This window comes from Papaver somniferum, chromosome 10 (assembly GCF_003573695.1).
Source record: "Papaver somniferum cultivar HN1 chromosome 10, ASM357369v1, whole genome shotgun sequence".
Classification (NCBI taxonomy): Eukaryota; Viridiplantae; Streptophyta; class Magnoliopsida; order Ranunculales; family Papaveraceae; genus Papaver; species Papaver somniferum.
The window spans coordinates 107,932,541-108,076,719 of record NC_039367.1 but is presented as its reverse complement, the minus strand read 5'-3'; the positions used below and the strand labels follow the sequence as shown (position 1 = coordinate 108,076,719).

Genomic DNA, 144,179 nt, shown 5'->3' with positions numbered 1-144,179 from the left:
GGAAGCCAACAAGTTTGGAGTTATACGTTCGAATTCGCAGAGACACATATTTTTCATTTTCTTCTCATTTGCATGGGAGAATAAAAGAATAAGGAAAAAAGTTATGCGCTAATTTCGCAGAGAGGTTCTTGCATAATTGGTCCAGAGAGCAGTATGTGTGTTCGTGGTCGCAAGTTCGAATTTGCCTGCGAACATAGTTTTCTTCTTTTTTACAGATAGCGAAAAAATGAATAATTTCGCAATATTGTTTCATTATTTCGCAAACAAGAGGCAACACAATTGGTCATCTGCGAAGTTAATGAGTTCATGGTCGTGTTATCAAGTCCCAACACATGCGTATTTTTTCGCACAGATATTTCTTTGATTATTTCGCACAGAAGAGAGTTAATGATAATTTCGCAGAGATATTTCGCAAAGAAGAAGCTTGCATAGTAGTTCAGGAGGCATGAATGCAAGCAGCAGGTCGCGGGATCAATTCTTGCTTCTCACATGTTTATTTTTGTTACGCGAAATTTATACAGAAGTGCCTCTCACACAGTTGGAATTTGATTACTTCGCAAGAGAGGCTTCGCATAGTTGGTATGGTGCGAGAAAATCCAAGAAGCGGGTCAAGGGTTCAAGTCTCACTTCTCACACTTCTTTTTGCTGCGCGAAATTCATACATTTCAAGGAATTTATTCACTTCTTTGACAACAACAGCGACTCACATGAAAGATAAGTACCACTTCCTTGAACATTTTACTTTATAATAAGAACGAATAAAAAGATTTTTGATTTGATTTACAAAAAGCGATTCAATCGCACGATTACAAAGATTTCAAGATCTCAAAGATTATAAAGATTACTAAGATTTCAAAATTACAAAGACTTCAAAATTACAAAGATTGCGAGATTTCAAAATTACAGAAAACTGAGAAAATTCAATTTATATGTTTTTCTAGAATATTTCTTTTGCAGAGAATAAAAATATTTTTGATTTAATTTACAAAATGCGAAACAATCGCAGAATTACAAAGATTTCACAATTACAAAGATTTCAGAACTATAATGTATTAGAATTTCTCTTGATATTTACTTTGCTTCAAATGATATGATATTATGATAATGGAAGAGTTGATGAAAGAAATGACAGAAATGAAAGAACGAATGAAAGAATAAAAGAACAAAGAAACGCGAAAATTTCGCAAGAGACAATCTAAGATCCATAAAAGTCTAAGATTAGAATGGGGCGAACCTTTATGGCGTACGCCCTAGTTCGCGAATAAAATTTCGCAAGAGGCAAATGTAAGACCTAAAGTACGTCATAGAAGGGGGTACCTGTAGCATGACTCAGGGAAAAGGTTACACCGCCCCTGGAACCTGAGTCATGGAGATTTGGGTCAATAAAGCCTATCCGGGAGAGGCACCTTGAATTCTCAGCTTAAGCATATGACTTAGGTTGGGCGACTAAGGTATTATGGACTCTCCCAAGGAGTGTGGAATCGGATCAAGGCGCCGAGGTACACGGTTGAGTCAAGAGTGTCAGGGGCGTCTGGAGCGTACCTTGCCATTCTTGACAAGTCTTTGCTTATACAGCACTCGGCCCGAAGAAAACCCCACTTAGGGTGCAGTCTCGTAACCATAAGCCCTATTGGTAAAAGGGATAAGAGGCTGTGAAAACACCTGGTTGTTGTTAAGACTGGATGGGAGGAGATAACCTTGTATGGTAGAAGTACGCCTCCTTGAAGGGGCTACCAGGGGGGAGATAAGGGCAGCACCCTCCATTAGGGAGCTGATAAGTGTCTTAAGACGCAAATGTCATGAGGTTTTTTACTCGCAAGGGTATTAAGGCTTGTCATATTTGTGCGACAATCCTGAAGAGGCAATAATACTAGAGAAAGATATAAGACGAGATCAATGGGTCATTACATGAAAGTGTGAAGACGTCCTGCGATTTCGTCGCAAGACGGCAATGTCATGGGGCTTTATTTTCACAAGAATATTTAGGCCTGTCATATTGTCGCAACAATCCTGAAGAGGCAACAATATAAAAGAAAAATTTAAGGCAAGATCAATGGGTTTTTGCATGAAAGTGCAAAAACGTCCTGCGATTTTGTCGCAATGACAAGAGGTGGCAAAATAAGACTTTTAACTAGGAAGGCAAAATAAGACCACATAAGAAAATGACTAAGCAAGTAAGCTTGCGAGAATGATTATATATAAGCAAACAAGCTTGCGAATATGTACATGAAAATGAAACTGAGGCAGTGAAAATGCCGCAGACTTGATATTATGATCATACTGTTATGAGATACTAATAGTGCGGGAAAGAGGGAACGTGAAAAACAAGTAAGAACTTGTGAATAACAATAACTACACGAAGAAGAATGCATACACTAAAGAAAAAGGCAGAGAAATGAAGAATGGAAGCAATTTAAAGCTACATCAATTTTAGACAGAAAAATGAGCTAAGTAACACAAACCTTAACTATACATTGCAATAGATAAGCATTCTAATCATACAAGCATCATACTCCCATCATAAAAGAATTGCATAAGCATTTCATGGCATAAACATCGCATACACATTTCATAACATAATCATCACATAAGCATTATGTTCGCATAAATACTTTACAAAACTGTACGGAATAATATTGCAGAATTTCGCAACAATATCGCAGAATTTAGCAGAATTATTCAGGATTATTAAGAATTTCACAGGATTATTCAAGAATTTCGCAAGATTATTCAGAACTTCACAGAATGATTCAGAATTTCGCAGAATGATTCAAAATTTCGTAGAATGTGTCAGAATTTCGCAGAATATGATTCTTCCGAATGATGTGATTATCTCGCTCAATTATTTCGCACAATTATAAGCAACTTGAAGAGATTATACTATTGCATGAACACAAAACATGAGACAGAGGCAAACATAAGAATAAGGAAACAATTCGCACATTCAACATTTTCTCAAGGATTCTACCCTCATAGATAAAGAACAGAGGCAACTATGGATTACCAAGAAAAATTTTTATGTTTTTTATCTCCTCAGCAAGAATCATTCCTAAAGTGGACGTTCGCTAATGAACAATAAGAATCCTCACCAAAAATGGAGTAATAATTTCGCACGAATAGAGGCAATACTTATTATTCAAGGACAGATACTTCTTATTTACTTCGCAGAGTTCTTCTTATATTTCGAGGATTAAGTACTTTTTATACTTCATCAAGGATACTTCATACTTCGCATACTTCAAGGGTTGATACTTCTTATTTACTTCGCAACGTTCCAGAACTTCACAAAAGAATAGAGGCAAGTACGTACTTTTCAAGTCCGATATTCTTTCGCTCGTTCCTCCAACAACTACAACAAGGTGGATTTTTTCTTAAAGATCGCTTTTCAAGCAATATTCAAGAAAAAAGAGGCAAGATGTAGGATCAGAATCTCGCACAGAAGAATATGCTTGCGAAATTATTAACAGGAAATCCGCAAAGACATCGCAGGATGATTTCAGAAATGACATAACAGATGACATCAACTTAAACATGAGAAAAGTGTGATGAACTTGCGAAAATTAGGAATGTTGCGAATGTTACATTTGTAAGCTTGCAATATCATCGCAAGACAGATCCAAAATTAGGGGAAATCTTAGCTGTATATGTCGTCCACTAGGTAGCATCCTATATAAAGAGAAAGGTAGGAGAGAGAAAAGTAACTGGTATTATTATTATCTTCTTATTCTTCCCCAAAAACCAGAGAGAGAGAGAGAGTTCCAAATATTCATTAATGGAGTCTCAATGTAATTCATATGTAATTGAATGATCATAGTGAAACCTAACCCCGTGGATGTAGATCAAAATGATTGAACCACGTAAATCTTGTGTCTTATTTTCTATTTTCATTATCTTTATCTTTATTTTCATATCAAATAAGTTTAGATCTAGAAATTATAATTATGATAATACAAGGGGTGTGTTGTAGGATTTCCTGCAACTACATTTTGGCGCTAGAAACACTACCTGCTACTTGTTGGTTTGAAGAAATTTTAAATAATTAGCTATTGTAGGAGTTGGATTAACTGGATCTATAAACTTCAAGGGAAAATATAAAAGCTTAGACACCAAACAACACCTATGAAAGAAAGAGAAATCAAAATAGAGTAGACACAGAGAAATTAAGACAGCGTAGGAAGGATTAGGGTCCTTCTATCGGATATTATCAATACAGTAGAAATTTGCTAGACCAAACTCCATTGTATAACAGGTACGAAGACATAGATGACAGAAAAAAGACCTCTTACAACAGTACTAAAGACCAAAGAATAAAGAAAGCGATAAGATCTATCCAATCAAGAGAATCTAATGACAGAGAAAGGAAAAGTGTATATGCGATCATATCAACGCGAAAGGAAAGACCAGGCAAAGGATAAACAACATTCCAAAGCAAGGGAGTTAGAATGATCAATAAATCCAGCACAAAGAAAATGCGAAGAGAAGAGTCTGCGAAGGAAGCATCCCAACAAACCAAACATCCGCAACATCGTTATCTAAGACGGCAACAATTTCTAAGATATTGTCTTTTTAAACGATATTGTTCTTTTTTAAATAGGAAAAAACTGGAAAAAGAAATAGATTGAAAATATCAAAGAAAGAGAGATGATGGAGAACAGGAGCAGATCACAAGAAAATTGTCATGAGAGTAAAATCGGTGACGAACATCTTGATATCTTTCCTAACACAAGGTAGTAAGGAAGAATGAATTAATCAGATTGTTCAAATTGTGAAGATGCAAAGAAGTAACAACCTAGGATGAGTTACCAATTAACTACCTATGCGAAGACAGAAATATGGGAAGAAACGAAGAATAACCATTTTTATTGTGATACAAGTGATTGGATGGTTTCTGACCGTGAGATGTAAAAGAGAGAAGAAAAAATCAGCGGACCTCAGCTGAAATCCTACAATGACCTTGCGATAGCATCACTCAAAGGGAAAAATCAGAAAAGTATCATTGACACAATTTTGTGGAGAACTTTATCAGTAATATGAATTTAATTTGTTGCAGGCACACAAAGAATCAAAGCACACGGAACGGATGATACGAGAACAACGAGATACATCTTCGAGAAATAAACAATGTCATAAAAATCAACCTCGTCATACCAACAACAAGTGAAGTAATAGTGATAAGGGAGATGATATCCAGCAATGAGAAGAGTGATCAAATCAGAATGGAGAGGAGACGATGAAGTACATTGAAAGAGAGAAAGCTCAAGATTACAGGGCAAATAAACTTCAAGAAGAACGCACATTGAAAATAAACTCCAAAGACGTACTGGACAAAGAAAAGCAAAGACTCAAAAAAAAATTTAGGGAGATGGATCATCCCATGTCAAGTAACAAAAGATCGAAATCTGGTGATATCAATAGGAAATTAAGCATGGATTCTTCTAAATTAGAAGAACATCCTAGCAATTGGAGTACTTAATCAACATACCAAGATAATGGTTATACAAATTCATGCGGCAAAAATACATGCGAAAATTAAATCTTGAATCTCCCCAAACTCTCATTTCTTTATACATATTTCTCAAACCTACAGAGGCAATGAAAGATTCAGCATTGTGAGTTTATTTCACACAAGACACTATGCATCCTTGGTTCACAAGGAAGCCAACAAGTTTGGAGTTATACGTTCGAATTCGCAGAGACACATATTTTTCATTTTCTTCTCATTTGCATGGGAGAATAAAAGAATAAGGAAAAAAGTTATGCGCTAATTTCGCAGAGAGGTTCTTGCACAATTGGTCCAGAGAGCAGTATGTGTGTTCGTGGTCGCAAGTTCGAATTTGCCTGCGAACATAGTTTTCTTCTTTTTTACAGATAGCGAAAAAATGAATAATTTCGCAATATTGCTTCATTATTTCGCAAACAAGAGGCAACACAATTGGTCATCTGCGAAGTTAATGAGTTCATGGTCGTGTTATCAAGTCCCAACACATGCGTATTTTTTCGCACAGATATTTCTTTGATTATTTCGCACAGAAGAGAGTTGATGATAATTTCGCAGAGATATTTCGCAAAGAAGAAGCTTTCACAGTTGTTCAGGAGGCATGAATGCAAGCAGCAGGTCGCGGGATCAATTCTTGCTTCTCACATGTTTATTTTTGTTACGCGAAATTTATACAGAAGTGCCTCTCACACAGTTGGAATTTGATTACTTCGCAAGAGAGGTTTAGCACAGTTGGTATGGTGCGAGAAAATCCAAGAAGCAGGTCAAGGGTTCAAGTCTCACTTCTCACACTTCTTTTTGCTGCGCGAAATTCATACATTTCAAGGAATTTATTCACTTCTTTGAAAACAACAGCGACTCACATGAAAGATAAGTACCACTTCCTTGAACGTTTTACTTTATAATAAGAACGAATAAAAAGATTTTTGATTTGATTTACAAAAAGCGATTCAATCGCACGATTACAAAGATTTCAAGATCTCAAAGATTATAAAGATTACTAAGATTTCAAAATTACAAAGATTGCGAGATTTCAAAATTACAGAAAACTGAGAAAATTCAATTTATATGTTTTTCTAGAATATTTCTTTTGCAGAGAATAAAAATATTTTTGATTTAATTTACAAAATGCGAAACAATCGCAGAATTACAAAGATTTCACAATTACAAAGATTTCAGAACTATAATGTATTAGAATTTCTCTTGATATTTACTTTGCTTCAAATGATATGATATTATGATAATGGAAGAGTTGATGAAAGAAATGACAGAAATGAAAGAACGAATGAAAGAATAAAAGAACAAAGAAACGCGAAAATTTCGCAAGAGACAATCTAAGATCCATAAAAGTCTAAGATTAGAATGGGGCGAACCTTTATGGCGTACACCCTAGTTCGCGAATAAAATTTCGCAAGAGGCAAATGTAAGACCTAAAGTACGTCATAGAAGGGGGTACCTGTAGCATGACTCAGGGAAAAGGTTACACCGCCCCTGGAACCTGAGTCATGGAGATTTGGGTCAATAAAGCCTATCCGGGAGAGGCACTTTGGATTCTTAGCTTAAGCATATGACTTAGGTTGGGCGACTAAGGTATTATGGACTCTCCCAAGGAGTGTGGAATCGGATCAAGGCGCCGAGGTACACGGTTGAGTCAAGAGTGCCAGGGGCGTCTGGAGCGTACCTTGCCATTCTTGACAAGTCTTTGCTTATACAACACTCGGCCCGAAGAAAACCCCACTCAGGGTGCAGTCTCGTAACCATAAGCCCTATAGGTAAAAGGGATAAGAGGCTGTGAAAACAACTGGTTGTTGTTAAGACTGGATGGGAGGAGCTAACCTTGTATGGTAGAAGTACACCTCCTTGAAAGGGCAACCAGGGGGAAGATAAGGGAGGCACCCTCCATTAGGGAGTTGATAAGTGTCTTAAGACGCAAATGTCATGAGGCTTTTTACTCGCAAGGGTATTAAGGCTTGTCATATTTGTGCAACAATCCTGAAGAGGCAATAATACAAAAGAAAAAGATAAGACGAGATCAATGGGTTTTCGCTTGAAAGTGCGAAGACGTCCTGCGATTTCGTCGCAAGACGGCAATGTCATGGGGCTTTATTTTCGCAAGAATATTTAGGCCTGTCATATTGTCGCAACAATCCTGAAGAGGAAATAATATAAAAAAAAAATTTAAGGCAAGATCAATGGGTTTTTGCATGAAAGTGCAAAAACGTCCTGCGATTTTGTCGCAATGACAAGAGGTGGCAAAATAAGACTTTTAACTAGGAAGGCAAAATAAGACCACATAAGAAAATGAGTAAGCAAGTAAGCTTGCTAGAATGATTATATGTAAGCAAACAAGCTTGCGAATATGTACATGAAAATGAAACTGAGGCAGTGAAAATGCCGCAGACTTGATATTATTGATCATACTGTTATGAGATACTAATAGTGCAGGAAAGAGGGAACATGAAAAACAAGTAAGAACTTGTGAAGAACAATAACTACACGAAGAAGAATGCATACACTAAAGAAAAAGGCAGAGAAATGAAGAATGGAAGCAATTTAAAGCTACATCAATTTTAGACGGAAAAATGAGCTAAGTAACACAAACCTTAAATATATAGATTGCAATAGATAAGCATTCTCATCATACAAGCATCATACTCGCATCATAAAAGCATTGCATAAGCATTTCATGGCATAAACATCGCATACACATTTCATAACATAATCATCACATAAGCATTATGTTCGCATAAATACTTTACAAAACTGTACGGAATAATATTGCAGAATTTCGCAACAATATCGCAGAATTTAGCAGAATTATTCAGGATTATTCAAAATTTCACAGGATTATTCAAGAATTTCGCAAGATTATTCAGAACTTCACAGAATGATTCAGAATTTCGCAGAATGATTCAAAATTTTGTAGAATGTGTCAGAATTTCGCAGAATATGATTCTTCCGAATGATGTGATTATCTCGCTCAATTATTTCGCACAGTTATAATAAACTTGAAGAGATTATACTATTGCATAAAAACAAAAAAGATGAGATAGAGGCAAAGATAAGAATAAGGAAACAATTCGCACATTCAACATTTTCTCAAGGATTCTACCCTCATAGATAAAGAACAGAGGAAACTATGCATTACCAAGAAAACATTTTATGTTATTTATCTCCTCAGCAAGAATCATTCCTAAAGTGGACGTCACTAATGAACAATAAGATTCCTCACCAAAAATGGAGTAATAATTTCGCACGAATAGAGGCAATACTTATTATTCAAGGACAGATACTTCTTATATACTTCGCAGAGTTCTTCTTATATTTCGAGGATTAAGTACTTTTTATACTTCATCAAGGATACTTCATACTTCGCATACTTCAAGGGTTGATACTTCTTATTTACTTCGCAACGTTCCAGAACTTCACAAAAGAATAGAGGAAAGTACGTACTTTTCAAGTCCGATATTCTTTCGCTCGTTCCTCCAACAACTACAACAAGGTGGATTTTTTCTTAAAGATCGCTTTTCAAGCAATATTCAAGAAAAAAGAGGCAAGATGTAGGATCAGAATCTCGCACAGAAGAATATGCTTGCGAAATTATTAACAGGAAATCCGCGAAGACATCGCAGGATGATTTCAGAAATGACATAACAGATGACATCAACTTAAACATGAGAAAAGTGTGATGAACTTGCGAAAATTAGGAATGTTGCGAATGTTACATTTGTAAGCTTGCAATATCATCGCAAGACAGATCCGAAATTAGGGGAAATCTTAGCTATATATGTTATCCACTAGGTAGCATCCTATATAAAGAGAAAGGTAGAAGAGAGAAAAGTAACTGGTATTATTATTATCTTCTTATTCTTCCCCAAAAACCAGAGAGAGAGAGAGCTCCAAATATTCATTAATGGAGTCTCAATGTAATTCATATGTAATTCAATGATCATAGTGAAACCTAACCCCGTGGATGTAGATCAAAATGATCGAACCACGTAAATCTTGTGTCTTATTTTCTATTTTCATTATCTTTATCTTTATTTTCATATCAAATAAGTTTAGATCTAGAAATTATAGTTATGATAATACAAGGGGTGTGTTGTAGGATTTTCTACAACTACATCCAAGTATTGCCAAAATCTGTTGCCTTCAGAGTTTAGTCAAATCCTAGAAGGAATGTGTTTCCCAAAATCAATATCGACCAACACAGCAGCATAAAAACCGAAATCCAAAGCTAGGGTTTTCGGATCAACCGCAATAGGAGTTCCCAGAACTTTACCCATAGATAATAATGTTTTCTCAGTCCAGTGCTCAACTGGTAGTCCCGGAAATTGCACCCAAACAGCTGCATGGGACGTAGCTTGTTTATCAGGATTGAAACTTGGATACCAATCGATCAACCGAAGCAGATGTGGATCAATAAACCATTTCTTTTTACGTATCTTCTCCTTATCTTCCTTTGAGTTACACATAATAATGAAAAAGCCTTTCTTCGTAGGAATAAACTTGGCAGAATATCCCCATTGTTTCTCTAGGTTTTGCTTAAGTTCATTGAACTTTAGACCGGTGTGATCAATTCTAGAAATAAAACTATGTTGAAAAGGAACAAAACCCTCTTGGAAAAATTCCATTGGAATATCCAGGGAAGGTTCACCCTCAATTAGCTTAGGGTTTGGTAAAGAAGAAATATCAATTTTTGTAGACTGTAAAGTTTTCTATTGTTTAAAAGCATCCGCATAAGAACGAGTACTCTCACTTGAATCACCAAGAAGTAAAACACGATCAGAATCCATTGTGAATCAATAATAATGAAGATCAATTTTGAATGTCCTCAAAAAAGCCTTGAAAACTCTAAAAAAAACCCTGAAAACTCTAAAACGCCCTAAAATATCTAAAGAGCTCTGAAAAACTCTAAAAAGCTCTAATTTAATTACATTTCGTTGCACTAGTATCTACGAACCAGGGGATTCGTTAAAGCCAACTGAAAGTAACTTAATTCTTTATAAAGAATGACACTATACCCTACAATAATTAAGATTATCTTTAATTGTTTCCTAAAATCCCCAAAAACACTAAAGAGCCCTGAAAAAGCTCTAAGAAACTCTAAAAAGCTCAGGAAGTCTCCAAAAAGCTTTGAAAAGCTTAAATTTAATTATACTCCGTAGCACTGGGATCTACAAACTACGAGATTCGTTAAGAATGATATTAATAAATCCCTACAATAGTGAAGATCAACTTTGAATGTTCTCTAAAAAGCCTTGAAAACTCTAAAAAAACCCGGAAAACTCTAAAAATCCCTAAAATATCTAAAGATATCTGAAAAACTATAAAAAGCTCTAAGTTAATTACATTTCGTAGCACTAGTATCTACTGGACATGGGATTCGTTAAAGCCAGCTGAAAGTAACTTAATTCTTTATAAAGAATGATACTAACAAAATACCCTACAATAATGAAGATTATCTTTGAATGTTTCCTAAAAACCTAAAAAACATGAAAGAGCCCTGAAAGACCTCTGAGAAACTCTAAAAAGCTCAGGAAGACTCCAAAAAGCTTTGAAAAGATTAAATTTAATTATACTCTGTAGCACTGGGATTTACAAGCTACGAGATTCGTTAAGAATGATAATAATAAATCCCTACAATAGTGAAGATCAACTTTGAATGTTCTCTAAAAAGCCTTGAAAACTCTAAAAAAACTAGGAAAATTCTAAAAATCTCTAAAATATCTAAAGAGCTCTGAAAAACTATAAAAAGCTCCAAGTTAATTACATTTCCTAGCACTACGATCTACTAGCCAGGGGATTCGTTAAAGCTAACTGAAAGTAACTTAATTCTTTATGAATAAAGATACTAACAATATTCCCTACAACAAGGAAGATTATCTGTCAATGTTTCCTAAAATCCCCCAAAACACTAAAGAGCCCTAAAAGAGCTCAGAGAAACTCTAAAAAGGTGAGGAAGACTCCAAAAAGCTTTGAAAAGCATAAAATTTAATTATACTTCGTAGCACTGGGATCTACAAGCTAGGAGATTTTTTAAAGAATGATAATAACAAAGCCCTACAATAGTGAAGATCAACTTTGAATGTTCTCAAAAAATCCTTGAAAACTCTAAAAAAAACCCGGAAAACTCTAAAAATCCCTAAAATATCTAAAGTGCTTTGAAAAACTCTAAAAAGATCTAAGTTAATTACATTTCGTTGCATTAGTATCTACTGGCCAGGGGATTCATTAAAGCCAACTGAAAGTAACTTAATTCTTTATAAAGAATGATACTAACAAAATACCCTACAATAATGAAGATTATCTTTAATATTTTCCTAAAATCCCCCAAAACACTAAAGAGCCCTGTAAGAGCTCTAAAAAAATCTAAAAAGCTCAAGAAGACTCCAAAAAGCTTTGAAAAGCTTAAAATTTAATTATACTCTGTTGCACTGGGATCTACAAGCTAGGAGATTCGCTAAAGAATGATAATAACAAATCCCTACAATAGTGAAGATCAATTTTGAAAGTCCTCAAAAAAGCCTTGAAAACTCTAAAAAAACCCTGAAAACTCTAAAAAGCCCTAAAATATCTAAAGAGCTCTGTAAAACCCTAAAAAGCTCTAAGTTAATTACATTTCGTAGCACTAGTATCTACTAGCCAGGGGATTCGTTAAAGCAAACTGAAAGTAACTTAATTCTTTATAAAGAATGATACTGACAAAATTCCCTACAATAATGGAGATTATCTCTGAATGTTTCCTAAAAACCATAGAGATCCCTGAAAGAGCTCTGAGAAACTCTAAAAAGCTCAGGAAGACTCCAAAAAGCTTTGAAAAGCTTAAATTTAATTATACTCCGTAGCACTGGGATCTACAAGCTACGAGATTCGTAAAGAATGATATTAATAAATCCCTACAATAGTAAAGATGAACTTTGAATGTTCTTTAAAAAGACTTGAAAACTCTAAAAAAACCCGGAAAACTATAAAAATCCCTAAAATATCTAAAGAGCTCTGAAAAATTATAAAAAGCTCTAAGTTAATTACATTTCGTAACACTAGTATCCACTAGACAGGGGATTCGTTAAAGCCAGCTGAAAGTAACTTAATTCTTTATAAAGAATGATACTAACAAAATACCCTACAATAATGAAGATTATCTTTGAATGTTTCCTAAAAACCCTAAAAACACGAAAGAGCCCTGAAAGACCTCTGAGAAACTCTAAAAAGCTCAGGAAGACTCCAAAAAGCTTTGAAAAGCTTAAATTTAATTATACTCCGTAGAACTGGGATCTACAAGCTACGAGATTCGTTAAGAATGATATTAATTAATCCCTACAATAGTGAAGATCAAATTTGAATGTTCTCTAAAAAGCCTTGAAAACTCTAAAAAAAACCCGGAAAACTCTAAAAATACCTAAAATATCTAAAGGGCTTTGAAAAATTATAAAAAGCTCTAAGTTAATTACATTTCGTAACACTAGTATCCACTAGACAGGGGATTCGTTAAAGCCAACTGAAAGTAACTTAATTCTTTATAAAGAATGATACTAACAAAATACCCTACAATAATGAAGATTATCTTTAATATTTTCCTAAAATACCCAAAACACTAAAGAGCCCTGTAAGAGCTCTGAAAAATCTAAAAAACTCAAGAAAACTCCAAAAAGATTTGATAAGATTAAAATTTAATTATACTCTGTTACACTGGAATCTACAAGATAGGAGATTCGCTAAAGAATGATAATTACAAATCCCTACAATAGTGAAGATCAATTTTGAAAGCCCTCAAAAAAGCCTTGAAAACACTAAAAAAACCCTGAAAACTCTAAAAAGCCCTAAAATATCTAAAGAGCTCTATAAAACCCTAAAACCTCTAAGTTAATTACATTTCGTAGCACTAGTATCTACTAGCCAGGGGATTCTTTAAAGCCAACTGAAAGTAACTTAATTCTTTATAAAGAATGATACTAACAAAATTCCCTACAATAATGGAGATTATCTTTGAATGTTTCCTAAAAACCCTAAAAACCCTAGAGATCCCTGAAAGAGCTCCGAGAAACTCTAAAAAGCTCAGGAAGACTCCAAAAAGCTTTGAAAAGCTTAAAATTTAATTATACTCCGTAGCACTGGGATCTACAAGCTACGAGATTCGTTAAGAATGATATTAATAAATCCCTACAATAGTGAAGATCAACTTTGAATGTTCTTTAAAAAGACTTGAAAACTCTAAAAAAACCCGGAAAACTATAAAAATCCCTAAAATATCTAAAGAGCTCTGAAAAATTATAAAAAGATCTAAGTTAATTACATTTCATAACACTAGTATCCACTAGACAGGGGATTCGTTAAAGCCAACTGAAAGTAACTTAATTCTTTATAAAGAATAATACTAACAAAATTCCCTACAATAATGGAGATTATCTTTGAATGTTTCCTAAAAACCCTAGAGATCCCTGAAAGAGCTCTGAGAAACTCTAAAAAGCTCAGGAAGACTCCAAAAAGCTTTGAAAAGTTTAAATTTAATTATACTCCGTAGCACTGGGATCTACAAGCTACGAGATTCGTTAAGAATGATATTAATTAATCCCTACAATAGTGAGGATCAACTTTGAATGTTCTCTAAAAAGCCTTGAAAACTCTAAAAAAAACCCCGGAAAACTCTAAAAATACCTAAAATATCTAAAGGGCTCTGAAAAATTATAAAAAGCTCTAAGTTAATTACATTTCGTAACACTTGTATCCCCTAGACAGGGGATTCGTTAAAGCCAACTGAAAGTAACTTAATTGTTTATAAAGAATGATACTAAGAAAATACCCTACAATAATGAAGATTATCTTTGATTGTTTCCTAAAAGCCCTAAAAACACGAAAGAGCCCTGAAAGACCTCTGACAAACTCTAAAAAGCTCAGGAAGACTCCAAAAAGATTTGAAAAGCTTAAATTTAATTATACTCTGTAGCACTGGGATATACAAGCTACGAGATTCGTTAAGAATGATATTAATAAATCCCTACAATAGTGAAGATCAACTTTGAATGTTCTCTAAAAAGCCTTGAAAACTGTAAAAAAAACCCGGAAAACTCTAAAAATACCTAAAATATCTAAAGAGCTCTGAAAAATTATAAAAAGCTCTAAGTTAATTACATTTCGTAGCACTAGTATCTACTAGACAGGGGATTCGTTAAAGCCAACTGAAAGTAACTTAATTATTTATAAAGAATGATACTAAGAAAATACCCTACAATAATGAAGATTATCTTTGATTGTTTCCTAAAATCCCTAAAAACACTAAAGAGCCCTAAAAGAGCTCTGAGAAACTCTAAAAAGCTCAGGAAGACTCCAAAAAGCTTTGAAAAGCTAAAATTTAATTATACTCCGTTGTACTGGGATCTACAAGCTAGGAGATTCACTAAAGAATGATAATAACAAATCCCTACAATAGTGAAGATCAATTTTGAAAGTCCTCAAAAAAGCCTTGAAAACTCTAAAAAACCCTGAAAACTCTAAAAAGCCCTAAAATATCTAAAGAGCTCTGTAAAACCCTAAAAAGCTCTAAGTTAATTACATTTTGTAGCACTAGTATCTACTAGCCATGGGATTCGTTAAAGCCCACTGAAAGTAACTTAATTCTTTATAAAGAATGATACTAACAAAATTCCCTATAATAATGGAGATTATCTTTTAATGTTTACTAAAAACCCTAAAAACCCTAGAGATCCCTGAAAGAGCTCTGAGAAACTCTAAAAAGCTCAAGAAGACTCCAAAAAGCTTTGAAAAGCTTAAATTTAATTATACTCCGTAGCACCGGGATCTACAAGCTACAAGATTCGTTAAGAATGATATTAATAAATCCCTACAATAGTGAAGATCAACTTTGAATGTTCTCTAAAAATCCTTGAAAACTGTAAGAAAAACCCGGAAAACTCTAAAAATACCTAAAATATCTAAAGAGCTCTGAAAAATTATAAAAAGCTCTAAGTTAATTACATTTCGTAGCACTAGTATCTACTAGACAGGGGATTCGTTAAAGCCAACTGAAAGTAACTTAATTATTTATAAAGAATGATACTAAGAAAATACCCTACAATAATGAAGATTACCTTTGATTGTTTCCTAAAATCCCTAAAAACACTAAAGAGCCCTAAAAGAGCTATGAGAAACTCTAAAAAGCTCAGGAAGACTCCAAAAAGCTTTGAAAAGCTTAAAATTTAATTATACTCCGTTGAACTGGGATCTACAAGCTAGGAGATTCGCTAAAGAATGATAATAACAAATCCCTACAATAGTGAAGATCAATTTTGAAAGTCCTCAAAAAAGCCTTGAAAACTCTAAAAAAAACCCTGAAAACTCTAAAAAGCCCTTAACTATCTAAAGAACTCTGTAAAACCCTAAAAAGCTCTAAGTTAATTACATTTCGTAGCACTAGTATCTATTAGCCAGGGGATTCGTTAAAGCCAACTGAAAGTAACTTAATTCTTTATAAAGAATGATACTAACAAAATTGCCTACAATAATGGAGATTATCTTTTAATGTTTCCTAAAAACACTAAAAACCCTAGAGATCCCTGAGAGAGCTCTGAGAAACTCTAAAAAGCTCAGGAAGACTCCAAAAAGATTTGAAAAGCTTATATTTAATTATACTCCGTAGCACTGGGATCTACAAGCTACGAGATTCGTTAAGAATGATATTAATAAATCCCTACAATAGTGAATATCAACTTTGAATGTTCTCAAAAAAGCCTTGAAAACTCTAAAAAAAACCCGGAAAACTCTAAAAAGCCCTAAAATATCAAAAGAGCTTTGAAAAATTCTAAAAAGGTCTAAGTTAATTACATTTCGTTGCACTAGTATCTACTGGCCAGGGGATTCGTTAAAGCCAACTGAAAGTAACTTAATTTTTTATAAAGAATGATACTAAGAAAATACCCTACAATAATGAAGATTATCTTTAATATTTTCCTAAAATCCCCAAAAACACTAAAGAGCCCTGTAAGAGCTCTGAAAAAATCTAAAAAGCTCAGGAAGACTCCAAAAAGCTTTGAAAAGCTTAAAATTTAATTATACTCCATTGGACTGGGATCTACAAGCTAGGAGATTCGCTAAAGAATGATAATAACAAATCCCTACAATAGTGAAAATCAATTTTGAAAGGCCTCAAAAAAGCCTTGAAAACTGTAAAAAAACCCTGAAAACTCTAAAAATCCCTAAAATATCTAAAGAGCTCTGTAAAACCCTCAAAAGCTCTAAGTTAATTACATTTCGTAGCACTAGTATCTACTAGCCAGGGGATTCGTTAAAGCCAACTGAAAGTAACTTCATTCTTTATAAAGAATGATACTAACAAAATTCCCTACAATAATGGAGATTATCTTTGAATGTTTCCTAAAAAACCTAGAGATCCCTGAAAGAGCTCTGAGAAACTCTAAAAAGCTCAGGAAGACTCCAAAAAGCTTTTAAAAGCTTAAATTTAATTATTCTCCGTAGCACTGGGATCTACAATCTACGAGATTCGTTAAGAATGATATTAATTAATCCCGACAATAGTGAAGATCAACTTTGAATGTTCTCTAAAAAGCCTTGAAAACTCTAAAAAAAACTCGGAAAACTCTAAAAATACCTAAAATATCTAAAGGGCTCTGAAAAATTATAAAAAGCTCTAAGTTAATTACATTTCGTAACACTAGTATCCACTAGACAGGGGATTCGTTAAAGCCAACTGAAAGTAACTTAATTCTTTATAAAGAATGATACTAAGAAAATATCCTACAATAATGAAGATTATCTTTGATTGTTTCCTAAAAACCCTAAAAACACAAAAGAGCCCTGAAAGACCTCTGAGAAACTCTAAAAATCTCAGGAAGACTCCAAAAAGCTTTGAAAAGCTTAAATTTAATTATACTCCGTAGCACTGGGATCTACAAGCTACGAGATTCTTTAAGAAGGATATTAATAAATCCCTACAATAGTGAAGATCAACTTTGAATGTTCTTTAAAAAGACTTGAAAACTCTAAAAAAACCCGAAAAACTCTAAAAATCCCTAAAATATCTAAAGAGCTCTGAAAAACTATAAAAAGCTCTAAGTTAATTACATTTCGTAGCACTAGTATCCACTAGACAGGGGATTCGTTAAAGCCAACTGAAAGTAACTTAATTTTTTATAAAGAATGATACTAACAAAATACCCTACAACAATGAAGATTATCTTTGAATGTTTCCTAAAAACCCTAAAAACACGAAAGAGCCCTGAAAGACCTCTGAGAAACTCTAAAAAGCTCAGGAAGACTCCAAAAAGCTTTGAAAAGCTTAAATTTAATTATACTCTTTAGCACTGGGATTTACAAGCTACGAGATTCGTTAAGAATGATAATAATAAATCCCTACAATAGTGAAGATCAACTTTGAATGTTCTCTAAAAAGCCTTGAAAACTCTAAAAAAACTAGGAAAATTCTAAAAATCTCTAAAATATCTAAAGAGCTCTGAAAAACTATAAAAAGCTCCGAGCTAATTACATTTCCTAGCACTACGATCTACTAGCCAGGGGATTCGTTAAAGCTAACTGAAAGTAACTTAATTCTTTATAAATAAAGATACTAACAATATTCCCTACAACAAGGAAGATTATCTGTCAATGTTTCCTAAAATCCCCAAAAACACTAAAGAGCCCTAAAAGAGCTCAGAGAAACTCTAGAAAGGTGAGGAAGACTCCAAAAAGCTTTGAAAACTTAAAATTTAATTATACTCCGTTGCACTGGGATCTAAAAGATAGGAGATTTGATAAAGAATGATAATAACAAATCCCTACAATAGTGAAGATCAATTTTGAAAGTCTTCAAAAAAGCCTTGAAAATTTTAAAAAAACCTTGAAAACTCTGAAAAACCCTAAAAAGCTCTAAGTTAATTAAATTTCGTAGCACTAGTATCTACTAGCCAGGGGATTCTTTGAACCCAACTGAAAGTAACTTAATTTTTTATAAAGAATGATACTGACAAAATTCCCTACAATAATGAAGATTATCTTTAATATTTTCCTAAGATCCCCCAAAACACTAAAGAGCCCTGTAAGAGCTCTGAAAAAATCTAAAAAGCTCAGGAAGACTCCAAAAAGCTTTGAAAAGCTTAAAATTTGATTATACTCCGTTGGACTGGGATCTACAAGCTAGGAGATTCGCTAAAGAATGATAATAACAAATCCCTACAATAGTGAAGATCAATTTTGAAAGTCCTCAAAAAAGCCTTGAAAACTCTAATAAAACCCTGAAAACTCTAAAAAGCCCTAAAATATCTAAAGTGCTCTGTAAAACCCTAAAAAGCTCTAAGTTAATTACATTTCGTAGCACTAGTATCGACTAGCCAGGGGATTCGTTAAATCCAACTGAAAGTAACTTAATTCTTTATAAAGAATGATACTAACAAAATTCCCTACAATAATGGAGATTATCTTTGAATGTTTCCCAAAAAACCTAAAAACACTAGAGATCCCTGAAAGAGCTCTAAGAAACTCTAAAAATCTTAGGAAGACTCCAAAAAGCTTTTAAAAGCTTAAATTTAATTATACTCCGTAGCACTGGGATCTACAAGCTACGAGATTCGTTAAGAATGATATTAATTAATCTCTACAATAGTGAAGATCAACTTTGAATGTTCTCTAAAAAGCCTTGAAAACTCTAAAAAAAACCCGGAAAACTCTAAAAATACCTAAAATATCTAAAGGGCTCTGAAAAATTATAAAAAGCTCTAAGTTAATTACATTTCGTAACACTAGTATCCACTAGATAGGGGATTCGTTAAAGCCAACTGAAAGTAACTTAATTCTTTATGAAGAATGATACTAAGAAAATACCCTACAATAATGAAGATTATCTTTGATTGTTTCCTAAAAACCCTTAAAACACGAAAGAGCCCTGAAAGACCTCTGAGAAAATCTAAAAAGCTCAGGAAGACTCCAAAAAGATTTGAAAATCTTAAATTTAATTATACTCCGTAGCACTGGGATCTACAAGCTACGAGATTCGTTAAGAATGATATTAATAAATCCCTACAATAGTGAAGATCAACTTTGAATGTTCTCTAAAAAGCCTTGAAAACTCTAAAAAAACCCGGGAAACTCTAAAAATACCTAAAATATCTAAAGAGCTCTGAAAAATTATAAAAAGCTCTAAGTTAATTACATTTCGTAGCACTAGTATCTACTAGACAGGGGATTCGTTAAAGCCAACTGAAAGTAACTTAATTCTTTATAAAGAATGATACTAAGAAAATACCCTGCAATAATGAAGTTTATCTTTGATTGTTTCCTAAAATCCCTAAAAACACTAAAGAGCCCTAAAAGAGCTCTGAGAAACTCTAAAAAGCTCAGGAAGACTCCAAAAAGCTTTGAAAAGCTTAAAATTTAATTATACTTCGTTGCACTGGGATCTACAAGCTAGGAGATTCGCTAAAGAATGATAATAACAAATCCCTACAATAGTGAAGATCAATTTTGAAAGTCCTCAAAAAAGCCTTGAAAACTCTAAAAAAACCCTGAAAAATTTAAAAAGCCCTAAAATATCTAAAGAGCTCTGAAAAACCCTAAAAAGCTCTAAGTTAATTAAATTCCGTAGCACTAGTATCTACTAGCCAGGGGATTCTTTAAACCCAACTGAAAGTAACTTAATTCTGTATAAAGAATGATACTAATAAAATTCCCTACAATAATGAAGATTATCTTTGAATGTTTCCTAAAAATCCTAAAAACACTAAAGAGCCCTGAAAGAGCTCTGAGAAACTCTAAAAAGCTCAGGTAGACTCCAAAAAGCTTTGAGATTTTTTTTTGATAAGTCAAAATTTTGTATTAATAGATAAAAAATTTACAAAATAGTGTTCACAAGAAAAGAGGTCACAACAACCCGAAAAACTTGTAAACTACTTGAATCTATAATAAGCAATATTTGGATATTCAACCGAAGTTAAAAAAAGAGGTCTTCCATCATAATGTAATCCTTCCTCCTCATTAAGAAGACATCCCCATTTTTCCATAGAATCAACAGAGAAGTTCGCCTCCCTATTGGTATGAATAAACCTTATTGTATCATAGTGTCTACAAACTGCCACCCACATTTGTCTAGCAAACCAGGGTATATTGTTATTCTTGAAAGCTTCAACAACACTAAAAGAATCAAACCGAATGCAAAACCGCCTAAATCGCCATCTTACAGCCCATTCCATACCTACAATAATACCATAAAGTTCAGCCAAATAATTTGTAGTAACTCCCAGGCCAATAGACATAGCTCCAAGAACCAAACAACTCGCATTTCTTGCTACCACACCAGCACCAGCAACGCCAGGATTCCCTCTCACCGCCCCATCACAACAAAGTTGGATCTCATTCTCTTCCGGAGGTTCCCAAAAACATTCAGTAGGTTGAAGAAACTTCACTCTTCTATGGTTAACACGAAAATAACCAAGGATTATTACATCTTCAGCACTGTTTCGCATGAAGCTCTTACGCCGCACATCATAATCTTGAATCAATTTCAACACATGCTTGAAGAAGATACTCCAGTTGGGATGTTGACGTAGAAACACAGCCTTATTACGCACTGCCCACAACTCTGATCTATGACGAGATTAGCAATAAGCCACAGGTCACGAATCATAGCGCTCTTCCCCTTAGCTGCTTTGCAAGAAAAAACAAGGTTAGCATTAGGAATCAAATCAAAAACATCAGCAATCCAATTCCAAGCACGGCCAGCAAAAGTGCACTGGAAAAGAATATGATCAAGAGTTTCATCCGCCACACCACACAAGCTGCAACGGTTGGCATGATGAATTTGAAACCTGGATTGGATAATGTCATATGTAGCGCAAGCACCACGTAGAAATTTCTAGTTTTGAGCTGCTAAAATTGGGTGAACTTCCTTCCTCCATAAAGAGACGCACCTGGAAACTTGCTAAATTTCTGACGAATTAATTCTCTAGATGAACTAATCGTGAAATTCCTTTTGAGTTCCGGCATCCAAATCCTGGAATCTGCACCATCCAAAGGAGCAGGAAATTGCGAAACGTCAAGACCAGCAGCTGTCATACGTTGCAAATGCTCCACCGGTATTTCCCAGTGCCCATCATGCAAAATATCACTAACCAAAACAGATCGCTCCAAGGTGTAGTCATCAAGGATGTCAACAATACACATATTTGAAGCCCATGCATCATAATAAAGAGAAGTATCTCTGCCATCTCCAATAAGAACTTTAATGTTAGATTCAACAATCTTGTACACTTTTCTAATACCTGGCAGAATAGAAGACTTCAAACCATTACTTTGATGCAACCATTCCTACCAAAAAGTCTTGCACGAATAAATCCAGCCCATTTCTTCTTAAAAGTGCGAATTTTCCACCAAAGCTTCATGATAAGAGCATTGTTCATAGTAGCCATGCGAGTTAAGCCTAGACCCCCCTCTTGAAAAGGGCAACAGACATTATCAAAAGCTACAACCACATCACGACTTACATTAGAATCTCTAGTCCAAATAAAATTCCTAATTGCTCTTTCACATTGCAAAATAAATTTGCGAGGACATTTGTAAATATCCATATTGTGAATAGAGTAACTAGCAATAACAGATTTAACAAGAACAATACGGTCTTGAAAAGATAATAAAAAGCCTTTCCAACCAGCAAGTTGTGCTTTGATTTTTCAACAACTCCAGAAATATGGTGATATCTAACAGTGCCTGGCATAATTTGAACTCCCAAATACCGGTCAAGAAAAGTGGCAACAATCATACCCAAGTAATCAGCAAGATAAGCCCGTCGACTCAAAGAACCACCACCTTAATAAATCTTGCTTTTTTGTCTACAAATTGTTTGTCCTGAAGCTGTTTGATATTTACCCAACACATCTACAAGATTATGAAGGCTCTTGAGATTTCGCTTGCAAAAAATCATAATATCATCAGCAAAGAAAAGGTGGGTAGGGGAAATACCACCTCGTGTAACCATATGAGACATCTTTTTTTTTCCATAAAGAGCTTTGTAATATTTCTACTAAGAACGTCTTCAATCAAGACAAAAATCAAAGGAGAAGGGGGGTTTCCTTGACGTAAACCTCTATTAATTTTGAAATAACCCTCCGGACTTCCATTCAAAAGAATAGAGATTCTAGCAGAATTCAAAATATTAAGAATCCAAGAGCACCATTGTTCAGAGAAACCATAACGGCGAAAAACTTCCAACAGAAAAGACCAACTCACCATATCAAAAGCCTGAGAAATAACAAGTGTGAGGCCAATGTTGCCATCTTTGCGCTTAATGTGAAGTTCATTAACCATTTCAGAAGCCAAACTGATGTTTTCATGGATATTACGACCCTTCATAAAGGCTACCTGTTCTTCAGAAACAAGGTTATCCAAAACACTACCAAGTCTAGTAGCAAGGATCTTAGTAAAAATTTTAAAGAAAAAATTACTAAGGCCGATGGGTCTAAAGTTACGAAGAGAATTAGCTCCTCTTACCTTAGGAAGAAGAATGATAAGACTTGAGTTAAATCCATTGGGAATATGACAAGTACTCCAACAATAAGTAACAACCTTGATCAAGTCTTCTTGAATAATATCCCAGCAATGACGATAAAAGCACCAGAAAAACCATCAGGCCCCGGTGCACTATCAGCTCCAAGGTCAAAAACCACTTGTTTAATCTCTTCAGGAGTAGGAATTCTGTCCATGGCAAGACTTTGCTCTTAAGAAATACTAACATGATCATAATCAAATAAACTAGCATCAATAACCGTCTCCTGGCCGTTAAATTTTTCTTCATAGAACTGCATAATATGGTCTCGCAAAAGATCATAATCAGAGATAGTATGGTCATCCCTATCTACTAATTCAGAAATAGTATTAGAACTTCTACGAATGCGAATGCTATTATGGAAGAAAGTAGAATTGCTTGAACCCTCCACAAGCCACTGATTTCTTTCCTTTTGTTTAAGCATAGTGTTGTGTTGAAGCCGAGTCTCACTAAGCTTAGCCATAGCATCTTTCATAGCATTAAGTTTGGTAACGTCATTAGGATCTTCATCCGAACAAAGAGCTGCAGTTTCAAACCTCAATTGATCTTGCTTCAAACGAGAATGAACATTACCAAAAACCATAAGATTCCATTTCTTGATCACCCATTTTAATCTCTTGAGCTTATAAGTAAATATGAAATCAAGAGAACCATGAGCCGGCATATTCCATCTCTCAGAAACCATACGAAGAAAATCATCATGTAAAAACCACATCTTCTGAATGCAAAAAGGAGCTCTCTTTGGTCTAGGAACCACAAAAGGATAACCCAAGAGAGTAGAATGGTCAAAAACTTCTCTAGTAAGAGCTTTACACCGCCAATTATCAAACTTCGCAAGCCAAGCAGCATTAATAACAACACGATCGAGTTTAATAATGATTCTATTAGTACCCGACTGACTATTAGTCCAAGTGAATTTTGTACCCAAAGAGTTAGACTCAAAGAGATTATTCTCATCTAACCAATCTGAAAACTCATTTTTAGCCGAAGTTCTTGGTTCAAGACCTCCCTTTTTCTCATCAAGTATAAGAATACAACTGAAATCACCCATAAAAAGCCAAGGAATAGAATCATCCTGGAGATTGAGTTGATGCCATAGTCTCCTCCTTGTGACTTGAACATAACTAGCATGAACAAAAGAGATACGTACCCCCATCAACCTCAATAGAAATGGCCTGCTTGCTTCTATTTAGAATAGAAGGCCTTATTGAATCTAAATAACAAACCCAAAGATTATCTATACTATTAGCAGTAGCATTATGAGTAACATGAGAAGAAAAACCTTCAAGTTGAAGTCTATTGCCAAAAGCAACTGAGTAGTGCACTTTAGATTCCGAAAGACAAAAAACATTTGGCTTGAACTCTCTAAATAACTCCTTTAGTTTACATTGAGCTGCATCACGTGCAACTCCATTTATATTCCAAAAAAGAACCCGCATATTAAACCTTGGGAGTTTGAGGTTTAGATAGCTTTGCTTGACTAGCAACATTTGAGGAGGAATTAATTCTTGGTGAAGATCCACTCCGAGCTCGGATTCCAAGTTCAGTTTCATCTTCCGAATCAGACATCAAGTCATCATCTTTCAAGGCGTCAATTCTGGCTTGGAGTGCTAACACTTTTTGTTGTTTAACACGTCTCGCTACTTCATCAATCTTACCAATATCTAGTTGTTTGTTTGAATATTCACCAATAAAGTTCATACCCAGAATATTAAACTTATTTTGCGAAATAAATTCAGAATGATATTCAAGAGTGTCACACAAAGGTGTTGACAAAGAAGATTTAGGAATCCTGCCAGGATTAGGAAGTTTAATTCTAGCCAATTCAACATTCCAAACTGGCTTAGTGTTTAAAGCAGAAGCACTCACCGACTTTTCCTTGGTAACTAACGCTGAATGCTTGAGTTTAGCTTGTTTGGCCCTATCAAACTCATCTAAAGCACTATGCAAGATAGCTTCGGAAATCGCTAAATCATCTTCTAACTGTTGTTCCAATTCAAAAGTTTCATTAACACTCACAAAAGAAAGCTGGTCTTTAGGATGTTGTTTACCTTTACGCTTTTTCTTCTTTTTATTAGATGCAACTTGCCAAGCTGAATCCTGATCCCCCTGATGAATGACCATCTCACCAGAATTAACACCAGCTTGTTGGGACGTACCAGCCAATCTCTCTCCTTGTTGCTGATCATTGTTAGTATTGTTTTTAGATTTCTTACAACACTCAATATCAGAATGCCCAATAATACAACACTTATATTAGAACTTTGGCCTCTTTAAGATTTCAAAAGACTGTAAAAAATCTAATCCTCCAACTGTAACGTGTAAATCATCAGATTTAAGTTCTGCGAAATCAATATCAATGAGTACTGATGCAAAGTGTCCATATTCATGAGCCAAGGTTCGATTGTCCACCATAATAGGAGTTCCCAAGCTTTTCCCATCGTGAGAAGAGTTTTTTCAATCCAAAACTCCATTGGTAACCCTGGGAATTTGACCCAAGCAGATGCACGAGAGGTCCTTTGTTTATCAGCATCAAAACCAAGGTACCACTCCATTAGGGTTAGCTTCTGTTGAGCAACGATCCATTGTTCAGCGTCCAATATCGTACTTTTATCTTCTTGCGTTTGTAACTTGATGATGAAGAAACCCCTATTTAACGGAAAAAACTAGACACGACCATCTCCAAGTTTCCATTGAAGCAGTAGGTTTTTCTTCACGTCAGAAAAATTGAGTTCTTTGAAATCTAGCCTACCAATGAGGCTAAACTTCCAGATCGCACACCATTCCAAATAGAAATCTTCCGGAATCACAATGGATGGTTTTCCTTCTTTTGTAGTAGGGTTTGGCAAAGTAGAAAGATCAACGACAGTTTTAGGGAGTTGCTTCTTTCCCTTAAGTCTATCAGCATAAGTTAACGTCTTATTAGCTTGATTAGGAACGAAAGAATCCCCCATCCCGAATCACCAAAAGATGAGGCGCGTGAATTTTTTTTGAAAAAGAACAAAAAATCTCACAAATCGCCAGAGCAGACCTAGGAAAGAGAAAAACAAAAGTTATTTCCAAAAAGCCTTGAAAAGCTTAAATTTAATTATACTCCGTAGCACTGGGATCTATAAGCTAGGAGATCTGTAAAAGAATGATAATAACAAATCCCTACAATAGTGAAGATCAACTTTGAATGTTCTCTAAAAAGCCTTGAAAACTCTAAAAAAAACTGAAAACTCTAAAAAGCCCTAAAATATCTAAAGAGCTCTGAAAAACTGAAAAAAGCTCTAAGTTAATTACATTTCGTAGCATTACGATCTACTAGCCAGGGGATTCGTTAAAGCCAACTGAAAGTAACTTAATTCTTTATAAAGAACGATACTAACAAAATTCCCTACAATAAGGTTGATTATATGTGAATGTTTCCTAAAAACCCTAAAAACACTAAAGAGCACTGAAAAAGCTATGAGAAACTCTAAAAAGCTCAGGAAGACTCCAAAAAGCTTTGAAAAGCATAAAATTTAATTATACTCCGTAGCACTGGGATCTACAATCTAGGAGATTCGTTAAATAATGATAATAACAAAGCCCTAAAATAGTGAAGATCAACTTTGAATGTTCTCAAAAATGCCTTGAAAACTCTAAAAAACCCTAAAAACTCTTAAAAGCTCTAAAATATCTAAAGAGCTTTGAAAAACTCTAAGTTAATTACATTTCATAGCACTAGTATCTACTAGCCAGGGGATTCATTAAAGCCAACTGAAAGTAACTTAATTCTTTATAAAGAATGATACTAACAAAATACCCTACAATAATGAAGATTATCTTTGATTGTTTCCTAAAAACCCTAAAAACACTAAAGAACCCGGAAAGACCTCTGAGAAACTTTAAAAAGCTCAAGAAGACTCCAAAAAGCTTTGAAAAGCTTAAAATTTAATTATACTCCGTAGCACTGGGATCTACAAGCTAGGAGATTCGTTAAATAATGATAATAACAAAGCCCTAAAATAGTGAAGATCAACTTTTAATGTTCTCAAAAATGCCTTGAAAACTCTAAAAACTCTAAAAAGCCCTAAAATATCTAAAGAGCTCTGAAAAACTCTAAAAAGCTCTAAGTTAATTGCATTTCGTTGCACTAGTATCTACTAGCCAGGGGATTCGTTAAACCCAACTGAAAGTAACTTAATTCTTTATAAAGAATGATACTAACAAAATTCCCTACAATAATGAAGATTATCTTTGAATGTTTTCTAAAATCCCTAAAGAGCCCTGTAAGAGCTCTGAAAAATCTAAAAAGCTCTGGAAGACTCCAAAAAGCATTGAAAAACTTAAATTTAATTATACTCCGTAGAACTGGGATATATAGGCTACGAGATTTGTTAAACAATGATAATAACAAATCCCTACAACAGTGAAGATCAACTTTGAAGTTCTCTAAAAAGCCTTGAAAACTCTAAAAAAAACCGAAAACCCTAAAAAGCCCTAAAATATCTAAAGAGCTCTAAAGATCTCTGAAAAACTCTAAAAAGCTCTAAGTTAATTACATTTCGTAGCACTACGATCTACAATCCAGGGGATTCGTTAAAGCCAGCTGAAAGTAACAATTCTTTATAAAGAATGATACTAACAAAATACCCTACAATAATGAAGATTATCTTTGAATGTTTCCTAAAAACCCTAAAAAAACGAAAGAGCCCTGAAAGACCTCTGAGAAACTCTAAAAAGCTCAGGAAGATTCCAAAAAGCTTTGAAAAGCTTAAATTTAATTATACTTCGTAGCACTGGGATCTACAAGCTACGAGTTTCGTTAAGAAAGATAATAATAAATCCCTACAATAGTGAAGATCAACTTTGAATGTTCACTAAAAAGCCTTGAAAACTCTAAAAAACCCGGAAAACTCTAAAAATCCCTAAAATATCTAAAGAGCTCTGAAAAACTATAAAAAGCGCTAAGTTAATTACATTTCGTAGCACTAGTATCTACTACACAGGGGATTCATTAAAGCCAACTGAAAGTAACTTAATTCTTTATAAAGAATGACATTAACAAAATACCCTACAATAATGAAGATTATCTTGGAATGTTTCCTAAAAACCCTAAAAACACGAAAGAGCCCTGAAAGACCTCTGAGAAACTCTAAAAATCTCAGGAAGACTCCAAAAATCTTTGAAAAGCTTAAATTTAATTATACTCCGTAGCACTGGGATCTACAAGCTACGAGATTCGTTAAGAATTATAATAATAAATCCCAACTATATAGTGAAGATCAACTTTGAATGTTCTCTAAAAAGTCTTGAAAACTCTAAAAAAACCCGGAAAACTCTAGAAATCCCTATAATATTTAAAGAGCTCTGAAAAACTATAAAAAGCTTTAAGTTAATTACATTACGTAGCACTAGTATCTACTAGACAGGGGATTCGTTAAACCCAACTGAAAGTAACTTAATTCTTTATAAAGAATGATACTAACAAAATACCCTACAATAATGAAGATTATCTTTGAATGTTTCCTAAAAACCCTAAAAACACGAAAGAGCCCTTAAAGACCTCTGAGAAACTCTAAAAAGCTCAAGAAGACTCCAAAAAGCTTCGAAAAGCTCAAAATTTAATTATACTCCGTAGCACTGGGATCTACAAGCTACGAGATTCGTTAAGAATGATAATAATAAATCCCTACAATAGTGAAGATCAACTTTGAATGTTCTCTAAAAAGCCTTGAAAACTCTAAAAAAACCGAAAAACTCTAAAAATCCCTAAAATATCTAAAGAGCTCTGAAAAACTCTAAAAAGCTCTAAGTTAATTACATTTCGTAGCACTAGTATCTACTAGCCAGGGGATTCGTTAAAGCAAACTGAAAGTGACTTAATTCTTTATAAAGAATGATACTAACAAAATACCCTACAATAGTGAAGATTATCTTTGATTGTTTCCTAAAAACCTTAAAAACACTAAAGAGCCCGGAAAGACCTCTGAAAACTCTAAAAAGCTCAAGAAGACTCCAAAAAGCTTTGAAAAGCTCAAAATTTAATTATACTCCGTTGCACTGGGATCTACAAGCTAGGAGTTCGCTAAAGAATGATTATAACAAATCCCTACAATAGTGAAGATCAATTTTGAAAGTCCTAAAAAAATCCTTGAAAACTCTAAAAAAAACCCTTAAAACTCTAAAAATCCCTAAAATATCTAAAGAGCTCCGAAAAACCCTAAAAAGCTCCAAGTTAGTTAAATTTTGTAGCACTAGTATCTACTAGCAAAGGGATTCTTTAAACCCAACTGAAAGTAACTTAATTCTTTATAAATAATGATACTAACAAAATTCCCTACAATAAGGAAGATTATCTTTGAATGTTTCCTAAAAACCCTAAAAACACTAAAGAGCCCTGAAAGAGATCTGAGAAACTCTAAAAAGCTCAGGAAGAATCCAAAAATCTTTGAAAAGCTTAAATTTAATTATACTTCTTAGCACTGGGATCTACCAGCTACGAGATTCGTTAAGAATGATAATAATAAATCCCTACTTTATAGTGAAGATCAACTTTGAATGTTCTCTAAAAAGCCTTGAAAACTCTAAAAAAACCCGGAAAACTCTGTAAATCCCTAAAATATCTAAAAAGCTCTGAAATACTCTAAAAAGCTCTAAGTTAATTAAATTTCGTAAAACTACGATCTACAATCCAGGGGATTCGTGAAAGCCAACTGAAAGCAACTTAATTCTTTATAAAAAATGATATTAACAAAATTTCCTACAATAAGGAAGATTATCTGTGAATGTTTCCTAAAAACCCTAAAAACACTAAAGAGACCGGAAAGACCTCTGAGAAACTCTAAAAATCTCAGGAAGACTCCAAAAAACTTTGAAAAGCTTAAATTTAATTATAATCCGTAGCACTGGGATCTACAAGCTACGAGATTCGTTAAGAATGATAATAATAAATCCTACAATAGTGAAGATCAACTTTGAATGTTCTCTAAAAAGCCTTGAAAACTCTAAAAAAACCCGGAAAACTCTAAAAATCCCTAAAATATCTAAAGAGCTATGAAAAACTATAAAAAGCTCTAAGTTAATTACATTTCGTAGCACTAGTATCTACTAGACAGGGGATTCGTTAAAGCCAACTGAAAGTAACTTAATTCTTTATAAAGAATGATACTAACAAAATACCCTAAAATAATGAAGATTATCTTTGAATGTTTCCTAAAAACCCTAAAAACACGAAAGAGCCCTGAAAGACCTCTGAGAAACTCTAAATAACTCAGGAAGACTCCAAAAAGCTTTGAAAAGCTTAAATTTAATTATACTCCGTAGCAGTGGGATCTACAAGCTACGAGATTCGTTAAGATTGATAGTAATAAATCCCTACAATAGTGAAGATCAACTTTGAATGTTCTCTAAAAAGCCTTGAAAACTCTAAAAAAAACCGGGAAAACTCTAAAAATCCCTAAAATATCTAAAGAGCTCTTAAAAACTATAAAAAGCTCTAAGTTAATTACATTTCGTAGCACTAGTATCTACTAGCCAGGGGATTCGTTAATGTAGGTTCAGAATCTCGCAACAATAATGCCTCAACGAAATTATTAACAACACAATACGATAATGTCGCAGAACAACTTCAGAAACGACATAATAAATGACATCAGCCAAATCATGAAAAAAGTGTGACGATCTTGCGAAAATAAGGAAGTTTGCGCGATTGATATTTATAAGGTTGCGAGAATGTCGCAAGTCATATCCGAAAATAAAGGACAGATTAGCTGTCATCCACTATGTAATTCCCTATAAATAGCCGTTCAGTTGTAAAGGAAAGAGAGAGATCTTTTTTGAGTGAGAAGCAAGTAAATAGGAGAGAGAAAATCTAGAGCAGTGGTTATTCTTGATTCCTTTATCTTTTCTTGTAAGATTGTTCGAAGATTCATCAATAAAATTAAGATTGTTAATCCAAAAATGAGTCGAATATTAATGAAATCTTATGAGGGGTGTAATGTAGGATTTCCTGCTACTACATAATGACGCTAGAAACAGGGAGAGGGTTGAAGATTGTTCTAGAAAAAGTTGAAGATTAATATTGTGATTTATTAGAATTGGAAGTAATCGGTGAAAAAACTTACACAATCTCTTACAATTTGTTAGTATTGAAAGAATGGCTAGAAGGAGAAATGTATCGGAACAACCGGCAACTGCTAGAAGAAGAAGTAAAAGACTTGCTGGAAAGGAGAGAAGTGAAATGGGAGAATCTACTAAAAGGAGAAATGATGGAGAAAATCAAATTCAACAACCAGTTCAACAAACACCGGTACAAAATAGAACTATGGATTATGATAAAGTGAGCGTACACACTTGGCGATCAAATTCAGCAGAAGAAATAGAAGAAGAGCAGCAAACCAGGAACTATAGACAGGTAGAGAGAAATCAAGAAGCAGAAGAAGGAATAATTCATGGAGATGAGGAAATTAGAGCGTTAGAAACGCTGAGACGAAGAATACATGAAGAAAGAAGAGCTGAGGCAGATGAACGTGCAAATCTAACAAGGCGAAATCACGAATTGAGGATGGAAAATATGAGACTACAGAGTAGAAGATCGAGAAGTACTACAAGATCATATTCAAGATCGACTAGAAGAGAGATTATGCGAAACTCACCCACAGTTAATGTTGGAAATAATATTCGAGAAGAAATACCAAATCCTAATGAAGAACATCGAGAAGATAGAGAAAGGACTGATGATCGTTACGCTCCACAAAATGAGACTTTTGATGATAGGCAAAATGATAGAAATCAAGAGAATGAATAACGTCAGGGAAGAAATAATCAAGATGGCAAAGGGAATCGAGAGGAAGGAAGGAGAATTTTACATGAGAGAGAAGCTCAAAGAAATCAACAAACGATAGAAGAATAAATTGAAAGACACTATGCTGAACAAGCACGTTTAACTCGCGAACGTGAAAGATTGAGAGCGGAAATGGAAGAACAAGAGATGCAGGAGGCGATTCGCCAGAATAACCAAGACAATAGAGAAAAAAGGCGTACACAAAACCGTAATAACGGTAATCTCAATGAAGAGTATGATAGAGTACATAGGAGGGCTGAAAGACAACGAATGGAATTGATAAGAAATGAACAAAATCATGGAGGGAAAAATGAGAGACATCATCATATGTGAATTCAAGATAGAGATGAGGAAGAGAATCACAGGAGAAGACGAGATGAGGATGATGAAGAAGAACTGCAAAATTTCGCGAGAGAAGAAGGACATGAACGCAGAAGAAGGGAGGCGAAATTAAAAAGGCCAATGGATCAAAATTCAGGCGTAAATAAACAAATCTTAAAAGAATTAGAAGAAATGAAAGGGATGCTAAATAATAGAGGAGATGTAGGCAGAAGACAATTAGATGAAGCTATAAAAGAAACTGCGAAAACTCCATTTACAAGAGAAGTACAACTAGGGGGAATACCTCCGAAATGCAATTTGCCCGCATTAACCAGCATTTTCGATGGAACAACTTGTGCAATTCAAAACATTAAAGCCTACGTGAGGTGCATGTTGCAATGGGAAAATCATGATGTCGTAATGTGCAAGTATTTTGCGTCCAGTCTAACAGGAGAGGCGTTAAAATGGTTTGAAGGTCTACCAAAAAATACAATAACATCTTTCAATCACTTGCAGACCACATTCTTGGGGCATATATAAGTAACAATTCTACGCGACCTGGTATTGAAGATGTGTTTGGATTAAAGCAAAGGATTGGCGAAAGTTTGAAGCACCTAACTAAAAGGTGGAGAAATATGTGTAGTGAAATGGCTGGCCGTGTGGATGAGAGATATCTTATCTTATCATTTATCAATGCTATGTTCGCAACCAATCTATTGTATATCCAAATTTTCAGAGTCAAGAATACCATCACAATGACTGAACTGCGAGAACTTCAGGAAGAGTATATTGCTCTAGAGGAAAGGAAAAATGAAATGGAATCATACCCAGTTGTGAACACCAATTCACAAGCAGCGAATGCAAGCTTATTACCTAAACTAATAAACACAGTGGCGAGCACTTCGCAAGTACAACAAGAAAAGGTTACGAGCAACAATCAACAGAAACTGGTGTCTATGGGAAGCCGAGATCAAGAGGAGTATGAAAGAGAAAGAAATTTATACAATCATGGTGGAAATAATAAGATTCAAATACTTGATCAACCGCAAGAAACCTATGGAGGTCAAAGAAAAAATTATAATAGAGGACAAGGAGGTCACAAGGTAGTATGGGAAGAAATCAAGATGCCACCTCTGAATGCAAGTGTGGAGAAAATATGGGAAGCTATAATTTTGATGGAGAATATACCAACACCATGGAACATGGGAACGAAACCACCTCCAAGACGCAGAAGTCATGAGTTTTGTTCTTACCATCATTTTCATGGACATACTACAAATGATTGCAGAAATATAAAGAGAATTATTCTGAGAATGATAGATCAAGGAAAACTAAACCACTTTCTGGTAGGGCACCCACAATCTCAACCATTACTACCACCACCACCAGAGAATCACATAGTAAAGACGGTGAAAGAGATGGAAACATTCTTCGTAGAAGTTGGAGCAAAAGCAAAAAAATTTATTATGTCACTCTATCGTACATTCATACAAGATAATTAAAGATTTTCATGACAATGTTCTGAGTAGAGTGTTCGCAAGAGACAATGATGAAAAAGAAATTATGAACATTGCGAAAATCTCGCCACTAGAGTTGTGGCAGAAGCAGACTATTTCTTTTACCGCAGAAGAAGTCCTCGAAGGTGGAGAAGTACATGACAATCCATTGGTTGTAAAATTAGGAATTAATCCAAAACCGAAAGAAGATGAAGATGAAGATGATGAAGCTGAAGACTCATGGGAAATTAATAGAATTCTAATCGATACCGGAAGCTTTGTGAACATCTTATTTTATCATACTTATAAAACCATGGGAGGGAGAGATGATGATCTTATACCTTCAACATATAAGATATAGGGTTTTAATGGTACTGCCAACAAGACTAAAGGGGAGGTTACTATGCGAATTCCATTGAAGGGAATATCTTCTGAAATCCTGTTTTCTGTTGTTGACATAGAATCACCCTACAATGCATTAATTGGTCGACCTTGGCTACATGGGATTCTAGGTGTAGCTTCAAATTTCCACCAGTGCATCAAATTCCCTCCTTCCAGCGATGTAGGAATCATAAAAGGAGATTGGGTTGAAGGAAAGAAATGTTACGAAAATGAGGTAGAATCCTGCGAAGGAAGAGCAAACAAGAAGGAAAGTTGGCGACGCAAAATCAAAGAGACACAAAGAAGTGAGAGATTGATGGTGGATGCAATCGAACGAAAAGAAGAAGAAATGTTGAGAAACTAATGCTAGCTCAGAATAAGAAATGGTGAACATACCACTACCAAGGAAGCAGTAGAAGAAAATAAGATGTGTATGAATGGTCGATTTGTTGCGAGAATTTTCAAAAAATACATTTTACTGAATGATAAAAAAAGAGATTGATAAGTGCAAATACAATGTGATGATGTGCGAAAATCTCACAGATATAATGAATTCTACAAAAGACAATAAGAGAACAATGACAAAAGAGAAAGGGGCGAACCTTTATGGCGTACACCCTAGTTCGTACAATTTCACAAGAGGCAAATGTAAGACCTAAAGTACGTCATATAATGGGGTACCTGTTGCATGGCTCAGAGAAAGGTTACACCGCCCCCGAAACCTGAGTCATGGAGATTTGGGGTCAATAAAGCCCATCCGGTAGAGGCACCTTGGATTCTCAGCTTAAGCATATGACTTAGGTTGGGCGACTAAGGTGATAAGGACTCTCCCAAAGAGTGCAGAATCTGACCAAGGCGCCGAGGTACACGGTTGAGTCAAGAGTGCCAGGGGCGTCTGGAGCGTACCTTGCCATTCTTGACAAGTCTTGGCTTATACTGCACTCGTCCTGAAGAAAACCCCACTTAGGGTGCAGTCTCGTAACCATAAACCCTATAGGTAAAAGGGATAAGAGGCTGCGAAAACAACTGGTTTTTGTTAAGACCGGATGGGAGGAGCCAACCTTGTATGGTAGAGGTACGCCTCCTTGAAGTGGAAACCAGGGGGAGATAAGGGCGGCACCCTCCATTAGGGAGCTGATAAGTGTCCTAAGACGCAAATGTCATGAGTCTTTTTACTCGCAAGGGTATTAAGACTTGTCATATTTGTGCGACAATACTGAAGAGGCAATAACACTAAAGAGAAAGATAAGACGAGATCAATGGGTTTTCGCATGAAAATGCGAAGACGTCCTGCGATTTCGTCGCACGACGACAATATCGTGGGAATTTATTTTCGCAAGAATATTTAGGCCAGTCATATTGTCGCAACAATCCTGAAGAGGCAATAATACAAAAGAAAAAGTTAAGGCAAGATCAATGGGTTTTTGCATGAAAATGCAAGGACGTCCTGCGATTTTGTCGCAATGACAAAAGGTGGCATAATAAGACCTTTAACTATGAAGGAAAAATAAGACCACACAGGAATGAGATTTTAAAAAGAATCGAAATTCACTTCGCATATGATTGCGAAATTATACATAAACAACTGCGAAGTTGAGGCACAAAATAAGAAAAATCTGCAAAATCTCTCATTTGGATACAAATAACAGAGCCAAGTATGGGAATGAATGAAATTAGAAAATGTTATTTGTCTCCACATGATAGATTTACGCAAAAATTCAAAAATTAATGATTATGTTGATTAACCATATTGCAAGGAAGAATTATTTTAATGAATGCAGGTCGAAATGAAAGAAACTCATATATTAAGGAATATGGGGAACCAAAAGAATTCGCAAATATACAAAAAGAAGGAATAAATGTACAAGTATTACAGAAGATCAAAGAAAGAAAAAAAGACTACTTCTTAGTTGATCCTTCATCATCTTCATCAGACTTGTTCTCTTCTTCGTCTGCATCAGAACCTTTATCTCCATCAGAACCTTCATCAGCATCAGATTCGTCATCAACAGCTTCGCTATCAGAGATGGTCAGACTAGGAATGTTCTTTGGGATCTCCTCCAAGAGATAAGGATAATCAGAGTGAGGAATACTATGGTCATCACAAACCATTTGAATAGTTTGATTGCAAAAATGCAGAGCGTCGTTCTTAAAATTCGTAACAGTGATCTTGAATTGATTCTTTAATCTAGAATATTTGTCGTTGCAAGAAGAAAGATTCTTTGCGAGTTCCTCTTTTTCAGCTTCAAGTTCCTCAACTCTTTGGCGATATCTAATTTCAGATCCTGCGAAGCATATAGTAATTAATCAGCAACTTGATAAAAACTCGTGAAAAACCAAAGATTAACAAAGGAAAACAATTAATGACATTCTCTCTCAGAAATCATATCTCTAATCAAGGCTGTATGCTCGACTTGGAGACTAACATTTACACCTAAATCTTTTCTGGCATTATCCAAGATTGTCGCGGCCCAAGCGAACTCATCATCACTATTTATGAGAAGACGAGAACGAACTTGGTTTTCTCTCTCGATAAGCACAACATTTTGACGATTGGCTTCATCTCGTTCAAGTTCAACCTCAAGAAGAGTCTCTTGGAATTTCGCTAAAGCCTTAACACCTTGATCAGAGATACGATCTTTATCATCTATAAGTTTTCTAATCTTGGTTCTTAATTCATTGATCTTCTCTTTAGAATTGAGATAAAAACATTTAAATTGGTTGGCTAAACCTAAACTAGATCTATGATCAATCTCTAAGAGGCGAAATTTGGATTTAAGTTCATTCAAAGGCAGAGATGAAATTTTATCATTAGAGAAACTATTCAAAGATTTATTAAGATGTTCAAGAAGAGTGTCATTATCTAGGGCATCGGGAAATGAACGAAGAAGAGTGGCTTCATCAGAAAGACCATAAATGTCTGCAAAAAGGATTAATCAAATAAGATAAGACAATAGGATGAATGAATGAAAGGAAAGGAGAAAAATTGCATACCATAGAGCTGATCATAGATTTTTGAAGAGTAGAAATTTTGTTCCTTTGCGAAGAAGTGTCGGTTTCCATTTGTTTGTTATTTTCGCGAAGACCTTTAACTTCAGCTTCTAATTGTTCGTTCTTCTCACGAAGACACTTATCTTCAGTTTCCAGTTCTTCATTCTTCGTACGAAATTGAAGATTCTTTTTTCAAGAATTTCGCGTCTCCTCTCCAAATCTGAGGCAACAGCGAAAGAAGCTTTTCCAGCCTGCGAAGAAAATACAAAAAAATAATTAAAATAAAAAGAGATTTTGAGTCACATTAATGAAGAAGTAAAAATACGAAGGCATACCAAACTATTAAGGGAATTTAGGAAGCTAGGAGTCACTGATCTGGAGACTCCACGAAGAGAACTATCACCATCTAACAAAGGAGTGTCACAAATAGTTGCGAGAGGTTTGCATATACTGGAGAGGCAATTATCCCCCATCCCTTGCCAAGAATCAGAGAAGATACCAGGTAACTGTGCCATAGAGGATTCAGGTGGAGAATCTTTATTCGCAGCAGAGTCGTCATTATCATCTTTATTGTCTTCATCATCTTCAGAACCATCAGAGAAATGAACATCTGAAGGAGGAGGAGAATTCCCTCTCTTTCTTTTGTTTGAAGAGGATGTAGATGATTTTCCTTTGCGAAGAATATCTTTACCTTTATCACCAGCCGTCGCAGCCTTGGTGGGTTCTTCTACTTCAGCAATAACCTTCACATACAAATGAAGATAAGAAACAGAGGCAACAATATATTATTTAAAATCATGAAAGAATATTTCTTACCTCATCTGTGTATGAGTGAAGATCTAGTAAGGTATTGGCTTTCCCAGTCCTGCGGTAGCTACCTTTCAGTTTCTGGATCTGTAGAATGTTGCAAGAATCAGCGAACACAAGAATAAAGATAAATAGAGAAGCATAATAAAGTGGGTGAAATTGGAAGAAATATACCTATTTCACTTTATCAGGTCAAGAGAATACCCAGGGTCGATAAGCGGTGAGATTCGCAGGAATGACATTAGAACCAGCAATATAGGGTCCTTTCAGCATCAAGGGGAAGACGCACCATTTATCATCTTTGGATTGGCGAGGGGTTTTATTTATTCCAGAGTGCCAATCAATGTCATGCATGAGTATTTTATCTTCAGCAATAACATCCTTCTTTTTCAAGCGAACACCCCAACGAGTATTCTCCTTCTTCATAGATATTAGTTCATAATTTTCGAAGAAATTCGCTACTGTGTATTTCTCAGCGACTATCTCCAAGTCTGCGAATTTAGGATCCCTAATCTCTTTAGGATAAAGAGATCCTTTACCAGCACCGCGATTAGCAAACTCCAATATCAGACGGATGCAATCCCCACTTAATTGGAAGATAGCTCGCGAAAAATTCGAATGAGCGAGAATTTCATAGAACAAAGGAATATCTGGGTCATAAAGAGGAATAAGGAGACCTACGAGAATTTGACCCAGCAAAACTATGATTGATTGATCATCACAATGTTGATCAGAGAAAAGTTTGATAGAAAGAATTGATTTGGCACCTTCACCAGGAATGGTAGAAACTGTGAAACCTTTCTCGGCAAGATCTTTTTGAACTTCCTTTAAGGTTGTCTCATGTTTTTGACCACTTGGAGGCATATCTGAATATAGAGTATGGGAATGGACGAAGAATTAAGAAGATTGAAGAAGGAAGATAGAAGAAAAATTACAACAGAGGAATTTACGGAGAAAATGATGAAGTTGTAGAGAAGATGAAAAAGAGAGTAAAAAAGAAGAAAAGGGAGAGTAAGAAGAGTATATATAGAGGAGATTTTCGAGAAGATAAACACAATTAATGCGAAAAGACGTGTGCGGTTGAAAAGCAGCGGTTACAGAAGATGTGTCAAGAAACAAATGGAAGAAAATATACGTGTAATAAATGCAGAATATGAAGTGATGGATAGCTGCGGCATTTCTCATATCGTTCTCTACTTCGCAGAGAATATATGAGAAGAGGCAAGATGTAGGATCAGAATCTCGCAGCAATAATGCCTCAGCGAAATTATTAACAACACAACACGACAATGTCGCAGAACAACTTCAGAAACGACATCAGTCAAATCATGAGAAAAGTGTGACGATCTTGCAAAAATAAGGAAGTTTGCGAGATTGATATTTATAAGGTTGCGAGAATGTCGCAAGTCATATCCGAAAATAAAGGACAGATTAGCTGTCATCCACTATGTAATTCCTTATAAATAGCCGTTCAATTATAAAGGAAAGAGAGAGATCTTTTTTGAGTGAGAAGCAAGTAAATAGGAGAGAGAAAATCTAGAGAAGTGGTTATTCTTGATTCCTTTATCTTTTCTTGTAATATTTTTCAAAGATTCATCAATAATGTAGTTGCTGGAAATCCTACACTACACCCCTCATATGATTTCATTAACATTCAACTCATTTTAGATTAATAATCTTAATTCTATTGATGAATCTTTGAACAATCTTACAAGAAAATATAAAGGAATTGAGAATAACCACTGCTCTAGATTTTCTCTATCCTATTTACTTGTTTCTTACTCAAATGATCTCCCTTTTCCTTTACAACTGAACGACTATTTATAGGGAAATACATAGTGGATGACAGCTAATCTGTCCTTTATTTTCGGATATGGCTTGCGACATTCTCGTAACCTTACAAATGTTAATCTCGCAAACTCTCTAATTTTCGCAGGACTATCACATATTTCTCGTGATTTTAGCTGACGTCGTTTATTATATCATTTCTGAAATTGTTCTGCGATGCTGTTGTGTTGTGTTGTTGATAATTTCACTGAGACATTATTGCTGCGAGATTATGATCCTATATCTTGCCTCTTCTCATATCCTATCTGCGAAGTAGAGAATGATGTGAGAAATGCCGCAGTTATCCATCATTTGATATTCTGTATTTATCACACGTATCCTTTTTCCCATATGGTTCTTGACAACCTTCACAAGAAGAATGATGAACTGAGAGGTATGATTTCCTTATCTGTGTCTTTAATTTGCCTTTGTAATGATTTTATCTTTCCCATATTTAATTATCCTTGAAATCCCTCTTTCGTTTTTTTTTTTTGCTGAATCACCCTTTTTTTCATTTATTGACAAACTAAAAGAATACAAATGTTACTATAACTTGCAAAAAGAAACAACAAAAGAAAACAATAAACAAAGTAGAAAAATTACAAAAGGTAAGGAATCTGAAGAATCAATTTTAAAGTGACTAAGAATTTGGTTTTCATAGTCATTGTTCCACCTGACCCCTTTTATTCTGACACCATGATCTTGAACAATCTTCATAACCCTGTGCTTGAAACCATGAATATGAGCATCACCTCCTTCAAAGAAAACTATGTTTCTTTGAAACCACAACTCCTTAATGACAGTACAAGCAGAGATTATCCATACTTCATCAATGATAGGGATGTGTTGTTTAGCCGCAGAAAAAACTTCTGAAAAAGAGTATGGCCTAGGAAATTGAAACATATTTCCAAGCCAATTCCAAACCTGAACACTGAAATCAGAAAGACACAGTGTATGCTCCATAAAATCCTGCTCTGATTTGCAGATACAGCATCTAGAAGGCATTTCATATCCTTGTTTTCTTTTCATGTCATCATTCACATAAACTCCTTGTATAAGCTTCCAAATGTTGCTGGCAATAGTTGGGTGCAAAGATTTCCTCCATATATAATAATACCAATCTACCTTGTCTTCCTTGTGTCTTATTTTCTCCACTTCCTTTGCGTTATTAAACATTCCACTACTATGTAGGTTCCATATTATGGAATCATTTCCACTGTGAATATGAGGCAAATTATCAATCTGTAACAAGTGTTGCAACTGAGGATGTATATTCCATTGATAATTAATGATTAAGTCCTGAACTTTCAACTGCATATTGTTATGAACAAAATCAGTATAACCAATTTCATTAATTAGTGGGGATGATCCATACCAGTTATCAAACCATACTGAGATGCTAGCACCATTTCCAATCTTCCAAGAGATGTCTTCTTATAAAGTAAGCCAAGCCCATTGCAAACCTGCTCTTACTGATGATAATTTCCATTTTGAAAACCATATACCATATTTATCTTTGAACTTAGCTGTAAAAAACAGAGCCCATTCATCTGATGAATATACCAATTTCCACATCATTTTCATCAGCAAAATTTTGTTAAGAACTTATAGCCTTCTAATACCCAATCCACCTTCAATATATGGAACACAGATCTTCTTCTAAGATAAAGTTTTGTACTTTATAACCTCTCCATCACCTGACCATAGAAAGTTCCTTATTAGTTTTTCACATGTCTTAATAACTGAAGATGGCCATTTATAAACTGCCATATTGTAAAGACGGTAGCTGCGCAAAACTGTTTTTACAAGAATCAGTCTATAATGAAAAGATAATATTCCTTTCCAAGCTTTTGCTCTGAAGCATAAGAACTATTGGCCAGACCATTTCAGTAGTTACTCTTTCTGGAGCTAGAATGATACCAAGATACTTATCAGGAAAATTAGATATATTCATACCAACTATGCTGCTAATTTGTTGCTTTCTGGTTGAATTAGTACCATCAATGAAACACTTGCTTTTGGCTTTGTTAATCATCTGGCCAGAGCTATGTTGATATTTGTCAATCATCTTAAATAGATAAAACAAAGTCTTCTTAGCTCCATTACAGAATAAGAAAACATCATCAGCAAAAAATAAATGTGTTGGATATATCCCATTTCTAACTACCATTGGAGTTATCTGCCCTGTATTAACCAAATTTGTGATATTTCTACTCAATACATCTTCCAACAAAATAAATAAAATAAGGGATAAAGGATCACCCTGCTTAAGACCCCTATGCATTGAGAAAAAGCCACATGGTCCTCCATTGACCATTACTGATAATTTTGCAAATTTAAACATGGTTAACAACCAATCACACCAAGATGATGAAAATCCATATTTGTGCATAACTTTAAGAAGAAAAGTCCAACTTACAAAATCATAAGCATGTGATATGTCCAGTTTAAAAGCCACATTACCGCCTCTTCTCTTTTTCCTCATTTCATTTACCATCTCTGAAGCTAGAAGTATTTGTTCTTGAATGCTTCTTCCTTTAACATAAGCAGCCTGTTGAGATGAAATTAACTTCTCCATGAGTGCATTCATTCTGACAGAAATTATCTTTGTGAAAATTTTGAACAATACATTACTCAATCCAATTGGTCTATATTGAATTGCTTTCTTAGCACCTGCACATTTAGGAATGAGGGTTAAGAAATTTAAATTCAGGCCTTTGGGGATAAATCTTCTTCTCCAACAAAATTGTATGGCATCTTTTAAATCCATTTGAATTATATCCCAACAACTTTTATAAAAGGATCCAGGAAATCCATCTTGACCAGGGGCACTATCTGAGTCCATTTCAAAAACAATTTTCTTGATTTCTTCAGTGGTGGGAATGGAGTCCAACATTTCTTGGTATTCATCTATAATAACTGAGGGAATAACATCAAGCAATTCTTCAGAAACATCAACATCTTGAGCTTCAAATTTTTGTTGAAAATGCTTGACTAAAGTATTTGCAATTTGAGATTGATCACTAATAATATTTCCATTTGCATCTTCTAGTTCACTAATTGTATTTCTTGCTTGTCTAATATTCTTTCTAGCATGGAAGTATGCAGTGTTTGTAGAACCATCTTTAATCCATTTTTCTCTTGACTTAAGTCTCATAAGAGTATTTACTTGAACTTCTCTTCTTGCATGTTCATTTTGTGCTTCTACTAAGTTGGCCAAAAGATCTTCATTTAAGGGATTTTGATCAGATAACTCCATTGATTTTTGAACTTTCTCTTCTGCTTCCTTAATTTTTGTATTAATATTACCAAATACACTCCAATTCCACTCACTTAAGAACTTTTTTAGCTTTTTTAGCTTCTGCATGAAAATAAAAGATGGATCACCAATAATATTGTCAGTCCATACTTTCTTCACTTCACTTAAGAATGATGGATGATCAATCCACATTTTCTGAAATTTCCAGGGAACATTCTTTGGTTTGGGTATGCTTGCACAACCACATAATAATGGAGCATGATCTGAAACTATCATCAATCCAACCTTATATCCCCAATCACCATACTTATGTAACCATAAAGAGTTGAAAACAACTCTATCTATAACACATAGGATTCTTTTTGTTCCTTGTTGACAATTGGACCAACTGTATTGCTGACCTGTACTAGGAGCTTGAAGTAAGTTACATTCATTAAGGAAATGAATAAAATCCATCATTGAAATTCTGTTTGGAGCTTTACCACCAAATTTCTCTTCAGGTGAAATTATAGCATTAAAGTCACCTAAAACAACCCATGGTTTTTGTAGTTGACTAATGATTTCCATCTCTGACCATAGAAACTTTCTTTGACTCTTTTTAACATGAGCATGAACACCAGAAACTAATACTTGACCAATACTGACAGTTACCATTTGGCTAGACATTAAAATAACTTGAGGAGTAGATAAAGAAGCATTCCAGAATAACCATAAATTACCTTTTGTAGATGAGGTGGAATTATGTATCACCATACTTTTCATTCCAGGGAGATTTAATTGACTGCAAAAAAAAGCACTACAAAAATTTTTTGGTTCTGCAACCCAAACTAGAGATGGGTTTAATTGATTCACCAAAGAAGTTAGTTTATTCTGAACCCTAGGTCTTCTTAGGCCCCGAATATTCCAATATATGATCTTCATCTTGGTGGTGGAGGATTTTTGGTACCTCCCTTACCATGATTTTGTCTGAGATTATGTTTCTTATTTGTAACAATTGGATTACCACCTTTAACTGCACCTGGAGAATGTTGAGAAGTGCAAGAAGTAGAAGTAGGATTAATCACTTTCTTTTCAACCACTTTTGACCATGAAGTAACCTTAACAGTTTCATCAAAGACTGTCCCTGTCTTTCCATCTACAAATTTGATTTGAGGAGTTTCTACAACGTCAGCTGTCTTATCTTCATTAACCACAGTATCTTCAAGAATATTTTCTTGAACACATTCAAGAGGACTGAATCTCCCAGTAGTAGCATTGTGAATAATTTGATGAGCTGGAACTGTTGGAGTAACATGAATTGTATGGATGACAGAGTCTTCATTGTCATCTGCTGATGTATCACAAATATCAAAGAGCAATGACCTAGTGACACTTGCTGAAGATAAAGCATTCAAATTGTTTTTTGAACTTGATTTAGGCTGCTGAAGAATTTCTGAGGAACTCTTAGGCTGTTGTGGAGTAATTATGTTTTCTGAATTGGTTTCATTCCTTTTTGCTTTTTCTACTCTATATTCTGTGATAAAGTGACCTACCATTTTGCAGCTACTGCAGTATTTTGGACAATCTGGAATGGAAACCTCTTGAAAAAAACCCCATATTTAGTCCCAATCCATACTTTGTTTGGAACTGAAGAAGCAAAATCTACCTCAACCAAGACATTTGCATAATATCCAACATCACATTTAGTTGTTGCCTCATCAATTTTAATTGGAGTTCCTATTTCTTTACAAATTTTGAACAGAATTGATTCACTCCAGAATTCAAGACCTAAACCTGGAAATCTCACCCAAACAAAAGCCTTAGAAGTTTTTTGGCTGGTAGGTCAAAAATTATAAACCCAATTTCTAACCTTCAAAATTTGATCTGTAACTTCCCATACTTGAGACTTGATGTAGTTACGGTCTATAGCATTATCCAATTTGATGGTAAAGAAACCTCTACCTAATGGAATTAACTTACATTCCCCAGTTAACTTCCATTGATTTCTAAGAATTATTGCAGCATCAACAAATTTGATCTTCTGTAAAATTTAATCTACCAATTAAAGAAAAACTCCATGGATCTAAGCTTTTCTCAAATAGTTCATCAGGTAATTCAATCGAAGGAATTTTAATTCCTTCTACTGAAGAAATATTATCAGATTCAGAGTTCGTTTTAGATCCCATTTTACGAAGTAAAACACCTGAGTTAAAACCAATTAATTCCAGAAAACATGATGAATGATATAAAATTCAACAAAATCACCTGAAATTAATGCTTGGTTGACCAGAAATCAAAGAACGATGAAGAGAAATTTTCCGAGTCCATCACCGATTCCGTCGCTGAGTCACCTGGTTGCTGCTTGAATTTTTTATACGTACTGCTTGACCTCAAATCCCTCTTTCGCATGTTAAGCCTTAAACCAAAAACGAATAATGGAGAGATATAAATTTGAATCTGATGTTGAAGAAGCCCGTGTTGATAAAGAGATTTTGATGGATCAATATAACCAATTAGATAACCTCTATTCATATTCTGTTGATCATATAAATAATCTTACCAATAAAATACCCAATTAGTTCAGAGGCAAGATTTATTAAGTAATGAAATATCTCTCCTTTCTTATTCTTTAACTAAAGCTAATTTAGGGATGGAAACTTTATCAGATGAGAATAAAACCTTATCTCAAGAGAAGCAAACTTGTTTAAACAAGATGGCGATATCTTCGCAACAACTTAGCATTCTTCAGAAAGTATGTGATGACCAAGAACAATCTCTTCGCTCTTTGAGAAATGAACTTAAAGAAGTAACAGAGTCATCTATCGCTGAAAGAGATACACTCATTCAAGGTAGAATAGATTTAAGTTTAAAGGCGAATCAACTTAAAGAATAATATTCCAAATTAGAAGAATCTTATTCTTCTCTTGCGAAGAAAAATGCCTTTCTTATTTCTAAAGAGAAAAATCTTCAGTCTCGACTTAAAGGTTTAGTTGGAGATAAATTTGATGATGCAATGGACCGTTGGGATAATAGTTGTCTGACCTTGATTCAACACCTTATTTCGCAAAAGGAAGGTAGTCATAATAGTTTGACTGCCTTAACTATCTTTTCTTTGTCATATGTTTTTGAGTTCTTCATCTTATTGAAATTTTGTATTCCACCTTTCGCAGAGTCTGAGAAAAATCTTCATTCCTCCATTTCTGTTTTGGAGGCTAAATATGCCAAAATTCACAAAGAAAATGCATTACTCGTCTCTGTCCTTACTGGTTCTCGCGACCAAGCATAAAGAAGACTTGATTATCTTGCTTATTTTAAGGATATTCAAGATAGGAATCATCATAGAGCACTTCTTCGTCAAATTCATCTCCGGGATGAAGTCCTTGTAAATGATATTTTTTTGTCTAAATCTCTTTCTCCTACATCAATCGAACTTTTGGAAGTAGATGATGATGAAGTTCTTTGTCCTGCTGACAGTGATTATGATTATGAAAGTGGTGCAGAGGATAGTTTTTTGGAAGATGGAGAAGAGATTCCTTCTAAGGAAGCAACTGCTGGTGTTGATCAAAACGAAAAAGAAATCTCTTCTGAAGAAGTAATTGCTGGCGATAATCAAGGTGCTAATCAAGGAGAAGATCAGAATCGAAATGAAGGAGAGGCTGGCGATAATGAGAATATTGGCGAAGAACGTCTATTATATCCTTCTACTGGAATTAATACTGAAGCATGAGTTTCTTATTTGGTTTTATCTTCTTGAATTGTCTCATCTTTATTACTTTTTGTGAATAATATTCTTCAACCAACTTTGGAATCAATTTTCCCTTTTAGTATTTTGCTGGTGAGAAAGATAATGCCTCTTGTTTATTGATTCCCATACTTGCCTATCATTATCTTTCTTGCAAAAATGATCTGTTATGAATACTTATAAATATTTTGTTTTGTCATGTGGTCTTATTTTTCCTTCCTAATTAAAGGTTTTATTATGCCACCTCTTGTCATTGCGACAAAATCGCAGGACGTTCTTGCACTTTCATGCAAGAACCCATTGATCTTGCCTTAACTTTTTATTTTGTATTATGGCCTCTTTAGGAATGTTGCAACAATACGACAGGCCTAAATATTCTTGCGAAAATAAAGCCCCATGACATTGCCGTCTTGCGACGAAATCGCAGGACGTCTTCGCACTTTCAAGCGAAAACCCATTGATCCCGTCTTATCTTTTTCTTTTGTATTATTGCCTCTTCAGGATTGTTGCACAAATATGACAAGCCTTAATACCCTTGCGAGTAAAAAGCCTCATGACATTTGCGTCTTAAGACACTTATCAACTCCCTAATGGAGGGTGCCGCCCTTATCTTCCCCCTGGTTGCCCTTTCAAGGAGGTGTACTTCTACCATACAAGGTTAGCTCCTCCCATCCAGTCTTAACAACAACCAGTTGTTTTCGCAGCCTCTTATCCCTTTTACCTATAGGGCTTATGGTTACGAGAATGCACCCTAAGTGGGGTTTTCTTCGGGCCGAGTGAAGTATAAGCCAAGACTTGTCAAGAATGGAAAGGTACGCTTCAAACGCCCCTGGCACTCTTGACTCAACCGTGTACCTCGGCGCCTTGATCAGATTATGCACTCCTTGGGAGAGTCCTTATTACCTTAGTCGCCCAACCTAAATCATATGCTTAAGTTGAGAATCCAAGGTGCCTCTCCCGGATGGGCTTTATTGACCCCAAATCTTCATGAATCAGATTCCGGTGGCGGTGTAGCCTTTTCCTGAGCCATGCAACAGGTACCCCCTTATATGACGTACTTTAGGTCTTACATTTTCCTCTTGCGAAATTTTATTCGCGAACTAGGGTGTACGCCATAAAGGTTCGCCCCTTTCTTTCATGTCATTGTTCTATGATTATCTCTGCGAAAGTTTCGCACATCATGATCTTGTTTTGATCTGAATGATCTCTCAATTATTCTTTCAGAGTCCATAACTTCTCAAAGCTTCTTACGAATAATATCTTTTTAAGTACAACCTGTTCCATGGTCTGTCAAGTCTATGACCAACATCTCCACCTTCTTGATCCATTAATTTATAAGCTCATGTTCCAACTATCTCCTTAATGATGTAAGGTCGATCCCATTTTTTCGCTAATTTTCCACCATTTTCTCGCTGATATATTGTTGTCTCTCGCAGAACTAAATATCCTGGTTGGAATTCACGTACTTTGACACGTTTATTATATTCCCGGGGTAATCTTCGTTGATAATTCTCCATATGTTGTAAAGCTCTTTCTCTTATTTCTTCTAATTCATCAAGTTTGTTTAAGATCAAACCCGCACTAAGATTTTTCTCCCAAGCTTCTCTCTTTGTTGATGGAATAACAACTTCTGTTGGTAACACCGCTTCAACTCCGTATGTTAAAAAAAAAGGTGACATTCCAGTAGCTTCTCTTCTAGTTGTATTATAATCCCATACTGCATTATGTACTTGTTCTCACCATACTCTATGATGTCCTTCCAATTTCTTCTTTAATATTTCTGCAATTGTTTTGTTTGTTGCTTCTACCTGCCCATTAGCTTGTGGATACAAAGGAGTAGACTTTCCAAATTTTATCTTAAATGCATTAAGTAACATTTATATGTTCTGTCCTTCAAACTGTTTCCCATTATCAGATACCAACTGCGCAGGAATTCCGAATCTGCAAATGATATTTTCGAATATGAATGTAAAGATATCTTTGTCGCGAATATGATGTATTGCCTTCACTTCTGTCCATTTTGTGAAATAATCTGTTGCGACTATTAAGTATCTTTTTTGTCCAGAGCCTGGTAAAAATGGCCCCAAAATATCTAAGCCCCATTTTCCAAAAGGCCACACACTGGTTGAAGATGACAATGGTGCTCCAGGTGCATGTATTTTCATTCCATGCCGCTGACAATCTTCGCAACGTCTTGATATTTGTTTTGCATCTTCGTGCACGTATGGCCAGTAATAGCCTTGCATTTTTGCTCTATGTGCCAAAGATCTTCTCCCGCTATGACTGCCAGCATCCCCACTATGTAACATTTTTAGCACTTTTTCTCCTTCCTCTCGGGTCAAACATCTGAGTGATGGTCCATTAAAGGATTTTCTTTATAGCAGCCCATCTCTTAATTCATAATTCGTTGCGTGGCTTTTTAACTTGTGTATTTCCAATCTATTTCTTGGTGTTTCTCCTTTCGCCAAATATGCATGAAGTTCTATTCTCCAATCTGCGATATTATTCGTTTGTTCTTCTTCTTCACCGTCTATTATCATCACGTTCACTTCTTCTTATTATTTATTGATTGATGGTGACAGAAGTGTTTGTATTTTTATGCATCTCGCAGTTGGATCTTTCATCATGCTTGAGATGAAAGCAAAAGCGTCTGCGAGTCTGTTATCTTTCCTTGAAATGTGCCTCCATTTTATTTTTGGGATTTTCTCTGACAATTCTTCAACGAGTTTCTTGTATTTCTTCAAGGATGGTTCATTTGTAGTGTACTCTCCTTTTATTTGGCGAATAACTAGATGTGAATCACTAGTGATCCTGTCATTTTCTAGTTTCATTTCTATTGCGAATTTTAAGGCATGTATCACAGCTTATTACTCCGTTTCGTTATTAGTGGATGCGAATTCCAATCTGAATGAAAAATCCATCTTCACTCCTTCTGGCGAAATTAAAACAATTCCAACTCCATTGCCTTCTCCATTTGATGATCCACCTACCAATATCTCCCATCTATTTGGTTCTGTTAATAAGTCTTTTGGATCTCCGTGTTCTTCTTCTATATCCATCATTTCTTCTACCGCTTCATCTTCTTCTAAAGGAAATTTTGCCAAGAAATTTGCAACAACTTGTGATTTTGGTGAAGACAAAATTTCATATTTAATATCAAAGTGGCCTACTTGTGCATTCCATCTCTCCACTCTTCCTGATCTTTTTGAATTCTTCATCACTGATTCAATTGGTACTTTTGTTAATACCTTTATCTTGTGCGCTTGAAAATATATGCGGAGCTTAAATGATGCATAAACTAATGCTAAGATTAGCTTCTCAATCTTTGAGTAATTCTTCTCGGCAGTATTAAAAGTTTTGCGAATTAATAGATGGGTTTCTCCACTCCTGCGTCTATTCGCAATAACACGACACTTAATGCATGCGATGTCGTCGCAAGATAGATCAATAATTCTTCTCCTGATTCTGCTTTTTGTAAAATAGTTGTATTCATAAGATGTTCTTTGATCCCTTGAAAAGCTTTTTCGCATTCATCAGTCCATTTGATGATCGCGAAATGAATCTCCCCAGCGAATCTAAAAGTCCATTCAACTTCTGTACATCTTTTATTGTTGCTGGTGTTGGCATGTCACGAACCGCTTTAACTTTTTATGGATCAACCTGTATTCCTTCCTTTGATACAATGTATCCTAGAAATTTTTCCCGATGCAACTCCAATAGTACACTTCTCAGGATTCAGTTTAATGTTTTACTGCCGCATTTGTTCAAAAATCTCCCTCAGGTCCTGTACATGGTCTTTGGATTCTTTACTCTTTACTAACATGTCGTCCACGTATACTTCTAATGTTTTGTGTATCCATTTCGCGAACACCTTCTCTACCATTCTTTGATATGTGGCTCCCGCATTTCGCAAACCAAATGGCATTTTCGTGTAACAATATAAACCTCTAGGGGCGAAGAAAGCAGTATGTTCTTGATCTTCTTCAGCGAGAGGGATTTGGTTATACCCTTTGTACCCATGTAAAGACGATACCCTATCATTTCCCGCTGCGGATTCCACCATTTTAGGAATATCTTTTAACGGAAAACTATCTTTGAGACAAGCTTTGTTCAAATCAGTGAAATCTATGCAAATCCTAATTCCTTTGTTTTTCTTTGGGATAATGACCATATTCGCTATCCATTTTGGGTATTAGCTTCTCTTATGATTCCTGCATCAAGCATTTTCTGTAGTTCTTCTTCTATTTGGGAATGGTAAGTTGTTGCGATTTTTTTTATTCTTTGTTTAAATGGTCTCACATTCTTGTTAATCTCCAACTTGTGGCATGCAATTGATGGATCTATTCTCGATATCTCATCCACGCTCCCTGCGAAAACGTCTTTATATTCTCGCAAAAGGTTAACAGTTCTTTCTTCTTTTTCTACATCCATCTTGGTTCCAATTCTCAATATTAGAGGTTCTTCTATAGTCCCCACGTTTACTTCTTTTGTTGGTTCTGCGGCAGTGTAACTGGACTTTGGTTCTCCCATTGGTGTTGGTTCTTTTATTGTTTTCACAGGTCCTTCTCCTTCTTCTGAAATTTCGCTGGGTATTCCCCTACCTTCTTTTTCCCTTATCATGTATACTATAAATTCTTCTTCTTTCTTTGCCTCCTTTGCCAACTTTCTGCGAAATTGTTTCCTTTTTGCTTGTCCTTCATAATGCTTTACTTCAATTTGATGACATAATTTCGCATTGTCAACATCTCCTCTGATTTCACCTATTCCATTTGGTGTGGGGAATTTAATACATTGATGTAACGTTGATACTACAGATTTTATCACATGTATCCATGGTCTTCCTAGCAACATATTATATGGCGATTCCATATCCACCACGCATAGTGTCACTTGTGTTTCGATCTCTCCTAGTGGAATTCGTACCACTATTTCTCCTTTATGTATTGTTGTGGATTTTCCAAAGCCATGAACAAGATATGTTGAACTGGACATTTCTTCATCTTTAAATCCCATTCTACTGAACTTCCTGTATCGACTAAAGTTATGTTCAATATCCATTCTTCCGTGGATTTTGTTGTTGTCCCCTTCTCTTTTCGCGTAATAGTCACTGTAATAACCAATGGAGATGTGTGGTTCAAATTTTCTTTTGGTATTTCTGCCGCCATGCATGTGATTTTTTGCTTTTCCCAATCTTTCAAGGGTGATGTCTTTTCTACCGCCATAACCTTCCTTCCTTCAAAATTTCGTTTATGTATTCTTCCTTTGATGTTTTCATGGAATTCATTAACCATTGTTTTTGTTATCAAATTACACTCCAATCTTTTGTCATCTTCATTGACTCTAATCATTTTTCTTTTAACTGGTTCACTGATTTATTTAATTAATTTCTTGATTTGAACAATCTTCAACTTTCGATCTTCAGATTCCCTGTTTCTAGCGCCATTATGTAGTTGCAGGAAATCCTACACTACACCCCTCATATGATTTCATTAACATTCAACTCATTTTAGATTAACAATCTTAATTTTATTGATGAATCTTTGAAAAATCTTACAAGAAAAGATAAAGGAATTGAGAATAACCACTGCTCTAGATTTTCTCTCTCCTATTTACTTGTTTCTTATTCAAAAAATGATCTCCCTTTTCCTTTACAACTGAACGACTATTTATAGGGAAATAAATAGTGGATGACAGCTAATCTGTCCTTTATTTTCGGATATGGCTTGCGACATTCTCGCAACCTTACAAATGTTAATCTCGCAAACTCTCTAATTTTCGCAGGACTATCACATCTTTCTCATGATTTTAGCTGACGTCGTTTATTATATCATTTCTGAAATTGTTCTTCGACGCTGTTGTGTTGTGTTGTTGATAATTTAGCTGAGACATTATTGCTGCGAGATTATGATCCTACAAATAAAATTAAGATTGTTAATCCAAAAATGAGTTGAATATTAATGAAATCTTATGAGGGGTGTAGTGTAGGATTTCCTGCTACTACAGTTAAAGTCAACTGAAAGTAACTTAATTCTTTATAAAGAATGATACTAACAAAATACCCTACAATAATGAAGATTATCTTTCATTTTTTCCTAAAATCTCTAAAAACACTAAAGAGCCCTAAAAGAGCTCTGAGAAACTCTAAAAAGCTCAGGAAGACTCCAAAAAGCTTTGAAAAGCTTAAAATTTAATTATACTCTGTTGCACTGGGATCTACAATCTAGGAGATTCACTAAAGAATGATAATAACAAATCCCTAAAATAGTGAAGATCAATTTTTAAAGTCCTGAAAAAACCCTTGAAAACTCTAAAAAAACCCTGAAAACTCTATAAAGCCCTAAAATATCTGAAGAGCTCTGAAAAACCCTAAAAAGCTCTAAGTTAATTAAATTTTGTAGCACTAGTATCTACTAGCCAGGGGATTCTTTAAACCCAACTGAAAGTAAATTAATTCTTTATAAAGAATGATACTAACAAAATTCCTTACAATAATGAAGATTATCTTTGAATGTTTCCTTAAAACCCTAAAAAAACTAAAGAGCCCTGAAAGAGCTCTGAGAAACTCTAATAAGCTCAGGAAAACTCCAAAAAGCTTTGAAAAGCTTAAATTTAATTATGCTCCGTAGCACTGAGATCTACAAGCTACGAGATTCGTTAAAAATGATAATAATAAATCCCTACAATAGTGAAGATCAACTTTGAATGTTCTCTAAAAAGCCTTAAAAAACTCTAAAAAAACCAGGAAAACTCTTAAAATCCCTAAAATATCTAAGGAGCTCTGAAAAACTATAAAAAGCTCTAAGTTAATTACATTTCGTAGCACTAGTATCTACTAGACATGGGATTCGTTAAAGCCAACTGAAAGTAACTTAATTCTTTATAAAGAATGATACTAACAAAATACCCTACAATAATGAAGATTATCTTTGAATGTTTCCTAAAACCCCTAAAAACACGAAAGAGCCCTGAAAGACCTCTGAGAAACTCTAAAAAGCTCAGGAAGACTCCAAAAAGCTTTGAAAAGCTTAAATTTAATTATACTCCGTAGCACTGCAATCTACAAGCTACGAGATTCGTTAAGAATGATAATAATAAATCTCTACAACAGTGAAGATCAACTTTGAATGTTCTCTAAAAAGCCTTGAAAACTCTAAAAAAACCGGAAAACTCTAAAAATCCCTAAAATATCTAAAGAGCTCTGAAAAACTATTAAAAGCTCTAAGTTAATTCCATTTCATAGCACTAGTATCTACTAGCCAGGGGATTCGTTAAAGCCAACTGAAAATAACTTAATTCGTTATAAAGAATGATACTAAGAAAATACCCTACAATAATGAAGATTATCTTTGATTGTTTCCTAAAATCCCTAAAAACACTAAAGAGCCCTAAAAGAGCTCTGAGAAACTCTAAAAAGCTCAGGAAGACTCCAAAAAGCTTTGACAAGCTTAAAATTTAATTATACTCCGTTGCACTGGGATCTCTTAGGATGTAGTTGCAGGAAATCCTACACTACACCCCTCATATGATTTCATTGTTTATCAGCTCATTTAGGTTAACGCTCTTAATTTTATTGATTGAATTCTTAATGTTCTTACAAGACAAGGAAAAAAGAAGATCAAGAATGATCTTTGTTCTGAACTCTCTCTCTCCTATTTACTTGTCTCTTACTCACAAAAGATCTCTCTTTTCCTTTAGAACTCGAATGACTATTTATAAGGGAAATACATAGTGGATGACAGCTAATCTGTCCTTTATTTTCGGATATGGTTTGCGACATTCTCGCAACCTTACAAATGTTGACTTCGCAAGCTTTCTAATTTTAGCGAGACTGTCACATCTTTCTCATGATCCTTGTTGATGTCGTTTCTGAAATTGTTCTGCGACGCTTTTGTGCAATACCGTTGATAACTTCGCTGAGACATAACTGTTGCGAGATTCTGATCCTACATCTTGCCTCTTCTCATATCTTCTTTGCAAAGTAGAGAATGATGTGAGAAATGCCGCAACCGCTTATTTTCTCATATTTTGCATTTATCACACGTATTCTTTCTTCCATTTATTTCTCGACACGTCTTATGTAACCGTTACTTTTTGACCGCTTAAATCTTTCCGTATTAACCATGTTTATTTTCTCGAGGAAAAATTCCCTCTATATATATTTCTTTTCATCCTCTTCTTCTTTCTTTTTATTCTCTCTGCAACTTCATCGTTCTTCTGCAAACTCCATTGTTGCAACTTTTCTTCTTTCTTCTTCAATCTTTTTAAATTCTTCTTCATCTTCAAATTAGATCTTCATAGTTCGTGATCTTCTTCAAGATAATTTCCCTGCTATCATTTTTCATGGATTCATCAAGGTTAGTCTTCTCTTTTCTTCCTTATAAGTTTTGCTGAAATTGATATATTTGAAATTGATCTTGTTTATTGCCTTATGTGATGTTGTTTATGTGATTACCATACTCTTATTATTTCAGCAAAAGCGGCTCCAACACTAAATTTTCAGTTCAGAATCCTAACAATCCCAAATCACAGCATAAAGTTGTCGTTCATAAAAGAAAGTCTGCGAATGAGAAGGTAGTAAGAAACACTATCTTTTTCTAATAACAATATTGTTGCCTCTGTTTCTTATCTAGATTGTAATTCGCAGGGTGATAAAGATCTTCATAGACCTCACAAGAAATCTCGCCACCTCAAGGATGTTCCAACTTCTGTTCCCTTCCATCTACTCATTTCTTCCAAATCTCCTGCGACATCTTCGCAAGATAAACCTTTATCTCCAATTCGTGAAGACGCTGCCTCTGACTTCATTTCTTCCAAATCTCCTGCGATATATTCACACGATAAACCTTTATCTCCAACTCGCGAGAATGCTGCCTCTGATTCCATTTCTCTAGTTGATCTTCCTATGACTGAAATTCCCCTTGTGGTTCCTTCTGCGAATGAAGCCTCTTCTCTTCCCATTGAGAATGTTTCTCAACCTTCTATCTCTACTAGTTCTCTACCTAAGTCTCCTCCTTTGTCGAAAGAGACCGTGGAAGGGATAGATATTGCTTTCAAGGTTTTATCTGAGATTCTAGATGATGGAAAGAAGTCTTCTACTGATCCCATCAAGTATACTGTTTGTGAAATTCTGAGCAAGCATTTGGGTTCTGCCAAAGCTGCTTCGCAGACAACTTTAGAAAAAGAATGTAATGCTCTTCGTCTTGAAAATCAGAAACTTCAGAATGTTTTGCTGGATCGTGATAATCTTCGCAAGAAGAATGATGAATTAAGAGGTATGATTTCCTCATATATGTCTTTAATTTGCCTTTTCGATGGTTTTATCCTTCCCCTGCTTAATTATCCTTTAAATCCCTATTTCGCATGTTAAGCATTAAATCAGAAACGAGTAATGGAGAGATATCAATTTGAATCTGCTGTTGAAGAAGCCCGTGTTGATAAAGAAGTCTTAATGGATCAATATAACCAATTAGATAATCTCTATTCATATTCTCTTGATCAAATAAAAAATCTTACCAATGAAAATACCCAATTAGTTGAAAAACAAGATCTATTAAGTAATGAAGTATCTCGTCTTTCTTATTCTTTAACCAAAGATAATTTAGAATGGAAACTTTATCAGATGAGAATAAAACCTTGTCTCAAGAGAAGCGAGTTTATTTAAACAAGATGGCGATATCTTCGCAACAACTTAATGTTATCCAAAAAGTATGTGCTGACCAAGAGAAATCTCTTCGCTCTTTAAGAAATGAACTTAAAGAAGTAACAGAATCATCTATCACTGAAAGAGATTCACTCATTCAAGGTAGAATAGCTTTAAGTGTAAAGGAAAATCAGCTTAAAGATCAATATTCCAAATTAGAAGAATCTTATTCTTCTCTTGCGAAGAAAAATTCCTTCCTTGTTTCTAAAGAGAAAAATCTTCAGTCTCGACTTAAAGGTTTAGTTGGAGATAAATTTGATGATGCAATGGATCATTGGGAGAATAGTTGTCTATCCTTGATTCAACATCTTATTTCGCAAAAGGAAGGTAGTCATAATAGTTTGACTGCCTTAATTATCTTTCCTTTGTCATATCTCTCTGAATTCCTTATCTTAATAAATTTTTGTATTCTATTTTCGCATAGTCTGAGAAGAATCTCCATTCTTCTATTTCTGATTTGGAGGCTAAATATGCTAAAATTCGGAAAGAGAATGCATTACTCGTCTCTACCCTTACTGGTTCTCGCGACCGGGCAGAAAGAAGACTTGATTATCTTGCTTATTTTAAGGATATTCAAGATAGGAATCATCAAAGAGCACTTCTTCTCCAAGTTCATCTCCGGGCTGAAGTCCTTGTAAATGACATTTTGTTGTCCAACTCTCTTCCTCCTAAATCAATTGATCCTTTAGAAGTAGATGATGATGAAGTTCCTCGTCCTGCTGATAGTGATTACGATTATGAAAGCGGTGCAGAGGATAATTTCCTGGAAGATGAAGAAGAAGTTCATTCTAAAGAAGTATATGCTGGTGTTAATCAGAATGAGAAAGAATTTTCTCCTGAAGAAGTAGTTGCTGGCGATAATCAAAATGCTAGTCATGGCGAAGATCAAAGTCGAAATGAAGGACAAGCTTGCGAGATTGTTGGCGAAGAACTTCTGTCATCTCCTGCTACTGATATTGATATTGAAGCTTGAGCTTCTTTTCTAGCTTTTTTTTCTTGATCTGTCTTATTTTTATTACTTTTGAGAGCTACATTTTTCAATCAACTTTGGATTCAACTTTTTCTTTTAATATTTTGTTGATAAGAAAGATAATGCTTCTTGTATATCGATTCCCATACTTTCCTCTCATTTCTTTCTTGCAAAAAATAATCTGTTATGAATGTTTATAATTAGTTTGTTTTATTATATGGTTTGCCTTCCTAATTAAAGGTCTTATTATGCCATCTCTTGTCATTGCGAAAAAATCGCAGGACGTCCTTGCACTTTCATACAAAAACCCATTGATCTTGTCTTAGCTTTTTCTTTTGTATTATGGCCTCTTCAGGAATGTTGCGACAATATGACAGGCCTAAATATTCTTGCGAAAATAAATCCTCATGACATTGTCGTCTTGCGATGAAATCGCAGGACGTCTTTGCACTTTCATGCGAAAACCCATTGATCTCATCTTATCTTTTTCTTTAGTATTATTGCCTCTTCAGGATTGTTGCACAAATATGACAAGCCTTAATTATCCTTGCCAATAATAAGCCTCATGACATTTGCGTCTTAAGACAATTATCAGCTCCCTAATGGAGGGTGCCGCCCTTATCTTCCCCCTGGTTGCCCCTTAAAGGAGACGTACTTCTACCATACAAGGTTAGCTCCTCCCATCCAGTCTTAACAACAACCAGTTTTTTTCGCAGACTCTTATCCCTTTTACCTATAGGGCTTATGGTTACGATACTGCACCCTAAGTGGGGTTTTCTTCAGGCCGAGTGCAGTATAAGTCAATACTTGTCAAGAATGGCAAGGACGCTTCAAACGCCCTCGGCACTCTTGACTCAACCGTGTACCTCGGCGCCTTGATCAGATCTGCACTCCTTGGGAGAGTCCTTATTACCTTAGTCGCCCAACCCAAGTCATATGCTCAAGTTAAGAATCCAAGATGCCTCTCCCGGATGGGTTTTATTGACCCCAAATCTCCATGACTCAGGTTGCGGTGGCGGTATAGCCTTTCCCTGAGTCATGTAATAGGTACCCCCTAATATGACGTACTTTAGGTCTTACATTTGCCTCTTGCGAATTTTTATTCGCGAACTAGGGTGTACGCCATAAAGGTTCGCCCCTTTCTTTTTTGTCATTGTTCTCTGCGAAAATTTCGCACATCATGATCTTGTTTTGTCATGAATAATCCTGCAATTATTCTTTCAGAATTCATAATTTCTCAAAGCTTCTTACGGATAATATCTTTTCAAGTACAATCTGTTTCATGGTCTATCTAATCTATGACCAACATCTCTTCCTTCTGGGTCCATTAATCTATAAGCTCCTGTTCCAACTATCTCCTTTATGATGTAAGGTCCATCCCATTTTTCGCTAATTTTCCACCATTTTCTCGCTGATATATTGGTGTTTCTCGCAGAACTAAATCTCATGGTTGAAATTCACGTATTTTGACACGTTTATTATATTCTCGAGCCAATCTTCGCTGATAATTCTCCATATGTTGTAAAGTTTTTTCTCTTTTTTCTTCTAATTCATCAAGTTTGTTTAGAATTAAACCGGCACTAAGATTTTTCTCCCAAGCTTCTCTTTTTGTTGTCGGAATAATAACTTCTGTTGGTAACACCGCTTCAACTCCATATGTTAAACAAAAAGGTGACATTCCAGTAGCTTCTCTTATAGTTGTATTATAATCCCATACTGCATTATGTACTTGTTCGCACCATGATCTGTGATGTCCTTCTAATTTCTTCTTTAATATATCTGCAATTGTTTTATTTGTTGCTTCTACTTGCCCATTAGCTTGTGGATATAAAGGAGTGGACTTTCCACATTTTATCTTGAATGCATTGAGTAACATTTCTATGTTCTGCCCCTCAAACTGTTTCCCATTATCAGATACCAACTGTGCAGGAATTCCAAATCTGCAAATGATATTTTCGAATATGAATGTAAAGATATCTTCGTCGCGAATATGTTGTACTTCCTTCACTTCTGTCCATCTTGTGAAATAATCTGTTGCGACTATTAAGTATCTTCTTTGTCCAGTTCCTGGTAAAAATGGCCCCACAATGTCTAAGCCCCATTTTCCAAAGGGCCACACACTGGTTAAAGACGACAATGGTGCTCCTGGTGCATGTATCTTCTTTCCATGCCGCTGACAATCTTCGCAACGTCTTGATATTTATTTTGCATCTTCATGCATGTATGGCCAGTAACAACCTTGCATTTTTGATCTATGTGCCAAAGATCTTCCTCCACTATGATTGCCAGCGTCTCCACTATGTAACATTTTCAGCACCTTTTCTCCTTCCTCTCGTGTCAAACATCTGAGTGATGGTCCACTAAAATATTTTCGGTATAACAACCCGTCTCTTAATTCATAATTCGTTGCTCGAGTTTTTAACTTGTGTGTTTCCAATCTATTTCTTGGTGTTTCTCCTTTCGCCAAATATGCGTGAAGCTCCATTCTCCAGTCTGCGACATTATTTATCTGTTCTTCTTTTTCATTATCTATAACCATCACATCCACATCTTCCTCGTCTTTATTGACTGATGGTGACAGAAGTGTTTTTATTTTTATGCATCTCGCAGTTGGATCTGTCATCATACTTGAGATGAAAGAAAAAGCGTCTGCGAGTCTATTATCCTTTCTTGAAATGTGCCTCCATTTTATTTTTGGGATTTTCGCTGCTAATTCCTCAACCAGCTTCTTGTATTTCTTCAGGGATGGTTCATTTGTAGTATACTCTCCTTTTATTTGGCGAATAACTAGCTGCGAATCACTAGTGATCCTGGCGTTTTCTAGTTTCATTTCTATTGCGAATTTTAATGCATGTATCACAGCTTCATATTCTGTTTCATTATTAGTGGATTCAAATTCCAACCTGAATGAAAAAGCCATCTTTATTCCTTTCGGCGAAATTAAAACAATTCCAACTCCATTTCCTTCTCCATTTGATGATCCATCTACCAGTATTTCCCATCTATTTGGTTATGTTAATAAATATTTTGGATCTCCATGTTCGTCTTCTACATCCATCATTTCTTCTACTGCTTCATCTTCTTCTAAAGGAAATTCTGCCAAGAAATCCACAACAACTTGTGATTTTGGTGAAGACAAAACTTCATATTTAATATCAAAATGGCCTACTTGTGCATTCCATCTCTCTACCCTTCCTGATATTTTAGAATTCTTCATCACTGATTCAATTGATACTTTTGTTAATACCTTTATCTTGTGTGCTTGAAAATATATGCGGAGCTTAAATGATGCATAAACTAAGGCTAAGATTAACTTTTCAATCTTTGAGTAATTCTTCTGTGCGGTATTAAAAGTTTTGCTAATGTAATAAATGGGTTTCTCCATTCATGCGTCTACTCGCAATAATACAGCACTTAATGCATGCGACGTTGTCACAAGGTAAATCAATAATTCTTCTCATGGTTCTTCCTTTTGTAAAATAGTTGTATTCATAAGATGTTCTTTGATTCCTTGAAAAGCCTTTTCACATTCATCACTCCATTTAAATTTCGCACCCTTCTTGAGTATATCGAAAAATATTTGTATTTGTCTGATGATCGCGAAATGAATCTCCCCAGCGAAGCTAGAAGCCCATTCAACTTCTGTACATCTTTTATTGTTGCTGGTGTTGGCATGTCACGAACTGCTTGCACTTTTTCCGGATCAACCTGTATTCCTTCCTTTGATACAATGTAGCCTAAAAATTTTCCCGATGCAACTCCAATGGTACACTTCTCGAAATTCAATTTAATGTTATACTGCCGCATTTGTTCAAAAATCTCCCTTAGGTCTTTTACATGGTCTTTAGCTTCCTTACTCTTTACCAACATGTCATCCACGTATACTTCTAATGTTTTGTGTATCCATTTTGCGAACACCTTCTCTACCATTCTTTGATATATTGCCCCCGCATTTCGCAAACCAAACAACATTTTCGTATAACAATATAAACATCTAGGGGCAAAGAAAGCAGTAGGTTCTTGATCTTCTTCAGCGAGAGGAATTTGGTTATACCCTTTGTACCCATCTAAAGATGATACCCTATCATTTCCCGCTGCAGATTCCACCATTTGAGGAATATCGGGTAACAAAAAACTATCTTTAGGGAAAGCTTTGTTCAAATCAGTGAAATCTATGCAAATCCTGATTCCCTTGTTTTTCTTTGGGACAATGAGCATATTCGCTATCCATTCTGGGTATTTAGCTTCTCTTATAATTCTTGGCTCCAGCATTTTCTGTAATTCTTCTTCTATTTGGGAATGGTAAGTTGTTGCGATTTTTCTTATTCTCTGTTTAAATGGACTCACATTTTTGTTAATCTCCAGTCTGTGGCAAGCAATTGTTGGATCTATTCCTGGTATCTCATCCATGTTTCCAACGAAAATATGTTTATATTCTCGCAGTAAATTGAAAGTTCTTTTTTCTTATTCTATATCCATTTTGGTTCCAATTCTCAACATTAGAGGCTCCTCTATACTCCCAACGTTTATTTCTTTTGTTGGTTCTGCGGAAGTGTAACTGGGTTTAGGTTCTCCCATTGGTGTTGGTTCTTTTATTGTTTTTATGGGTCCTTCTCCTTCTTCCAAAATTTCGTTGGGTATTCCTTTGCCTTCTTTTGCCCTTATCATATATACTCTATATTCTTCTTCCTTCTTTGCTTCCTTTGCCAATTTTCTGCGAAAATGTTTCTTTTTTGCTTGTCCTTCATAATGTTTTACTTCAATTTGATGACATAATTTCGCATTGTCAACATCTCCTCTGATTTCACCTATTCCATTTGGAGTGGAGAATTTAATACATTGATGCAACGTTGATACCACAGCTTTTATCGCATGTATCCATGATCTTCTTAATAACATATTATATGGCGATTCCATATCCACCACGCACAATATTACATGTGTTTCGATTTCTCCAAGTGGAATTCGTACCACTATCTCTCCTTTAGGTTTTGTTGTGGATTTTCCAAAGCCGTGAATAAAATATGTTGAACTGGACATTTCTTCATCTTTAAATCCCATTCCCTGGAATGCGTGATAAAATATTATATCAATTGAACTTCCTGTATCGATTAAAGTTCTGTTCAACATCCATTCTCCTGTGGATTTCATTGTTGTATCCTTCTCTTTTCGTGTAATAGGCATTGTGATAATAAATGGAGATGTATGGTTCAAATTTTCTTTTGGTATTTCTTCTGCCCTGAACACAATTTTTTGCTTTTCCCAATCTTTCAAAGGTGAAGTTTTTCTACCGCCATAATTTTCTTTCCTTCAAAATTTCGTTTATGTATTCTTCCTTTGATGTTTTCATGGAATTCATTAACCAAACTTTTTGTTATCATATTACACTCCAATTTTTTGCCATTTTCATTAATTCTATTCATCTTTCCTCTAACTGATTCACTGATTTGTTTAATCACTTTCTTGATTTGAATCTTCTCAATCAACAATCTTCAATGTCCCTGTTTCTAGCGCTATTATGTAGTTGCAGGAAATCCTACACTACACCCCTCATATGATTTCATTGTTTATCAGCTCATTTAGGTTAACGCTCTTAATTTTATTGATTGAATTCTGAATGTTCTTACAAGACAAGGAACATAAAGAATATCAAGAATGATCTTTGTTCTGAACTCTCTCTCTCCTATTTACTTGTCTCTTACTCAAAAAACATCTCTCTTTTCCTTTACAACTCGAATGACTATTTATAAGGGAAATACATAGTGGATGACAGCTAATCTGTCCTTTATTTTCGGATATGTTTTGCGACATTCTCGCAACCTTACAAATGTTGACTTCGCAAGCTTTCTAATTTTCGCGATACTGTCACATCTTTCTCATGATCCTTGCTGATGTCGTTTCTGAAATTGTTCTGCGACGCTTTTGTGCAATATCATTGATAACTTCGCTGAGACATAACTGTTGCGAGATTCTGATCCTACATAGGAGATTCGCTAAAGAATGATAATAACAAATCCCTACAATAGTGAAGATGAATTTTGAAAGTCCTCAAAAAATCCTTGAAAACTCTAAAAAAACCCTGAAAAACTCTAAAAATCCCTAAAATATCTAAAGATCTCTGAAAACCCTAAAAAGATCTAAGTTAATTAAATTTCGTAGCACTAGTATCTACTAGCCAGGGGATTCTTTAAACCCAACTGAAAGTAACTTAATTCTTTATAAAGAATGATACTAACAAAATTCCCTACAATAATGAAGATTATCTTTGAATGTTTCCTAAAAACACTAAAGAGCCTTGAAAGAGCTCTGAGAAACTCTAAAAAGCTCAGGAAGACTCCAAAAATGCTTTGAAAAGCTTAAATTTAATTATATTCCGTAGCACTGGGATCTACCAGCTACGAGATTCGTTAAGAATGATAATAATAAATCCCTACTATATAGTGAAGATCAACTTTGAATGTTCTCTAAAAAGCCTTGAAAACTCTAAAAAAATCGGAAAACTCTAAAAATCCCTAAGATATCTAAAGAGCTCTGAAAAACTCTAAAAAGCTCGAAGTTAATTACATTTCGTAGCATTAGTATCTACTAGCCAGAGGATTCGTTAAAACCAACTGAAAGTAACTTAATTCTTTATAAAGAATGATACTAAGAAAACACCCTACAATAATGAAAATTATCTTTGATTGTTTCCTAAAAACCCTAAAAACCCTAAAGAGCCCGGAAAGACCTCTGAGAAACTCAAAAAAGCTAAGGAAGACTCCAAAAAGCTTTGAAAAGCTTAAAATTTAATTATACTCCGTTGCACTGGGATCTACAAGCTAGGAGATTCGCTAAAGAATGATAATAACAAATCCCTACAATAGTGAAGATCAATTTTGAAAGTCCTCAAAAAATCCTTGAAAACTCTTAAAAAACCCTGAAAACTCTAAAAATCCCTAAAATATCTAAAGAGCTCTGAAAAACCCTAAAAATCTCTAACTTAATTAAATTTCGTAGCACTAGTATCTACTAGCCAGGGGATTCTTTAAACCCAACTGAAAGTAACTTAATTCTTTATAAAGAATGATACTAACAAAATTCCCTACAATAATGAAGATTATCTTTGAATGTTTCCTAAAAACCATAAAAACACAAAAGAGCCCTGAAAGAGCTCTGAGAAACTCTAAAAAGCTCAGGAAGACTCCAAAAAGCTTTGAAAAGCTTAAATTTAATTATACCCCGTAGCACTGGGATCTACCAGCTATGAGATTCGTTAAGAATGATAATAATAAATCCTTACTATATAGTGAAGATCAACTTTGAATGTTCTCTAAAAAGCCTTGAAAACTTTAAAAAAATACGGAAAACTCTAAAAATCCCTAAAATATCTAAAGAGCTCTGAAAAGCTCTAAGTTAATTAAATTTCGTAACACTACAATCTACAATCTAGGGGATTCGTTAAAGCCAACTGAAAGCAACTTAATTCTTTATAAAAAATGATATTAACAAAATTCCCTATAATAAGGAAGATTGTCTGTGAATGTTTCCTAAAAACAGTAAAAACACTAAAGAGCCCGGAAAGACCTCTGAGAAACTCTAAAAAGCTCAGGAAGACTCCAAAAAGATTTGAAAAGCTTAAATTTAATTATAATCCGTAGCACTGGGATCTATAAGCTACGAGATTCGTTAAGAATGATAATAATAAATCCCTACAATAGTGAAGATCAACTTTGAATTTCTCTAAAAAGTCTTGAAAACTCTAACAAAACCCAGAAAACTCTAAAAATCCCTAAAATATCTAAAGAGCTCTGAAAAACTCTAAGTTAATTAAATTTCGTAACACTATGCTCTACAATCCAGGGGATTCGTTAAAGCCAACTGAAAGTAACTTAATTCTTTATAAAAAATGATACTAACAAAATTCCCTACAATAAGGAAGATTATCTGTGAATGTTTCTAAAAACCCTAAAAACACCAAAGAGCCCGGAAAAGATCTCTGAGAAACTCTAAAAAGCTCAGGAAGACTCCAAAAAGCTTTGAAAAGCTTAAATTTAATTATACTCTGTAGCACTGGGATCTACCAGCTATGAGATTCGTTAAGAATGATAATAATAAATCCCTACTATATAGTGAAGATCAACTTTGAATGTTCTCTAAAAAGCCTTGAAAACTTTAAAAAATTCCGGAAAACTCTAGAAATCCCTAAAATATCTAAAGAGCACTGAAAAGCTCTAAGTTAATTAAATTTTGTAACACTACGATCTACAATATAGGGGATTCGTTAAAGCCAACTGAAAGCAACTTAATTCTTTATAAAAAATGATATCAACAAAATTCCCTACAATAAGGAAGATTATCTGTGAATGTTTCCTAAAAACAGTAAAAACACTAAAGAGCCCGGAAAGACCTCTGAGAAACTCTAAAAAGCTCAGGAAGACTCCAAAAAGCTTTGAAAAGCTTAAATTTAATTATAATCCGTAGCACTGGGATCTATAAGCTACGAGATTCGTTAAGAATGATAATAATAAATCCCTACAATAGTGAAGATCAACTTTGAATGTTCTCTAAAAAGCCTTAAAACTCTAAAAAAAACCCGAAAAACTCTAAAAATCTCTAAAATATGTAAAGAGCTCTGAAAAACTATAAAAAGCTCTAAGTTAATTACATTTCGAAGCACTAGTATCTACTAGACAGTAGATTCGTTAAAGCCAACTAAAAGTAACTTAATTCTTTATAAAGAATGATACTAACAAAATACCCTACAATAATGAAGATTATCTTTGAATGTTTCCTAAAAACACTAAAGAGTCCTGAAAGAGCTCTGAGAAACTCTAAAAAGTTCAGGAAGACTCCATGATAAGCACGCAAGTGCTGCATTTTATACCACGTTTATATTCGCTAGGACTCAATATTTTGGCTAACAATATTATTTTAGTGCTTTTGTAAAAAGTATTAGTGAACTCGATCGTTCAAGAAATAAACACCTAAATTACAGCTTAATTGGCCTTCGCGACTTACAATGCGAAAGGCCAAAGGAGTTTAAATAGAATTATTGGGCTGGCAAGTCAACAACTCATGTGCGGCACCACCTTGCCATCTCATGGCCAGAGATTTCGATTTTACAGAACAGAGAATTCCCTCTCTTTGTTCAGGCACGTGACTTTCCACTGGGAGTATACAATTAGTAGCACGTGGCTAGTTATCAACCACACTTCTTTTGTGGTTTGTCATCACTCATCAGGCATATATATTTCATTGTCATCCAAGAATAAGAAACCTTCATTTTTTATTCAATCCGATGGCTTGCATTTGGGAGAAGATAGATACGTTGTCTGGGATAGTCAGTGAGTTGAGAAGAAGGGAGAATGCTCAGGTGGTCCGGAAATAAGGTTGGTGTGTTCAAAGCGGATGGAGCTGTTATTACCGGTAGTAGTTGGCTGAGATGATTCGCAAACGAGGTGATGCTCAGATGGTGAGAAAAGTAGAAGTGCTGCTGTGATTGGAGCTGGTGGCAGTGAAGATGTTTCCTGGTACTCATGTTATAGAGTTCGGTGCTAAGATGAAGTTGCAGAAAGGCAGCAAACGAATGCTCGAGAAGGTGGAGACTTAGAAGCACAGAAGATGGGATTCGCTGGCTGTGGATAATTTCCATTGAAGGCAGTGATGGTGCTTTTTAGTGTTTAACAGCGGCATCAATTCTTGAGTTCCTGTGAGAATGAAAGCAAGGGGAAGATATGGGCATTGACTGGCTTGAATTGATTTGGTTTTGTCTAATGATGAAACTGACTCGATGGTGTTGAGAAGTGAAGTTCTTGTGAAGTGTAATTGCAGAGAAGTTCAGGTGAAAACGATGGCTGAAATTAGTGACAATGGGTCGAATTTGAGCTGACATTGTACGAACTGGTGGTGGTAATGTTAACAACAACAACGAGAATAGACCTGTGGTGTTGTGTGACTGAGATTAAGATGTTGTTTGAATTCGTAAACAATTGAGCAAAGAAGAATAGGTACTGGTTGCATAATGATGTTGTCTACAGATATATAATAGAAGCTGGCTTGGTCATGTTCGAGATGGAATCAGATAGGCAACAGTCGACAATATTGGCTCGAGTCTGGAAGACGTAGATGGAGTCTTACTGGTGTACTTGTTGTCGTTGGCCTTGACTGCATGCGTGATGCAACGAGAATCAAGGGCAACAGAGGGACCGAAAGTAGGGGTGTAAGTAATACCCGAAAATACTCAGCCTGCCTGTACCCGCCCGAACCCGCATGTACCCGAAGTAGCCCAAAGCCTGTTATGGCCCGTCATGGACCACCCGGCCTGGCCTGGATTAATTTATTGGGCGGTACCGGGCTTTGCAATTAATTATGATGCCCGGCCTGGTACCCGGCCTGAAAGCCTTCTATGTGCCATTAATCATTTAATATCCTCTTAAAAAGACTTAAACGTTATAATTTTATAATTGTCAATTTTGTGTCAAAAAAATAAAGTATATAGTTGTTTTTACTTATAATTAACCTTTTCAAAACATTAATGGTAATATATTTTCTTATTATAGAAAGTTTACTGTACTCTAATTAATTAATTAATTAATTATTATAGGCTAAAATTTAAAATTTGTCATTGTAATTTAAATATAAAATAATACTATAACTTACGGTATGCAATGTTAGAAAGGAAAGGATATCGTATTAAAAGTAAATAAATTTAATATCGTTCATTTGAAAATTTAAACTGAAAAAAAAAAATAGTGGCATGTCCGGCCCGATCTGGCCTGCCCGTATAAAAAGCGGGTTTTGGACGGTCTTTGGGTAGCAAATTATCTACTTTTGCCCGGCCTGCCCGGTCTGAAATTGTTTACGGGCTCATAAATATTAAGTCTGGCCTGCCCGGCCTGTCTTAGTTTTTAGGCCGGGCGGCCCGGCCTGCCCGAATTTACACCCCTAACCGAAAGTTCTGTAACCAGTTTAGAAAGGAGCTGAAGTTAGATGGTCACACTAGCCGGAGTATGGAAAGAAATCGATTTTTGGAAAGAGTATATTTTCATGCATGCACATGCATGGAGTAATTTCTTACCTTGATGGGAAATGCACAATGTATCCGAGGAGTTATAATTGGATGGCGACATAAGCATAGATCACATCTATATTTAGTAAGAAGTGGCGCTGGAAGGGATGAGGTGGCATTCTCTCATTCGTTGGTGATACATTTGTGACGTTAGGAAGAAAGAAATAAAAAGAGAACCGAAAATCTTCAGAGGGGGTCCGGTTTGGAGATCTTTGGAGACGGCCACAGCGCCACACGTAGCCGTGAAGAGGAGAAGATAAGGGTTTGCTGTTTTGATTTTCCTTTATCTCCATGGTTTGCTAAGTTGTTTATTTGGGGTTTAGATAGAATCCAATTTAGTTATACAAACTCTACGATGATATTTCTAATAAAGATTCGTTGATTAGTAATTTATCTTCATAAAAGCTTGGTATCTAATTGTTTATGTGATTCTCTTGATTATTTATGCTTTTGAATTGATATTTCGTGATTCGGTTGAATCCCTAGACGTGGTATGCAAGGATAGATAGGTAATGCTTTAGGATCGCTATATACGAAGCGAAGGAAGTTACAACGGAGAAACTATATTTTAGAATTTAATATAACATATTCTGGGACATGAGATTGATTTCGAAATTTGTCTTGAGTGATAAATAGAGATTAGTAGAGTTTTATATGATTGAATTGGTGGAAATCGAAAACCCTAACAACCCTTTCTCATTTTTGTTACGTCTTTGTTATTTATTATTTCATTTTGTCCGAATTTCTTAAAACTATCAAGAACATCATATTACGATTACTTAGTTTTTGGTATTAGTTGGTAGAGTATTTCACACTCCTCGTGGGAACGACATGTACTTGTCATTGTTCTACTATTTAGACGTTGTGCACTTGCAGTATTTTATTGTGGGTTTTCTAAACCTACCACTCCAAAAAGCTTTGAAAAACTTAAATTTAGTTATACTCCATAGCACTGGGATCTACAAGCTAGGAGATTTGTTAAAGAATGATAATAACAAATCCCTACAATAGTGAAAATCAACTTTGAATGTTCTCTAAAAAGCGTTGAAAACTCTAAAAAGTCCTAAAATATCTAAAGAGCTCTGAAAAATCTAAAGAGCTCTGAAAAACTCTAAAAAGCTCTAAGTTAATTACATTTCGTAGCACTACGATCTACTCGCCAGGGGATTTGTTAAAGCTAACTGAAAGTAACTTAATTATTTATAGAAAATGATACTAACAAAATTCCCTACAATAAGAAAGATTATCTGTGAAGGTTTCCTAAAAACCCTAAAAACACTAAAGAGCTCTGAGAAACTCTTAAAACATAAGGAAGACTCTAAAAGGCTTTGAAAAGCATAAAATTTAATTATACTCCGTAGCACTGGGATCTACAAGCTAGGAGATTCAATAAAGAATGATAATAACAAAGCCCTACAATAGTGAAGATCAATTTTGAATGTTCTCAAAAAAGCCTTGAAAACTCTAGAAAACCCTGAAAACTCTAAAAGCCCTAAAATATCTAAAGAGCTCTGAAAAACTCTAAAAATATCTAAGTTAATTACATTTCTTTGCACTAGTATCTACTAGCCAGGGGATTCGTTAAAGCCAACTGAAAGTGACTTAATTCTTTATAAAGAATGATACTAACAAAATTCCCTATAATAATGAAGATTATCTTTGAATGTTTCCTAAAAACCCTAAAAACACTAAAGAGCCCTAAAAGAGCTCTGAGAAACTCTAAAAAGCTCAGGAAGACTCCAAAAAGCTTTGAAAAGCTTAAATTTAATTACACTTCGTAGCATTGGGATCTACAAGCTAGGAGCTTTGTTAATTTTTTATTTATTTTTTGCTAGGTCAAAATGGTTTATTAAGCAAAAAAACGTAATTGCAAGAATTACAAAATGGGAGGCTCAAGGCCCCCCCACCCCCATAAACCAAAGGGGAGAAAAAATAACATCAAAATAGCTAACACAAAATAAGCTGCTAAGCACAAATAAATAATCTCCTAAGCACAAAGAAATAACAAAAAGAAAGAAAATAGGATTTTCAATCAAGTGCTACCACCACCTTCTTTATTCTTATTTTTCATATTTGGAGTTTTCATTCTTTCTAATTGATCTTGTATTTCCTTAAGATACTCCTTTCGGTAAGATAAATCATTCAAAAAAATTTGTTGGATATCAAATTTCGTTATTGTGCAAAGAACTTCATTCTCCTCTTTAGTTAAATAAAAAGAATTCTTAGGACTCTCCACAGGCCCAACAACACTGTCCGCATCCTGGTTGATATTGGGCTTGTGACAAAGCCCATTACTTTCCTTATGATCTTCACGGATAGAGTTAAGCCTTGCTTGCTCCCTATTCTTGTGTTGTTGAAGCAAAGCATTATGCTCAGCTATAGTATTTCTAAGAACAGCTGGAGATATGCCTTGCTTCACTTTATTACCCAACTTATTAACATTATGGACTGAATACGAATCCTTGCGTGCACCTGAAATATCATGTTTTCCTGATCGATCCTTTGCCTTCTCTGTCCCCTTGTCCACTGGAAGTCCGCCCCACTTTTTACCTTTAACACCCGAGGCTGCATGTTCAGCTGAAACATCTACATCCGAATGGCTTGAATCACTTTCATCATCAGCATCACCTGCAGTCTCATTTAAACCTTCCTCAACCCGGAGCACATTAAATTTATTAGGCGATAAAACACCTCCAGAATTAGCAGTTTGCTTAGCAGGAGCTTGCTTAGCACGAGTAGTGGAACTTGATGAAGCAAACGCAAAATCATCCTGCTTAGTTTTCTCCAAAACCTTAGAAGTTTTACGTCCCTCCTCTTCAAGCCGTTTGGAGTTCTCCAACACATTATTCACCTTATCACTAACCCCATCAATAGCTTTCCCAGGTCCGTTAGTCCCAGACTTTTTAGTCTTTACAGGTTGCCAAACTTGTTTTGCGGAATGCACATTAGCTTCAGGATGTTTCTCAACATGTACCAACTGATGATCATTCACAACTTGCGATTTTGAATCTTTCCTTTTGCACTCATCATCTATATGTCCAATGATATTGCACACTGAACAGAATTTGGGATACAAAAGTATATCTATGTATTGCCAAAAAACCCTTCCCCCTGCCGAAAGACGAATACGTTCTGGAATATGCTTTGTATAATCAATATCAACAAGTACAGCAGCGAAATGGCCATACTCAAGATCGAGGGTTCTTTGATCTACTACTATTGTAGTCCCGAGATCCTTCCCCATGGTCAAAAGAGATTGTTAAAGAATGATAATAACAAATCCCTACAATAGTGAAGATCAACTTTGAATGTTCTCAAAAAAGCCTTGAAAACTCTAAAAAACCCAAAAAACTCTAAAAAGCCCTGAAATATCTAAAGAGCTCTGAAAAAATCTAAAAAGCTCTAAGTTAATTACATTTCGTTGCACTAGTATCTACTAGCCAGGGGATTCGTTAAAGCCAACTGAAAGTAACTTAATTCTTTATAAAGAATGATACTAACAAAATTCCCTACATTAATCAAGATTATCTTTGAATGTTTCATAAAAACCCTAAAAACACTAAAGAGCCCCGAAAGAGCTCTGAGAAACTCTAAAAAGCTCAAGAAGACTCCAAAAATCTTTGAAAAGCTAAAATTTAATTATACTCCGTAGCACTGGGATATACAAGCTAGGAGATTTGTTAAAGAATGATAATAAAAAATCCCTATAACAGTGAAGATCAACTTTGAATGTTCTCTAAAAAGCTCTAAGTTGTTTATATTTCGTATCACTAGTATCTACTAGCCAGGGGATTCGTTAAAGCCAAGTGAAAGTAACTTAATTCTTTATAAAGAATGATACTAACAAAAATTCCCTGCAATAATGAAGATTATCTTCGAATGTTTCCTAAAAACCCTAAAAACACTAATGAGCCCTGAGAAACCCTAAAAAGCTCAGGAAGACTCCAAAAAGCTTTGAAAAACTTAAATTTAATTATACTTCATAACACTGGGATCTACAAGCTAGGAGATTTGTTAAAGAATGATAATAACCAATCCCTACAATAATGAAGATCAACTTTGAATGTTCTCTTAAAAGCCTTGAAACTCTAAAAAACACTGAAAACACTAAAAAGCCATAAAATATCTAAAAAGCTATGAAAAAGCTTTAAGTTAATTATATTTCGTTGCACTAGTATCTACTAGCCAGGGGATTCGTTAAAGCCAACTGAAAGTAACTTAATTCTTTATAAAGAATGATACTAACAAAATTCCCTGCAACAATGAAGATTATCTTTGAATGTTTCCTAATAACCCTCAAAACCCTAAAGAGCCCTAAAAGAGCTCTGAGAAACTCTAAAAATCTCAGGAAGACTCCAAAAATCTTTGGAAAGCTTAAATTTAATTATACTCCTTAGCACTGGGATCTACAAGCTAGGAGATTTATTAAAGAATGATAATAACAAATCCCTACAATAGTGAAGATCAACTTTGAATGTTCTATAAAAAGCCTTGAAAACTCTAAAAAAACCTGATAACTCTAAAAAGCCCTAATATATCTAAAGAGCTCTGAAAAATCTAAAGAGCTCTGAAAAACTCTAAAACAATCTAAGTTAATTACATTTCGTGGCACTAGTATCTACTAGCCAGGGGATTCGTTAAAGCCGTCTGAAAGTAACTTAATTCTTTATAAAGAATGATACTAACAAAATTCCTTACAATAGTGAAGATTATCTGTGAATGTTTCCTAAAAACCATAAAAACACTAAAGAGCTCTGAGAAACTCTAAAAAGCTCAAGAAAGACTCCAAAAAGCTTGGAAAAGCTTAAATTTAACTATAATCCGTAGCACTGGGATCTACAAGCTAGGAAATTCGTTAAAGAATGATAATAACCAATCCCTACGATAGTGAAGATCAACTTTGAATGTTCTCTTAAAAGCCTTGAAAACTCTAAAAAACACTGAAAACACTAAAAAGCCATAAAATATCTAAAGAGATCTCAAAAACTTTAAAAAGCTATGAAAAAGCTTTAAGTTAATTATATTTCATAGCACTAGTATCTAGTAACCAGGGAATTCGTTAGAGCCAACTGAAAGTAACTTAAATCTTTATAAAAAATGATACTAACAAAATTCCCTACAATAATGAAGATTATCTTTGAATGTTTCCCAAAAAACACTAAAGAGCCCTGAAAGAGCTTTGAGAAACTCTAAAAAGCTCAGGAAGACTCCAAAAAGCTTTAAAAAGATTATATTTAATTATACTCCGTAGCACTGGGATCTACAGGCTAGGAGATTTGTTAAAGAATGATAATAACAAAATTCCTACAATAGTGAAGATCAACTTTGAATGTTCTCTAAAAAGCCTTGAAAACTCTAAAAAAAAACTGAAAACACTAAAAAGCCCTAAAATATCTAAGGAGCTCTGAAAACTCTAAAAATCTTTATGTTATTTAAATTTCGTGGCACTAGTATCTACTAGCCAGGGGATTCGTTAAAGCCATCTGAAAGTAACTTAATTCTTTATAAAGAATGATACTAAAAAAATTCCTTACAATAGTGAAGATTATTTTTGAATGTTTCCTAAAAACCCAAAAAAACACTAAAGAGCCCTGAAAGAGCTCTGAGAAACTCTAAAAAGCTCAGGAAGACTCCAAAAATCTTAGAAAAGCTTAAATTTTATTATACTCCGTAGAACTGGGATCTACAAGCTAGGAGATTTGTTAAGAATGATAATAACAAATCCCTATAATAGTGAAGATCAACTTTGAATGTTCTCTAAATAGCCTTGAAAACTCTAAAAAAAACTGAAAACTCAAAAAAGCCCTAAAATATCTAAAGAGCTCTGGAAAACTCTAAAAAGCTCTAAGTTGTTTATATTTCGTAACACTAGTATCTACTAGCCAGGGGATTCGTTAAAGCCAACTGAAAGTAACTTAATTCTTTATAAAGAATGATACTAACAAAAATTCCCTGCAATAATGAAGATTATCTTCGAATGTTTCTTAAAAACCCTAAAAACACTAATGAGCCCTGAGAAACCCTAAAAAGCTCAGGAAGACTCCAAAAAGCTTTGAAAAGCTTAAATTTTATTATACTCCATAACACTGGGATCTACAAGCTAGGAGATTTTTTAAAGAATGATAATAACCAATCCCTACAATAATGAAGATCAACTTTGAATGTTCTCTTAAAAGCCTTGAAAACTCTAAAAAACACTGAAAACACTAAAAGGCCATAAAATATCTAAAGAGCTCTCTGAAAAACTTTAAAAAGCTTTGAAAAAGCTTTAAGTTAATTATATTTCGTAGCACTAGTATCTAGTAACCAGGGGATTCGTTAAAGCCAACTGAAAGTAACTTAAATCTTTATAAAGAATGATACTAACAAAATTCCTTAAATAATGAAGATTATCTTTGAATGTTTCCTAAAAACCCTAAAAACACTAAAGAACCCTGAAAGAGCTTTGAGAAACTCTAAGAAGCTCAGGAAGACTCCAAAAAGCTTTGAAAAGATTATATTTAATTATACTCCGTAGCACTGGGATATACAAGCTAGGAGATTTTTTAAAGAATGATAATAACAAATCCCTACAATAGTGAAGATCAACTTTGAATGTCCTCTAAAAATCCTTGAAAACTCTAAAAAAAACTGGAAACTCTAAAAATCCCTAAAATATCTAAAGAGCTCTGAAAACTCTAAAAATCTTTATGTTATTTAAATTTCGTGGCACTAGTATCTACTAGCCAGGGGATTCGTTAACGCCAACTGAAAGTAACTTAATTATTTATAAATAATGATACTAACAAAATTCCTTACAACAGTGAAGATTATCTTTGAATGTTTCCTAAAAACCCAAAAAACACTAAAGAGCCCTGAAAGAGCTCTGAGAAACTCCAAAAAGCTTAGAAAAGCTTAAATTTTATTATACTCCGTAGAACTGGGATCTACAAGCTAGGAGATTTGTTAAGAATGATAATAACAAATCCCTATAATAGTGAAGATAAACTTTGAATGTTCTCTAAATAGCCTTGAAAACTCTAAAAAAACCTGAAAACTCAAAAAAGCCCTAAAATATCTAAAGAGCTCTGAAAAACTCTAAAAAGCTCTAAGTTGTTTACATTTCGTAACACTAGTATCTACTAGCCAGGGGATTCGTTAAAGCCAACTGAAAGTAACTTAATTCTTTATAAAAAATGATACTAACAAAATTCCCTGTAATAATTAATATTATCTTCGGATGTTTCCTAAAAACCCTAAAAACACTAAAGAGCCCTGAAAGAGCTCTGAGAAACTCTAAAAAGCTCAGGAAGACTCCAAAAAGCTTTGAAAAACTTAAATTTAATTATACTCCATAGCACTGGGATCTACAAGCTAAGAGATTTCTTAAAGAATGATAATAACAAATCCCTACAATAGTGAAGATGAACTTTGAATGTTCTCTAAAAAGCCTTGAAAACTCTAGAAAAAAACTGAAAACTCTAAAAAGCCCTAAAATATCTAAAGAGCTTTGAAAAATCTAAAGAGCTCTGAAAAACTCTTAATTTTTTTATGTTATTTAAATTTCGTGGCACTAGTATTTACTAGCCAGGGGATTCGTTAAAGCCGTCTGAAAGTAACTTAATTCTTTATAAAGAATGATACTAACAAAATTCCTTACAATAGTGAAGATTATCTTTGAATGTTTCCTAAAAACCATAAAAACACTAAAGAGCTCTGAGAAACTCTAAAAAGCTCAAGAAGACTCCAAAAAGCTTGGAAAAGCTTAAATTTAACTATACTCCGTAGCACTGGGATCTACAAGCTAGGAGATTTATTAAAGAAGGATAATAACAAATCCCTACAATAGTGAAGATCAACTTTGAATGTTCTCTAAAAAGCCTTGAAAACTCTAAAAAAACCTGATAACTCTAAAAAGCCCTAATATATCTAAAGAGCTCTGAAAAATTTAAAGAGCTCTGAAAAACTCTAAAAAGCTCTAAGTTAATTACATTTCGTAGCACTACGATCTACTTGCCAGGGGATTCGTTAAAGCCAACTGAAAATAACTTAATTCTTTGTAAAAATGATACTAACAAAATTCCCTACAATAATGAAGATTATCTTTGAATGTTTCCTAAAAACCATAAAAACACTAAAAAGCTCTGAGAAACTCTAAAAAGCTCAAGAAGACTCCAAAAAGCTTGGAAAAGCTTAAATTTTTAACTATACTCCATAGCACTGGGATCTACAAGCTAGGAAATTCGTTAATGAATGATAATAACCAATCCCTACGATAGTGAAGATCAACTTTGAATGTTCTCTTAAAAGCCTTGAAAACTCTAAAAAACACTTGAAACACTAAAAAGCCATAAAATATCTAAAAAGCTCTCAAAAACTTTAAAAAGCTATGAAAAAAGCTTTAAGTTAATTATATTTCATAGCACTAGTATCTAGTAACCAGGGAATTCGTTAGATCCAACTGAAAGTAACTTAAATCTTTATAAAAAATGATACTAACAAAATTCCCTACAATAATGAAGATTATCTTTGAATGTTTCCTAAAAACACCAAAGAGCCCTGAAAGAGCTCTGAGAAACTCTAAAAATCTCAGGAAGACTCCAAAAAGCTTTGAAAACCTTATATTTAATTATTCTCCGTAGCACTGGGGTCTACAAGCTAGGAGATTTGTTAAAGAATGATAATAACAAAATCCCTACAATAGTGAAGATCAACTTTGAATGTTCTTTAAAAAGCCTTGAAAACTCTTAAAAAAAACTGAAAACACTAAAAAGCCTTAAAATATCTAAAGAGCTCTGAAAACTCTAAAAATCTTTATGTTATTTAAATTTCGTGGCACTAGTATCTACTAGCCATGGGATTCATTAAAGCCATCTGAAAGTAACTTAATTATTTATAAAGAATGATACTAACAAAATTCCTTACAATAGTGAAGATTATTTTTGAATGTTTCCTAAAAACCCAAAAAACACTAAAGAGCCCTGAAAGAGCTCTGAGAAACTCTAAAAAGCTCAAGAAGACTCCAAAATTTTTTGAAAAGCTTAAATTTTATTATACTCCGTAGCACTGGGATCTACAAGCTAGGAGATTTTTTAAGAATGATAATAACAAATCCCTATAATAGTGAAGATCAACTTTGAATGTTCTCTAAAAAGCTCTAAGTTGTTTATATTTCGTATCACTAGTATCTACTAGCCATGGGATTCGTTAAAGCCAACTGAAAGTAACTTAATTCTTCATAAAGAATGATGCTAACAAAAATACCCTGCAATAGTGAAGATTATCTTCGAATGTTTCTTAAAAACCCTAAAAACACTAATGAGCCCTGAGAAACCCTAAAAAGCTCAGGAAGACTCCAAAAAGCTTTGAAAAAATTAAATTTAATTATACTCCATAACACTGGGATCTACAAGCCAGGATATTTTTTAAAGAATGATAATAACCAATCCCTACAATAATGAAGATCAACTTTGAATGTTCTCTTAAAAGCCTTGAAAACTCTAAAAAAACACTGAAAACACTAAAAAGCCATAAAATATCTAAAGAGCCCTCTGAAAAACTTTAAAAAGCTATGAAAAAGCTTTAAGTTAATTATATTTCGTAGCACTAGTATCTAGTAACCAGGGGATTCGTTAAAGCCAACTGAAAGTAACTTAAATCTTAATAAAGAATGATACTAACAAAATTCCCTAAATAATGAAGATTATCTTTGAATGTTTCCTAAAAACCCTAAAAACACTAAAGAGCCCGGAAAGAGCTTCTGAGAAACTCTAAAAAGCTCAGGAAGACTCCAAAAAGCTTTGAAAAACTTATATTTAATTATACTCCGTAGCACTGGGATATACAAGCTAGGAGATTTGTTAAAGAATGATAATAACAAATCCCTACAATAGTGAAGATCAACTTTGAATGTCCTCTAAAAATCCTTGAAAACTCTAAAAAAAATGAAAACTCTAAAAAGCCCTAAAATATCTAAAGAGCTCTGAAAACTCTAAAAATCTTTATGTTATTTAAATTTCGTGGCACTAGTATCTACTAGCCAGGGATTCGTTAAAGCCAACTGAAAGTAACTTAATTCTTTATAAAGAATGATACTAACAAAATTCTTTACAATAGTGAAGATTATCTTTGAATGTTTCCTAAAAACCCAAAAAACACAAAAGAGCCCTGAAAGAGCTCTGAGAAACTCTAAAAAGCTCAGGAAGACTCCAAAAAGCTTAGAAAATCTTAAATTTTATTATAATCCGTAGAACTGGGATCTACAAGCTAGGAGATTTGTTACGAATGATAATAACAAATCCCTATAATAGTGAAGATCAACTTTGAATGTTCTCTAAAAAGCCTTGAAAACTCTAAAATAACCTGTAAACTCAAAAAAACCCTAAAATATCTAAAGAGCTCTGAAAAACTCTAAAAAGCTCTAAGTTGTTTACATTTCGTAACACTAGTATCTACTAGCCAGGGGATTCGTTAAAGCCAACTAAAAGTAACTTAATTCTTTATAAAAAATGATACTAACAAAACTCCCTGTAATAATGAATATTATCCTCGAATGTTTCCTAAAAACCCTAAAAACACTAAAGAGCCCTGAAAGAGCTCTGAGAAACTCTAAAAAGCTCAGGAAGACTCCAAAAAGCTTTGAAAAACTTAAATTTAATTATACTCCGTAGCACTGGGATCTAGAAGCTAAGAGATTTTTTAAAGAATGATAATAACAAATCCCTACAATAGTGAAGATGAACTTTGAATGTTCTCTAAAAAGCCTTGAAAAGTACAAAAAAAAAACCTGAAAACTCTAAAAAGCCCTAAAATATCTAAAGAGCTCTGAAAAATATAAAAAGCTCAAAGTTATTTACTTTTCGTTGCATTAGTATCTACTAGCCAGGGGATTCGTTAAAGCCAACTGAAAGTAACTTAATTCTTTAAAAAGAATGATACTAACAAAATTCCCTGCAATAATGAAGATTATCTGTGAATGTTTCCTAAAAACCCTAAAACTCTAAAGAGCTCTGAGAAACTCTAAAAAGCTCAGGAAGACTCCAAAAGGCTTTGAAAAGCATAAATTCTAATTATACTCCGTAGCACTGGGATCTATAAGCTAGGAGATTCGTTAAAGAGTGATAATAACAACGCCCTACAATAGTGAAGATCAATTTTGAATGTTCTCAAAAAAGCTTTGAAAACTCTAAAAAAACCCTGAAAACTCTAAAAAGCCTTAAAACATCTAAAGAGCTCTGAAAACTCTAAAAAGCTCCAGGTTATTTAAATTTCGTTGCACTAGTATCTACTAGCCAGGGGGATTCGTTAAAGCCAACTGAAATTAATTTAATTCTTTATAAAGATTGATGCTAATAAAATTCCTGCAATAATGAAGATTATCTTCGAATGTTTCCTAAAAACCCTGAAAACACTAAAGAGCTCTGAGAAACTCTAAAAAGCTCAAGAAGACTCCAAAAAGCTTTGAAAAGATTAAATTTTACTATACTCCGTAGCACTGGGATCTAGAATCTAGGAGATTTGTTAAAGAATGATAATAACAAATCCCTACAATAATGAAGATCAACTTTGAATGTTCTCTTAAAAGCCTTGAATACTCTAAAAAACACTGAAAACACTAAAAAGCCATAAAATATCTAAAGGGATCTCTGAAAAACTTTAAAAAGCTATGAAAAAGCTTTAAGTTAATTATATTTCGTAGCACTTGTATCTAGTAACCTGGGGATATGTTAAAACCAACTGAAAGTAACTTAAATCTTTATAAAGAATGATACTAACAAAATTCCCTAAATAATGAAGATTATATTTGAATGTTTCCTAAAAACCCTAAAAACACTAAAGAGCCCTGAAAGAGCTATGAGAAACTCTAAGAAGCTCAGGAAGACTCCAAAAAGCTTTGAAAAGCTTATATTTAATTATACTCTGTAGCACTGGGATCTACAAGCTAGGAGATTTGTTAAAGAATGATAATAACAAATCCCTACAATAGTGAAGATCAACTTTGAATGTCCTCTAAAAATCCTTGAAAACTCTAAAAAAAACTGAAAACTCTAACAAGCCCTAAAATATCTAAAGAGCTCTGCAAAACTGTAAAAATCTTTATGTTATTTAAATTTCGTGGCACTAGTATCTACTAGCCATGGGAGTCTTTAAAGCCAACTGAAAGTAACTTAATTCTTTATAAAGAATGATACTAACAAAATTCCTTACAATAGTGAAGATTATCTTTGAATGTTTCCTAAAAACCCAAAAAACACTAAAGAGCCCTGAAAGAGCTCTGTGAAACTCTAAAAAGCTCAGGAAGACTCCAACAAGCTTAGAAAAGCTTAAATTTTATTATACTCCGTAGAACTGGGATCTACAAGCTAGGAGATTTATTAATAAAGATAATAACAAATCCCTATAATAGTGAAGATCAACTTTGAATGTTCTCTAAAAAGCCTTGAAAACTCTAAAAAACCCCGAAATCTCAAAAAAGCCCTAAAATATCTAAAGAGCTCTGAAAACTCTAAAAAGCTCTAAGTTATTTACATTTCGTTGCACTAGTATCTACTAGCCAGGTGATTTTTTTGCTAGGTCAAAATGGTTTATTAAAGCAAAAAAACGTAATTACAAGAATTACAAAATGGGAGGCTCTAGCCTCCCCACCCCCATAAACCAAAGGGGCATAAAGCTCTAAAACCTCATAAAATAAGCTCCTAAACACGAAAAACATGCATAAAGAAGAAAACTAGAAAATGAAAAACGTTTTCGTCCCTTATTTTCAACTCTAAATTTCTTCTTCTTAGGAATGAGACCAGCAATAGTTTGAGTCAAATCATAGTCTCCATAAAACTCCTTGTAAACAAATTCATAATCATCATAGGTTTCATCATAGTCATAATCCTCTCCATTTTCATCTGAAGCATAATTACCACCCGGAACAAGCTTAATAGGAGATTGTGCTTTCTTCTTAGTTGACATTCTATCCATTATCTACTAGCCAGGTGATTCGTTAAAGCCAACTGAAAGTAACTTAATTCTTTATAAAGAATGATATTAACAAAATTCCTTGCAATAATGAAGATTATCTGTGAATGTTTCCTAAAAACCCTAAAAACACTAAAGAGCTCTGAGAAACTATAAAAAGCTCAGGAAGACTCCAAAAGGCTTTGAAAAACATAAAATTTAATTATACTCCGTAGCACTGGGATCTAAAAGCTAGGAGATTCGTTAAAGAATGATAATAACAACGCCCTACAATAATGAAGATCAATTTTGAATGTTCTCAAAGAGGCCTTGAAAACTCTAAAAAGCCCTAAAACATCTAAAGAGCTCTGAAAACTCTAAAAGGCTCTAAGTTATTTACATTTCGTTGCACTAGTATCTACTCGCCATGGGATTCGTTAAAGCCAACTGAAAGTAACTTAATTCTTTATAAAGAATGATACTAACAAAATTCCCAGCAACAATGAAGATTATCTTTGAATGTTTCCTAATAACCCTATAAACACTAAAGAGCCCTGAAAGAGCTCTGAGAAACTCTAAAAACCTCAGGAAGACTCCAAAAAGCTTTGAAAAGCTAAAATTTAATTATACTCCGTAGCACTGGGATCTACAAGCTAGGAGATTTATTAAAGAATGATAATAAAAAATCCCTACAATAGTGAAGATCAACTTTGAATGTTCTCTAAAAAGCCTTGAAAACTCTAAAAAAATCTGATAACTCTAAAAAGCCCTAATATATCTAAAGAGCTCTGAAAAACTCTAAAATGCTCTAAGTTAATTACATTTCGTAGCACTACGATCTACTTTCCATGGGATTCGTTAAAGCCAACTGAAAATAACTTAATTCTTTATAAAAATGATACTAACAAAATTCCCTACAATAAGGAAGATTATCTGTGAATGTTTCCTAAAAACCATAAAAACACTAAAGAGCTCAAGAAGACTCCAAAAAGCTTGGAAAAGCTTAAATTTAACTATACTCCGTAGAACTGGGATCTACAAGCTAGGAAATTTGTTAAAGAATGATAACAACCAATCCCTACGATAGTGAAGATCAACTTTGAATGTTCTCTTAAAAGCCTTGAAAACTCTAAAAAACACTGAAAACACTAAAAAGCCATAAAATATCTAAAGAGCTCTCAAAAACTTTAAAAAGCTATGAAAAAGCTTTAAGTTAATTATATTTCATAGAACTAGTATCTAGTAACCAGGGAATTCGTTAGAGCCAACAGAAAGTAACTTAAATCTTTATAAAAAATGATACTAACAAAATTCCCTACAATAATGAAGATTATCTTTGAATGTTTCCTAAAAACACTAAAGAGCCCTGAAAGAGCTCTGAGAAACTCTAAAAAGCTCAGGAAGACTCCAAAAAGCTTTGAAAACCTTATATTTAATTATACTCCGTAGCACTAGGATCTACAAGCTAGGAGATTTGTTATAGAATGATAATAACAAAATACCTACAATAGTGAAGATCAACTTTGAATGTTCTCTAAAAACCCTTGAAAACTCTAAAAAAAACTGAAAACAATAAAAAGCCCTAAAATATCTAAAGAGCTCTGAAAACTATAAAAATCTTTATGTTATTTAAATTTCGTGGCACTAGTATCTACTAGCCAGGGGATTCGTTAAAGCCATCTGAAAGTAACTTAATTCTTTATAAAGAATGATACTAACAAAATTCCTTACAATAGTGAAGATTATTTTTGAATGTTTCCTAAAAACCCAAAAAACACTAAAGAGCCCTGAAAGAGCTCTGAGAAACTCTAAAAGCTCAGGAAGACTCCAAAAATCTTTGAAAAGCTTAAATTTTATTATACTCCGTAGCACTGGGATCTACAAGCTAGGAGATTTGTTAAGAATGATAATAAAAAACCCCTATAATAGTGAAGATTAACTTTGAATGTTCTCTAAAAAGCTCTAAGTTGTTTATATTTCGTATCACTAGTATCTACTAGCTAGGGGATTCGTTAAAGCCAACTGAAAGTAACTTAATTCTTTATAAAGAATGATACTAACAAAAATTCCCTGCAATAATGAAGATTATCTTCGAATGTTTCTTAAAAACCCTAAAAACACTAATGATCCCTGAAAAACCCTAAAAAAATCAGGAAGACTCCAAAAAGCTTTGAAAAACTTAAATTTAATTATACTCCATAACACTGGGATCTACAAGCTAGGAGTTTGTTAAAGAATGATAATAACCAATCCCTACAATAATGAAAATCAACTTTAAATGTTCTCTTAATAGCCTTGAAAACTCTAAAAAACACTGAAAACACTAAAAAGCCATAAAATATCTAAAGAGCTCTCTGAAAAACTTAAAAAAGCTATGAAAAAGCTTTAAGTTAATTATATTTCATAGCACTAGTATCTAGTAACCAGGGGATTCGTTACAGCCAACTGAAAGTAACTTAAATCTTTATAAAGAATGATACTAACAAAATTCCCTAAATAATGAAGATTATCTTTGAATGTTTCCTAAAAACCCAAAAAACAATAAAGAGCCCTGAAAAAGCTCTGAGAAACTCTAAAAAGCTCAGGAAGACTCCAAAAAGCTTTGAAAAACTTAAATTTAATTATACTCCATAACACTGGGATCTACAAGCTAGGAGTTTGTTAAAGAATGATAATAACCAATCCCTACAATAATGAAGATCAACTTTGAATGTTCTCTTAATAGCCTTGAAAACTCTAAAAAAACACTGAAAACACTAAAAAGCCATAAAATATCTAAAGAGCTCTCTGAAAAACTTTAAAAAGCTATGAAAAAGCTTTAAGTTAATTATATTTCATAGCACTAGTATCTAGTAACCAGGGAATTCGTTAGAGCCAACTTAAAGTAACTTAAATCTTTATAAAAAATGATACTAACAAAATTCCCTGCAATAATGAAGATTATCTTTGAATGTTTCCTAAAAACCATAAAAGCTTATATTTAATTATACTCCGTAGCACTGGGATCTACAAGCTAAGAGATTTGTTAAAGAATGATAATAACAAATCCCTACAATAGTGAAGATGAACTTTGAATGTTCTCTAAAAAGCCTTGAAAACTCTACAAAAAAACTGAAAACTCTAAAAAGCCCTAAAATATCTAAAGAGCTTTGAAAAATCTAAAGAGCTCTGAAAAACTCTAAAAATCTTTATGTTATTTAAATTTCGTGGCACTAGTATCTACTAGCCAAGGGATTCGTTAAAGCCGTCTGAAAGTAACTTAATTATTTATACTAACAAAATTCCATACAATAGTGAAGATTATCTTTGAATGTTTCCTAAAAACCATAAAAACACTAAAGAGCTCTGAGAAACTCTAAAAAGCTCAAGAAGACTCCAAAAAGCTTGGAAAAGCTTAAATTTAACTATACTCCGTAGCACTGGGATCTACAAGCTAGGAAATTCGTTAAAGAATGATAATAACCAAGCCCTACAATAGTGAAGATCAACTTTCAATGTTCTTTTAAAAGCCTTGAAAACTCTAAAAAACACTGAAAACACTAAAAAGCCATAAAATATCTAAAGAGCTCTGAGAAACTTTAAAAAGCTATGAAAAAGCTTTAAGTTAATCATATTTCATAGCACTAGTATCTAGTAACCAGGGAATTCGTTAAAGCCAACTGAAAGTAACTTAAATCTTTATAAAGAATGATACTAACAAAATTCCCTACAATAATGAAGATTATCTTTGAATGTTTCCTAAAAACCCTAAAAACACTAATGAGCCCTGAGAAAGTCTAAAAAGCTCAGGAAGACTCCAAAAAGCTTTGAAAAGATTATATTTAATTATACTCCGTAGCACTGGGATCTACATGCTAGGAGATTTGTTAAGATTGATAATAACAGATCCCTACAATAGTGAAGATCCACTTTGAATGTTCTTTAAAAAGCCTTGAAAACTCTAAAAAAACCTAAAAACTCTAAAAATCCCTAAAATATCTAAAGAGCTCTGAAAAATCTAAAAAGCTCAAAGTTATTTACTTTTCGTTGCACTAGTATCTACTAGCCAGGGGATTCGTTAAAGCCAACTGAAAGTAACTTAATTCTTTAAAAATAATGATACTAACAAAATTCCCTGCAATAATGAAGATTATCTGTGAATGTTTCCTAAAAACCCTAAAAACCCTAAAGAGCTCTGGGAAACTCTAAAAAGCTCAGGAAGACTCCAAAAGGCTTTGAAAAGCATAAAATCTAATTATACTCCGTAGCACTGGGATCTACAATCTAGGAGATTCGTTAAAGAGTGATAATAACAATGCCTTACAATAGTGAAGATCAATTTTGAATGTTCTCAAAAAAGCTTTGAAAACTCTAAAAAACCCTGAAAACTCTAAAAAGCCCTAAAACATCTAAAGAGCTCTGAAAACTCTTAAAAGCTCAAAGTTATTTACATTTCGTTGCACTAGTATCTACTAGCCAGGGGGATTCGTTAAAGCCAACTGAAAGTAACTTAATTCTTTATAAAGATTGATACTAATAAAATTCCTGCAATAATGAAGATTATCTTCGAATGTTTCCTAAAAACCCTGAAAACACTAAAGAGCTCTGAGAAACTCTAAAAAGCTCAAGAAGACTCCAAAAGGCTTTGAAAAGCATAAAATTTAATTATACTCTGTAGCACTGGGATCTACAAGCTAGGAGATTCGTTAAAGAATGATAATAACAACGCCCTACAATAATGAAGATCAATTTTGAATGTTCTCAAAAAAGCTTTGAAAACTCTAAAAAATCCTGGAAACTCCAAAAAGCCCTAAAACATCTAAAGAACTCTGAAAACTCTAAAAAGCTCAAAGTTATTTACATTTCGTTGCACTAGTATCTACTAGCCAGGGGATTCGGTAAAGCCAACTGAAAGTAACTTAATTCTTTATAAAGATTGATACTAATAAAATTCCCTGCAATAATGAAGATTATCTTCGAATGTTTCCTAAAAACCCTAAAAACCCTAAAGAGCTCTGAGAAACTCTAAAAAGCTCAAGAAGACTCTAAAAGGCTTTGAAAAGCATAAAATTTAATTATACTCCGTAGCACTGGGATCTACAAGCTAGGAGATTCGATAAACAATGATAATAACAACGCCCTACAATAATGAAGATCAATTTTGAATGTTCTCAAAAAAGCCTTGAAAACTCTAAAAAAACCCTGAAAACTCTAAAAAAACCTAAAACATCTAAAGAGCTCTGAAAACTCTTAAAAGCTCTAAGTTATTTACATTTCGTTGCACTAGTATCTACTATCCTGGGGATTCGTTAAAGCCAACTGAAAGTAACTTAATTCTTTATAAAGAATGATACTAACAAAATTCCCTGCAATAATGAAGATTATCTTTGAATGTTTCCTAAAAACCCTAAAAACACTACAGAGCCCTGAAAGAGCTCTGAGAAACTATAAAAAGCTCAGGAAGACTCCAAAAATCTTTGAAAATCTTAAATTTAATTATACTCCGTAGCACTGGAATCTACAAGCTAGGAGATTTATTAAAGAATGATAATAACAAATCCCTACAATAGTGAAGATCAACTTTGAATGTTGTCCAAAAAGACTTGAAAACTCTAAAAAAAACCTGATAACTCTAAAAATCCCTAATATATCTAAAGAGCTCTGAAAAACTCTAAAAAGCTCTAAGTTAATTACATTTCGTAGCCCTACGATATACTAGAAAAGATATTCGTTAAAGCCAACTAAAAGTGTAGGATCAGAATCTCGCAACAACAATGCCTCAGCGAAATTATCAACAACACAACACAACAGCGTCGCAGAACAATTTCAGAAATGACATAATAAACGACGTCAGCTAAATCATGAGAAAAATGTGATGGTTCTGCGAAAATAAGAGAGTTTGCGAGATTAACATTTATAAGGTTGCGAGAATGTCACAAGCCATATCCGAAAATAAAGGACAGATTAGCGGTCATCCACTATGTACTTCCCTATAAATAGTCGTTCAGTTGTAAAGGAAAGAGGGAGATCTTTTTCTGGGTGAGAAGCAAGTAAAAAGGAGAGAGAAAATCGAGAGCAATGGTTATTCTTGATTCCTTTATCTTTTCTTGTAAGATTTTTCAAAGATTCATCAATAAAATTAAGATTGTTAATCTAAAATGAGTTAAATGTTAATGAAATCATATGAGGGGTGTAGTGTAGGATTTCTTACAACTACATAATGGCGCTAGAAACAGGGAACATTGAAGATTATTCTAGAAAAAATTGAAGATTAATATTGAGATTTGTGAAGATTTGGAGTGATTGATTAAGAATTTTACATAATTTCTTGCAATTCGTTAACATTGAAGAAATGGCTGGAATAAGAAATACATCAGAACAACCAACAACTATTAGAAGAAGCAAGAGAATTGCTGGAAGAGAAAGAAGTGAAATGGGAGAATCTACTAGAATGAGAAATAATGGAGAAAATCAAATTCAACAACCAGTTCAACAAACACCGGTACAAAATAGAACTATGGATTATGATAGAGTGAGCGTACACACTTGGTGATCAAATTCAGCAGAAGAAGTAGAAGAAGAGCAGCAAACCAGGAACCATAGACAGGTAGGGAGAAATCAAGAAACAAATGAAGGAATAATTCATGGAGATGAGGAAATTGGAGCGCTAAAAACGCTGAGAAGAAGAATACATGAAGAAAGAAGAGCTGAGGCGGAAGAACGTGCAAATCTAACAAGGAAAAATCACGAATTGAGGATGGAAAATATGAGACTACAGAGTAGAAGATCGAGAAGTACTACAAGATCATATTCAAGATCGACTAGAAGAGAGATGAGGCGAAACTCACCCACAATTAATGCCGGAAATAACATTCAAGAAGAAATATCAAATCCTGATGAAGAACATCGCGAAAATAGAGAAAGGACTGATGATCGTTACGTTCCACAAAATGAAACTTTTGATGATAGGCAAAATTGTAGAAATCAAGAGAATGGACAACTTCAGGGACGAAATGATCAAGATGCCGAAGGGAATCTAGAGGAAGGAAGGAGAATTATACGTGAGAGAGAAACTCAAAGAAATCAACAAATGAGTGAAGAAGAAATTGAAAGACATTATGCTGAACAAGCACGTTTAATTTGCGAACGCGAAAGATTGAGAGCGAAATGGAAGAACAAGAGCTTCAGGAGACAATTCGCCAAAACAATCACGACAATCGAAAAAGAAGGTGTACACAAAATCGGAATAACGGTAATATCAATGAAGAGTATGATAGAGTACAGAGGATGGCTGAAAGACAGCGAATGGAATTAATAAGAAATGAACAAAATCATGAAGGGGAAAATGATAGACATCATCATATGCGAATTCAAGATAGAGATGAAGAAGAGAATCGCAGAAGAAGACGAGATGAGGATAATGAAGAAGAGATGCAAAATTTCGCGAGAGAAGAAAGACATGAACGAAGAAGAAGGGAGGCGAAATTAAAAAGACCAATGGATCAAATTCAGGTGTAAATAAACAAATCTTGAAAGAGTTAGAAGAAATGAGAGGAATGCTAAATAATAGAGGAGAGGTAGGCAGAAGACAATTAGATGAGGCTATAGAAGAAGCTGCGAAAACTCAATTTACAAGGGAAGTACAACTAGGAGGAATACCTACGAAATGAAATTTGCCCGCATTAACCAGCATTTTTGATGGAACAACTTGTGCAATTCAACACATTAAAGCCTATGTGAGATGTATGTTGCAATGGGAAAATCATGATGCCGTATTATGCAAGTATTTTGCATCCAGCTTAACAGGGGAGGCGTTAAAATGGTTCGAAGGTATACCAAAGAATACAATAACATCCTTTAATCATTTGCAGACTACATTCCTGGGGGCATATATAAGTAATAATTCTTCGCGACCTGGTTTGAAGATGTGTTTGGATTAAAACAAAGAATTGGCGAAATTTGAAGCACCTAACTAAAAGATGGAGGACTATGTGTAGCGAAATGGCTGGCCGTGTAGATGAGAGATATCTTATCTTATCATTTATCAATGCTATGTTTGCAACCAACCTATTGTATATCCAAATTTTCAGAGTCAAGAATACGATCACAATGACTGAATTGCGAGAACTTCAAGAAGAATATATTGCTCTAAAGGAAAGGAAAAATGAAATGGAATCATACCCAGTTGCGAACACCAGTTCAAAAACATCAAATGCAAGCTTATTACCCAAACTAATAAACACAGTGGCGAACACTTCGCAAGTACAACAAGAGAAGGTGACGGGTAACAATCAACAGAAACTGGTGGCTATGGGAAGCCGAGATCAAGAGGAGTATGAAAGAGAAAGAAATTTCTACAATCGTGGTGGAAATAACAAGATTCAAAGACTCGATCAACCACAAGAAACTTATGGAGGTCAAAGACAAAACTATAGTAGAGAACAAGGAGGTCACAAGGTAGTATAGGAAGAAATCAAGATGCCACCTCTAAATGCAAGTGTGGAGAAAATATGGGAAGCTATAATTTTGATGGAGAATATACCAACACCATGAAACATGGGAACGAAACCACCTCCAAACCACAGAAGTCACGAGTTTTGTTCTTATCATCATTTTCATGGACATACTACAAATGATTGCAGAAATGTAAAAAGAATTATTCTGAGAATGATAGATCAAGGAAAACTAAACCACTTTTTGGTAGGGCACCCACAATCTCAACCATTTCCACCACCACCAGAGCATCACAAAGTAAACACGATGAAAAAGAGGGAAACATTCTTCATAGAAGTTGGTGCAAAAGCAAAGAATTTATTCTGTCACTCTATCGTACATTCGTACAAGACAATTGAAGATTTTCATGACAATGTTTTGAGTAGAGTGTTCGCAAGAGATAATGATGGAAGAGAAATTATGAATATTGCGAAAATCTCACCACTAGAGGAATGGCAGAAACAGATTATTTCTTTTACCCCAGAAGAAATCCCCGAAGGTGAAGAGGTACATGATAATCCATTGGTAGTAAAATTAAAAATTAATCCAAAACCGAAAGAAGATGAGGATGATGAAGATGAAGATTCATGGGCAATTAATAGGATTCTAATCGATACTGAAAGCTCTGTGAACATCTTATTTTATCACACTTATAAAACTGTGGGAGGAAGAGATGATGATCTTATACCATCAACATATAAGATATATGGTTTTAATGGTGCTGCCAACAAGCCTGAAAGGGAGGTTACTATGCGAATTCCATTGAAGGGAATATCTTCTGAAATCTTATTCTGTGTCGTAGAATCACCCTACAATGCATTGATTGGTGGACCTTGGCTACATGGAATTCTAGGTGTAGCTTCAACTTTCCACCAGTGCATCAAATTTCCTCACCCCAACGGTGTAGTAATCATAAAGGGAGATTGGGTTGAAGGAAAAAGGTGTTACGAAACTGAGGTGGAATCTTGCGAAGGTAGAGCAAACAAGAAGGCAAATTGGCGACAAAAAATCAAAGAGACACAAAGAACTGAGAAATTGATGGTGGATGCAATCGAACGAAAAGAATAAGAGATTTTGTGAAACTAATGCTAGCTTAGAATAAAAAATGATGAACATATAACTACCAAGGAAGCATTAGCAGAAAATAACAAAGAAGCAGAGGATGGCAAAGGTAATAAAAATAAGAAATGTATGAATGATTAACTTGTTGCGACACTCTCGCAATAAGTAAAATTCTCAAAAATACATTTTATTGAATGACAAAATTGAGATTGCAAAATGCAAATATGATATGATGATGTGCGAGAATCTCGCAGAGATAATGAATTTTACAGAAGACAATCAGAAAACAATGACAAAAGAGAAAGGGGAGAACGTTTATGGCGTACACCCTAGTTCGCGGATATAATTTCGCAAGAGGCAAATGTAAGACCTAAAGTAGTCATATAAGGGGGTACCTGTTGCATGGCTCAGGGAAAGGCTACACCGCCACCGGAACCTCAGTCATGGAGATTTGGGGTCAATAAAGCTCATCCGGGAGAGGCACCTTGGATTCTCAGCTTAAGCATATGACTTAGGTTGGGCGACTAAGGTAATAAGGACTCTCCCAAGGAGTGCATAATCTGATCAAGGCGCCGAGGTACACGGTTGAGTCAAGAGTGCCAGGGGCGTTTAAAGCGTACCTTGCCATTCTTGACAAGTCTTGGCTTATACTGCACTCGGCCCGAAGAAAACCCCACTTAGGGTGCAGTCTCATAACCATAAACCCTATAGGTAAAAGGGATAAGAGGCTGCGAAAACAACTGGTTGTTTTTAAGACCGGATGGGAGGATCCAACCTTGTATGGTAGAGGTACGCCTCCTTGAAGGGGCAACCAGGGGGAAGATAAGGGCGGCACCCTCCATTAGGGAGCTAATAAGTGTCTTAAGACGCAAATGTCATGAGGCTTTTTACTCGCAAGGGTATTAAGTCTTGTCATATTTGTGCGACAATCCTGAAGAGGCAATAATACAAAAGAAAAATATAAGAGAGATCAATGGGTTTTCGCATGAAAGTGCGAAGACGTCCTGCGATTTCGTCGCAAGACGACAATGTCCTGGGGCTTTATTTTCACAAGAATATTTAGGCCTGTCATATTGTCGTAACATTCCTGAAGAGGCCATAATACAAAAGAAAAATTTAAGGCAAGATCAATGGGTTTTTGCATGAAAGTGCAAGAGCGTCCTGCGATTTTGTGGCAATGACAAGAGGTGGCATAATAAGACCTTTAATTAGGAAGGAAAAATAAGACCACACAGGAATGAGATTTTGAAAAGAATCAAAATTCAATTCGCACAAGATTGAGAAATTATACATAAACAACTGCGAAGTTGAGGCGCAAAATAAGAAAAATCTGCAAAATCTCTCATTTGGATACAAATAACAGAGGCAAGTATGAGAATGAATGAAATTAGAAAATGTTATTTCTTTCCATATGATAGATTTACGCAAAATTCAAAAATTAATGATTATATTGATTACCTGTATTGCAAGGAAGAATTGAATTAATGAATGCAGGTCAAAATGAAAGAAACTCATATATTAAGAAATATGGGGAATCGAAAGAATTCGCAAATATACAGAAAGAAGGAATAAATGTACAAATATTACAGAAGATCAAAGAAAGAAACAAAGACTACTTCTTAGTTGATCCTTCATCATCTTCATCAGAATTGTTACCTTCTTCGTCTGCATCAGAACTTTCATCACTATCAGAACCTTCATCACCATCAGATTCTTCATCATCAGCTTCGCTATCGGAAATAGTCAGACTGGGAATGTTCTTTGGGATCTCCTCCAAGAGACAAGGATAATCAGAATGAGGAATACTATGGTCATCACAAACCATTTGAATAGTTTGATTGCGAAAATGCATAGCATCATTCTTAAAGTTCGCAACAGTGATCTTGATTTGATTCTTTAATCTTGAATACTTGTTGTTGCGAGAAGAAAGATTCTTTGCGAGTTCCTCTTTTTCAGCTTCAAGTACCTCAATTCTTTCACGATATCTACTTTCAGAATCTGCGAGCAAAAGGTAATCAATTAATAACTTGATGAAAATTCATAAGAAACAAAAGATTAGTGAAGAAGAACAGTTAATAACCTTCTCTGTCAGAAATCATATCTCTAATCAAGGCTGTATGCTCAACTTGGAGACTAACATTTACACCTAAATCTTTTCTGGCATCATCTAATATTTTCGTAGCCCAAGAGAATTGATCCTCATTATTTATAAGGAGACGAGAACGAATTTGGTTTTCTCTTTCGCAGAGCTCGGTATTCTTGCGGTTATCTTCATCTCGTTCAAGTTGAACTTCAATAAGGGTCTCTTGGAATTTCACCAAAGCCTTAACACCTTGATCAGAGATGCGATCCTTATCATCTATGAGACCTCTAATTTTGGTTTTTAGCTCATTGATTTTCTCTTTATAATTAAGAAAGAGACGCCTAAATCGGTTGGCTAAGATTAAACTAGATCTATGGTCAATCTCTAAGAGGCGAAATTTGGATCTCAGTTCATTTAGAGAAAAAGATGAAATTTTATCATTTTAGAAACTATTTAAAGATTTATTAAGGCGCTCAAGAAGGGTATCATTATCCAAGGCATTAGGAAATGAACGAAGAATGGTAGCTTCATCAGAAAGACCATAAATGTCTGCAAAAAGGATTAATCAAATAAGATAAAACAACAGGATGAATGAATGAAGGGAAAGGAGGAAAATAAACATATCATAGAGTTGATTATTAACTTGCTGAAGACTAGAGATTTTATTCTTGTATGAAGAAGAATCAATTTCCAGTTGTTTGTTCTTCTCGCGAAGATCTTTGACTTCAATTTCCAGTTTCTCATTCTTTGCACGAAATTGAAAATTTTTCTTTTCAAGAATTTCGCGTCTCCTCTCCAGATCTGAGGCAACAACGAAAGAAGCTTTTCCAGCCTGCGAGAAAATATAAAAAGTATTCAAATAGAAAGAGATTTTGAGTTACAGTAATGAAGAAATAGAAAGACGAAAACATACCAGACTATTAAGAGAATGCAGGAAGTTGGGAGTAACTGATCTAGAAACTCCGCGAAGAGAATTATCACCATCCATTAAAGGAACATCGCAAATTGTAGCGAGAGCTTTGCAGAAATTAGCGAATTTATTATCTCCAATTCCTTGTCAAGAATCAGAAAAGAGGCCAAAGATCTTAGCCATAGAAGATTCAGATGAAGAATCTTCATTTGCAGCAAGGTCATCATTATCCTCATCATGCTCATCACTCTCGGAGTTTTCTTGAGAAGGAATATTTGAAGGAGAGGAAGAACGGGTTTTTCTCTTCTTTGAAGGAGGAGCAGTTGGTTTTTCCCTGTGAAGAGCACCTTTGCCTTTATCAGCAGTCCTCGCAACTTTGGCAGGTTCTTCTATTTCAGCAATAATCTTCACACAAAGATAGAAATAAGAAATAGAAGCAACAATATACTGTTTAAAATCATAAGAGAATATTTCTTACCTCATCTGTGTATGAGCGAAGAGCTAACAAGGTACTAGCCTTCCTAGTCCTATGATAGCTATATTTCAGTTTTTGGATCTGTAGAATGTCGCAAGAGTCAGCGAACAAAAGAATAAAGACAAATAAAGAAATGTAAAGTGAGAAAAAATGGAAGAAACATACCTCTTTCTCCTTCTCGGGCCAAGAGAATACCCAAGGTTGATAAGTAGCGAGATTCTCAGGAAGAACATTTTACCCAGCAATGTAAGGTCATTTTAGCATTAAGGGAAAAACAAACCATTTATCATCTTTGGATTGGAGAGGAGTTGTTTTCTTACCAGAATGCCAATCAATGTCTTGCATGAGTATTTTAGCTTAATCAAAGTTATCTTTCCTTTTCAAGCGAATACCCCAGCGAGTATTCTCTTTCTTAATGGAGATCAATTCATAATTTTTAAAGAAACTCGCTACTGTGTATTTTCAGCAATTATCTCCAAGTCCGCGAATTTAGGATCCCTAAGTTCTTTGGAGTAAAGAGATCCTTTACCAGCACCACAGTTAGCGAATTCTAGCATAAGACGGATGCAATCCCCACTCAATTGGAAGATAGCTCGCGAAAATCCCGAGTGAGCGAGAATTTCATAGAACAGAGGAATATCTGGGTCATAAAGAGGAATAGGAAGACCTGTGAGAATTTGACCTAGTGAAATTATGATTGATTGATCATCACAATGTTGATCAGAGAAAAGTTTGATAGAAAGAATTGACTTGGAACTTTCACCAGGAATGGTAGAAAGTGTGAAACCTTTCTCAGCAAGATCTTTTTGGACATCTTTTAAGTTTTTCTCATGTTTGTGGGCACTTGGAGGCATATATGAATATAGAGTATGGGAATGGATAAAAAGTAAGAAGATTGAAGAGGGGAGAATTACAGTAGCAGAACTTACAGGAGAACAATAGAGTTGCAGAGATGAGAGAGTAAAAAGAGAAGATAAAGTAAAAAGAAAATGGAAAGAAGAGTAAGAAAAGTATATAAAGAAGATTTTTTTACTCGAAGAAATAAACACCATTAAGGCGAAAAGACGTGAGCGGTTAAAAAGCAGCGGTTACAGAAGACTTGTCAAGAAATAAATGGAAGAAAGGATACGTGTGATAAATGCAGAATATAAAGAGATGGACAGTTGCGGCGTTTCTCACATCATTCTCTACTTCGTAGAGAAGATATGAGAAGAGGAAAGATGTAGGATCAGAATCTCGCAAAAATAATGCCTCCGCGAAATTATCAACAACACAACACAACAGCGTCGCAAAACAATTTCAGAAATGACATAATAAACGACGTCAGCTAAAATAATGAGAAAAATGTGATGGTTCTGCGAAAATAAGAGAGTTTGCGAGATTAACATTTGTAAGGTTGCGAGAATGTCGCAAGCCATATCCGAAAATAAAGGAAAGATTAGCTGTCATCCACTATGTACTTCCCTATAAATAGTCGTTCAGTTGTAAAGGAAAGAGGGAGATCTTTTTCTGGGTGAGAAGCAAGTAAATAGGAGAGAGAAAATCGAGAGCAGTGGTTATTGATTTCCATTTTCTTTATCTTTTACATAGTGAATTAAGTTATTTTCAGTTGGCTTTAACGAATCCCCTGGCTAGTAGATACTGGTGCTACGAAATATAATTAACTTAAAGCTTTTTCAGAGCTTTTAGAGTTTTTCAGAAGTTTTTAGATTTTTCAGAGCTCTTTAGATATTTTGTGGCTTTTTAGAGTTTTCAGTGTTTTTAGAGTTTTCAAGGCTTTTAAGAGAACATTCAAATTTGATCTTCACTTTTTTAGGGATTTGTTATTATCATTCTTTAACGAATTTTCAAGCTTGTAGATCCCAGTGCTGCGGAGTATAATTAAATATAAGCTTTTCTAAGGTTTCTGTAGTATTCCTGAGCTTTTTAGAGTTTCTCAGAGCTCTTTCAGGGCTCTTTAGTGTTTGTAGGGTGTTTAGGAAACATTCAAAGATAATCTTCATTATTATGGGGAATTTTGTTAGTATCATTCTTTATAAAGAATTAAGTTACTTTCAGTTGGCTTTAACGAATCTTCTGGCTAGTAGATACTGGTGCTACGAAATATAATTAATTTAAATCTTTTTCAGGGCTTTTTAGAGTTTTACAGAGCTTTTAAGAGAACATTCAAAGTTGATCTTCATTTTTGTAGGGATTTGTTATTATTATTCTTTAACGAATTTCCAAGTTTGTAGATCCCAGTGCTACGAAGTATAATTAAATTTAAGCTTTTCTAAGTTTTTTGGAGTCTTCTTGAGCCTTTTAGAGTTTCTCAGAGCTCTTTCAGGGTTCTTTAGTGTTTTAAGGAAACATTCAAAGATAATCTTCATTATTATAGGGAATTTTGTTAGTATCATTCTTTATAAAGAATTAAGTTACTTTCAGTTGGCTTTAACAAATCCCCTGGCTAGTAGATATTGGTGCTACGAAATATAATTAACTTAAAGCTTTTTCTAAGCTTTGAGAGTTTTTCAGAGGTTTTTAGATTTTTCAGAGCTCTTTAGATATTTTGTGGCTTTTTAGAGTTTTCAGTGTTTTTTAGAGTTTTCAAGGCTTTTAAGAGAACATTCAAATTTGATCTTCACTTTTTTAGGGATTTGTTATTATCATTCTTTGACGAATTTTCAAGCTTGTAGATCCCAGTGCTACGGAGTAAAATTAAATTTAAGGTTTCTGGAGTCTTCCTGAGCTTTTTAGAGTTTCTCAGAGCTCTTTCAGGGCTCTTTAGTGTTTTTAGGGTTTTTAGGAAACATTCAAAGATAATCTTCATTATTGTGGTTAATTTTGTTAGTATCATTCTTTATATAGAATTAAGTTAATTTCAGTTGGCTTTAACGAATCTCCTGGCTAGTAGATACTGGTGCTACGAAATATAATTAACTTAAAGCTTTTTCAGGGCTTTTTAGATTTTTCAGAGCTCTTTAGATATTTTGTGGCTTTTTAGAGTTTTCAGTGTTTTTTTAGAGTTTTCAAGGCTTTTAAGAGAACATTCAAATTTGATCTTCACTTTTTTAGGGATTTGTTATTATCATTCTTTAACGAATTTCCAAGCTTGTAGATCCCAGTGCTACGGAGTATAATTAAATTTAAGCTTTTCTAAGGTTTCTGGAGTCTTCCTGAGCTTTTTAGAGTTTCCCAGAGCTCTTTCAGGGCTCTTTAGTGTTTTTAGGGTTTTTAGGAATCATTCAAAGATAATATTCATTATTGTAGGGAATTTTGTTTGTATCATTCTTTATAAAGAATTAAGTTACTTTCAGTTGGCTTTAACGAATCCCCTGGCTAGTATATATTGGTGCTACGAAATATAATTAACTTAAAGCTTTTTCAGAGCTTTTTAGAGTTTTTCAGAGATTTTTAGATTTTTCAGAGCTCTTTAGATATTTTGTGGCTTTTTAGAGTTTTCAGTGTTTTTTAGAGTTTTCAAGGATTTTAAGAGAACATTCAAATTTGATCTTCACTTTTTTAGGGATTTGTTATTATCATTCTTTAACGAATTTTCAAGCTTGTAGATCCCAGTGCTACGGAGTATAATTAAATTTAAGGTTTCTGGAGTCTGCCTGAGCTTATTAGAGTTTCTCAGAGCTCTTTCAGGGCTCTTTAGTGTTTTTAGGGTTTTTAGGAAACATTCAAAGATAATCTTCATTATTGTGGGGAATTTTGTTAGTATCATTCTTTATAAAGAATTAAGTTACTTTCAGTTGGCTTTAACGAATCTCCTGGCTAGTTGATACTGGTGCTACGAAATATAATTAACTTAAAGCTTTTTCAGGGCTTTTTAGAGTTTTTCAGAGCGTTTAGATTTTTCAGAGCTCTTTAGATATTTTGTGGCTTTTTAGAGTTTTCCGTGTTTTTTAGAGTTTTCAAGGCTTTTAAGAGAACATTCAAAGTTGATCTTCACTTTTGTAGGGATTTCTTATTATTATTCTTTAACGAATTTCCAAGTTTGTAGATCCCAGTGATACGGAGTATAATTAAATTTAAGCTTTTCTAAGTTTTTTGGAGTCTTCTTGAGCTTTTCAGAGTTTCTCAGAGCTCTTTCAGGGTTCTTTAGTGTTTTTAGGAAACATTCAATGATAATCTTCATTATTGTAGGGAATTTTGTTAGTATCATTCTTTACAAAGAATTAAGTTACTTTCAGTTGGCTTTAATGAATCCCCTGGCTAGTAGATACAGGTGCTACGAAATATAATTAACTTAAAGCTTTTTGTGAGCTTTTAGAGTTTTTCAGAGGTTTTTAGATTTTTCAAAGCTCTTTAGATATTTTGTGCCTTTTTAGAGTTTTCAGTGTTTTTTAGAGTTTTCAAGGCTTTTAAGAGAACCTTCAAATTTGATCTTCACTTTTGTAGGGATTTGTTATTATTATTCTTTAACAAATTTCCAAGTTTGTAGATCCAAGTGCTACGGAGTATAATTAAATTTAAGCTTTTCTAAGTTTTTTGGAGTCTTGTTGAGCTTTTTAGAGTTTCCCTGAGCTCTTTCAGGGTTCTTTAGTGTTTTTAGGAAACATTCAAAGATAATCTTCATTATTGTAGGGAATTTTGTTAGTATCATTTTTTATAAAGAATTAAGTTACTTTCAGTTGGCTTTAACGAATCCCCTGGCTAGTAGATACTGGTGCTACGAAATATAATTAACTTAAAGCTTTTTCAGGGCTTTTTAGAGTTTTTCAGAGCTTTTTAGATTTTTCAGAGGTCTTTAGATATTTTGTGGCTTTTTAGAGTTTTCCGTGTTTTTTAGAGTTTTCAAGGCTTTTAAGAGAACATTCAAAGTTGATCTTCACTTTTGTAGGGATTTGTTATTATTATTCTTTAACGAATTTCCAAGTTTGTAGATCCCAGTGATACGGAGTATAATTAAATTTAAGCTTTTCTAAGTTTTTTGGAGTCTGCTTGAGCTTTTTAGAGTTTCTCAGAGCTCTTTCAGGGTTCTTTAGTGTTTTTAGGAAACATTCAAAGATAATCTTCATTATTGTAGGGAATTTTGTTAGTATCATTCTTTATAAAGAATTAAGTTACTTTCAGTTGGCTTTAACGAATCCCCTGGCTAGTAGATTCTGGTGCTACGAAATATAATTAACTTAAAGCTTTTTCAGAGCTTTTAGAGTTTTTCAGAGGTTTTTAGATTTTTCAGAGCTCTTTATATATTTTGTGGGTTTTTAGAGTTTTCAGTGTTTTTTAGAGTTTTCAAGGCTTTTAAGAGAACATTCAAATTTGATCTTCACTTTTTTAGGGATTTGTTATTATCATTCTTTAACGAATTTCCAAGCTTGTAGATCCCAGTGCTACGGAGTATAATTAAATTATCAGCTTTTCTAAGGTTTCTGGAGTCTTCCTGAGCTTTTTAGAGTTTCTCAGAGCTCTTTCAGGGCTCTTTCAGGGTTTTTAGGAAACATTCAAAGATAATCTTCATTATTGTAGGGAATTTTGTTAGTATCATTCTTTATAAAGAATTAAGTTACTTTCAGTTGGCTTTAACGAATCCCCTGGCTAGTAGATACTGGTGCTACGAAATATAATTAACTTAAAGCTTTTTCAGGGCTTTTTAGAGTTTTTCAGAGCTCTTTAGATATTTTGTGGCTTTTTACAGGTTTCCGTGTTTTTTAGAGTTTTCAAGGCTTTTAAGAGAACATTCAAAGTTGATGTTCACTTTTGTAGGGATTTGTTATTATTATTCTTTAACGAATTTTCAAGTTTGTAGATCCCAGTGCTACGGAGTATAATTAAATTTAAGCTTTTCTAAGTATTTTGGAGTCTGCTTGAGCTTTTTAGAGTTTCTCAGAGCTCTTTCAGGGTTCTTTAGTGTTTTTAGGAAACATTCAAAGATAATCTTCATTATTGTAGGGAATTTTGTTACTATCATTCTTTATAAATAATTAAGTTACTTTCAGTTGGCTTTAACGAATCCCATGGCTAGTAGATACTGGTGCTACGAAATATAATTAACTTAAAGCTTTTTCAGAGCTTTTTAGAGTTTTTCAGAGCTTTTTAGACTTTTCAGAGCTTTTTAGATATTTTGTGGCTTTTCAGAGTTTTCCGTGTTTTTTAGAGATTTCAAGGCTTTTAAGAGAACATTGAAAGTTGATCTTCACTTTTTTAGGGATTTGTTATTATTATTCTTTAACGAATTTCCAAGCTTGTAGATCCCAGTGCTACGGAGTATAATTAAATTTAAGCTTTTCTAAGTTTTTCTGAGTCTTCCTGAGCTTTTTAGAGTTTCTCAGAGCTCTTTCAGGGCTCTTTAGTGTTTTTAGGAAACATTGAAAGATAATCTTCATTATTGTAAGGAATTTTGTTAGTATCATTCTTTACAAAGAATTAAGTTACTTTCAGTTGGATTTAACGAATCCCCTGGCTAGTAGATACAGGTGCTACGAAATATAATTAACTTATAGCTTTTTCTGAGCTTTTAGAGTTTTTCAGAGGTTTTTAGATTTTTCAGAGCTCTTTAGATATTTTGTGGCTTTTTAGAGTTTTCAAGGCTTTTAAGAGAACATTCAAATTTGATCTTCACTTTTTTAGGGATTTGTTATTATCATTCTTTAACGAATTTCCAAGATTGTAGATCCCAGTGCTACAGAGTATAATTAAATTTAAGCTTTTTTAAGGTTTCTGGAGTCTTCCTGAGCTTTTTAGAGTTTCTCAGAGCTCTTTCAGGGCTCTTTAGTGTTTTTAGGAAACATTCAAAGATAATCTTCATTATTGTAGGGAATTTGTTAGTATCATTCTTTATAAAGAATTAAGTTACTTTCAGTTGGCTTTAACGAATCCCATGGCTAGTAGATATTGGTGCTACGAAATATAATTAACTTAAAGCTTTTTCAGAGCTTTTTAGAGTTTTTCAGAGCTTTTTAGACTTTTCAGAGCTCTTTAGATATTTTGTGGCTTTTTCAGAGTTTTCTGTGTTTTTTAGAGTTTTCAAGGCTTTTAAGACAACATTCAAAGTTGATCTTCACTTTTGTAGGGATTTGTTATTATTATTCTTTAACGAATTTCCATGTTTGTAGATCCCAGTGCTACGGAGTATAATTAAATTTAGGCTTTTCTAAGTATTTTTGAGTCTGCTTGAGCTTTTTAGAGTTTCTCAGAGCTCTTTCAGGGTTCTTTAGTGTTTTTAGGAAACATTCAATGATAATCTTCATTATTGTAGGGAATTTTGTTAGTATCATTCTTTATAAAGAATTAAGTTACTTTCAGTTGGCTTTAACGAATCCCCTGGCTAGTAGATACTGGTGCTACGAAATATAATTAACTTAAAGCTTTTTCAGAGCTTTTTAGAGCTTTTTAGACTTTTCAGAGCTCTTTAGATATTTTGTGGCTTTTCAGAGTTTTCCGTGTTTTTTAGAGTTTTCAAGGCTTTTAAGAGAACATTCAAAGTTGATCTTCACTTTTTTAGGGATTTGTTATTATTATTCTTTAACGAAATTCCAAGCTTGTATATCCCAGTGCTATGGAGTATAATTAAATTTAAGCTTTTCTAAGTTTTTTGGAGTCTTCCTGAGCTTTTTAGAGTTTCTCAGAGCTCTTTCAGGGCTCTTTAGTGTTTTTAGGAAACATTCAAAGATAATCTTCATTATTGTAGGGAATTCTGTTAGTATCATTCTTTATAAAGAATTAAGTTACTTTCAGTTGGCTTTAACGAATCCATTGGCTAGTAGATATTGGTGCTACAAAATATAATTAACTTAAAGCTTTTTCAGAGCTTTTTAGAGTTTTTCAGAGATTTTTAGATTTTTCAGAGTTCTTTAGATATTTTGTGACTTTTTAGAGTTTTCAGTGTTTTTTAGAGTTTTCAAGGATTTTAAGAGAACATTCAAATTTGATCTTCACTTTTTTAGGGATTTGTTTTTATCATTCTTTAACGAATTTCCAAGCTTATAGATCCCAGTGCTACGGAGTATAATTAAATTTAAGCTTTTCTAAGCTTTTTGGAGTCTTCCTGAGCTTTTTAGAGTTTCTCAGAGCTCTTTCAGGGATCTTTAGTATTTTTAGGAAACATTCAAAGATAATCTTCATTATTGTAAGGAATTCTGTTAGTATCATTATTTATAAAGAATTAAGTTACTTTCAGTTGGCTTTAACGAATCATTGGCTAGTAGATATTGGTGCTACAAAATATAATTAACTTAAAGCTTTTTCAGAGCTTTTTAGAGTTTTTCAGAGATTTTTAGATTTTTCAGAGTTCTTTAGATATTTTGTGACTTTTTAGAGTTTTCAGTGTTTTTTAGAGTTTTCAAGGATTTTAAGAGAACATTCAAATTTGATCTTCACTTTTTTAGGGATTTGTTTTTATCATTCTTTAACGAATTTCCAATCTTGTAGATCCCAGTGCTACGGAGTATAATTAAATTTAAGCTTTTCTAAGCTTTTTGGAGTCTTCCTGAGCTTTTTAGAGTTTCTCAGAGCTCTTTAGTGTTTTTAGGGTTTTTAGGAAACATTCAAAGATAATCTTCATTATTGTAGGGAATTTTGTTAGTATCATTCTTTATAAAGAACTAAGTTACTTTCAGTTGGATTTAACGAATCCCCTGGCTAGTAGATACTGGTGCTAAGAAATATAATTAACTTAAAGTTTTTTCAGAGCTTTTTAGAGTTTTTCAGAGCTTTTTAGAGTTTTCAGAGATCTTTAGATATTTTGTGGCTTTTCAGAGTTTTCCGTGTTTTTTAGAGTTTTCAAGGCTTTTAAGAGAACCTTCAAAGTTGATCTTCGCTTTTTTAGAGATTTGTTATTAATATTCTTTAACGAATTTCCAAGCTTGTAGATCCCAGTGCTACGGAGTATAATTAAATTTAAGCTTTTCTAAGTTTTTTGGAGTCTTCTTGAGATTTTTACAGTTTCTCAGAGCTCTTTCAGGGCTCTTTAGTGTTTTTAGGAGACCTTCAAAGATAATATTCATTATTGTAGGGAATTTTGTTAGTATCATTATTTATAAAGAATTAACTTACTTTCAGTTGGCTTTAACGAATCCATTGGCTAGTAGATACTGGTGCTACGAAATATAATTAACTTAAAGCTTTTTCAGAGCTTTTTAGAGTTTTTCAGAGCTTTTTAGATTTTTTAGAGCTCTTTAGATATTTTGTTGCTTTTCAGAGTTTTCCGTGTTTTTTAGAATTTTCAAGGATTTTAAGAGAACATTCAAAGTTGATCTTCACTTTTTTAGAGATTTGTTATTATTATTCTTTAACGAATTTCCAAGCTTGTAGATCCCAGTGCTACGGAGTATAATTAAATTTAAGCTTTTCTAAGTTTTTTGGAGTCTTCTTGAGCTTTTTACAGTTTCTCAGAGCTCTTTCAGGTCTCTTTAGTGTTTTTAGGAAACATTCAAAGATAATATTCATTATTGTAGGGAATTTTGTTAGTATCATTCTTTATAAAGAACTAACTTACTTTCAGTTGGCTTTAACGAATCCATTGGCTAGTAGATACTGGTGCTGCGAAATATAATTATCTTAAAGCTTTTTCAGAGCTTTTTAGAGTTTTTCAGATCTTTTTAGATTTTTCAGAGCTTTTTAGATTTTTCAGAGCTCTTTAGATATTTTGTGGCTTTTCAGAGTTTTCCGTGTTTTTTAGAATTTTCAAGGCTTTTAAGAGAACATTCAAAGTTGATCTTCACTTTTTTAGAGATTTGTTATTATTATTCTTTAACGAATTTCCAAGCTTGTAGATCCCAGTGCTACGGAGTATAATTAAATTTAAGGTTTTCTAAGTTTTTTGGAGTCTTCTTGAGCTTTTTACAGTTTCTCAGAGCTCTTTCAGGGCTCTTTAGTGTTTTTAGGAAACATTCAAAGATAATATTCATTATTGTAGGGAATTTTGTTAGTATCATTCTTTATAAAGAATTAAGTTACTTTCAGTTGGCTTTAACGAATCCATTGGCTAGTAGATACTGGTGTTACGAAATATAATTAACTTAAAGCTTTTTCTGAGCTTTTTAGAGTTTTTCCAGATATTTTTAGATTTTTCAGAGCTCTTTAGATATTTTGTGGCTTTTTAGAATTTTCAGTGTTTTTTAGAAGTTTGAAGGCTTGTAAGAGAACATTCAAATTTGATCTTCACTTTTTTAGAGATTTGTTTTTATCATTCTTTAACAAATTTTCCAAGCTTGTAGATCCCAGTGCTACGGAGTATAATTAAATTTAAGCTTTTTGGAGTCTTCCTGAGCTTTTTAGAGCTTCTCAGAGCTCTTTCAGGGCTCTTTAGTGTTTGTAGGGTTTTTAGGAAACATTCAAAGATGATCTTCATTATTGTAGGGAATTTTGTTAATATCATTCTTTATGAAGAATTAAGTTACTTTCAGTTGGCTTTAACGAATCCATTGGCTAGTAGATATTGGTGCTACGAAATATAATTAACTTAAAGCTTTTTCAGAGCTTTTTAGAGTTTTCAGAGATCTTTAGATATTTTGTGGCTTTTCAGAGTTTTCCGTGTTTTTTAGAGTTTTCAAGGCTTTTAAGAGAACCTTCAAAGTTGATCTTCGCTTTTTTAGAGATTTGTTATTAATATTCTTTAACGAATTTCCAAGCTTGTAGATCCCAGTGCTACGGAGTATAATTAAATTTAAGCTTTTCTAAGTTTTTTGGAGTCTTCTTGAGATTTTTACAGTTTCTCAGAGCTCTTTCAGGGCTCTTTAGTGTTTTTAGGAGACCTTCAAAGATAATATTCATTATTGTAGGGAATTTTGTTAGTATCATTATTTATAAAGAATTAACTTACTTTCAGTTGGCTTTAACGAATCCATTGGCTAGTAGATACTGGTGCTACGAAATATAATTAACTTAAAGCTTTTTCAGAGCTTTTTAGAGTTTTTCAGAGCTTTTTAGATTTTTTAGAGCTCTTTAGATATTTTGTTGCTTTTCAGAGTTTTCCGTGTTTTTTAGAATTTTCAAGGATTTTAAGAGAACATTCAAAGTTGATCTTCACTTTTTTAGAGATTTGTTATTATTATTCTTTAACGAATTTCCAAGCTTGTAGATCCCAGTGCTACGGAGTATAATTAAATTTAAGCTTTTCTAAGTTTTTTTGAGTCTTCTTGAGCTTTTTAGAGTTTTTCAGAGCTCTTTCAAGGCCCTTTCGTGTTTTTTAGGAAACATTCAAAGATAATCTTCATTATTGTAGGGAATTTTGTTAGTATCATTCTTTATAAAGAATTAAGTTACTTTCAGTTGGCTTTAACGAATCCCCTGGCTAGTAGATACTGGTGCTACGAAATATAATTAACTTCAAGCTTTTTGAGAGCTTTTTAGAGTTTTTCCAGAGCTTTTTAGACTTTTCAGATCTCTTAAGATATTTTGTGGCTTTTTAGAGTTTTCAGTGTTTTTTAGAGTTTTCAAGGCTTTTAAGAGAACATTCAAATTTGATCTTCACTTTTTTAGGGATTTGTTTTTATCATTCTTTAACGAATTTCCAAGTGCTCCAGAGTATAATTAAATTTATGCTTTTCTAAGGTTTTTGGAGTCTTTCTGAGCTTTTTAGAGTTTCTCGGAGCTCTTTCAGGGCTCTTTAGTGTTTTTAGGGTTTTTAGGAAACATTCAAAGATAATCTTCATTATTGTAGGGAATAATCCCCTGGCTAGTAGATACTGGTGCTACTAAATATGATTAACTTAAAGCTTTTTCAGAGTTTTTCAGAGCTTTTCAGATTTTTCAGAGCTCTTTAGATTTTTTGTGGCTTTTTAGAGTTTTCAGTGTTTTTTAGAGTTTTCAAGGATTTTAAGAGAACATTCAAATTTGATCTTCACTTTTTTAGGGAATTGTTTTTATCATTCTTTAACGAATTTCCAAGCTTGTAGATCCCAGTACTACGGAGTATATTAAATTTAAGGTTTTCTAAGTTTTTTGGAGTCTTCTTGAGCTTTTTAGAGTTTCTCTTAGCTCTTTCAGTGCTCTTTAGTGTTTTTAGGAAACATTCAAAGATAATCTTCATTATTGTAGGGAATTTTGTTAGTGTCATTCTTTATAAAGAATTAAGTTACTTTCAGTTGGCTTTAACGAATCCCCTGGCTAGTAGATACTAGTGCAACGAAAAGTAAATAACTTTGAGCTTTTTAGATTTTTCATAGCTCTTTAGATACTGGTGCTACGAAATATAATTAACTTAAAGCTTTTTATGAGCTTTTTAGAATTTTTCAGAGAATTTTAGATTTTTCAGAGCTCTTTAGATATTTTGTGGCTTTTTAAAGTTTTCAGTGTTTTTTAGAGTTTTCAAGGCTTTTAAGAGAACATTCAAATTTGATCTTCACTTTTTTAGGGATTTGTTTTTATCATTCTTTAACGAATTTCGAAGTTTGTAGATCCTAGTGCCACGGAGTATATTTAAATTTAAGCTTTTCTAAGCTTTTTGGAGTCTTCCTGAGCTTTTTAGAGTTTCTCAGAGCTCTTTCAGGGCTCTTTAGTGTTTTTAGGGTTTTTAGGAAACATTCAAAGATAATCTTCATTATTGTAGGGAGTTTTGTTAGTATCATTCTTTATAAAGAATTAAGTTACTTTCAGTTGGCTTTAACGAATTCCCTGGCTAGTAGATACTGGTGCTACGAAATATAATTAACTTAAAGCTTTTTCTGAGATATTTAGAGTTTTTCAGAGATTTTTAGATTTTTCAGAGCTCTTTAGATATTTTGTGGCTTTTTAGAGTTTTCAGTGTTTTTTAGAGTTTTCAAGGCTTTTAAGAGAACATTCATATTTGATCTTCACTTTTTTAGGGATTTGTTATTAACATTCTTTAACGAATTTCCAAGCTTCTAGATCCCAGTGCTACGGAGTATAATTAAATTTAAGCTTTTCTAAGTTTTTTTGAGTCTTCTTGAGCTTTTTAGAGTTTTTCAGAGCTCTTTCAAGGCCCTTTCGTGTTTTTTAGGAAACATTCAAAGATAATCTTCATTATTGTAGGGAATTTTGTTAGTATCATTCTTTATGAAGAATTAAGTTACTTTCAGTTGGCTTTAACGAATCCCCTGGCTAGTAGATACTGGTGCTACGAAATATAATTAACTTCAAGCTTTTTGAGAGCTTTTTAGAGTTTTTCCAGAGCTTTTTAGACTTTTCAGATCTCTTAAGATATTTTGTGGCTTTTTAGAGTTTTCAGTGTTTTTTAGAGTTTTCAAGGCTTTTAAGAGAACATTCAAATTTGATCTTCACTCTTTTAGGGATTTGTTTTTATCATTCTTTAATGAATTTCCAAGTGCTCCAGAGTATAATTAAATTTATGCTTTTCTAAGGTTTTTGGAGTCTTTCTGAGCTTTTTAGAGTTTCTCGGAGCTCTTTCAGGGCTCTTTAGTGTTTTTAGGGTTTTTAGGAAACATTCAAAGATAATCTTCATTATTGTAGGGAATAATCCCCTGGCTAGTAGATACTGGTGCTACTTAATATGATTAACTTAAAGCTTTTTCAGAGTTTTTTAGAGTTTTTCAGAGCTTTTCAGATTTTTCAGAGCTCTTTAGATTTTTTGTGGCTTTTTAGAGTTTTCAGTGTTTTTTAGAGTTTTCAAGGATTTTAAGAGAACATTTAAATTTGATCTTCACTTTTTTAGGGAATTGTTTTTATCATTATTTAACGAATTTCCAAGCTTGTAGATCCCAGTGCTACGGAGTATAATTAAATTTAAGCTTTTAGGAGTCTTCCTGAGCTTTTTAGAGTTTCTCATAGCTCTTTCAGAGCTCTTTAGTGTTTTTAGTGTTTTTAGGTAACATTCAAAGATAATCTTCATTATTTTAAGGAATTTTGTTAGTATCATTCTTCATAAAGAATTAAGTTACTTTCACTTGGTTTTAACGAATCCCCTGGCTAGTAGATACTGGTGCTATGAAATATAATTAACTTAAAGCTTTTTCTGAGGTTTTTAGAGTTTTTCAGAGATTTTTAGATTTTTCAGAGCTCTTTAGATATTTTGTGGCTTTTTAGAGTTTTCAGTGTTTTTTAGAGTTTTCAAGGCTTTTAAGTGAACATTCAAATTTGATCTTCACTTATTTAGGGATTTGTTATTATTATTTTTTAACGAATTTCCAAGCTTGTAGAGTTTCTCATAACTCTTTCAAGGCTCTTTCGTGTTTTTTAGGAAACATTAAAAGATAATCTTCATTATTGTAGGAAACATTCAAACATTCCGTGTATTTTATTAGAGTTTCTCATAGCTCTTTCAAGGCTCTTTCGTGTGTTTTAGGAAACATTCAAAGATAATCTTCATTATTGTAGGGAATTTTGTTAGTATCATTCTTTATAAAGAATTAAGTTACTTTCAGTTGGCTTTAACGAATCCCCTGTCTAGTAGATACTGGTGCTACGAAATACAATTAACTTAAAGCTTTTTCAGAGGTTTTTTGAGTTTTTCAGAGCTTTTTAGACTTTTCAAAGTTCTTTAGATATTTTGTGGCTTTTTAGAGTTTTCCGTGTTTTTTAGAGTTTTCAAGGCTTTTAAGAGAACATTCAAAGTTGATCTTCACTTTTTTAGAGATTTGTTATTATTATTTTTTAACGAATTTCCAAGCTCCTAGATCCCAATGCTACGTTGTATAATTAAATTTAAGCTTTTCTAAGTTTTTTGGAGTCTTCTTGAGCTTTTTACAGTTTTTCAGAGCTCTTTCAGGGATCTTTAGTATTTTTAGGAAACATTCAAAGATAATCTTCATTATTGTAGGGAATTTTGTTAGTATCATTCTTTATAAGGAATTAAGTTACTTTCAGTTGGCTTTAACGAATCCATTGGCTAGTAGATACTGGTGCTACGAAATATAATTAACTTAAAGCTTTTTCAAAGCTTTTTAGAGTTTTCAGAGCTTTTTAGATTTTCCAGAGCTCTTTAGATATTTTGTGGCTTTTTAGAGTTTTTCGTGTATTTTAGAGTTTTCAAGGCTTTTAAGAGAACATTCAAAGTTGATCTTAACTTTTTTAGAGATTTGTTATTATTATTCTTTAACGAATTTCCAAGCTTGTAGATCCCAGTGCTACGGATTATAATTAAATTTAAGCTTTTCTAAGTTTTTTGGAGTCTTCTTGAGCTTTTTACAGTTTCTCAGACCTCTTTCAGGGCTCTTTAGTGTTTTTAGGAAACATTCAAAGATAATAATCATCATTGTAGGGAATTTTGTTAGTATCATTCTTTTTAAAGAATTAAGTTACTTTCAGTTGGCTTTAACGAATCCACATGCTAGTAGATATACTGGTGCTATGAAATATAATTAACTTAAAGCTTTTTCAGAGCTTTTTATATTTTTTCAGATATTTTTAGATTTTTCAGAGCTCTTTAGATATTTTGTGGCTTTTTAGAGTTTTCAGTGTTTTTTAGAGTTTTCAAGGCTTTTAAGAGAACATTCAAATTTGATCTTCACTTTTTTAGGGATTTGTTATTATCATTTTTTAACGAATTTCCAAGCTTGTAGATACCAATGCTACGGAGTATAATTAAATTTAAGCTTTTCTAAGTTTTTGAGAGCTCTTTCAGGGCTCTTTAGTGTTTTTAGGAAACATTCAAAGATAATCTTCATTATTGTAGGGAATTTTATTAGTATCATTCTTTATAAAGAATTAAGTTACTTTCAGTTGGCTTTAACGAATCCATTGGCTAGTAGATACTGGTGCTACGAAATATAATTAACTTAAAGCTTTTTCAGAGCTTTTTAGAGGTTTTCAGAGCTTTTTAGAGGTTTTCAGAGCTTTTTAGATTTTTCAGAGTTCTTTAGATATTTTGTGGCTTTTTAGAGTTTTCCTCGTTTTATAAGAGTTTTCAAGGCTTTTAAGAGAACATTCAAATTTGATCTTCACTTTTTTAGGGATTCGTTATTATCATTGTTTAACGAATTTCCAAGCTTGTAGATCCCAGTGCTATGGAGTATAATTAAATTTAAGCTTTTCTAAGCTTTTTGGAGTCTTCCTGAGGTTTTTTGAGTTTCTCATAGCTCTTTCAGGGATCTTTAGTGTTTTTAGGTAACATTCAAAGATAATATTCATTATTGTAAGGAATTTTGTTAGTATCATTCTTTATAAAGAATTAAGTTACTTTCAGTTGGTTTTAAAATATCCCATGACTAGTAGATACTGGTGCTACTAAATATAATTAACTTAAAGCTTTTTCAGAGCTTTTTAGAGTTTTTCAGAGCTTTTTAGATTTTTCAGAGCTCTTTAGATATTTTATGGCTTTTTAGAGTTTTCAGTGTTTTTTAGAGTTTCAAGGCTTTTTAGAGAACATAAAAGTTGATCTTCACTTTTTTAAGGATTTGTTATTATCATTCTTTAACGAATTTCCAAGCTTGTAGATCCCAGTGCTACGGAGTATAAATAAATTTAAGCTTTTCTAAGGTTTTTGGAGTCTTCCTGAGCTTTTTAGAGTTTCTCAGAGCTATTTCAGGGCTCTTTAGTGTTTTTAGGAAACATTCAAAGATAATCTTCATTATTGTAGGGAATTTTGTTAGTATCATTCTTTATAAAGAATTAAGTTACTTTCAGTTGGCTTTAACGAATCCACTGGCTAGTAGATACTGGTGCTACGAAATATAATTAACTTAAAGATTTTTCTGAGCTTTTTAGAGTTTTTCAGATCTTTTTAGATTTTTCAGAGCTCTTTAGTATTTTGTGGCTTTTTAGAGTTTCCAGTGTTTTTTAGAGTTTTCAAGGGTTTTTAGAGAACATTCAAAGTTGATCTTCACTTTTTTAGGGATTTGTTATTATCATTCTTTAACGAATTTCCAAGCTTGTAGATCCTAGTGCTACGGAGTATAAATAAACTTAAGCTTTTCTAAGGTTTTTGGAGTCTTCTTGAGCTTTTTAGAGTTTCTCAGAGCTCTTTCAGGGCTCTTTAGTATTTTTAGGGTTTTTAGGAAACATTCAAAGATAATCTTCATTATTGTAGGGAATTTTGTTAGTATGATTCTTTATAAAGAATTAAGTTACTTTCAGTTGGCTTTAACGAATTCCCTGGCTAGTAGATACTGGTGCTACGAAATATAATTAACTTAAAGCTTTTTCAGAGTTTTTTAGATTTTTCAGAGCTCTTTAGATATTTTGTGGCTTTTTAGAGGTTTCTGTGTGTTTTAGAGTTTTAAAGGCTTTTAAGAGAACATTCCAAGTTGATCTTCACTTTTTTAGGGATTTGTTATTATTATTCTTTAACGAATTTCCAAGTTTGTAGATCCCAGTGCTACGGAGTATAATTAAATTTAAGCTTATGAATCGAAAAGGAAATCACTAGGCTTTATTGGGATTGTTATTCATTGCATATCTTGTGAACATCCAATATGTGTGATTTAGTATAACCGCTCACGACTTGGTAAAACTATTCACAAAGGCCTGACTTATGTATTGGTATGACTTTTATTAGTGAAACCGATCTTAAGTAATCACCTGAGATGGTATGATCGAGTTTGTGATTTGTTGAACTGAATCTGGGTAAAGGGGAACCGATCCTATGAAGAGGTGCAACACATCACAAAGGGGAATCGATCCTTGTATGAGGTGCAGCAAGTTTGTAGCAGAAAGGGGAACCGATCCTATGGACACGTGCAACACGTTTTTAGGCAAAGGGGAACCGATCCTATGGACATGTGCAACACATATGAGTTAGATACCATATATATGTGGGGAAACGATCCTAGTACCTAGTCAACCGAATTTTGGAAAGTTAGGGTGACTATGCACAGTACTCACATGGAGGTAAAACCGAAACTTGTTTTGGTAGAACCGTTAAACCCATGATTTGTGATTGAGTGTTTCTTAATCAATTGCATAGTTCTTGAAAGTCAGATGAACCAATTCTAAACTTGTTTGGAAGTGTGGAAAATCGGTTTCAAGGTTGTAAGTATGAAAGAGGACTTACAAAGTAAAGATGTCGATATACTTTGAACACGTACGATAATGTTTATCTTTTATTGTTCAAAGTTATACCTTATTAGCTACAGGAAGAAAATCCCAGGATCGAAATATAATTAAGTTATGAATCTTTTAATTAAGGTTGTTAATTTTATTTTAGGAAAATGAGAATTAGTAATGTGCATTTAGTAGTTGAGATTTTCTAAAGAGATTTTCGGTCATTATTTTGGACAGAGCATTTCCAGGAATTATGGAAACCGAATTTGGAATATATTGAATATCTTTGAGAATATTTCCGGTTTTGGAAATTCCTTAGTGTCCAAACTTCCTTGTCTATAAATACTTGAAGTTTGCATTTCTAGCAAACTAATCCTTCGTGACAGCAAACTTCCTCGGTTGTGTTGTTACTGGTGAAGCCGCCTATTCGTAGAGGAGAGTAACTTAATTAGGCGAAATCTCTTACGGCCGCTCAGTTTAAAGTCTTCTTTGGGATTGAGAAGCTCTACGAGTACCGTTGGTGGGAAACTAGATAATTGCGGTTTATCTTGTGTTTTCGATTGATTTGATTGACCAACGGTGGTTGAACTTTGATTGCACTTAGTTTGTTTATTCTTGAGAATATTCTCTTCTGATATAAGATTCACTCAAACTAGATCTAAGTTTCGACAGGGATCTTTAGACTGTTGTTAGTGCTAAAGACGATCTTGTGATACTCCATTGTTATCAGACTCCGTTCTGTGCGTGATTGATCATAAGAGATTCAACTTGTTGTGTGCAGGTGTTTATTGAAGGTCTAAGAAAATTTGAAGACAAAAAAGATATTGAAGATTTCTGATTTGGGGTTCATAATCTTTGGTGTGCACAATACTTGTTTCGGTATAAGAGGATCCAACAATAATCAGCTTATCATTTTGGTAGATTGGATTGATTAGTTGTGTAGATCGGCATCAATACAATTCTTTGTGATTAAAAGTATTGATTGCAAAATCTTAAAAATTACTTCGGTAGTTGAACATAAGATAGATCTAAGAACCTGACGAAGGAGTTTATGTTAAGATAAACAGAAGAGCCTTTGTCCGACTCACATTACTTGGTTGAATAGAGTTGATACCAAACAGATTTGTTGTCCTTTATTGTTTGGAATATGAACCAAAGGAATTGTTCCAAGTACGTGACTTATTCATAAGTTGGAGGCGTGGGAATACAGACGGAACTAGGTGAACTATAGGTTTAGTTGCTTGGTCTCAACTATACGAAGTTGGTTTAATTTTGTGTAGTGGCTTAATCCTGAGAGTATTCAATTATGGACAAGGTCCAGGGGTTTTTCTGCATTTGCGGTTTCCTCGTTAACAAAATCTTGTTGTGTCATTTAGTTTATATTTCCGCATTATAATTGTTTTATTATAATTAAAGTAAATTACACAAATGTTAATTCCTATTTACTTGATAAGAAATCCTATTGTGTTTGGTTAAGTCCGAACTTTTTTACAAAGTAAACATACTTCGTTGTTGTATTGTCTCGATCTCGTATCCATAGACGATCACACGAAGTGTAAACCAATTAGTTGCATTGTCTCGACTAAGTCCATAGACAATCACTTTCAGAGAAAGGACTTATAGGTAGGAAAAGTTTTAGCTTGAGGTATATTTGGGTACACTCGCCTTTTCACTTTGGACATTGACAAATCACTAAAAAAATGATTTTGTATCCAAAATACTTAATTAAATTAACCACAAGAGAACCCATGATTAATTTAATCAGAAATGCTCACATAAGAGAACTTACAGAGCCGCACAATATTTACACAAGGATGTGGATCGGGGAAAGACCAATACTGCGGAATATTCAAAGATTCGTTCTAGAGACATGTAATAGACTTAATCTTTGTAGACAAAAGTTCATCCTATCTTCCATCAATATTTGCATAATGACATAATAGGCTTAACTTTTGTTGTCAAAAGTTATTCTATCTTTTATCAATAAGGACATATGATAGGCTTAACTTTTGAGCAAATATGGGACAATCACAGTTCACAGACGCAAACATACATATCCCATAACAATTTGCAATATATAAAACCATAAAGATTAATACTGCAAATTCATCTTCCAAATAAACTTTAGAATTTAAATAAATAAATCTAAAAACATTGCAAGATGAAAAACGTTGGAAATAGATATGTTTACTCACAGTAATTGCTATTCCAAACCCTAGTTATCCTTCTTAAAACACAAGAATAAATTCTCATAAGAAGTTTCCTAGACATTAAGGCCTCTAAAAAATTATTTATCGTCCCCGAACTCCTTGTCGTCAACAACCATAGGAACATAAGGTTCATGAAGAAAGGAGTCAATTCCAACAAACCTTATAGACTGATGCCGAACCAGGGCCTTCTGAATTTTGAGAGTCCTCAAAATAATAGCCTTTATTTTCTGAATCTCCTTTCTTGTTTCCTTAAACTCTTCAAGAACCCCAGAAAACTTCTGTAGATTAGAAGGAACAACTCTTGGTTTCCTCACATTCCTCCTTTTTCTTTTTAAATTTGAAGGTACAAAAGAGTTTGTACTTGATCTTATCTTATGTTTGTACTTGAAACATTTGGAGAGTTCATGACCCTTGAGAGTACAATAAGAACATGTCAATGTGGAGGATGGTTCAGACGTCATGGCTGTGCAGGCTGCTAGACAAATGGTAAAACCTGGAAGATTATAAACATAATTTCCAGTAGACAAAGAAAAATCCATTTTATCCTCCAAGGTGGTTGAAGTTTCTCCCGGAAGAATATCGAGATTGATGTATGTATTGCTACAATTGTCAAATTCAATATTTTCACAGAGGAGTGCAACACTTGATTTTTTGTCTTCATTAGAATCATAGTTATCATACATTTCATCAAGAGTTGCAGCAAGACCTTTGTTTCCAGTGTATTTTCTACGATTTGGACACTCATTTGCAAAATGACCAAAGTCTTTACACTTGAAGCACTGGGGCATATCCTCGTCATCAGTATCATCAGTATCCCTGTTTTTAGGAGGAACACGATTATGAGGTTTAACTGATGACTTAGGTTTATCTCTAGTGAACCATTTACTTCTCTTCAAAAGAAGATCTCTAAACTGTCTTGTGATCAAAGAGACTGACTTGTCAAGATCTTTATCTGATGAATCAGTCTCAGAAGGATCATCTTTAGAGATTCCAACACTTTTACTTTTATCAAGTAATTTAGTGTTCTTTTGTGCTTTGAAAGCAATATCCTTTCCAGATTTTGATACATGCTCATGATCAAAGATCTTTAAATTCCAAACGAGAGTATTTCTGGAAAGCACATCAAGGTTGTAGGATCAGAATCTTGCAGCATTAATGCCTCAGCGAAATTATTAACAACACAACACAACAGTGTCGCAGAACAACTTCAGAAATGACATAATAAACGACGTCAGCTAAATCATGAGAAAAATGTGATGGTCCTGCGAAAATTAGGGAGTTTGCGAGATTAAAATTTGTAAGGTTACGAGAATGTCGCAAACCATATCCGAAAATAAAGGACAGATTAGATGTCATCCATTATATATTTCCCTATAAATAGTCATTCAGTTGTAAAGAAAAGTAGAGAGATATTTTTTGAGTGAGAAGCAAGTAAATAGGAGAGAGAAAATATAGAGCAGTGGTTATTCTTGATTCCTTTATCTTCTCTTGTAAGATTGTTCAAAGATTCATCAATAAAATTAAGATTGTTAATCCAAAAATGGGTTGAATGTTAATGAAATCTTATGAGGGGTGTAGTGTAGGATTTCCTGCAACTAAATAATGAAATCTTATTTGATCCTTCATCATCTCCATCATACTTGTTCTCTTCTTCGTCTGCATCAGAACCTTTATCTCCATCAGAACCTTCATCACCATCAGATTCTTCATCATCAGCTTCTCTATCAGAGATGTTCAGACTAGGAATGTTCTTTGGGATCTTTTCCAAGAGACAAGGATAATCAGAGTGAGGAATACTATGGTCATTACAAACCATTTGAATAGTTTGATTGCGAAAATGTAGAGCGTCGTTATTAAAGTTCGCAACAGTGATCTTGATTTGATTCTTTAATCTAAAATATTTGTCGTTGCGAGAAGAAAGATTCTTTGCGAGTTCCTCTTTTTCAGCTTCAAGTTCCTCAACTCTTTGGAGATATCTACTTTCAGATCCTGCGAAGCATATAGCAATTAATCAGTAACTTGATAAAAACTCGTGAAAAACCAAAGATTAATAAAGGAAAACAGTTAATGACCTTCTCTCTCAGAAATCATATCTCTAATCAAGGTTGTATGCTCAACTTGGAGACTAACATTTACACCCAAATCTTTTCTGGCGTTATCCAAGATTGTCGCGGCCGAAGCGAACTCATCATCACTATTTATGAGAAGACGAGAACGAACTTGGTTTTCTCTTTCGCTAAGCACAACATTTTGACGATTGGCTTCATCTCGTTCAAGTTGAACCTCAAGAAGAGTCTCTTGGAATTTCGCCAAACCCTTAACACCTTAATCATAGATACGATCTTTATCATCTATAAGTTTGCTAATCTTGATTCTTAATTCATTGAACTTCTCTTTAGAATTGAGATAAAAACGTTTAAATTGGTTGGCTAAACCTAAACTAGATCTATGATCAATCTCTAAGAGGCGAAATTTGGATTTAAGTTCATTCAAAGGCAGAGATGAAATTTTATCATTAGAGAAACTATTCAAAGATTTATTAAGATGTTCAAGAAGAGTGTCATTATCTAAGGCATCGAGAAATGAACGAAGAAGAATGGCTTCATCAGAAAGACCATAAATGTCTGCAAAGAGGATTAATCAAATAAGATAAGACAATAGGATGAATGAATTAAAAGAAAGGAGAAAAATTGCATACCATAGAGCTGATCATTAGCTTTTTGAAGAGTAGAGATTTTGTTCCTTTGCGAAGAAGTGTCGGTTTCTAGTTGTTTGTTCTTCTCGCGAATACCTTTGGCTTCAGCTTCTAATTATTCGTTATTCTCACGAAGACCCTTAGCTTCAATTTCCAGTTCCTCATTCTTTGTACGAAATTGAAGATTCTTCTTTTCAAGAATTTCGCGTCTCCTCTCCAGATCTGAGGCAACAGCGAAATAAGCTTTTCCAGCCTGCGAGAAAATACAAGAAATGATAAAATAAAAAGAAATTTGGAGTCACAATAATGAAGAAGTAAAAAAGACGAAGGCATACCAAACTATTGAGAGAATTTAGGAAGCTAGGAGTCACTGATCTGGAGACCCCACGAAGAGAACTATCACCATCCAACAAAGGGGTATCGCAAATAGTTGCGAGAGCTTTGCATATACTGGCGAGGCAATTATCTCCCATCCCTTGACAAGAATCAGAGAAGATACCAGATAACTGTGCCATAGAGGATTCAGGTGGAGAATCTTTATTCGCAGCAGAGTCGTCATCATCATCTTCAGAACCATCAGGGAAATGAACATCTGAAGAAGGAGGAGAATTCCCTCTCTTTCTTTTCTTTGAAGAGGATGCAGATGATTTTCCTTTGCGAAGAATATTTTTACCCTTATCACCAGCCGTCGCAGCTTTGGTGGATTCTTCTACTTCAGCAATAATCTTCACACACAAATGAAGATAAGAAATAGAGGCAACAATATATTGTTTAAAATCATAAAAGAATATTTCTTACCTCATCTGTGTATGAGCGAAGAGCTAACAAGGTACTGGCTTTCCCAGTCCTATGGTAGCTATCTTTCAGTTTCTGGATCTGTAGAATGTCGCAAGAATCAGCGAACAAAAGAATAAAGAAAAATAAAGAAATGTAAAGTGGGCGAAACTGGAAGAAACATACCTCTTTCTTATTCTCGGGCCAAGAGAATACCCAAGGTTGATAAGTAGCGAGATTCTCAGGAAGAACATTTGACCCGGCAATGTAAGGTCCTTTCAGCATCAAGGGAAAAACGTACCATTTATCGTCTTTGGATTGGCGAGGGGTTGTGTTCTTACCAGAGTGCCAATCAATGTCATGTATGAGCATTTTATCTTCAACAATAACATCCTTCATGTTCAAGCGAATACCCCAGCGAGTATTCTCTTTCTTCATGGATATTAATTCATAATTTTCGAAGAAATTCTCTAATGTATACTTCTCAGCGACTATCTCTAGATATACGAATTTAGGATCCCTAAGTTCTTTGGAATAAAGAGATCCTTTACCAGAACCACAGTTAGCAAACTCCAGCATCAGACGGATGCAATCCCCACTCAATTGGAAGATAGCTCGCGAAAATCCCGAGTTGGCGAGAATTTCATAGAACAGAGGAATATCTGGGTCATAAAGAGGAATGGGGAGACCTGCAAGAATTTGACCCGACGAAACTATGATTGATTTGTCATCACAATGTTGATCAGAGAAAAGTTTGATAGAAAGAATTGACTTGGCACTTTCACCAGGAATGGTAGAAAGTGTGAAACCTTTCTCAGCAAGATCTTTTTGAACATCCTTTAAGGCTTTCTCATGTTTTTGACCGCTTGGAGGCATATCTGAATACAGAGTATGGGAATGGATGAAAAGTAAGAAGATTGAAGAGGGAAGAATTACAGTAGCAGAATTTACGGAAGAACAATAGAGTTGCAGATATGAGAGAGTAAAAAGAGAAGAGAAAATAAAAAGAAAATGGAAAGAAGAGTAAGAAGAATATATAGAGAAGTTTTTTTTTACTCGAAGAAATAAACACCATTAATGCGAAAAGACGTGAACGGTTGAAAAGCAGCGGTTACAGAAGACGTGTCACGAAATAGATGGAAGAAAGGATACGTGTGATAAATGCAGAATATGAAGATATGGACAACTGCGACATTTCTCACATCGTTCTCTACTTCCCAGAGAAGATATGATAAGAGGCAAGATGTAGGATCAGAATCTCGCAACAATAATGCCGCAGCGAAATAATTAACAACACAACACAACAGTATCGCAGAACAACTTCAGAAATGACATAATAAACGACGTAAGCTAAATCATGAGAAAAATGTGATGGTCCTGCGAAAATTAGGGAGTTTGCGAGATTAACATTTGTAAGGTTGCGAGAATGTCGCAAACCATATCCGAAAATAAAAGACAAATTAGCTGTCATCCACTATATATTTCCCTATAAATAGTCATTCAGTTGTAAAGAAAAGTAGAGAGATCTTTTCTGAGTGAGAAGCAAGTAATAGGAGAGAGAAAACCTAGAGCAGTGGTTATTCTTGATTCCTTTATCTTCTCTTGTAAGATTGTTCAAAGATTCATCAATAAAATTAAGATTGTTAATCCAAAAATGGGTTGAATGTTAATGAAATCTTGTGAGGGGTATAGTGTAGGATTTCGTGCAACTACAAAGGTTATTTCCTTCAACGATGGCATGTTTCTTAAAATCGTATCTAGATGGTAATGATCTGAGAATTTTCATCACAATGTCATTTTCAGGAATAGTCTTACCCAACGCAAAAGATGCATTAACAATTTCAGACACTTTGTGATTAAACTCATCAAATGAATCTTTATCTGCCATACAAAGGTTTTCCCAATCAGAATTTAGGTTTTGAAGCCTAGCTTCTTTTTCACAGGTACTCCCTTAAAATACAATTTCTAAGATATCCCAAGCATCTTTAGACCGAGTGCACGTAGTCACATGGTGCTGAATATCTGGGGTAGTGGCATGGATGATTGCATTCAATCCGTCGGAATTTTGCTTTGCAACACGAATCTCGACAACCATAGAAACATAAGGTTCATGAAGAAAGGATTCAATTCCAACAAACCTTCTAGACTGATGTTGAACCAGGGCCTTCTGAATTTCGAGAGTCCTAAAAAAATAGCCTTTATTTGCTGAATCTCCTTTCTTGTTTCCTTCAACTCTTCAAGAACTTTCTTAGAGGGAAAAAGAACAGTCCAGACATCATCTTCTTTACTGGAAAGACTTGATGATGACATAGAGAAAATGAAATGCTTGCTTAGAGGAAAGAAATCTTCCAACTTATAAAGAAGAAGATATAAAACAAATTCCTAAAAAGGCATTTGACCAAAACCCTAATTTTGGAAAATCAAAAGAGCATTATTAAGAAAACCGTTTTGAGCACAGAAACGGTTCTTGACTTCAGAAATTACTGTTCCATAGGAAGGAAAAAGGAATAGAGACAAGGCAGAAAATAACAGAAATCTATTCACACCCCTCTTTAAGATTGTAGTCCTTGTTCAAGGGAAAACAAGAACAATCTTAGAACCATTACAGATTGTAATTTCTCCCATCCAGTAAAGGATCCGGTGGATTCTTGTGAGAAGAGGATGATTTTTTTATTCCTTGATTCTGATATCTCTTTAAAGGAAGACGATCACGAGTAGACGTCCCTTTTTTTGTAATGATCTGAAAGCCTTGTTTAACGATTTTCGTAAACTATGAATGGTTCTGACTATCTCTTTAGAAAGTGATGTAGATTTCTTATGAGATTTTCTTTTCTCCTTCTGATAAAATGAATTATTGGAAGGATATTTTTCAAGAACCTTTGTGCACACCACTCTGGGTGATCCTGGTTTTTATACAAGGGACACAATTGATTTGTTGTGTCTTTGTATTTAATGTCTTCCTAATTACAAGAGAGATTTGAGTGACACATAATTTCAGGAGTAATATACTGATTTATCTTAAGAGAGTTTATCGAAATTGATCGATTCTTCTTTTAGGAATCACGATTTTGAGATGTCATTTTCTCTTGTCTTAATTTTTTCAGTTGATTTTACAGATTTTCAATCCTTTTAATCCATGCTTCCTTCTTGTAGGATCAGAATCTCACAGAAATAATGTCTCAGCGAAATTATCAACAACACAACACAACAGCGTCGCAGAACAATTTCAGAAATGACATAATAAACGACGTCAGCTAAAATCATGAGAAAAATATGATAATTCTGCGAAAATAAGAGAGTTTGCGATATTAATATTCGTAAGGTTGCGAGAATGTCGCAAGCCATATCCGAAAATAAAGGACAAATTAGCTGTCATCCACTATGTATTTCCCTATATATAGTCGTTCAGTTGTAAAGGAAAGGGAGAGATCTTTTCTGATTGAGAAGCAAGTAAATAGGAGAGAGAAAATCTAGAGCAGTGGTCATTCTTGATTCCTTTATCTTTTTTTTGTAAGATTGTTCAGAGATTCATCAATAAAATTAGGATTGTTAATCTAAAATGAGTTGAATGTTAATGAAATCTTGTGAGGAGTGTAGTGTAAGATTTCCTGCAACTACATAATGGCGCTAGAAACAGGGAACGGATTAAAGATTGAAGATTATTCTAGAAAAAAATTGAAGATTAATATTGAGATTTGTGAAGATTTGGAGTGATTGATTAAGAATTTTACATAATCTCTTGCAATTCATTAATATTGAAGAAATGGCTAGAAGAAGAAATACATCAGAACAACCAACTACTGTTAGAAGAAGCAAGAGAATTGCTGGAAGGGAAAGAAGTAAAATGGGGGAATCAACTAGAATGAGAAATATAGGATCAGAATCTCGCAATGATAATGTTTCAGCGAAATTATTAATGACACAACACTTAAGCGTCGCAGAACAATTCCAGAAATGATAAAATAAATGACGACAGCTAAGATCACGAGAAAGATATGATAGTCCTGCGAAAATTAGAGAGTTTGCGAAATTAATATTTATAAGGTTGCGAGAATGTCGCAGACCATATCCGAAAATAAAGGACAGATTAGCTGTCATCCACTATGTATTTCCTTATAAATAGTCATTCGAGTTGTAAAGAAGGGAGAGATCTTTTTTGAGTAAGAAACAAGTAAATAGGAGAGAGAAAGTTTAGAGCAGGGATCATTCTTGAGTTCTTTATCTTTTCTTGTAAGAAAATCAAAAGATTAATCAATAAAATTAAGAATATAAACCTAAAATGAGTTGATTAATAATGAAATCACATGAAGAATGTAGTGTAGGATTTCCTGCAACTACATAATGGCGCTAGAAACAGGGACATGAAGATCGAAAGTTGAAGATTGTTGATTGAGAATATTCAAGTCAAGAAAGTGATTAAACAAATCAGTGAATCAGTTAGAAGAAAGATGAATATAATTAGTGAAAATGGCAAAACATTGGAGTGTAATATGATAACAAAAACGATGATTAATGAATTCCATGAAAACATCAAAGGAAGAATACATAAATGAAATTTTGAAGGAAGGAAAGTTATGGCGGTAGAAAAAACATCACCCTTGAAAGATTGGGAAAAGCAAAAAAATGAATTCATGGCGGAAGAAATACCAAAAGAAAATTTGAACCACACATCCCCGTTGGTCATCACAGTGCCTATTACACGAAAAGAGAAGGAAACAACAATAAAATCCACAGGAGAATGGATGTTGAACAGAACTTTAATCGATACAGGAAGTTCAATTGATATAATATTTTATCACGCATTCCGGGGAATGGGATTTAAAGATGAAGAAATGTCCAGTTCAACATATTTTATTCACGGCTTTGGAAAATCCACAACAAAACCTAAAGGAGAGATAGTGGTACGAATTCCACTTGGAGAAATCGAAACACATGTAACATTGTGCGTGGTGGATATGGAATCGCCATATAATATGTTATTAAGAAGATCATGGATACATGCGATAAAAGCTGTGGTATCAACGTTGCATCAATGTATTAAATTCTACACTCCAAATGGAATAGGTGAAATCAGAGGAGATGTTGACAATGCGAAATTATGTCATCAAATTGAAGTAAAACATTATGAAGGACAAGCAAAAAAGAAACATTTTCGCAGAAAATTGGCAAAGGAAGCAAAGAAGGAAGAAGAATTTAGAGTATATATGATAAGGGCAAAATAAGGCAAAGGAATACCCAACGAAATTTTGGAAGAAGGAGAAGGACCCATAAAAACAATAAAAGAACCAACACCAATGGGAGAACCTAAACCCAGTTACACTTCCGCAGAACCAACAAAAGAAATAAACGTTGGGACTATAGAGGAGCCTCTAATGTTGAGAATTGGAACCAAAATGGATATAGAAGAAGAAGAAAGAACTGTTAACTTGTTGCGAGAATATAAAGATATTTTCGCAGGAAGCATGGATGAGATACCAGGAATAGATCCATCAATTGCATGCCACAAATTGGAGATTAACAAAAATGTGAAACCATTTAAACAGAGAATAAGAAAAATTTCAACAACTTACCATTCCCAAATAGAAGAAGAACTACAGAAAATGCTTGAGGCAGGAATTATAAGAGAAGCTAAATACCCAGAATGGATAGCGAATATGGTCATTGTCCCAAAGAAAAACAAAGGAATCAGGATTTGCATAGATTTCACTGATTTAAACAAAGATTGCCCCAAGGATAGTTTCCTGTTACCAGATATTCCTCAAATGGCGGAATCCGCAGCAGGAAATGATAGGGTATCATCTTTAGATGGGTACAAAGGGTATAACCAAATCCCTCTCGCTGAAGAAGATCAAGAACATACTGCTTTCTTTGCCCCTAGAGGTTTATATTGTTACACGAAAATGCCATTTGGTTTCCGAAATGCGGGAGCGACATATCAAAGAATGATAGAGAAGGTGTTCGCAAAATGGATACACAAAACATTAGAAGTATACGTAGACGACATGTTAGTAAAGAGTAAAGAAGCTAAAGACCATGTACAAGACCTAAGGGAGATTTTTGAACAAATGCGGCAATATAACATTAAATTGAATCCTGAGAAGTGTACTATTGGAGTTGCTTCGGGAAAATTTTTAGGCTACATTGTATCAAAGGAAGGAATACAGGTTGATCCGGAAAAGGTGCAAGTAGTTCGTGACATGCCAACACCAGCAACAATAAAAGATGTATAGAAGTTGAATGGGCTTCTAGCTTCGCTGGGGAGATTTATTTCGCGATCATCAGACAAATGCAAATATTTTTTCGATATACTCAAGAAGGGTGCGAAATTTAAATGGACTGATGAATGTGAAAAATCTTTTCAAGGAATCAAAGAACATCTTATGAATACAACTATTTTACAAAAAGAAGAATCAGGAGAAGAATTATTGATCTATCTTACGACGACGTCGCATGCATTAAGTGTTGTGTTATTGCGAGTAGACGCAGGAGTGGAGAAACCCATTTATTACATTAGCAAAACTCTTAATAGTGCCGAGAAGAATTACTCAAAGATTGAAAAGTTAATTTTAGCATTAGTTTATGCATCATTTAAACTCCGCATATACTTTCAAGCACACAAGATAAAGGTATTAACAAAGGTACCAATTGAATCAGTGATGAAGAATTCTAAAAGATCAGGAAGAGTGGAGAGATGGAACGCACAAGTAGGCCACTTTGATATTAAATAGGAAATTTTGTCTTCACCAAAATCACAAGTTGTTGCAGATTTTTTGGCAGAATTTCCTTTAGAAGAAGATGAAGCAGTAGAAGAAATGATGGAGGTAGAAGAAGAACATGGAGATCTAAAAGATTTGTTAAAAGAACCAAATATATGAGAGATATTGGTAGATGGATCATCAAATGGAGAAGGAAATGGAGTAAGAATTGTTTTAATTTTTCCAAAAGGAATAAAGATGGCTTTTTCATTCAGATTGGAATTTGCATCCACCAAAAATGAAACAGAATATGAAGCTGTGGTACATGCTTTAAGATTCACAATAGAAATGAAACTAGAAAATGCCAGGATCACTAGTGATTCGCAGCTAGTTATTCGCCAAAAAAAGGGAGAGTATACTACAAATGAACCATCCTTGAAGAAATACAAGAAGCTGGTTGAAGGATTGTCAGCAAAAATCCCAAAAATAAGATGGAGGCACATTTCAAGAAAGGATAACAGACTCGCAGACACTTTTGCTTTCATCTCAAGCATGATGACAGATCTAACTGCGAGATGCATAAAAATACAAACACTTTTGTCACTATCGATCAATAAAGAAGAAGAAGACGTGGACGTGGACGTGATGATAATATCGCAGACTGGAGAATGGAACTTCATGCATATTTGGCGAAAGGAGAAACACCAAGAAATAGATTGGAAACACACAAGTTAAAAAGTCGTGCAACGAATTATGAATTAAGAGATGGTTTGTTATACCGAAAGTCCTTTAATGGACCATCACTCAGATGTTTGACACGAGAGGAAGGAGAAGAGGTGCTAAAAATGTTACATAGTGGGGATGATGGAAATCATAGTGGAGGAAGATCTTTGGCACATAGAGCAAAAACGCAAGGTTATTACTGGCCATACATGCATGAAGATGCAAAACAAATATCAAGACGTTGCGAAGATTGTCAGCGGCATGGAAAGAAAATACATGCACCTGGAGCACCAATGTCATCTTCAACTAGTGTATGGACTTTTTGAAAGTGGTTCTTAGATATTTTGGGGCCATTTTTACCAGGATCTGCACAAAGAAGATAGTTAATAGTCACAACAGATTATTTCACAAAATGGACAGAAGTGAAGGCAGTACAACATATTCGCGACAAAGATATCTTTACATTCATATTCGAAAATATCATTTGCAGATTCGGAATTCCTGCACAGTTGGTATCTGATAATGGGAAACAATTTGAAGGATAGAATATAGAAATGCTACTTAATGCATTCAAGATAAAATGTGGAAAATCTACTCCTTTGTATCCACAAGCTAATGGGAAAGTAGAAGCAACAAACAAAACAATTGCAGATATATTAAAAAAGAAATTGGAAGGACATCACAGAGCATGGTGCGAACAAGTACATAATGCAGTATGGGCTTATAATACAACTAGAAGAGAAGCTACTGGAATGTCACATTTTTGTTTAACATACGGAGTTGAAGCGGTGTTACCAACAAAAGTTGTTATTCCGACAACAAAAAGAGAAGATTGGGAGAAAAATCTTAGTGCGGGCTTGATTTTAAATAAACTTGATGAGTTAGAAGAAACAAGAGAAAAAGCTTTACAACATATGGAGAATTATCAGCGAGGATTAGCCCGAGAATATAATAAACGTGTCAAAATACGCAAATTTCAACCAGGAGATTTAGTTTTGTGAGAAACACCTATATATCAGCGAGAAAATGGTGGAAAATTAGCGAAAAAATGGGATGGACCTTACATCATTAAGGAGATAGTTGGAACATGAGCTTATAGATTAATGGATTCATAAGGAAGAGATGTTGGTCATAGATTAGACAGACCATGGAACAGGTTGTACTTAAAAAGATATTATCCGTAAGAAGCTTTGAGAAGTTATGGATTTTGAAAGAATAATTGCAAGATTACTCATATCAAAACAAGATCATGATGTGAGAAATTTTCGCAGAGATAATTACAGAACAATGACATAAAAGAAAGGGGCGAACCTTTATGGCGTACACCTTAGTTCGCGAATAAAATTTCGCAAGAGGCAAATGTAAGACCTAAAGTACGTCATATTAGGGGGTACCTATTGCATGGCTCAGGGAAAGGCTACAGCGCCACCGGAACCTGAGTCATGGAGATTTGGGGTCAATAAAGCCCATCCGGGAGAGGCACCTTGGATTCTCAGCTTAAGTATATGACTTGGGTTGGGTGACTAATGTAATAAGGACTCTCCCAAGGAGTGCAGATCTGATCAAGGCGCCGAGGTACACGGTTGAGTCAAGAGTGCCAGGGAAGTTTGAAGCGTACCTTTCCATTCTTGACAAGTATTGGCTTATATTGCACTCGGCCTGAAGAAAACCCCACTTAGGGTGCAGTCTCATAACCATAATCCCTATAGGTAAAAGGGATAAGAGGATGCGAAAACAACTGGTTGTTGTTAAGACTGGATGGGAGGATCTAACCTTGTATGGTATAAGTACGCTTCCTTGAAGGGGCAACTAGGGGGAGATAAGGGCGGCACCCTCCATTAGGGAGCTGATAAGTGTCTTAAGACACAAATGCCATGAGGCTTTTTATTCGCAAGGATATTAAGACTTGTCATATTTGTGCAACAATCCTGAAGAGGCAATAATACTAAAGAGAAGGATAAGACGAGATCAATGGGTTTTCGCATAAAAGTGCGAAGACGTCCTGCGATTTCGTCGCAAGACGGCAATGTCATGGGGCTTTATTTTCGCAAGAATATTTAGGCCTGTCATATTGTCGCAACATTCCTGAAGAGGTCATAATACAAAAGAAAAAGTTAAGGAAAGATCAATGGGTTTTTGTATGAAAGTCCAAGGACGTCCTGCGATTTTGTCACAATGACAAGAGGTGGCATAATAAGACCTTTAATTAGGAAGGCAAAATAAGACCAAATGATAAAACAAATTCATTATAAGTATTCGTAACAGGTTATTTTTTTTGCAAGAAAGATAATGAGAGGAAAATACGGGAATCAATACACAAGAAGCATTATCTTTCTTATCAACAAAATATTAAAAGGAAAAGTTGACTCCAAAGTTGGTTGAAAAATGTAACTCTCAAAAGTGATAAAAATAAGACAGTTCAAGAAAGCAAAGCTAGATAAGAAGCTCAAGCTTCATTATTAATTTCAGTAGCAGGAGATGACAGAAATTCTTCGCCAATATTCTCGCAAGCCTCTCCTTCATTTCGATTTTGATCTTCGCCATGACTAGCATCTTGATTATCGCCAGCAATTACTTCTTCAGGAGAAATTTCTTTCTCATTCTGATTAACACCAGCAGATACTTCTTTAGAAGGAACCTCTTCTTCATCTTCCAAGAAATTATCCTCTGCACCGCTTTCGTAATCATAATCACTATCAGCAGGACGAGGAACTTCATCGTCATCTACTTCTAAAGGATCAATTGATGTAGGAGGAAGAGAGTTGGATAATAAAATGTCATTTACAAGGAATTAATCCTGGAGATGAACTTGGCGAAGAAGTGCTCTCTGATGATTCCTATCTTGAATATCCTTAAAATAAGCACGATAATCAAGTCTTCTTTTCGCTCGGTCGCGAGAACCAGTAAGAGTAGAGACAAGCAATGCATTTTCTTTGCGAATTTTGGCATATTTAGCCTCCAAAACAGAAATAGAAGAATGAAGATTCTTCTCAGACTCTGCGAAAGATAGAATACAAAATTTCATTAATATAAAGAGTTCAGAGAGATATAACAAAGAAAAGATAATTAATACAGTCAAACTATTATGACTACCTTCCTTTTTGCGAAATAAGGTGTTGAATCAAAGACAGACAACTATTCTCCCAACGATCCATTGCGTCATCAAATTTATCTCCAACTAAACCTTTAAGTCGAGACTGAAGATTTTTCTCTTTAGAAATAAGAAAGGCATTTTTCTTCGCAAGAGAAGAATAAGATTCTTCTAATTTGGAATATTGTTCTTTAAGCTGATTTGCCTTTACACTTAAAGTTATTCTACCTTGAATGAGTGTATCTCTTTCAGCGATGGATGACTCTGTTACTTCTTTAAGTTCATTTTTTCAATGAGCGAAGAGATTGCTCTTGGTCATCACATACTTTTTGAAGAACACTAAGCTGTTGCGAGGATATCGCCATCTTATTTAAATAAGTTCTCTTCTCTTGGGATAAGGATTTATTTTCATCTGATAAAGTTTCCATCCCTAAATTAGCTTTAGTTAAAGAATAAGAAATACGAGATACTTCATTACTTAATAAATCTTGTCTTTGAATTAATTGGATATTTTCATTGGTAAGATTACTTATATGATCAAGAGAATATGAATAGAGGTTATTTATTTGGTTATATTGATCCATCAAAATTTCTTTATCAACACGGGATTCTTCAACAACAGATTCAAATTGGTATCTCTCCATTATTCGTTTTTGGTTTAAAGCTTAACATAAGAAAGAGGGATTTCAAGGATAATTAAGTATGGGAAGGATAAAACCATAAAAAAGGCAAATTCAAGACACAGATAAGAAAATTATACCTCTCAATTCATCATTCTTCTTGCGAAGATTGTCACGATCCAGTAAAACATTCTGAAGCTTCTGATTTTCGAGACGAAGAGCATTACATTCTTTTTCCAAAGCTGTCTGTGAAGCAGCTCTATCAGAACCCAAATGCTTGCTCAAAATTTCGCAAACATTAGACTTGATAGGATCAGTAGAAGACTTCTTGACATCATCCAGAACTCAGATAAGACTTTGAAGGCAGTATCTATCCCTTCCACAGTTTCTTTCGAAAGAGGAAGAGACTGAGGTAGAGAACTGGTAGAGATAGAAGGTTGAGAAATATTCTCAATGGGAAGAGAAGAAGTTTCATTCACAGTAGGATCAACAGGGAAAGTTTCAGTCATTAAAAGGTCAGCTGAAGAAATGAAGTCTAAGGCAGATTTTTCACGAATTGGAGATAAAGGTTTATCCTGCGAAGATGTCGCAGGAGATTTAGAAGAGATGAGTAAGTGAAAGGGAACAGAGGTTGGAACAGTTTTAAGGTGGCGAGATTTCTTGAGAGGTTTATTGACATCTTTATCACCCTGTGAATTACAATCCAGATAAGAAACAGAGGCAACAATATTGTTATTAGAAAAGGATAATGTTTCTTACTACCTTCTCATTCGCAGATTTTCTTTTATGTGCAACAACGTTATGCTGCGAATTGGGAATGTTAGGGTTCTAAACTGTAAATCTAGTGTTGGAGCCGCTTTTGCTGAAATAACAAGAGTATGGGAATCACATAAACAACATCAAATAAGGCAATAAACAAGATCAATTTCAGCAAAAGCAATAAACAATATCAATTTCAGAAAAACTCATAAAGAAGAAAAAGAAAACTAACCTTGATGAATCCATGGAAGATAATAGCAGGGAGATTGTTTCGAAGAAAATTATGAATTATGAAGATTTGCAGAAGAAATAGTATGAAGATGAAGAAGAACTTAAAAAGGTTGAAGAAGAAAGAAGAAAAGTTGCAATAATGGAATTTGCAGAAAAACGATGAAGTTGCAGAGAAAATAAAAGTAAAGAAGATGAGAGTGAAAAGGAATATATATATAGAGGGAATTTTTCCTCGAGAAAATAAACACGATTAATACGGAAAGATATAAGCGGTTAAAAAATAACAGTTACAAAAGACGTGTCGAGAAATAAACGGAAGAAAGAATACGTGTAATAAATGCAGAATATAAAGAGGAGAACAACTGCGATATTTATCACATCATTCTCTACTTCGCAGAAAAGATATGAGAAGAGGCAAGATATAGGATCAGAATCTCGCAATGATAATGTTTCAGCGAAATTATTAATGACACAACACTTAAGCGTCGCAGAACAATTTCAGAAATGATAAAATAAATGACGACAGCTAAGATCACGAGAAACATATGATAGTCCTGCGAAAATTAGAGAGTTTGCGAAATTAATATTTGTAAGGTTGCAAGAATGTCGCAGACCATATCTGAAAATAAAGGACAGATTAGCTGTCATCCACTATGTATTTCCTTATAAATAGTCATTCGAGTTGTAAAGAAGGGAGAGATCTTTTTTGAGTAAGAAACAAGTAAATAGGAGAGAGAAAGTTTAGAGAAGAGATCATTCTTGAGTTCTTTATCTTTTCTTGTAAGAAAATCCAAAGATTAATCAATAAAATTAAGAATATAAACCTAAAATGAGTTGATTAATAATGAAATCACATGAAGAATATAGTGTAGGATTTCCTGCAACTACAAGAAATAATGGAGAGAATCGAATTCAACTACCAGTTCAACAAACACTAATACAAGGAAGGAATACAGATTATGATAGGGTGAGTATACACACTTGGAAATCAAATTCAGCAGAAGAAGAGCAGCAAACCAGAAACCATAGACAGGTAGAGAGAAATCAAGAAGCAGATGAAGGAATAATTCATGGAGATGAGGAAATTGGAGCGTTAGAAACATTGAGACGAAGAATACACGAAGAAAGAAGAGCTGAGGCAGAAGAACGTGCAAATTTAACAAGGAAAAATCACGAATTAAGGATGGAAAATATGAGACTAAAGAGTATAAGATCGAGAAGTATTTAAAAATCATATTCAAGATCAACTAGAAGAGAAATGAGGCGAAATTCACCAACAATTAATGCTGGAAACAATATTCAAGAAGAAATATCAAATCCTAATGAACAATATCGCGAAAATGGAGAAAGAACTGATGATCGTTACGTTCCAAAAAATGAAACTTTTGATGATAGGCAAAATGGTAGAAATCAAGAGAACGGACAACGTCAGGGACGAAATGACCAAGATGGCGAAGGAAATCGTGAGGAAGGAAGGGGAATTTTACATGAAAGATAAACTCAAAGAAATCAACAGACGATTGAAAAATAAATTGAAAGACATTATGCTGAACAAGCACGTTTAATTTGCGAACGTGAAAGATTGAGAGCGGAAATGGAAGAACAAGAGCTTCAGGAGACAATTCGCCAAAATAATCACGACATCGAGAAAGAAGGCGTACACAAAACCGGAATAACGGTAATATCAATGAAGAGTATGATAGAATACAGAGGATGGCTGAAAGACAAAGAATGGAATTAATAAGAAATGAACAAAATCATGAAGGGGAAAATGAGAGACATAATCATATGCGAATTCAAGATAGAGATGAATAAGAGACTCGCAGAAGAAGACGAGATGAGGATAATGAAGAAGAAATGCAAAATTTCGCGAGAGAAGAAAGACATGAACGCAGAAGAAGGGAGGCGAAATTAAAAAGACCAATGGATCAAAATTCAGGTGTAAATAAAAAAATCTTGAAAGAGTTAGAAGAAATGAGAGGAATGCTAAATAATAGAGGAGAAGTAGGCAGAAGACAATTGGATGAAGCTATAAAAGAAGCTGCGAAAACTCCATTTACAAGGGAAGTACAACTAGGAGGAATACCTCTGAAATGCAATTTTCCCGCATTAACCAGCATTTTTGATGGAACAACTTGTGCAATTCAACACATTAAAACCTATGTGAGATGTATGCTGCAATGGGAAAATCATGATGCCGTATTATGCAAGTATTTCACATACAGCTTAACAGGGGAGGCGTTAAAATGGTTCGAAGGTATGCCAAAGAATACAATAACATCCTTCAATCATTTGCAGACTACATTCCTGGGGGCATATATAAGTAATAATTCTTCGCGACCTGGTATTGAAGACGTGTTTGGATTAAAACAAAGGATTGGCGAAAGTTTGAAGCACCTAACTAAAATATAGAGGACTATGTGTAGCGAAATGGCTGGCCGTGTAGATGAGAGATATCTTATATTATCAATGCTATGTTTGCAACCAACCTATTGTATATCCAAATTTTCAGAATCAAGAATACGGTCACAATGACTGAATTGCGAGAACTTCAAGAAGAATATATTGCTCTAGAGGAAAGGCGAAATGAAATGGAATCATACCCAGTTGCGAACACCAGTTCACAAACAGCGAATGCAAGCTTATTACCCAAGCTAATAAACACAATGGCGAACACTTCGCAAGTACAACAAGAGAAGGTGACGGGTAACAATCAAAAAAAAACTGGTGGCTATGGAAGCCGAGACCAAGAGGAGTATGAGGAGAAAGAAATTTCTACAATCGTGGTGGAAATAACAAGATTCAAAGACTCGATCAGCCACAAGAAACTTATGGAGGTCAAAGACAAAACTATAATAGAGGATAAGGAGGTCACAAGGTAGTATGGGATGAAATCAAGATGCCACCTCTAAATGCAAGTGTGGAGAAAATATGGCAAGCTATAATTTTTATGGAGAATATACCAACACCATGGAACATGGGAACGGAACCACCTCCAAACCACAGAAGTCATGAGTTTTGTTCTTATCATCATTTTCATGGACATACTACAAATGATTGCAGAAATGTAAAAAGAATTATTCTGAGAATGATAAAACAAGGAAAACTAAACCAATTCTTGGTAGGGCACCCACAATCTCAACCATTGACACCACCAGCAGAACATCACAAAGTAAACACGATGAAAAAGAAGGAAACATTCTTCATAGAAGTTGGTGCAAAAGCAAATAATCTATTATGTCACTCTATTGTACATTCATACAAGACAATTGAAGATTTTCATGACAATTTTTTGAGTAGAGTGTTCGCAAGAGATAACGATGGAAGACAAATTATGAATATTGCGAAAATCTCGCCACTAGAGGAATGACAAAAACAGATTATTTCTTTTACCGCAGAAGAAATCCCTGAAGGTGAAGAGGTACATGATAATCCATTGGTAGTAAAATTAGATATTAATCCAAAACCGAAAGAAGATGAGGATGATGAAGCTGAAGATTCATGGGAAATTAATAGGATTCTGATCGATACTGGAAGCTCTGTGAACATCTTATTTTATCATACTTATGAAACTATGGGAGGAAGAGATGATGATCTTATACCATCAACATATAAGATATATTCTTTTAATGGTACTGCCAACAAGCCCAAAGGGGAGGTTACTATGCGAATTCCATTGAAGGGAATATCTTCTGAAATCCTATTCTGTGTCGTTGATGTAGAATCACCCTACAATGCATTAATTGGTCGACCTTGGCTACATGGGATTCTAGGTGTAGCTTCAACTTTCTACCAGTGCATCAAATTCCCTCACCCCAGCGGTGTAGGAGTCATAAAGGGAGATTGGATTGAAGGAAAGAGGTGTCACGAAACTGAGATAGAGTTTTGCGAAGGAAGAGTAAACAAGAAGGAAAATTGGCGACACTGAATCAAAGAGACAAAAAGAAGTGATAGGTTGATGGTGGATGCAATCGAAAGAAAAGAAGAAGAGATGTTGCGAAACTAATGCTAGCTCAGAATAAAAAATGGTAAACATACCACTACCAAGGAAACAGTAGCAGCAAAAAACAAAGAAGCAGAGGATAGCAAAGGAAATGTATGAATAATTTATTTGTTGCGACACTCTCGCAATAAATAAAATTCTCAAAAATACATTTTATTGAATGACAAAATTGAGATTGAGAAATGCAAATACAATATGATGATGTGCAAGAATCTCGCAAAGATAATGAATTCTACAAAAGACAACCAGAGAACAATGACAAAAGAGAAAGGGGCGAACCTTTATGGCGTACACCCTAGTTCGCGAATACAATTTCGCAAGAGGAAAATGTAAGACCTAAAGTATGTCATATAAGGGGGTACCTGTTGCATGGCTCAGGGAAAGGCTACACCGCCACCGGAACCTGAGTCATGGAGATTTGGGGTCAATAAAGCCCATATGGGAGAGGCACCTTGGATTATCATCTTAATCATATGATTTAGGTTGGGCGACTAAGGTAATAAGGACTCTCCCAAGGAGTGCAGAATCTGATCAAGGCGCCGAGGTACACGGTTGAGTCAAGAGTGCCGGGGGCGTTTGAAGCGTACCTTGCCATTCTTGACAAGTCTAGGCTTATACTGCACTCGACCCGAAGAAAACCCCACTTAGGGTGCAGTCTCGTAACCATAAGCCCTATAGGTAAATGGGATAAGAGGCTGTTAAAACAACTGGTTCTTGTTAAGACTGGATGGGAGGAGCTAACCTTGTATGGTATAAGTACGCCTCCTTGAAGGGGCAACCAGGGGGAAGATAAGGGCAGCACCCTCCATTAGGGAGCTGATAAGTGTCTTAAGACGCAAATGTCATGAGGCTTTTAATCTCAAGGGTATTAAGACTTGTTATATTTGTGCAACAATCCTGAAGAGGCAATAATACAAAAGAAAAAGATAAGACGAGATCAATGGGTTTTCGCATGAAAGTGCGAAGACGTCCTGCGATTTCGTCGCAAAACGGCAATGTCATGGGGCTTTATTTTCGCAAGAATATTTAGGCCTGTCATATTGTCGCAACATTCCTGAAGAGGCCATAATACAAAAGAAAAAGTTAAGGCAAGATCAATGGTTTTTTGCATGAAAGTGCAAGAACGTCCTGCGATTTTGTCGCAATGACAAGAGGTGGCATAATAAGACCTTTAATTAGGAAGGAAAAATAAGACCACATAGGAATGAGATTTTGAAAAGAATCGAAATTCCCTTCGCATAAGATTGCGAAATTATAAGTAAACAACTGCGAAGTTGAGGCACAAAGTAAGAAAAATCTGCAAAATCTGTCATTTGGACACAAATAACAGAGGCAAGTATGGGAATGAATGAAATTAGAAAATGTTATTTGTCTCCACATGATAGATTTACGCAAAAATTAAAAAAATAATAATTAATGATTATATTGATTAACCATATTGCAAGGAAGAATTGTTTTAATGAATGCAGGTCAAAATGAAAGAAACTCATATATTAAGGAATATGGAAAACCAAAAGAATTTGCAAATATACAGAAAGGTGGAATAAATGTACAAGTATTACAGAAGATTAAAGAAAGAAACAAAGACTACTTCTTAGTTGATCCTTCATCATCTTCATCAGACTTGTTCTCTTCTTCGTCTGCATCAGAATTTTCATCTCCATCAATACCTTCATCATTATCAGATTCTTCATCATCAGCTTCACTATCAGAAATAATCAGACTGGGAATGTTCTTTGGGATCTCCTCCAAGAGACAAGGATAATCAGAATGAGGAATACTATGGTCATCACAAACCATTTGAGTAGTTTGATTGCGAAAATGCATAACATCATTCTTAAAGTTCGCAATAGTGATCTTGATTTGATTTTTTAATCTAGAATACTTGTTATTGCGAGAAGAAAGATTCTTTGCGAGTTCCACTTTTTCAGCTTCAAGTTCCTCAATCCTTTTGCGATATCTACTTTCAGAATCTGCGAACAAAAGGCAATCAATTAATAACTTGATGAAAATTCATAAGAAACAAAAGATTAGTATTGGAGAACAGTTAATAACCTTCTCTGTCAGAAATCATATCTCTAATCAAGGTTGTATGCTCAACTTGGAGACTAACATTTACACCTAAATCTTTTCTGGCATCATCTAAGATTTTCGCAGCCCAAGCGAATTCATCCTCATTACTTATAAGAAGACGAGAACGAATTTGGTTTTCTCTTTCGCAGAGCTCGGTATTCTTGCGGTTAGCTTCATCTCGTTCAAGTTGAACTTCAAGAAGGGTCTCTTGGAATTTCGCCAAAGCCTTAGCACCTTGATCAGAGATGCGATCCTTATCATCTATGAGACTGCTAATTTTGGTTCTCAACTGATTGATTTTCTCTTTAGAATTAAGAAAGAGACGCTTAAATCGGTTGGCTAAGCCTAAACTATATCTATGGTCAATTTCTAAGAGGCGAAATTTGGATCTTAGTTCATTCAGGGAAAGAGATGAAATTTTATCATTTGAGAAACTATTTAAAGATTTATTAAGACGCTCAAGAAGGGTATCATTATCCAAGACATTAGAAAATGAACGAAAAATGGTAGCTTCATCAGAAAGACCATAAATGTCTGCAAAAAGGATCAATTAAATAAGATAAAACAACATGATCAATGAATGAAAAGAAAGGAGAAAAGTAACATACCATAGAGTTGATCATTAGCTTACTGAAGACTAGAGATTTTGTTCTTATACGAAGAAGAATCAATTTCTAGTTGTTTGTTTTTCTCACGAAGACATTTGACTTTAGCTTCTAGTTCCTCATTCTTTGAGCGAAATTGAAGATTCTTCTTTTCAAGATTTTCACGTCTCCTATCTAGATCTGAGGCAATAGCGAAAGAAGCTTTTCCAGCCTGCGAGAAAATATAAAAAGTATTAAAATAGAATGAAATTTTGAGTTACAACAATGAAGAAGTAAAAGGATGAAAGCAAACTATTAAGAGAATGCAGGAAATTGGGAGTCACTGATCTAGAAACTCCACGAAGAGAATTATCACCATCCAACAAAGTAACATTGCAAATTATAGCGAGAGCTTTACAGGTGTTAGCGAATTGACTATCTCTCATTCCTTGCAAAGAATCAAAAAAGAGGCCAGAGAGCTTAGCCATAGAAGATTCAGATGGAGAATCTTCATTTACAGCAAGATCATCATCATTCTCGGAGTTTTCATGAGAATGAATATTTGAAGGAGAGGAAGAACGGACTTTTCTTTTGTTTGAAGGAGGAGCAGTTGGTTTTTCTCTGCGAAGAGCACCTTTGCCTTTATCACCAATCTTCGCAATATTGGCAGACTCTTCTATTTCATCAATAATCTTCACACAATAGATAGAAATAAGAAATAGAGGCAACAATATACTGTTTAAAATCATAAGAGAATATTTCTTAACTCATCTTTGTATGAGCGAAGAGCTAACAAGGTACTATCCTTCCCAGTCCTATTATAACTATCTTTCAGTTTTTGGATCTGTAGAATGTCGCAAGAGTCAGCGAAAAAAAGAATAAAGACAAATAAAGAAATATAAAGTGAGCGAAACTGGAAGAAACATACCTCTTTCTCCTTCTCGGGACAAGATAATACCCAAGGTTGATAGGTAGCTAGATTCTCAGGAAGAACATTTGACCCAGCAATGTAAGGTCCTTTTAGCATCAAGGGTAAAACACACCATTTATCATCTTTGGATTGGCGAGGAGTTGTGTTCTTACCAGAATGCCAATCAATGTCTTGCATGAGTATTTTAGCTTCATCAATGTTATCTTTCCTTTTCAAACGAATACCCCAGCGAGTATTCTCTTTCTTCATGGAAATCAATTCATAATTTTCAAAAAACTCGCTACTGTGTATTTCTCAGCAATTATCTCCAGGTCTGCGAATTTAGCATCCCTAAGTTATTTGGAGTACATAGATCCTTTACCAGCACCGCGGTTAGCAAACTCTAGCATCATATGGATGCAATCCCCACTCAATGGGAAGATAGCTCGCGAAAATCCCGAATGAGCGAGAATTTCATAGAACAGAGGAATATCTGGATCATAAAGAAGAATGGGGAGACCTACGAGAATCTGACCTAGCAAAATTATGATTGATTGATCATCACAATATTGATCAGAGAAAAGTTTGATAGAAAGAATTGACTTGGCACTTTCACCAGGAATGGTAGAAAGTGTGAAACCTTTCTCAACAAGATCTTTTTGGACGTCTTTTAAGTTTTTCTCATGTTTATGGCCACTTGGAGGCATATTTGAATATGGAGTATGGGAATGAATAAAAAGTAAGAAGATTGAAGAGGGAAGGATTACAGTAGTAGAACTTACGGAAGAACAATAGAGTTGCAGAGATGAGAGAATAAAAAGAGAAGAGAAAGTAAAAAGAAAGTGGAAAGAATAGTAAGAAGAATATATAAAGAAGATTTTTTACTCGAAGAAATAAACACCATTAAGACGAAAATACGTGAGCGGTTGAAAAGCGGCGGTTACAGAAGACGTGTCAAGAAACAGATGGAAGAAAGAATACGTGTGATAAATGCAGAATATGAAGAGATGAACAACTGCGGCATTTCTCACATCATTCTCTACTTTGCAGAGAAGATATGAGAAGAGGCAAGATGTAGGATCAGAATCTCGCAGCAATAATGTCTCAGCGAAATTATCAACAACACAACAGCGTCGCAGAACAATTTCAGAAATGGCATAATAAACGACGTCAGCTAAAATCATGAGAAAAATGTGATAATTCTGCGAAAATAAGAGAGTTTGCGAGATTAATATTCGTAAGGTTGCGAGAATGTCGCAAGCCTTATCCGAAAATAAAGGACAGATTAGCTGTCATCCACTATGTGTTTCCCTATAAATAGTCGTTCAGTTGTAAAGGAAAGGGAGAGATCTTTTCTGATTGAGAAGCAAGTAAATAGGAGAGAGAAAATCTAGAGCAATGGTTATTCTTGATTCCTTTATCTTTTCTTGTAAGATTGTTCAGAGATTCATCAATGAAATTAAGATTGTTAATCTAAAATGAGTTGGATGTTAATGAAATCTTGTGAGGGGTGTAGTGTAGGATTTCTTGCAACTACACTTCTCCAGTTGAAACATACTCTTCATTGAGTACAAATATTTGGTTAAAAGATCAATTTTGTTTTTTGAGGAGGTAGATTGTTTATCATGGAACAATCATAGCCGTACGAGGGACAAGCATGACAATCAAAAAAGTAGGTGAGAGAACATTCACAGGATTCTTCCTCGGGACAATAGTCAAGAGTTTTCATCCATTCTTTGGTTAACTCACTAACCTCCTTATTTGAATGACCAGAGCACATGGAACAATTTCCATTGTCATAGTTTTTGTGAACTTTTCTATCTTTTTCATTGATTGAAGGCAAATTATTTTACACTTTCTTTTTCTCTGTCTTAGAGTGTTCTTTAATCAGATCAGGACAACGAGACTTTACTTCAGATGTAGTAACAGGGTTACAAGACATGCGAAGTTTTTCTCTTCTACTCAATTAAAGATCAAAAATATTTAGCTTTCTAACAAGTGTATTTCTGGAAAGAGTATTAAGGTTATTTCCTTCAACGATGGCATGCTTCTTAGAGTCGTATTTGGCTGGTAACGATCTGAGAATTTTCATCACTATGTCCTTTTCAGGAATAGTCTTACCCAACGCAAAAGATGCGTTAACAATTTCAGACACTTTGTGATTAAACTCATTAAATGAATCTTCATCAGCCATACAAAGGTTTTCCCAATCAGAATTTAGGTTTTGAAGCCTAGCTTCTTTCTCAGAGGATTCTCCTTTGAATATAATTTCTAAGATATCCAGGCTTCTTTAGACTTAGTGCACGTAGTCACATGGTTCTGAAGATCTGGGGTAATGGCATGGATGATAGCATTTATTCCGTCAGAATTTTTCTTTGCAGCGAGAATCTCGGCAGGATCATATGCACCAATATCCTTTGGAACAGTTACATCGCCTTCTGTAACAACCGGAGGATCATAGACATTAACTACACGAACCCATGATTGAAAATCAAGCGCTTGAAGAAAGGCACGCATAGCAATTTCCACCATAGATAGTTCGAGCCATCGAATATTGGTGGTACGTTTATAGAGATAGTGCTTTTGTCCATAGAGTCAGATTGCTACAAACACATACCTATGAGGTCTTAAACGTGTTTTCCTACTTTGATACCAATTGAAAAAACGGGGGTCTAACGACCACACCCAATATTTTGTTTAGGCAATCTGTATGGACTAACTCCAATATATTTCCAAGAGAATCAACTAGAAAGTCAGACTCAATCAAGGAAAATACATCCAAGAGTTATATCTCAATTTCTCAAATCAATCTGCAATCGAACATATAGAAATCTGTGAGTCGGATTAATATGAGAAATAACTTGGATGGTACAAAGACCAATATCCAAGCGTCAACCAATTTCAATCAACAACCAAAGGTTGGATTCACCAATTGATTGAACTACGCACAACCTGTGATATTTCAATTATATAAAAATATAATGTGGAAAAGAAATAACACAGACACCGGAAATTTTTTTAACGAGGAAACCGCAAATGCAGGAAAAACCCCGGGACCTAGTCCATATTTGAACACCACATTGTACTAAGCCGCTACAGACTCTAGCCTACTACAAGTTAACTTCAGACTGGAATCTAGTTGAGCCCTAACCAATCTCACACTGATTAAGGTACAGTCGCGTTCCTTACGCCTCTTGAACCACGCCGGATTCTGCGCACTTGATTCCTTTAGATGATATCACCCACAACTAAGAGTTGCTACGACCCAAAGTCGAAGACTTGATAAACAAATCTTTCTCCCACAGAAATACCTATGAGTTTTTGTTCCGTCTTTTGATAAATCAAGGTGAAAAGGAACCAATTGATACGCCGAACTTATATTCCCGAAGAACAGCCTAATAATATCATTTACCTCACAATAATCTTAATCGTAGAAAGCGAAACAAGATATTGTGGAATCACAAACGATGATACGAAGATATTTGTGACTACTTTTTATCTTACCTATCGGAGATTAAATCTCGAGCAAATCTTAGAGAAGATAGTACTCAATACCGGCATGGTCTACATTTGTATTTACAATGCTGGCACGTTAGCTCGGCGTGGTCGATATTTGTATATATAATGCCGACACTTGTGCTTCAGTGCAACTAATCAACATATCTATGCCGGCTTTAGCTATGATAGTTAGTTGATTATATTTTTTTGTATGTCTTCTGATATGGGGCTAAGGCCAGGGAAGATAAGAAAGGAAAGAGGAAATATGTTGGCGTTAAGAAAGAAAAGAAGCAGTATCTCGGCACTCCTGAGTCTCTGCCTCCCCGAGGGAAAGAATTTGGTTGCAATAAGCGTTTGGGGGCAGGATCTACAAGAGGTAAAGTCTGGAAGATTAGGGACCTTAGTAAAATAGCAATCTGTGAACGTACTGAAGAATCAGATGATGAGGACAATGAAGAGGAAGATGATGAGGTTGAGCCAAGTCAACAAGCAAGAGAAAGTGAAGATTTATAGGAAGACGCTGGGCCAAGTCAACAACCAATACAATGTAAAGGATCGGGACAAGGTGAAGGTGAAAGCAAACAACCGGTAGAAGGAGAACAATAGAAGAAGAGAGTAGTCAAACAAAAAGGTTCGCACCTTTCTCATCTTGATGACATGTTACATGATCTTGGTGGTGGCAAATTTTGGGGTCAACAACGCGATCAAAAATGACTATTTGACTACAAGGACACGTGGGCTCGTACTATCTATCAAACTCATGTAAAAAAATTACCTTGTGCATATGTATTGTTCTGCATGATTTCTTTATTGTCTCCTATTTATGTATACTTTCTTTCTTTCTATTTATGTATAATCCCATTGTCTCCCAATTGTAGGATCATAAAAAAGTTGTACGTGTTTGCCGACACCAAGCCATGATTAATTGGGATTTGGTTAAGGATTGTAAATAGGTCCAACAATTAGTAAAGGACTTTGAGCTGTATCCTTTGGTTGAAAATTTTGTGGAGTATGATTCTGTGACAGTCAATTCCTTCGTCGAGAGGTTTCATGGTGAAACTAAGACCATGCACTTCCCATTTGGGGAGATCACCTTGATCCCTGAAGATGCTTAGAACATTCTAGGCCTACAGGTGGAAGAAAAATCTATCACAGAAGGAGATAATTGTCAGGACTTGGAAAGGGGGAAGTTACACGTTTTGACTAACAAGTTGTTTTGCTGGGACTACGAAACTTCTCTACGAATCTTCTAGGTATCTAAGAATTGTAGGACAAAGACATTTAAAATGAATATGCTTAAGGATAGGTTTGGAGGGACAGAGGAGAAACGAAGGAATGATGACTGGGATCCCGCACAAATTCATTATATTGCCGTTGCGTACCTGTTATTCATCTTGGGACTAGGATATTCCCTGACGCCAGCGGAAAAAAGGTGAATGCAAACTTCCTACAATACTTGGACCCGTCGGAAGAGGTCATTAACTATTTTTTGGGTACCGTGGTCATCACACATTTGATGACGGAGATAAGAAGGGCCTCTAAGGCTTTTAGCAATCAATTTTTCGGGAATTTCACTCTACTTCAGGTAATTTTGTTTTTCAACTTGTGTTATTATTTATTGTTCACATATACCCTTATTATTGAAAACAAAACTACTTCTTATATGTATAATTCTGCATTGGCATAGGTGTGGGCTTATGAACACATGCCAACATTGTTCACGAACTATAAAGCCTTGTCGAAAAAACAAAATTTCCAACCAGATGAGCTTAGAGCTCGGAGATACGTGTTCAACAATACTCCGAAGCCTGGTAACAATCGTTGACTGACAAATATGAGATTGGATCTGGACGCGATGACTTGCCAAAGAGGTTGTGTTCGACCTTTACAAGGAGGATAGAGAAAATCGCCACTTTTTGGGGTCTCCTAACGTTATATTTTACAATGGACCGTTGTTCTACCCAAAGGGATAAGAAACAAACTGATTTGCGCCAACTTTCGTTTGGAAGGTACCTTATTGACTATGCTCATTTCCATTCAACTGATAGAAGAATGAAGATTAAGTATACGCCAGCACCTGAACCATTACATTAGAGGGAAAGGGAACCACGTCGCTTGGTAGATACGAGTAATTGGGAGATTGCGGAAAACGATGATGAAACCGATCCTGGTTATATGGTGCATTACATGGATTACTCACATCCTTTTGTTTTGTTCCCGGATAGCGTTGAATTTTCACCCCAGAAGAAACCTCGTGTTCTAACTCCTACAGAGGCACCACCTACAATTGCCGGACTTCAGAAGAATGTTGGATTGCTAGTAAGTACTGTTAATTGCTTAGTCGTTTAACGTATACATAATTTTATATGAGTATATATACTAATTATTTGTTGGATGTATGAAACTAGCTGGGTCAGCTTCGTAAGTTGAGGAATATGTTTGGTTGCAAGAACGAGAAAAGAGAGGTGCTGACCCCTGAAGAAATGAAGGAAGTCAAGGAAAAGCTGAAGAAAATGGAAAATCCAAATGCAAAAGCTCTGTTCGGGGAAAGGAAGAAGGTGACCTCCAAGAAGCCTAGGAACAAGTGATTGAAGATGTGTATTCGTGTTTCATTTATGATTTTTAGGGTTTGAACAATTTGGAACTTGTTTTGGTTTGCGACTCATGATAAACTCTTTAGTTGTTTGGTTTACCTTTGGTTTGTGGTAGCTGGATTAAGAACATTTAAGCACAATTCATTTTTTTTGGTTTATGTTGAACATGTTCAGATTTTTTGAAAAAGTTTTTTTTTCTAAGTTTTCTGTACAATACTAGCATCGCTGAAGGCATTTAAATCGTTACACTTCTTTGCCGAAATTAATGTCGGCATTGAAATTCTTTTATAAAACTATGCCGTCAGATAAGACTAAATGTCAGACCAAGAAGCAATTTTCCTGTATAAAGTTTGGATTTTTTCAGCATCGAAAGTTTTATCTAATCCATGCTGGCAATCTGATTTCTTAAAATAGGAAATTTTTGCAGAATGTCGGCATTGTAAAGAAGATATCAGTATGCCGGCACACTGTGCACCCTTCAAAATTTACGCTTTTAAGTTGCCGGCACTGATTTGGATAAACCTACAATGCCGACTCGCTCTGTTTAATATCAATTATGAATGTTCTTTTAATTTCATTCCTAGATAATCTATTAC

The 144,179-nt window shown here is 34.4% G+C and overlaps 1 protein-coding gene across 1 annotated transcript; it reads right to left on the bottom strand.

The window, feature by feature from the left end:
• Nucleotides 1-23,211: 23,211 nt before the first annotated feature.
• LOC113316067 lies at nt 23,212-24,478 on the bottom strand. Its single transcript, XM_026564298.1, has 2 exons — nt 24,186-24,478; nt 23,212-24,076 (listed from the first exon to the last, which is right to left on the bottom strand). Exons 1-2 carry the CDS (start codon nt 24,476-24,478, stop codon nt 23,212-23,214), a joined length of 1,158 nt encoding a protein of 385 aa, XP_026420083.1.
• Between the last annotated feature and the right edge of the window lie 119,701 nt (nt 24,479-144,179).

Bases quoted from the DNA above. Each gene is read 5' to 3' on its own strand.
- LOC113316067 (XM_026564298.1), bottom strand. From the start codon at position 24,478: ATGCGGGTTCTTTTTTGGAATATAAATGGAGTTGCACGTGATGCAGCT. The intron at 24,077-24,185 runs GTATCTCTTTTG...GGGTGATTTCAG, and splicing joins ATTGAGGTTGATGGGGGTAC to TTGTATTCTTATACTTGATG.